We start from the raw sequence: 123,266 nt of genomic DNA, 5'->3' as shown, positions 1-123,266 counted from the left end.
GAAGGTCACAATGTAGGCAATTTACTCCTATGAGTGACTCTTACACGGGGGAGGGAAAGGGTATGAAAAAGAAAGTTGGAGGGGAGGGGATGGATAGAAATAGAGAAGTTCCAAAGGAGCGTGAATTTGCCTTAAAGGATAGCCTGGGACCGGGACTTGGTCAGTTTGCCACTTTTTAGAGAAGTGGGTGCAGGCTTGCCTCCGAAAATGGGTTTTCTAGTATAACTAATGTGTTCCCACCTCACCTCCCTTTATTCCACATATCCAGGGAAGTCCTTTGAGTATTACATTTATTCCAATGTGAAAATATACCAGGGAAAGGCAACAGGTCAGATTTATCATATATTTACACCTCAGCGTAAGTAAATTAGTTGTGTTGGGGGCCGGGGTAACATAATGTGAGGAGGCAGGCTTTGTCTTATGTCACTCTTTTTTTTTTTTTTTGGTGGGGCAATGACGGGTAAGTGACTTGCCCAATGTCACACAGCTAGTAAGCGTCAAGTGTCTGAGGTCGGATTTGAACTCAGGTCCTCTTGAATTCAGGGCTGGTGCTTTATCCACTGAGCCACCTAGCTGCCCCCGTTTTATGTCACTCTTGAAGGAATTCTGTAGTCCAGAAAGGACTTCCTCCCTGGTAGTCTAAAGTATCACAGCAACCTGGAATTCTTTAGAGGAAGGAAGAGGGGGTGTGTGTGAAGCCTTTCATTCTAATGATATTTGAAAACAATCCCTTGGGGACGTCAATTCACATTACCTTAGTTACAGACCTGAGATCCTTTCCCTGAAGTCAGTATTTGAAGGAGAAGTGGATGGAAGGATACTAGGGAGGGGGGAATTTGGAGGAGAAGAAAGGAGGGAGATTGGATTCCTTCAAAGCTTGAATTCACACTCACCAAACACCCTCTTTAGCTGAACTTTCTTTCCCTTTGCAGGATCGAGTAGCAGGAGTGGTGTCCAGGCCCTAACTCAAGCCTAGCCCTCACCTTCATCTAAACTTAGAAAGTCTTCCTCTGCTATTCCGGCCAGGCAGCAGACAGGGACAGGACACAGCAGAGGATCGGGAGACAACTTGGCCTTCAAGGTTTTATCTATCTATCTATCTATCTATCTATCTATCTATCTATCTATCTATCTATCTATCTATCTATCCATTTATTTACATTTTGGGGGGGTATTTGGGAACCTGGTAGGAGGTAAAAAGATAGGTAGGAATCCTGTCCATGGGGCCAGGTCTGGAAGGGTCTGCAAAAATAAAGCCACAGTGACTGTTTTGTATATTTGAGTGGAACAATGCCCAGGCTAAGGAGTTGCTAACCTGGTTGCTCGAATGGAATTAAATTAAATAGGTCCCTCAGACCCTGCCCACTGTGGAAGGATGCTTAGCCCCGGCCTCCGCTCCAGAGCTGGGCGGGGAAAGGCAGGTCTCACCTAAATTATAGTAATGAGCTGGGCTGTCCTAGCACGCCCTCCCAGGCTCCTTGTTGAAGTGAGGCACTGGGACTGAGGTTAACACAGAGCGGGACTCTCCTGGACGGGACAGACGAAGGCCAAAGGTAGAGGCGCTGCGCTTCCCAAAGGCCTCTCCTGAGGTGCGCCGGAGATGAACCTTCGCCTAGTCCAGGACATCCCGCACCCAGTGGTCAACTAGGACCTGGTTACTGGACACTTTCCTCAATGGAGGTCCTGGTCTCGCAACCCCCAGCGTCTGGGATCTGGCTGCTGTTTTTTTGTCTTTGGGTCCCTGGAGGTGAGCAGGGAGTTAAGATTGAAAGCCAAGGCTAGGGCCGGGGGAAGAGGGGGCGAGACCCTGAGCTAGAGGCTTTTAAATGTGCTACCCTCCCTTTATTTTCAGCCACCACGTCGACTGCCTCTAGCAGTCGCGCGGAGCCGCCGCCGGCTGGGACTACAGAGCGCAGGTGAGTGGGGTAGGAGGTTGGGACCCATATCCGCCACTCTTCTGGGAACGGCGAGGGTCCCTCCCGCGAGGGATTTTTGGACGTTTATCTGGCCATGGGCACCTTTTTAGCACGGCTGGGTAAGAAAGAAGAGCAGGGCCAGGTGAGGAGGGAAGGACTGGTTTAGTGGTGGTGGTGGTGGGGTGGGTAGAGGGGTGGGAATAGCTGCTTAAACTTAGCAAAGCTTCCCTTAGCCCAGAGTCTGTTCCCTCCCCAGCCTTGAAGAGGCCAAGCTTCGTTTGGGAGACGCCAGTGCCGGCCAGGAAGACCAGGTAAGGGGACAGCAAGGACATCGGTGTGGGGCTTCTGGATGGGGGTGAGAGAAATCCCCTGCAGGAGCCTCTGTCTCTCCACTTGTCTGTCCTGGCTGGGAAAGAGACTTGGTTGGTGGCGTCTCTTCTACATACATTGGACCAAGCAGTACACTTAAAAAGAAGTTAGGGCATGTGGGTGATCTGGGCCAAAGAAAATCTTAACACTGTTGTGATGTGGACTGTGCTCCAGCTGAGGCCGGCAGTCTGGGGAGGCTGTACGTCTCCTGAACTGGGAAGGAGCTGAATTAGATGAAGCTCTAAGGTCCTTTTCAGCTCCAAGATTTTGTACATCAGGTCAATGGGACGGCAGGTCTACTTGGGTAGTGTCATCTTAGGCCAAATAGATGGGACCTTTCTGCCAAATGGCATTCAGTCTGGCTCATGAGCCAGACAATCAGAACCAGTTTCCCTAAACCTAGAAGTAGGTATGTGTGAATGCCTGTGTGTATGTATGTATGTGTGTGTGGTGGTGGTGGTGGTGGTGGGGAGTGGGTGAGACCTACCTGACTGGTGACAGACAATGACTTTGGGATATTGTCTAAAGAAGAGCTAGTGGGGGAGGGGAGGGTTGAGAACTCTCCCTTCATCCATTTTTCTTCCTTCCTTCCTTCCTTCCTTCCTTCTGCCTGGCAGGAGCACTACCCTGAATCCCAGGCTGGGCCTCTCTGTCCCACACTAAACTTCCCAGGCTGCCTGGGATCATTGCCCGAGATGCATGATAGAAAACTAGGGCAATGTGGGGTGGGGGGCAACAGTTGGCAGTAGGTGCTGGTAGATTATGTGTGTCTACATGGGTGAAAAAGACAGTGGGGTGATTATCTGAGTGATGCAGCCCCTCCCATCCTCTGAATTTCAATTATAGCCTGCTGAGTTTGGGGTGTGAATTTCTTTTTCTTTCTTTTTAAAAGTTTTGGTTGGGGGAGGGTGGTGGTCAGACAGCTGGATGGCAAACTTGTTTCCACCACTGCCTTCCTTTGCCCATTGCCTCTTCAAATTGTTGTCTGTCTCTGCTCCTGACTGATACTTCTCTCCCAATCACAAAGTGGGTAACTAACTAAATTGGCTCTATAACTAGCCAGAAGATTGATTTTTGTTGTCAAACAGGAGTGAGACAGCAGAACAGAAGCTTCCATTCTCCAACTGTGTAGACAGACTCAGTCTGCAAAAAACCCTCCAGTGTTCTGGGCTTGTCTTTACTTGACTTTATGATGTTGAGAATGGGGAAACCACTATATCTATAACTCACTATTTAAAAAAAATATATAACAGTCCACAAGAGAAGAAGGACTTTTAGAATATGAATCTTTGGGCCAAAAGTTAGTAGAACTAAGTGTTGATTTTCCAACTGGTACCTAGCAGGTTTTTTCCCCTCTAATCTAACCACTTAGTCTGTATCTCCTCACCACCCTCTGCTTCTGACAAAAGGAGAGAAATCTATACCCAGCAGCCATTTTTGATACTGCAGACAGGTTGGGGGGTGGGGAAGTGTATGAGGGAAGGAGGAGGACAAAATTTTGGACTCACATCAGAACATCTTAGATCTAAAGACTAGTTATCTAGTCTAAGCTGCTTACTTTTCAGCTGATGAAAGCACCAACATTAGGTTCTGGATTTGAATTTAGGACTTCCCAACTTCAAAGCAAGCTCTCTATCCTGGGCTATGAAGCCTCTCAATAATCTCCCCAAATCCCCTTTTCATTAACTCATTGGCTCACTCCACACACTCATCTTGTAGTAATCTTTAAATATTCCTGTTTACACAGCATTCCCTTTCTTTCCCCCTAGGAGGATTATTGGGCATGTTTCCCTCCCACCTCTCTCCTTTGGGAGGTGTCTATGGACCTGTAATGACTGGCCACCGGTCCCTTAAGAATGTGGCCCCTGACAGATTTCTCAGGTTACTTGTTTTGGAGCAGGGGAATGTCATTATTGTTAGGGCTGTTCTCCCGGGGAGCACAGCTGAGACCAGAGGGAAGGCACTTACCCGTGCTGAGCCTCATCCCAGGAAGGTTCTGTTTGAAAACAGGGGCAGTGATGCTTGACTTTAGTTCTCAAGACTTTTTTTTTTTTAAAGAATGCCCATCCATTGTTTTTTAGAATGCAGAATCATAGATTTAGAGCCAGAAAAAGCCTCTGAGCTCATTTAGGCAACCCCTCCATTTTAAAGATGAAGAAACTGAGCTCCAAGATCAGTTGTTGTTGTTGTGTTTTTCTTACTCCAAACCCAGGCTCAAAATATTATGATACCCCCAAAGGTGGAAATAAACCTCTCTTCCTATAAAACTATGAGTTTGAAGCCTTAAACCCAAACAACTGCATGTCAATTCAGAGATTGTTGGTCATTCCAAGGAAGTTCCTACTTGAAGGATGAGTCCTTTGCTCAGAATTTGGTGTGTGTGTGGGGGAGGTAGTGGAGGGGACCAATGATGTCAGTGTATAAGGAAACTCTCACTGAGGAAACTTCTTTACCAAAATAGCAACTGTTCTGAAATTTATAGCCATTGAGAATTGCCTAGGGACACTGAGGGATTAAATCATCTGCCCAGGGTCACACAGCCAGTATTTATATAAGGAGGGATTTCAACTTGGGTCTTTCTGATTCAAGACTGGCTCTTTATTTACTATGCTTGATTATCTCCATTGCTGGGACTTAAAGGATCTTCCTGGAAAAGTCAGATGAAATCAGACAATGTTGAGGCAATTGGTCTTTTAATTTAGTGTATTTAAAGGCTTACTTGGAACCACCCCCAAAGAAGATTGGAGAGTACGGTGGGATCAATGAGGAAGGGGTGCCATGGTAGCAGCTACTATCTTCAGCCCCTACCCCAAAATCATGTACACTGGAGTAGCAGCTGACATCTCCCAAACTAGGGAAGTCTGCTTATCCTTCACACTGTGGCTACGATTGACAGTTCCAAAAGAGAATGATAAAAGGCAGGGAGGGGCTACAGCCAGGGGAGCCTCAGGGAACTCTTAGGCATGATGGTCCTCAGGCTAGAACAGGAGAGAACAAGGTGGATGGTCTTGAAAGAGGCTCTTCCCAGGCCTTGCTGCATTTGGTCATACCAAGTCCTGTCTAGTGATTTCTGGGTTCATCATCATTTCATGCTTCAGGGCACTCAGATCTTATTGGTTTCCCAACCCTGAGGTACCAGATCAGGGACCAGATGTCAGTCACCTAAGCAGCTGGAAGTTTGGGGTCATAGAAGATTCCAGAAATGGGAGATTCCAAAGAAGGAGCAATGTAGACAAGTACAGTAGGTATCTTAGAGGCATGTTGGTTTTATATATATATAGGCTTGTTAAGTTGAAGACACTGAGGTTCAGAGAAATTAAATGCCCATAATGACACAACTAGTGAGTTTCTGAGGCCACCCAGATTCGAAGAGCAGGATTCTACCCACTTAGCCATGCTGCTTCTGTTGCCATTTTTTGGGGGGGGGGGCAGGCAATGGGATTAAGTGACTTGCCCAGGGTCACACAGCTAGTGTTAAGTGTCTGAGGTTGGATTTGAACTCAGGTCCTCCTGACTCCAGGGCCCGTGCTCTATGCACTGTGCCACCTAGCTGCCCCCCTCCATTTAGTCTTGCATATAACTAGCCCACTTCCTTTTTTGGTCATCGATGTCCTCAGTCATGTCCTTTGTACTTTCTGTTCATGCCTCTTGGGTAGCCTACTGCAGCGTATCCATCCTTTAGCTTTCCATCCTCCTTTGGATTCTTTATAAACTTCTTGAGGACTTTGAAGAGAATATTGGTGCAAAAGAATCAGACTCATGTGACCCAACAGCTTGGGATCTAATTTGCATCTTTGTGTGTGTGTGTGTGTGTGTGTGTGTGTGTGTGTGTGTGTGTGTGTGTGAAGACAATGAGGGTTAAGTGACTTGCCCAGGGTCACACAACTAGTAAGTGTCAGGTGTCTGAGACAGGATTTAAACTCAGGTCCTCCTGAATCCAGGGTTGGTGCTTTATCCACTGTGCCCCCTCTAATTTGCATATTCTCCTAGGATTGAGCACAGAGCTTTGCATGGAACAAGAGTGAAATAAATAGGTGCTGAATTAGAAAGTTGTTGAATGGGTTATTGGGTTGGTGAAGACTGAATCATCCAGTTGAGGTAGATAGGGTTAGGGTTTTGCTTGTAAGTGTTTAACAACTGGTTCTCTGGAAATGGAATGGACCCATGACCAACTTTAGGGTTAATCTCCATAAAACAGTTTCTAAATTCTAGACAATCAATAAAACAATAAATCAAGCCCCAATTTGCAACATTTACAAATTCACAAGGTGCAAATGCTTACATGGAGCAAACCAAGAGGGTTTGGATATAAAGTGTTTCAAAATTGCTATGACTAAATGAAAGAAATGTGTGTGTGTGGGGGGAGAATGGGCAAAGATGGGTTTTAGTTCACTATTCACCAATACATGGTCTTTGGCCAGACTTTCCAGAAGAGCCATAGTCTTTGTTGGAGTCTTCTTATCCACCCCCCTCCCAGCCCCAGTCTTATTCTCTCCCAAAAATGTATATAGCCCCTTGGAATGTATTATTTGGAGTAGGAAACTATTGTTCAGTGACTGGGCATGGGTTGTGTATGTGTGTGTGTGTTTGTGTGTGTACCCATCTGTTGTTTAGTGGTTGGGCTTGGATCCCATGTGTATGTGTGTACATGCACACTCATGCCAAAAGGCAGGTGAATGTAATAAAAAACAGATTCCTCCAGAGCCCGTAGGAAGAGACTTTAGGTCTTCTGTATGAATAGTAGCTAAGAGCATGGGGAGATCCCAATAGTTGTAATGGAGTTAGGAAATTCCATAATTCCATGATTCCTTACCTAACTTTTCTTCCTCTACCTATCTGCGGCATGGGTACGTGAGCACATAAGGAACAGTAGAAAATGTAGTTGGTCCTTGAATCTCTGCTTCAAACAACTCTCTTTTATCTCTTGTCATTTTGAAGGATTCTGAACCCTTGGGGTCTTCAGCCATGTTTTCTCTCTGGGAAAGACGACTCCATCGTACCAAGTGTGCAACTCCCTGTAAGTTGTCTTAAGCATAGGAAAGGAACTGACCCATGAAATTGTAAAGTCCCATTGTCTTCCTTGCTACCTTCATGTTCTTCCTAGTCTTGGAAAACTGTTCACAGCCTTCCCTTCTCCCAAATGTCTCCTACATATATATTGGATATACCTGGACAGGAAATTGATGTGACAGGGTATGTCTATGAGAACTCTTCCATCTATTGTACTATCTTCCTATTTTTCTATGTACTCCACAGGCTGGCATGGTGCTTGGCACATAACAGATGTTTAATAAATACTTGTTGATTGATTCATTCTATTCTCCCTCCTGTTTTTCCCTCTGTCTCTTATGGTTTCTTCCCCCTTACACTCTAATGATCTCTTCTTGCTCACAACCTCCCCTTCTTACCACAATTTGTTCCTCACTCAGGGTATGTTTGGAACTGCTCTTTGAGAGTTATTGAGAAGAGGGGTATAGAATGAAATCTCTCATACACCCATAACCACCAACTAATTGGTAAACATGGAATTAGAGTCAGAGTTTTTCAACCACTGGGTTTCAATGATGTTGGTGTGACTGGCTTTCTCTATGCTCTAATCCAGTGGTTTCCAGAGTGAGGGTCATGGCACAAACCCAAGGTCTGATGGGTTAACCAGTGGGGCATAGGGTAGGAAGACTGGTCACACAGCACTCTCCCTTCATTAGCCAATAATTGGCTTGTTCCCCAAAGAACCCCACAGTTCTCACCCTCTATAGCCTAATACTTTCCCACTCTCCCCCTACATGGCATTTGGCAAGTGCCCAGCAACTTTCCCTTTCTGAGCTGAAAATCAGTTTCTCAAGGTAGTTACAATCTAATTCCAACTACAGCAGCTGCACAGGAATTTTACTGCCCCATCCTCTTCCACAAACCCAGCTAGGGAAAAAATATTGACAGGGTGGGTGATCAAAAAGTATGGACACTATTGCTTTCTTCTAGAGTCTAGAACCCCAAATCTAGAACCTCAGAGAGTAAATTGCTTTTACCTTGCAGACTTATTCTCCTGCTTTAATGGTGGGGAATGTATACACCAGACATTCTGTGACTGCAGGCGTTTTAATGCGACAGGTCCTCGATGCCAGACAGGTATGACTGGACTCAGAAAAATATGTCCTTGAGGATAGTGGGGGCAACTTTGGTAGGAAAAATGGGGCCTGGAGAACCTTCCCAGTTTCCTGGTGTTTTTTTCGAGGGGGAAGGGAGGGAACAACAGTGGCCCAAACCCCTGGACAGGTGGTTGGTGGATGGGAGGGACTTTGATCATTCATCTCTGGACAACTGAATGCACTCATCCTCTGGACTCAGCCTCTGACTCCCTCACTGGAAGTGTGCCCAAACTTCCTGTGGAAAGCTTTCTCTTTGCTTGTGCTCAGTGTATAACACAGGCCCAGAGAGAGATAACATTTGCCGCACGTGGGGACAGCACCATGTGGAGACGTTTGATGGCCTCTATTACTATTTCTCTGGGAGAGCCAGCTATACCCTGGTGGGTCAGTATGAGCCTGGTGAGCAGAGCTTCTCCATCCAGGTGAGGAAGGGGCATAGCTTCAGTTCTGGGGCCACTCACTGTCACAGATGTGTGTGTTCTGGGGAGGAGGTTGGGGGTGCTTGGTATATGCATGTGTGTAGGATGTACTATTATAGATTATTGTTGAGATGAGTTGTAAAGAGACTGGATTGTTAACTTAGGTTGGACCAAAGGGATTCTGGGTCTTGGTAAGGTCTGGGACATGGTCTTTCACCTTGTTCTTCAGTTCAGGAACCTGAATGGATCAGCTTACTCTTGGGCTTCAGTGACTGATTCATACTAATGAACCTCCTATAGCACTGATAGGGCCTTTCCAACTGAGATTTCATGATCAAGTTGGTCAGCTAGCTCAATCCACACCTGAGCTGGAAGAATCCCAGCATCTCAGAGGTGGAAAGAACTTTGCCAGTCATAACATCATAGATAGATCTACATGTGGAAGGGAACTCAGATGCCATCCAGATCAACCTCTTCATTTTACACACAAGGAAACAGGCCAACAGAGGTAAAGGGACTTTCCCAAACTCATACAGGTACTCAGTGTCAGATATCATAATACACTCAACAGTGAGAGGGAGCCCACTGTCTCCCAAGAAAGGCCATTCAACTTTTCTTCAGCTCTAATTGTAGGAAGGTATTCCTGGCATCAAGCCTGAATTTTCTTCCATGTTACTTTCACCCATTGCTCCTGGTTCAGCTTTCTGGGATCAAGTAGAACCAGTCTAATCCCTTCCTTAACATCACCAATAAGAAGACATTCAAATTTTCTTTAAAAACATCCAGTGTGGGCAGCTCAGTGAGGTTTCCCATTCCATTTTTAAACAGCTTGTAGTCATTAGGAATTTGTTCCTTAACATGCCAAAATCTGTCTCTTGGCATCTTCCCTATGTCATTCCTAGTTATTCCCTCTGGGGCCAAGAACAACATATCTGTCTAATCTCTCTTCCACATGACATTCTTTCAAGTTCTTAAACCCAAGTACGATGTATGTGTCCCTAAGTCTTCTTTTCTCCAAGGTAAACCATCTCCAGTCCCATCCTGGACAACATGATATCTAGTCCCCTCAAGACCTTGATTGCTGTGTCTGGTTGTTCTCCATTTTCTTCTGAAGGCATCCAATGCAAAACACAGTATTCTTTATGCAGTCTGGTGGTAGCTGAGGAAAGTGAAATTCATGTCCTCTAAATTCTGGATACTCTATCACTAATCTAGGATGGCATAGCTTTTGGGGTATTTTATCGTGCCGTTATTGCTTCATAATGAGTTTTCAGTCCACAAAACCCCCAGATCTTCTTCACTTGAACTGTTTTCCAAGCATTCTTCCTCCCCCTATTCTGTACTTGTAAAGTTGATTTTTTGAACACAAGCTAGAACTTTGCATTTATCTCTATTAAATTTAATTAATTCTGTCCATTGTTATAACCCAGCAGCTCTCAATGCTTTTTGGTTTTGTGACCCTTTTATAATCTTAAAAATTATTGAGAAGTCATCTCTTTTAAGAGTTTTTGTTTATGTGGATTACATCTATTGATATTTACCATATTAAAAATTAAAATGTCAGTATTAGATGGAAATAGTTTTGACCTTAAGTTTAGTTGCTTCAGTCATGTCCAGACTCTTTGTGACCTTATTTAGGGTTTTCTTGGCAAAGATACTGTACTGGTTTGCCATTTCTTTCTTCAGCTCATTTTATACATGAGGAAACTGAGACAAACTGGGTTAAGTGACTTGCCCAGGGTCACACATTAAGTATCTGAGACCAGATTTGAACTCAGGAAAATGAGTTTTCCCAATTTTAGGCCTGGAACTCTGTCCACTGTACCACCTACCTGTCCATTTTGACCTTAAAGACCTCCAGAAAGACCTCCAGGGACCCCAGTATTCCCTGGACCACATGTTGAGAAGTGCTGTTAGTCATTTAAAATGTTATCTTCCCCTCCCCATTTTATGTTTTTTTTTCCTTTCAAATCTGACAAGTGTGCCTTCAATGTCTTCATCCAAGGACTTTATAAAAAGATTGAATAGCATGAGACCAACTCAGGACAGATCCCTTGAGGCTTCTACTGAGAACCCTTAATGACTGTTTTGTTTTAGCTTCATTCATTCAACCAGGTTCTGAATACATCTGACTTGATTAACCTCTGGTCCACATGTATTCTTCTTGTCTACAAGAAGCATGAAAGACTTTATCAAATGCTTAACCCAGATGCCAGCATATTCAATTACACTAAGAAATGTTACTGCAGAGTGGACTGGATTCTCATATTGGTAGGTCAGCTTATTATACCTCAGAAATGTCATTAGGTCAAATAAGATAACATCTGGGAAGCACTTTGCAAACCTTCCAGCACTAGTTGAGAGGCAATGTGGCTTAGTGGTTAGAGTGCTGGGTCTGGAAAACCCAAGTTCAAATCTAACCTGGGATGGGGCAGCTAGGTGGCACAGTGGATGGAGCACTGGCCCTGGAGTCAGGAGGACCAGACTTCAAATCCAGTCTCAGATACTTAACACTTAGTAGTGTGTGACCCTGGGAAAGTCACTTAACCCCAATTGCCTCACCAAAAAATAAAATAAAATAAAATAAAATAAAATAAAATAAAATAAAATAAAATAAAATAAAATAAAATAAAATGACAAATCTAACCCCTGGGACACTGGGCTTTCATCTTATTGTTGAGCTTTCACCTTGTGGTTAAAAAAATTAATTTTATTTTTGGCAATTGACAAAAATCCATTTTTTTCCACCCGCTCACCTCCCCTCTAGTCCCTACTGGAGGAAAAAAACAAACCCTTGTAACAAATAAGTGTAGTCAAGAAAAACAAAGTCTCGTATTTGTTGTACCCAAAAGATACGTGTCTCAGCCTGCAGTCCTTGAGAGGGGAGTCTGTGCCTTTCTCCATCAGTAGGTTTCAACTTTCCTTGTCCAATCAATCGTCACTCCTCCCTGACCACCATTCCCTTATATGTGTTCTCTTCCCCTCTAGGAATGTAAGCTCCTTTTATTTTTATCTTCTGTACTTAGGATAGGGCCTTTATAAATAAAGACCTAATAAATGCTCTCTCTCTCTCTCTCTCTCTCTCTCTCTCTCTCTCTCTCTCTCTCTCTCTCTCTCTCTCTTTCTCTCTCTCTCTCTCATTCATATCCTGCTTCCTCTACACTTAACTAGCTGTGGTCCTGTGTGAGAATTAAATGCTGTTTCAAATCTTCCTTTCTTCCTTCCTTCTCTATAACCTATCTGTACATTCATAGAGATATCTATATATAAAATGAGATTTTATATATGTGTATATAGATATAAATATATATAAATACACACATGTATGCATAAAATATATATATATACATGCATGTATATGTATATTCTTATATATACCACACACAGATATAGTGCTTTGCAAGCCTTATTAGAGGCATTATAAAAATATTGGCTGTTATTACTTAATCTCATTTATTCTCAGGTAACTCCCTAGTATTATTCTACTAAGTTAAGTGAGACATGTATTGGTGGGAGGAGTTTCTACACCAGAAGTTCCCTAGCCTGATGAAATCAAAGACTGCTTTGGGTAGTTTCATTTAAATATATGTAGTTGTTATTATTGATTATTGTTGTTGTTATTTTAAAGCCATAGAAAGACAGGGTCTCTATTCCTATTACACAGAGAGAGATCTGCCAGGCTGTGTACTTATAGATCAGTCAGAACACATTTTGTCTTGGACAGTACTTAGGACACACTTGATAAATTCTTATTCTTCAACTCTTTTTTCCCCTTTTGTTGGGGGGGGGGGCAGGGCAATGAGGGTTAAGTGACTTGCCCAGGGTCACACAGCTAGTAAGTGTTGAGCGTCTGAGGCTGGATTTGAACTCAGGTCCTCCTGAGTCCAGACCTGGTGCTTTATCCACTGCACCACCTAGCTGCCCTTCTCTATGGTTTCTTATTATTCACCCCAAACTTTTGCCATTATCATACTTCCTCTTGCCAGATATTAGAGGCAGCTAGGTGACATAATGGATAGAGTGCTGAACTTTGAGTCAGAAAGACCTTAGTTAAAATCCTGATTCTGACACTCACTTGCTATGTGATCCAGGGCAAGTCACTTCACCTCTTTGTGTCTCAGTTTCCTTATCTGTGAAATGGGGATAACAATAATACCCATCTCACAGAGCTGTTATGAGGATTAAATGAAATAAAATGGAAAGTGTTTCACAAACCTTAAAGTGTTATACAAATGCTAGTTGCTATTATTATTTTAGTTGATCAGATTAAAGTTTATCTGACATTAGTTATATTTCTAGATGAAGTTTGGTTTATAACTCTCATGGTCCCAATAAACCTAAGAAGAGTTGAAGATGAGAGAACCAAGTTTTACCTTCACTCTCGGTCTCAGACTTCCCCATTGTAGTAGGATTTACAATGGGGTAATGACAGAGAGTTTGTACCTGGCTCAGGTGTCTGGACCCTCTCATTTCAGGTTCACAACTACCCAGAATGCAGCTCCTTCCCCTACAGTTGCCCACGATCTGTCAGCCTCTTCTTTGCTGGGGAAGATGAGATCCGTCTGAGCAGGAATGTCACCCATGGGAGTTTCGGGTAATGAAATAACTTCCTTGCACCTTGTCTTACCATCCATGGCAAACAACACCCCCTTTTTCTAAGAGGAAAGTACAGTAGAAAGGAAATTTTTCTGCTTCTTCCTTTTAAGTTTTCTGGTGCTGGGTGACCTTATGTTAAGTGATCTTTGGGTTGTCTAGGGGGAACAAGTAGGAGGGCTGTATACACAATATGTGTAGAGAATATGTATGGCTCAGGTCTAGGCAAGGATGCCCCCTCACCAAAGCTTATTTTTGGCCTCACTTCCCCTTCACTTCTCTTCTCCTTTTCTCCCTTCCCTCTCACTCTCTTGGTATCCAGGTTTCTCCTTTATTGGAGAAACACATTTGATAAACACACTTGCCCTGAGGTTTTAGGGACTTCACTTGCTGTCACCCCCAGAGACAGCTGAATTTTAAAAGAGGAACTTGGATTCACCCAAAGAAATAGATTATTAATGATGGAGTTTGGTGGTGTGGTAGGCCAAAAGGGGAGATAATAATAATTCATTTATGTTTTTTTAGATTACAATAATATTTGATATAGAATAACAATTTCTGTATCTTAATCATTCCTATAATGTTTTGCACTTTTCAAAATGTTTTCCTCATAACAACAATATTATAAGTATTATTACCCTTACTTTAGAGAGGCAGAAACAGTGACTTAGAGAGATAAAATGATTTGCTCACAATATCAGAGCTAATAGGTGTTGACTAGGCACAAACTGGGGTCTCCTTATTCTATACTCAGTAGTCTTTCTCCTTCTCTGATCTCTTATAGTTTGGGGATAGAGAAGTACCCTACCCCCCCCCCCCAATCCCTCCAATGCCCCTGAGGATGTTTGTGATCCTCATCACTTGTTCAGTGCCTTTGTGCCTCATGTATCATCAACAGACTCAGGTTCATGGCTTGGCTCTGAGGCTTGCTAGCTGCGTGACCTTCGGCAAGCTTTCTTCCCTCTGACTGTTAGTATCCTCATCTTCTCATCTGTAAAATGGAGTTATACACTTATTGCATCTATTAAATGAGATCTGCATTGTGTACTTCAGGGCTGTAAGAAAAGGCTATAAAACCATAAAATATTATGCAAATATAAATTTCTATTATTACTATTGTAATGAATAGTCTGTAAACTATAATTATAATTACTGACACAATACTTTAATTTGTAAATTATAGTTTACAAAGAAAAGTCTTTGTAAACTGTTATGTATTATATAAATGATTGTAATAGCTTGCTGGATAAACTTCCATTTATAAAGAAAAGACTTTGCAAACTGTGAGCTACTGTAATCGTTCTAATTGTCTGTGGTATGTTCCAGTGGGCTTGTGGCTCATGGTGGGTCAGATGTTCTAGGGTGGCATGCTTTTTAATAAACACCCTTCTTGGAGCATCTCAGTGAGCAGGAGGTTTGGGAGCTCTGAGTACCCTGTGTTGTCTCCCCTTATGCCATGGCAGGGTTCAGCTGCCTCACATTACAGGAAACTTGCGACTCCATCAGATGGCTGGCTATGTCATTGTGCGGCACCAGTCTGCTTTCACGCTGGCTTGGGATGGCGAGTCAGCTGTCTACATCAAGATGAGTCCCGAATACTTAGGCAAGACTCATGGGTTGTGTGGGAACAACAATGCTGACCCCCAGGATGACCTGAAGACCAGCTTTGGTGAGTCTTGAGGACCAATGGCTCCAGTTCTTCACAGAGTTAGTGGCAGAGATAGGACTAGGACCCAGGTGTCCTGATTCTCGATCCAGAGCCCTTTCCACTGAGCTTTGATCTTGGAATTTATGTCTGGCAGGTAGTTCTCTCGGTCAAAGGGTAGGTGCCTTCTTAGCGTAATTCCTAATTGGGAAGCTGCATTTTAAATTGATCTGGCAGTCTATGAAGGATGGATTCAAGGAGGGAGTGGATAAAAATACCAATCACTAGCATTTCTATAGACTTTAAGGTTTGGAAAACACTTTCCATGTTTTCACATTTAGTTCTCACAACAAGCCTGAGAGGTAGGTACTATCCTTACCTGAATTTTACAAACTAAATTTAGGCTGCACTAGATTAAATGACTTAGCAAGATCACACAGCTCCTTAAGTATCTCAAGCAGGATTTGAATTCATGTCTTCCTGGTTCTAAGTCCAGCTCTTTATCCACCATATCATTCAGGGCAGACTTGGTAGCAAAGAGACTACCCAACTAAAAGACCATTGCAATAAACCATTTGCTCTGAACCTCCTACCTGCTTACTTCCTTTTTCAAAAAATGTCTTTTAGTGTTACCTGTTTTCTTTGCTATCTTACTGTCTTTTGTTGTGATTCCTTCCTTCACCTTGGTGGTCATCCCTGGGGTGACCTTTTCCCCAACAGGAAAACTGACAGAGGATGTGGCTGAGTTTGTGAACAGCTGGCAGGAGGATCCCCCGGATGAGACTCCTGGACCGAATGTCTCATTTCCATCACGCCCTCCCTGTTTTCATCAGAGTCCCACTGCCATGCAGGTCTGGGTCCCCCACGAGTCTGTGCTTCTCTATTCTTATCCCTCAAGGTCCAGTCCTGGTTTCCCCCACTAAAAGAAAAGAAAATGAAGATGTCTTAGCTGGGTTGCTAGCCCCATTGGTGAAGTCCCATTTTGGGAGGAGAAACATATGGTGGGCACTTTGTGTGGAAGACAGCCATTCTTAGACCGTTAGTAACTTCAAGATGCTGGAGGGGAGGGGTGTAGGAGGAATGTGCCTTCCTCCTTCCTTCCTCCTCCTTCCTCCTCCTTCCTCCTCCTTCCTACCTCCTTCCCCTCTTTTCTGTCCTCCTTCTTCCTATTCCCCTCCTTTTCTTCTCTCTTTCTCTTTCCTTCCTATTATTCTTCCTCCTTTCTTCACTCTGCAGGCTATTCTCTCTGTCTCCCTCCTTCTTATTTCTCCTTTCTGTTCATCTGTGAATGATTGTACCGATCCTACTCTGGCCTAGTTAAAGAACAGACCTACACAGAGACAGGCAGTGGGATAAGATGCCCCCTCTAAGGCCTCTGTGGTCTCCCATCCGCTCTGTTTCTAGGGGGTGTATGAGTTGTGTGAGGTGTTGCTGAAGCCCCCGTTTGACACCTGCCATGACTATGTCAGTCCCTTGCCCTTCATGGCCAGCTGCACTAGCGACCTCTGCCTGTGAGTGAGTGGTGGTGCTCTAAGGGTAGGAATCCTGTTGGATGGGGGCGGGGAGGTGGAGTTCCTGCTTTGTGTCCCACTCACAGGATTTGGTCAAAGTCTTAAACATGAATCATCCTGGATCTTTGAGCCTTATGCCTTTCTTATTTTCAAATTACTCTTTTGTCTTTTATTTTCACTTCTTGGGGTTAGAGTCGGGCTAGAAGGGAAACAGTTTAATCTCCCCTTTTTTTAGATTGGGAAACAGGACTAGGGGAAGGAGGGGGAGGAGGGGTGTGTGTGTTACACTGAGTTAGTGGCAAAGTCAGGCTGGGACCCAGGTGTCCTGATTCTCAATCCAGAGCCCCTTCCACTAAGCTTGGCTTTGTTCCCAACTTCTTTTCATCCTTGGATGTAAATAAACAAGTCAGAAAGTCAGCCAGGTAACTGCTCTGGTAGTTCTGTGTCTGTGACGGTCTGAGGTGTAGAGGTCAGGGTGGAGGGAGGGGCCCTGTTGATCCTGACCGTGACCTTTGGTTTCTTTGCTGCAGGTCAGCATCTGAGGATGCCACATGGTGCCGGGCACTGACAGAATATGCTCGGGCGTGTGCCCATGCTGGGCACGCCTTGCAAGGCTGGAGAGACAAGTTCCCCCTGTGCGGTAGGCTGAATGAGTTAGTGAAGCCTGCACAAACTCATACTGGGAGGGGGAGGGGAGGGCAAGGGTATCTGTAAGGTACAAACCCTAAAAGTCTAAGGGCACAGCCTTGATCCATGGTCTGAAGTTGGGAGCCTTAGCTCAGAGAAACCGGGCTTTATTGATGGCTCATTTGCCCAGACTGGTGCTATCATGGCACAGTGGAAAGAATACCAGTTCTGGATCCAAAGGAGTTGGGTTCAAATCCTGCTTCTGACATTACTTCTATGACCTTGGACAATCCCTGGACTCTGGTTTCCTAATCTGTAAGATGAAGTGGTTTGTTGAGATGACCTCTGAGATCCTGTCTAGTTCTGGACCTATAACAATAAGCTTGTGTTTAGATAGAACTTTACAAATATTCTCATTTTATCCTCACAGAAATGGGAGATAAGTGCTATCATTATCCCCATTTTATAGATAAGAAAACTGAGGCAGTCAGAAGTTAAATGACTTGCCCAGGATCACATAGCTAATAAATGTCTGAGGTCAGATTTGAACTCAAGTCTTCCTGACTCCAGGTCCTATCCCAGTACTCTATGAGCTGTGACTCCCAGATGCCTAATGATCTCTGATCCATATCCCTGTACCTGTAGTTGGGGGAGACCGGGGGTACTCTGGCCATTGTTTAAGGGAGCTCTGGAGGTAGACTTTACATCACAGAATCAGAGCCCATAGAATATCATCACTGGAAGAGAACCTTGGAACTCATATAGTTTAACTCCCTCATGCTGTATTTAAGGAAACAATCTCAGAGATGTGAAGGGTTTCCCAAAGTTCATCACCACTTGGTGGTAGCACCTCATTTGGAGAGCCAGCAGAAATACATATTTATTAAACATACTTTGGTTTTAAACAAAATTCTTAGTTTCCTCACTTGTAGAATGGGGAAGACAAGACTTCCATCTCTACTGACCATTGGGGTCACTATAAAACTTCAGTAACATAATGGATAAGAAAGGTCTGTAAAATGATTAAGAATAATCTTGGGAGCAGCTAGGTGGTGCAGTGGATAAAGCACTAGCCCTGGATTCAGAAGGGTCTTAGTTCAAATCCAGCCTCAGACACTTGACACTTACTAGCTGTGTGACCCTGGGTAAGTCACTTAACCCCCATTTTCCCCCAGAAAAGAATAATCTGGGGGGGGGGAAGGAAAAAAATATCAAATGCCTACAGTGTCAGGTGCTGGGCCAAACACATTACAAATATCTAATTTGCAACTCACAATAACCCTAACAACACAGGTGCTATCATTATTCCCATTTTACAGAGAAGGAAATTGAGGTCAAGTGACTTGCCCAGGATTACACAAACTAGTAAGTGTCTGAGGCTGGATTTGAACTCAGATTGTCCAGACTCCAGGTCCAGCACTCTATCAAACTGTGCAACCTAGATGTTTGTAGTGATTGGTATTTATTTCTTCAGGTGTCATATTTGAAAGGTATTGGCAAACTAGTATGTATCAAGAAATGGCCCATTAGGATAGTGAGAGGATTAGAGACCTGACATATAAGGAGAGGAGGAGCTGACTGGGGACCTTTGGGGACAGCGATTGGTGTCTTCAAGTATCCAAAGGGTTCTCATATGGAAGAGGGCTTCAACCTATTCTCCTTGGTGGTAAAGGATAGAATGAGGAACACAGTCTGTAAATTATAGAGGCAGATTTCAGCTCAGTATAAAGGAAACTTTCCCAACAACGAGGGCTTTCACATAATGGAATGGGTTGCCTTTGAAGGGAGTGGGATCTCTATTCCTCGAGACTCTTTAAGCAGAGGCAGGATAAAGATATGTCAGAGGTGGTATGGAGGAGATTCCTGTATTGTGCACCATGAGATGGTACTAGTCATGCCCCTAAGACCTCTTCCATCTCTGAGATTCTAAAATTCTAATTTATCCTTTTAGACTTTTCTTGTCCTCCCCTGTGTCCAGCTCAGAGATGCAAGGGGTCTGATCCTATCTGGGGACTTCCCTCTGCTGGCTCTGGGAGGCTGGTGGCTGGTACCTGGATCCTCAGACAGATGCTAGATGCTGTTTCCACAGTGATGCTTAGGAACTCAACTCCAACTGCTAGCTGGGGGCCCTGAGACCAAAGTCTCCTCCCCTGAGGAAAGAAGTTGGGGGTAGGATTTGGGGCTTTGGCATGAGAAGCCCAAGAGTTAGTATGGGGATAGGCCAGATGGGCAGTAAAGAAAGAGCTGACATTGCCTCATGGTTTGTCTTCCTGTCCTTTATCTTTCCAGCTGTGACCTGCAAGGAGGAGGCCTTCACCTACAATGAATGTATTAACTGCTGTCCTGTATCTTGCCAGCCCAGGACCCCTTGCATTGACAGTGAGATTGCCTGTGTGGATGGCTGCTACTGCCCTGAGGGTAATGTTGGGGGGGGGGTGGAGGAAGTAGTTACCCTGGAAAAGCTAATGATGGAGATAATGAACTGTAGGTGGCTGGTCCTGAGGCCATGCTGTGAGACTCACTAAGATTTATGGTTTGATTAAGGTTGGAATTCTGGTGTGGGAAAGAGAGGGACTAAATATTTACTCACTTATTCACACAGTCACTCATTCAACTTCATTCACTTACTCATCCACTCACGAATTCATAAATTTACTCCCTTATTCATAATACATTAATTCACTCACTAAATAATTTAACCACTTACTCATTAATTTGTGTATTCACTCACTCACTCAATAAATCACTTCTTTCATGCCCTACACTGAAAGAGATGGGGGAGGAAGGAGGGAGGGAAGGAAAGAGAGAGAGGGGAGAGGGGAGAGGGGAGAGAGGAGAGAGGAGAGAGAAGAGAGGAGAGAGAGGAAGAGAAGGAGAGGGAGAGGAGAGAGAGAGAGAGAGAGAGAGAGAGAGAGAGAGAGAGAGAGAGAGAGAGAGAGAGAGAGAGGGAGAGGGAGAGAAAGAGATGCAATTTAATACAGCAAGGTCACTGCCTTCTTGGAGCCTCCATTTTGGTTAGGGAATAAGATATAGCCACATGAAGAGAAAATTAACAGCACAAGGCCATGTATGCTAAGTATCAAATGAGAGGTATAGACTATTGTACACATTTTGATTTCAAAGGAAGGAGAGATCATTGTGTAGCCCGTAGTAAGGCAGAGCTTCCTAAAGAAGCAGTTTAAGGCTCTAAGAAGTAGGAGGCAATCATATTGTGAAGGGTGTAAAATGCCAGACCTGAAGAGTTCTATTCCCCATGTAAACACTGGGGAACTGATAAAGGTTTTGGAGCAAGGCAGTGTTGTGATCAGAGCTGGATTTTACTTGCATTCTCAGGTCTAATCTTTGAAGATGGAGGCTGCATGGCACCTGCTGAGTGTCCCTGTGAATTCCATGGGAGTCTGTATCCAACAGGCTCTGTGGTGAATGATGATTGCAACACATGGTTGGTGCCCATTGTGGGAAAGGCTTAGGAGGAGCTGGGCAGCCCTATATACCCAGACCTGGTCTGGCCATTCAGGAGAGAACTACAGAAGCTGGTGGTGGCTTGATCCTGATTAGATGTGGCCATAGAAAAGATGGAGTGCAGTTTGTGGGGAGATAGTACACGGAGGGGATCCCTATGCCCTGCTAGGCTGATGGGGGGTGCCTAGTACCCTTTCACCCTGATAGCTTAGAACCATAGAAAATCGGAGCTTCAAGGGCCCCTAGAGGTCATATAGTCTAACTCTCATTTTACAGATGGGGAAACTGAGGACCAGGGAAGGAAAGTGACTTGCCCATGGTCACACATTGAGTTAGTTCTTCTGCTGAAGTCAGAACTCAGGTCTTCCAACCCTTTAGTGCAGTGTTTTTCCTACTGTACCTAACCGAAGAAAGACTTCTCCCTTTCTTCATAAGTATCAACTCTCTTCTGAACTTCTTCCTTTCTGGCCCTAGGGCTCTTCCAAAAGTTTCTTCCAGCCCCATTTCTGGAACATTTGAGCCCAGTGCAGACTTGGTCCAGGCTTCTCTTGCTCCCCTACTTGGGCTGTGCTCTGAGCTGCTTGAGACAAACTCTTTCCTCAGGCCTTCCTCTTCCTCCTCCTCTCCCTAAGTCTTGAAAATGCCCTGCTTGGAGGCACTGGGCAAATCGCCACTTAGTGAAGCCAGAGAGTTCACCAAAGAGGAAAACACACACACAAAAGAAAACCATAAAAAGATACTAAAGAGAAAAAGGTTTAAAGAGACCAGAGGGTATTTTGACCTCCTCCCAATCCCAGGTCTCCATAATGGGAAGGAGAAGACATGGGAAGGGAGAGGATGATGTCGGAGAAGGGCATTGTGCTTATAGGATCATTCCTAGTCCTTTATACAGATATTCTTTGCTTAGCTGGTAGGCAGTGGGGTGGGATGGGAAGGATGTTTCTGCTCTGGTTACAGAAGAAAGATAACTGGCTGTGGAGTTAGAGGCTCTAGATTCAAATCCTACCTCTGACCTTTATTATTGTTGGCCCTTGGGTGGCTAGATAATCTTTATGAGCCTCCCTTTCTTCATTTCTTTTTGTTTTGTTTTGTTTTGTTTTGTGGGGCAATGAGGGTTAAGTGATTTGCCCAGGGTCACACAGCTAGTAAGTGGCAAGTGTCTGAGGTCAGATTTGAACTCAGGCCCTCCTGAATCCAGGGCTGATACTTTATCCACGGTGCCACCTAGCTGCCCCACTTTTTTCATTTCTAAAGGAATCCCTAGGTCTCTGGTCCCAGGATCTATCAGAGGTAGATATAGATAAAGGTGCTGGTTAGTCTAAGTTTGGGAATAGACAGCAGATAGAGTGTAACCATCTCCTCCATGATAATTGGAAGCTTGATCTGGGCATGGGATTGTCCTTGGGCCTGGTATAACATGACCTCTCAAATGTCATTTTTCTCTTTGATAGTACATGCAGAGGGGGCAAATGGATGTGCAGTGCATCAGCCTGTCCAGGTATCTTGTGGCTCCCAGATTTGGGAGGGGGTCCTCAGGGATAGTTCTCTAGGGCCATATTAGCAGAAGGGTTGAGTAAATGATCCAGATACTTCAGACAAAGAACTCTTCTTTCTGATGTGAGTGTTCTCGTCTGAATGATACTGAGAAATACTTTAGCCCTGTAGAAGAGAGCCTCAGATTGAACTGTTTCATTTTGGAGTTTTCTAAGCTTTAAGAGCATGCTGGGATTCTACCATCAGAGCCAGGGGCTTGCTGAAGTCAGGATGATGTCCCCCTGGCCCTCAGAATTAGGGCTTCCTGAACTTAGGCCTGTGTCTCTTGGGTCTGATTAAGGATCTGTGATGTTTAAAATCTAAATGTGTTGTCTAAAAAATCTAACGTGTGTTTGCCTTAAATTAAAAAGCTTCAGCACCAGTCTTTGGGCATTAAACATTTATTAAAGCATACAGGTATTCACATGGAGTTCAGAAAGTTAAGAAAAGGCCTATCTAGCCTAGAGTTCCAGCCTGGTTGGATTCTTCCTCAAGTCCTCCTCCACGAGCCTGCTTTAATCAGGAACTCTCTAGCAAGCTGATTGTGGAAGCTTTTTATAGGTCTGGAACACAGGCAGTCCTTACACACTGCTTCAAGCTGATTGGTTGGTGTCATCCAAATCCATTGGTTTTCAAGGTGTTCTCAAGTTGAGTTCACAGTCTAGCTTCTGAGAACAATACCTTCTTAAGGGTAGCCAGGTGTGATTACAATCCAGTTAACTTGAAGTAGGCTAATCAGCAGTCAATCACTCTCACTTGATTCAATAAGTCTAGATTAATCTCCAGGTGGGTCTTTGAGTATCTGCTAAATCCCATTATTTCATCATAGATCCAAGGGCAGGATCTAGGTCTCCCCATCAGATGTTCATCCTCTGAGGTAGAGGGCTGGCTCTCCTCCCTCCCATCTTGGCTCCTGGAAGACCAGGAGCCCTGGACTGGGGAGTGGTCCTTAACTTGGGTGTGACAGGTTCCCTGCTCTTTCAGCGGAGTGCTCTGTGACTGGAGACATCCATTTCACAACTTTTGATGGCCGCCGGTACACGTTTCCCGCCACATGCCAGTACATCCTAGCAAAGAGCCGCTCTTCAGGTGCCTTTACAGTGACAATACAGAATGCTCCATGTGGCCTGGTAAGATTTCTGCTACAGTCATCCGTGCTAGTCCATGGGGTTGGCAAATAGGAGGAGGAGATTGCATTCGAGAGAGCCACAGGCCAATTAATGGAAAAGATCCTTAGGGTGAAAATAAGTGTCCTCCCAATTGCTCCCCTCCTGGGCTTAGAGGGGAGACAAACAAACTTGAAACAATAAGAGAAGCACCCAGTGTAAGATCATATGCCTCTAGGGGTAGCTAGGTGGCACAGTGGATAGAGCACCAGCCCTGGAGTCAGGAGGACCTGAGTTCAAATCTGGTCTCAGACACTTGAAACATACTAGCTGTGTGACCCTGGGCAAGTCACTTAACTCCAATTGCCTCACCAAAGACAAACAAAAAACAAGAAAATTATATGCCTCTAACTATAGGTATTCAGAAAAGGGTGAAATGGGGTGTACCTTTGAGTAGTCATGGAAGGCTTTATGGAGGAGGTGAGACTTAAGCTGTGCTTTGGATAAGTAGGTAAAGTTTAGATGGATGGAGAAGAGGATAACCAGGTGTGGTCATCAGAATGACCAAAGGCCCAGCCAGAGATAGGAATAAACAAGGTGTGTGAAGGGAACACTCAGAAGACCCTGCTGGCTAGAGCAGAGAGTGGCAATGAGAGCTGTATCTGTTCAGGAACCCTTCTACCCCATCCCCAACAACTAATCACCAAGTCTTCATTGGAAGACCTACCTTTATTGATGGGGACCTCACTACCTCTCAAGGCAGTTCATTTTACTTTTGGATACTTCTCAACATTAGAAAAGACCTGGAGTCAGCACCTAAATTCAGTTCCAAACTGATGCTTACTAGGTGTGTGACCCTGGGTAAAGCATATAATCTCTATCTGCCTTAAAATGGGGATAATAACAGAGCCCACCCCTCAGCATTGTCATGAGGATAAAATGAGATAGTGTTTGTAAAGCCCTTCACAAACCTTTATCGTAGCATCATATAAACGCTTGCTATTTTTTTTGGAGGGGGGTGAGGCAATTGGAGTTAAGTGACTTAACCAGGGTTACACAGCTAGTAAGTGTCACGTGTCTGAGTCTGGATTTGAACTCAGGTCCTCCTGACTCCAGGGCTGGTGCTCTATCCACTGTGCCACCTAGCTGCCCACTTGCTATTATTTTTATTGGTATCAAACTGAAATCTATCTTTCTGTAGCTTTTAACCAGTGCTCCTAATTCTTCCCTCTGGGGCCAACATTTCTAATCCCTCTTCCTTTATTTCCTTGAAGGCATCAATCAATCAATCCCCCTGCCTATATTTCCTGTTCTTTGGGTTAAACATTCTCTTCAATGAATGCACCAGAGGGATAATTTCAAGTCCCCTATTTATCTTCGTCTCCCTGTTCTGGACATGCTATAGATTCTAAATGTCTTTCCCCAAATGTGGTGCCCAGGATTGAACTCCAGATACAGTCTGGGGGCAGGGTGAAGAAAAGAGTCCTTCCCTCAGGACACTAAAGTCTTAATTCCTGAAGTTTAAGATGGGGAGTCGCGCCATTGTGTGTCACTTATTAGCACATAAGTCCCTAGACAATTCCTGGGCACAGAAATGATAGAATAGAACTGTCAACTCTTCACTGGAGAAGGGATCTGCCCACGTGCTAGGCTACTAGGCAGGCTTAGATTAATTGGAGTGTCAGCCGTCTGACCTCAAGCTGTCAGAATGAGTGGAGGACTGAGTTCTGAGGCATTTTAATTGCGTGCTAAGGGAGCTGGGTGCTTGGGTCCTGTCAGAAGGGGACGACTGGCTATTATGAGCTTGGGGACCGTGTTTTAAGACCTTTCATGCAGGGTGATTTGCAGGATGTTTTTTTTTTTTGCTTGATTATGCATATTTGTTGCAAGGCTTTTTCTTTTTTAATTCAGGAAGATATGGGAGAGGGAGAGAAAATAAATTTTTAATTCATTGAAAAAATGAAATTAAGATTTAAAGCACGGCGTCAATGGTGATGGTGTGGTTGGCAGGGATGGGGAGGATGATTGCTTTGGAAGCAGCTCGGCAGGGTAGAGGGGAGCTGATGACTTTTCCAAGAGCTTGCTTTCAGGTTTTGTTCGAAGGATTTACCTGTGCGTCCTCTGGGCACTGTTTAGCTCTTGGTGGGTCCCATGGTTATGTGTTCCTGTCTGCTCTAAGGATTTGGTTAGAAAGTAGTCCCTTAAACATTACCTTGCCGTCACTTCCCCAAACCTTTCAGCAGAAACAAGGATATCTCCTTTCCTGGAAATATTCTTGGAGTCTGCCCTCCAATTGGGAAATAATATTAGTGTACATGCAAGTAATATGGAAGCCAATCAGATGAATGCCCTGGAGAGTGATGGTGGTGTTTGGACATGGCTTAGCAATGTAAAACAATACTCTGGGATTGGTAATTACTCCCTTGGGCTTTATAGGCAGCAAGACCCATTGAGCGAGGTCTAGAATGAGTCAGTGTTGTATAGTGCAGAGAGTAGTAACTCTAGTTAGAGGACCAAGGTTCAAATCCCACCTTTGATACTTACTCCCTAAGTGACTATGGGAAAGTAACTCGATCTCTCTGATCCTTGGTGTCTTCATCTGTGAAATAAGGGGGTAGATTAGATGGCTTCTAAGCCCCCCCCCCCATATCTCTATAGCAATGATCCTTTGAGTTTGATATTGGTTCTCTGTCTAAGAGATATTTGATCTCATCATTTCTGGTCACTAGGGCCCTAAGCAAAGATCTTCCTCCTTCCCCCAGATGAAGGACCCCTTCTTCTGTTCTCATACTTCCCTCCCCTTCCTTGGGAAGGGGACAGGAAGGATGGATATCCAACAGGTGTGAGAACTCAGACTGATCCTATCACTGACCTTCTCAGTGGGGAGGAACCTGGAAGGGTTAAGCAGCTTAAGGGCCTTATTTCAGGGGCTTCTCCCCCAAACTGTTCCAAAGAATCAAAGAGATGTTTTCTCTTCTGGAGATGCAGCTTCACCTGGAAAAATACTCTTCCCTTGGAAAAGGTGGGAGTGGGCCATGGTCAACCATGGTATGATGAATTGGTAGATCTATGGACTTGGAATCAAGAAGATCTGGTTCTGACACATATTAACTGTGTGACCCTGGCCAAGTCACTTTACCTCTCTGGGCCTCAGTTTCTCCATCCATAAAAGAGGCAGTTGGACTCAGTGACCTCTAATATCTCTTTCATCTTTAAAGCTATGATTCTGATTTCCATAGGAAATGAGCCTGTGATTTCCACTTGACCATTTTCCTCCTCCCTACCATAGCTGAGCAGAGAAATGGGGAAGAGGAACCAGAAAGGCTGTGGTCTAGATAAAGTCTTAGATTGCACTCATTAAGTGCACTCAATAAGCACTCATTAAGTGCCAGTCAGTGCCAGGCTGTGCTAAGTGCTGGGGATACAAAGAATGGCAAAAGACAGTACCTGCCCTCAAGGAGCTCACAGTCTAGGATCTCTTAAAAAGTGTAAAGTACTTTCACTTGTGAACATGCTGCTCTTCCTGGCATCTCAGTGCAAGGGAGAGGGGAGGGGGAGGGTCTGCTTAGCCTACCCAGTTGGTAAATGGCAATACTGAGTTCTAGAGTCTACTCTGCTCCTAGTCCCACAGTGAGTGGGCAGCTCAAGTGGAATGGGAGACCAGGCATCTTGTCTCTTGGTCTGGTGCTCTGTTTACTGGGATATTCCACCTCCCTGGAGGATTTGTCATTCTATATCCTTCCAGTGACTCCAATTGAGCCCCTTGAGAGGCAGTGTAGGGTAATGCGTAGAGCACTGGGCTTGGAGTCAGGAGATCTCAGTGTGAACCCTGCCTTAGACACCTGTTAGCTGTTGAATCATAGGCAAGTCACTCTCTGAGCTTCAGTTTTTCCAATGGAAATAATAAGACTGGCTTTAGCTTCTTCCCTGAGTTACTGTGGTGAAAGACACTTTGTAAACCTCAAAGCAAAACATGAGAAATGTGAGCTAGTAATAGACATTCATAAGACTACTATCATATGCATGGTACCGTGCCAGATGGGGCTACAGATGAAAGAGCTATTTTTCAGGGGAGATGCTTTGATTTAATAAAAGGGATCTCAGGCAGCAAGGGTGGTGAAATGTCACTGTGACCTTTCAGCAAGATATTTTGTAAATGACTCCAAATGTAATAGGCAATTTCAGGCCCAGGCTTTAGAGTAAAGGAGAGGATTCCTTCATCGATAATTTATAATACTCTCCCTCTTGCCTTTACTCCAGGCTGTAGGGGTTGGACCCTGTACATCTGAAGGTGCTCTTGAAGCATCTGGTTCCAAAGTGTACCTGAAGAAATCACTGTGCTAGCCCTTGAGGATAAAGATGACAGAGCTGAGCTGTTTGTTGGTAGTGATGTGGGTCTCCAGCACTCTGTCAATAAGAATTCCTTAATTACTCACCATGGGGTCAGACACTGTGCTAAGCATGGGGGATACAAAGAAAAGTTAAAAACAGAACCTACCCTCAAGGAACTTGCATTCTAATAGGAGAGATGACATAAATAAATAGGTACATACAAGATATGTACAGAGTAGATACAAGATAACTTTAAATGGGGAGGCCTCTTGCTGAGGGTGGCACAAGGTATTTTGAAGGAAGATGGGGATTCTAAGAGTTACAAATGAGGAGAGAGCATTCCAGGCATGGGGAAGAGCCATGGCAAAGGCTTGAAGGCTGGAGATGGAGTGTCCTGTTTGAGATGTGGTGTGGATGCATTGGAGAGTATGTGGACTATATGATGACTGGAAAGTTAGGAAGGGACATAGGGTTAAAGAGCTTTAAATACCAAAAAAAGGATGTTGTTAAATTTGATCCTGGAGGTAATAGGGGTTATTGGAGTTTATTTAGTAGGAGGAATTTATTGAGTACAGTAAGACCTATGCTTGAGGAAAATTAATTTGTTAGCAGAGTAAAAGATGGACTGTAGTGGGGAGACACTCAAGGAGGGAGACTAATTAGAAGACTGTGGCAGAAGTCCAGGTGAGAAATGATGAACAGTGGGCTTGGGCTGCATAGAACCATCCATATCCCTTCACCTGGTCTCCTTTGTAATCAAAGACATGAGTTTATAGGAGAGTCAGCTGGAGTTGGGGCTGTGATGTGGCTGGGCCACCAGACATGTAATTAGTTTGCTCTGACCTTGGCCTCCATACCTAGGAGTTTAATTTGAATTAAATTAGGCCAGGTGCATCCACATTTTTCAGTAGGAGACTATGGAATAATAGATCAATCAACCAATATTTTTTTTTAATTTAAAATGTTTAGATAAAAAAAAATGCTTAGGACTTACCAGGAAGTATGCTATTGGATACAAAGATAAAAAGGACCCCTCCCCTTGAGCTTTCCATGAATTTAATAGCTTATATTGAGTCATAATTAGGATTACTAGTTGAATCAAGTGTGTTAGCATGACATAAGTCAGCAGTATCTTTTACAGTGATGGTGGCAGGCAAATAGTTAAACTCTACTTTCCTAGTATGTGTGAATTAGATGATTAAGCAGAGATAGAGACTTGACCTATGATTTCACAGTGTTGGAAACTCCCTGGTGAAGACACCTCCTCTATCAATGCAGGTTGGCATCTTCTCTGTAATTTATCATCCTAGAGAGGTATTCAGGGCAAAGGTGTCAAACACAAGGCCCATAACATAGTGGATGCATGTGGGCAGCCCAGACTAGATTAAAATGTAGTTCCTATCTGATTGCAATGTATCTATATGTGTACATGTGGAATGTGTATATATACACATACTCAAGTATATATACACATGTGTGTTTACACACATACACACACACATGTGTGTAACATGTGGGTTTTGAACCTGCAGGAATCCTTATATACATTGTGGTACCCTCCATTTCCATTTGAGTTTGATATCAGTGAGCACTGAGTTAGAACACTGAGAGTCTGAACAATTTGCCAGGGTGGGTGGGACTTGAACCCAGTTCACCCTGTTTCCAAGGCTGGTTCTCTTTCTAGTATGCTACATTGCCTCTCTCAGCTGACTATTGGATCCATGATGCTTAGTTCTTGCTCTCTGTGTCTGAAGACACACACACACATGCTAGAAAAGGTTCTCCTGGAGGCTTTGAGATTTATCCTAAAATGATTCAGAAAGGACATTCCACCCCTGGGTTGTTGCCAGGCCCAGGCTACAAGTTACCTTTAAGGAAGAGGCTGGGAGAAATAGCTCATTTAAAAGTTGGACTGGGAATCAGGAGATCTGGGGTTTGATCCCAGCTGAACTTTTTGTAGTCGTGTGATGTTGCCAAGTTTTTCTTCTCTCTTTGGGCCTCAGTTTCCTTATGTATTTAAATTATGGGGCTGGATTAGATGGTTTCGAAAGTCCTTTCTTAGTACTGATCTACCATCTGTCTATGCAGTTTTTAAGGGGACTAATCTTCTCCTATCTTATACATCATACATGTGTGGAGATATGAGCTAGAAGGTGCATTAAGGTCATACCCAACCTCAGTCCTGTGTGAACTAAAGGGGTGTGCATGCTGAGGCTAGATATGAACCCATAGCAGCTAGAGGGACATAACACCACCGGCAACAACTTGAGGTGGGATGGGAAGAAGGAGAAAACCTTGCGGGGCTGAGATCCATTGCATGAGCTGATCCCCTTTCTGTGTGACTGCCCATCTGACCCTCCTTGCCTTTGTTTCCAGAACCAGGATGGGGCCTGTATCCAATCAGTGACCGTGATTCTGAACCAGACCCCTCGAAGACAGATGACCCTGACTCAGGCAGGAGATGTCCTCATGTCTGGTCAGTACAAGGTCACCCTGCCTTACACGGATGGTAAGATGGGGAAGGGCAGGTGGAAAGTGCTAGGTTATCTAGATTTCTGGGCTCTGCTAGTACATTGTCACACCCTTCAGACATAGGAGTCAGTGCCCATGCCAATGAGAACAGAGGATGTTCCAGGATGTGATGCAGATGTTAGCTCTGTCGATGGAATCACAGATTTGGAAGGGACCTCAGAGGTTGTCTAGTTCAATTTAACTATGACCAAAAATATCCTCTATTATGCCCCAGGCAATCCGTGGTCCCTTAACTTCTGCCTGAAGACCTCCAAGGGGATAGGGACTTCCTGGATACCAATTCTGTTACTGGGTTATTCTTCCTCCTTCCTTCCTTCCTTCCTTCCTTCCTTCCTTCCTTCCTTCCTTCCTTTCGTGGGGCAATGAGGGTTAAGTGACTTGCCCAGGGTCACACAGCTAGTAAATATCAAGTGTCTGAGGCTGGATTTGAACTCAAGTCCTCTTGAATCCAGGGCTGGTGCTTTATCCACTGTGCCACCTAGCTGCCCCCTATCGGGTTATTGTTGATTCTCAAAACAGTGTTATTAGAGTATAGTGAGCACTCAATTTGGAATAGAAGGGTCTGGATTCCAATCTTAGCTGTGTGATTGTGGAAAAGTCATCTTGCGCCTCTGAACCTCCATTTACTCCTTTATAAAATAGAAATAATAATATTTGTACTGGGCTTTGGGGAGAATAAAATGATGCATTTAAAGTAATTTGCAACTGTAGGGGCAGCTAGATGGTGCAGTGAATAGAGTGCTGACCTTGGAGTCAGGAGGACCTGAGTTCAAATCTGTCCTCAGACACTTGATACATACTAGCTGTGTGACCCTGGGAAAGTCACTTAACTCCAATTGCCTCCCTCAAAATAAACAAAAAATAAAAAGAATAATTTGCAACTGTATAATGTAATATGTATGTGCTGATCATGTCAACAGAAGTGTTATAGAGGGGTTATTTCTGACACTGTTATAAGATTAAATAATCCCCTAATAATGCTGCAATGCTTACATTTCCTTTGCATGAGGAAACTGAGGCACAGAACAATTCTAATAGCAGGTGCTTCAGTAAGATGTTCCCCATGATCAATGTAAAAGTGGGGTTATGCCTAATACCTTTGTAATGGAGTTGTTGCCATACCCTAGCATTGGTACTGGAATGGGTTTAACTCTGTGCTCTACCAAACCAGCCAAGGGCTTAGCATTTGGAGTGAGCCTTGTAGATGGGGGAGGGTGCTGGTCATGCTCCCTGAAGCCCCCTTTCCACCCCTGATCACCATTGCTTCTCCCAGATGCCTTTGAGATCCGGAAGCTGTCATCCGTGTTTCTGCGTGTGAGGACCTCTGTTGGGGTGCAGGTGCTTTATGACCGGGAGGGACTTCGCCTTTATCTCCAGGTGGACCAGCGATGGAAAGATGACACCGTGGGGCTCTGTGGAACCTTCAATGGGAACATGCAGGATGACTTTTTGTAGGCAGTGATCCCACAGGGTTAGGGAAGGGAGTGGGGGGAGAAAGTGGGTACAATTTGTGGGGAGGAGATTGGGCAATTAGGGCTGCCCAGAGCTTGCCAAGGTGGTGTGATTTGAGGGGTAATAGGAGGCTTTCCCTGCCCTCAAAATGTTTCCCCACAGCCCATTATGATGTCTGAAATGCCACCATTAGAGCTTCATCCTTTTGCAATCACACAGGCAGAAATTTTTCAATCCCTGAATATTCCCTAGTACTATCTTTAAATATCTAAATATTCCCAAGTATTAGGGTTGATAGTTTAATAAAATTAGTGATCACTGTCTCCTCAGTGGGACTTGTCAACAGGCAACTGGGATTCATGTGCCTGGAATAGATCTAAGGTGGGGAGTGCCTTAGGCATGATACAGGATCTGTAGCGGTAAATGATGCCCAGAAGCTAAGAGGATTTAGTTGCAAATGTACCTTGCTACCCTGCTCTTGGCAATATGGGGGCTCAAGATCCAGGTCTTCTCCTTTGCTTTCTCCCCCTCACTCCTCACCTCCTCCTCTCCAGTGCTCTCCTCTCTGCAAAGGAAAGGGTTTTTTTGTTTTGTTTTGTTTAGTTTTTTATAGTGATTTTACTCCATCTAGAAAGTCACAGCCTATTATGTTCTGGTTCAAACGTGGTGACTCAGAGAAGAGAGTTTATTATAAAATCATTATAGCTACTTTCTGTTCAGAAAAGGAAATGAAAGTCAAAGGGTTTCCTGAAGCTGTCTATTAGACCAAGAGGAATAGCTCTGATGAAATGTGGGGCTGGCCACAGAATTTCAGTCAGAGGGGTTCTCACATATACATAATGATCTCCTGGTCCTGCCTTCCTCATTCTTCATCTATCCATTTAACCCTACATGAATAAGAGAACCCTTCTATAGCACCCCCAAGGGGACACTCACCCAGCCTTTGCTTGAAGGGAGGAAGCACAGAGTAGGGGACAGAGCACTGGACCTTAGAGTCAAGATGAGTTGAGTTCAATTTTCCACATCAGACCCTTGCTAGCTGTGTTACCCTGACAGAGTCTCTGTGCCTCAGTTTCCTCCTCTGTTAAATGAAGGGTTTGGATTTAATGACCCCTAAGGTCCCTCCCTACCAGTTCTAAATGGATGCTCCTGTGTTGTATGTCCACTGCTGAAGGCAAACCTAATAACTCTTGAGGCAATTGCTTCTATTTTTTGGCCAACTCTGATTGTAAGGGAGGTTTTCCTAATGTTAAGTCTAAAGGTGCCTCTCAATGTCTGTTCATTTGTGCCCTCTGCCATCTGGAGCCAAGTAGAGTGATTCTAAACCCCTTTACAGGTGAAAGCCCTTCAAACATTTAAAAGACTGATTGTCTTGTCCAATTCCACCAAGTGTTTACTGGTCTAAATATCTCCAGTTCCTTTAGTCAGTTTTTGTAGGGCACAATCCCTAGTGCCTTCATCATTCTACCCTACCTTTTCTAAATGTTTTTCATATTGTCAGTGCTCTCTCTAAAATATGGTGCCCAAAGCTGATCACAGTACTATAGATGGGGTCTGGACAGGGCAGAGGACAGTGGAACAAATGCCCTTCTCTTCTGAACACTTTGATTTGTGATCACATTGGTCTAAGACCAAAGTCTACTGGTCTTTTCTCCCTAGGTGAAGAATCAAGAGAATTCTGAGTAGGGAGAGTCTGGAACCCAGGCTTTGTATCATGGTGTGCCTGTGTGTGACTATGCATATGCAAAACCTGTTCTTTGCCTCTCCTCAGGTCCCCTGTGGGTGTTCCAGAGAGCACCCCACAGCTCTTTGGCAATTCCTGGAAAACACTATCAACTTGCTCCCCAGGCATCTCCAGTGCCCCTCTAGACCCCTGCGATGTACATCTGCAGGCTGGTGAGATTTGGGATTCAGCAGCGTTTGGGGACTGGGCTGAGGTTCAGTGAGAGGCAGCTGGAGTGGGAGGTTTGGGATTGGGACAAGGGGGTAGAGATCAGATGAGGGAAATTGTGGCTTGTAGGAGGTAGGGGAAGAAAATGTCCTGGCAAGATGAAGGTGAGAAGAAGTAGAAGGAAAGAGAGGGGAGACCAAAGATGGAGGGCAGAAGATAAAGATAAAGGCTGGGAAGGGGGACCAGACACAGGCATCCCATTAACAGTGAGGGACAACCTAGGGATTAGGGATGCAAAATGACTTGTCTTATGCTCAGGAGGGGGGAGTGGGGTGGGGATAGACCATAGATTATGGGGGGGTCACTGGTAGCTTAGGAATGGAGTTCAATAGATGTGGGCAGGTGCTAGAAATAGTTCTGTGGCTAATATCAAGGTAATCAAGGTAATGTGGTTTGCTGGACTGGAAGCCAGGAGGCCTGGGTTCTGGTCTTGCTCCTCTTTCTGCACCTGGGCCAGCCCCTACCCTCTGTGATCCACTACTTAGTCAGGGTGGTAAGAGACAGGAGTAGCATGGTCTCTGCAGTTCCCCCAAGCTCTAATGGTCTTTGGTGAGGCCAGAGACGACAGAATCTCTCCCTGTTGTGTCCCCCTAGCATCCTATGCTGCCGAGGCATGCAGCGTGCTCACCAAGGATCTGTTTGCACCTTGCACCCCTCATCTGAGCCCCATCCCCTACTATGAGCAGTGCCGCAGGGACGCCTGCAGGTGTGGACACTTGTGCATGTGCTCCACTCTGGCTCACTACACTCATCTGTGTCACCGCCATGGAATCACCATTGACTTTCGTACCCAGCTCCCAGAGTGTGGTGAGTAAAGCCTGCGTGTGACCCAGCTTTGTGCTATGTGAAGTGGGTCTGTGAGTGTACTTGTGTATTGTGTGTGTGCATGACCAGTCATCCCAGGGGGCTGGGGTCACCCAAGGGGTCATCATGATAGGATATTCCTCCCTTGGCCCCCCTCCTCATCCTAGCAAACACATTTATCTCGATGAAATCACTTTAAAGTGACTATTGAAGGTAACCTTGAAGGGGAAAGGCTGTTCTACACAGGTAGCCTGAGAAGAAGATGAGGAATAGAGCCTGTCAAGTGACCCACACTCAAATGATAGATGTTCTTTCTATCCCGGACCCCACAGCTCCTCTTTCTTGCTCTGACCTTAATGTCAATATCTAAGAAAGGGGGGGAAAATGTGTCTGTTTCACTGCCCCTGCCCCCTTCGCATTATCCCTGTGTGTCCCTGGGCTGGTTGCTTAACCTTTGTCTGCCTCGGTTTCCTCATTTGTAAAAGGGGATGATAATAGCACCCACCTCATAGAGTTGTGAGGATCAAGTGAGATGCTATATGTTAATTACTTTCTCACCTTAAAGCACTATATAAATGTTTATCATAACAACAGCAGCAGGAGCAGCAGCAGCAGCAATGACAACCACGACTGCTATTATTGCTACTACATGAGGTGGTTGTTTGTATTTCAATTTTGAAGAGGTGATGACATGTGGGTGAATTGGATTTAAGGGAGGCAGAGTTTCTCAGAGTTGTCAGCCTCATTCTCTCTTCCTGAGTTTTCAAAGTGCAGTGGCAGGACAAAAGCCTGTTGCTGGCCTGGGATGACCATGGATGACCATGGCATCTTTGATGCCTGACCAAACTCTAAGTGCTTCACAGAGCCTGTTTTGGCAGCCTTCGTGGCTATTGGAACCAATTGTTTTCATCCACCCATTTTACCAGGGAAAGTCTCCACATCCTTGGGGTAGATATCCCCCTAACTCACTGTTGTTATTTTCCATGGGGTTGGCCCAACTATTTTCACCTGTTCAGTGCCTCACCCATTGCCTCAGCTCAAAGGGGGCACATTGGAACTACTTTTCCTGATCTGTGACCTGCATGCCTTTCTTCCCTATAGCACTGTCCTGTGAGGCCACTAAGGAATACAGCCCTTGTGTGGCAACTTGTGGGCAGACCTGCCAGGCCTTGGCAATGCCAGAAAGCTGTAGCGATGAAGAGGACCACTGTGTAGAGGGCTGTGCTTGCCCTCCTGACACCTACCTGGACATCAAGGCAGAGAAATGTGTCCCCAGGTAGGAAGACCCTGATACTCCAGCACAGCCTCTTATCCCTGCCTCCCAACAAACCTGACATCTATTTGATCTCAGGTTTCTTGTTTCTTAGAAGTAAGTTTTGTATGGATAATTTCCTTTCCATTTTCATATTATGAATAAAGACACTTATCACTGAAGGAAAAGGGGAAGGAGTTAGGTCAGCTTCCTCACTGGAACCCTTCCCATGATAATACTAATAAGAATTCCTAGCATATATATTGCTTTAAGGTCTGCAAAGCAATTTACCTTCATTGTCTCTTTTGATCCTCACAATCTTGTGAAGTAGGTGCTATTATTATCCTCATTTTATAAATGAGGAAACTGAGGTTGAGAGAGATTAAGTGACTTGCTAAGGATCACACATTTAGTAAATAAGGTAGGTCTTGACTCTAGGTCCTGACACTCTATGGACTAGATGTATGTATGCCTTCATCAGATATCTGCTATCACCACTGTCTCTATTATTTTCACACTATATAGGGTCTTAAACTCCTATTATATAGGGTCTTTCTCTAGCACTCAACTGAAAGTGCTTCTTCTAAGGTCACCATTGACCTATTATTAGCCAAATCCAATGATCCATTCTTAGCTATCATCTTCTTTGACCTATTGGCCTTCTTTGGCATAATTGATCACCCCATTTGGATTCAATAGAATAGATATTTAATAAATACAAACATGAAATCAATTGATGGTCAATCAATGTGTTTATTAAACATATTCCAGACACTGTGGGAGGATACAAAGAATGAAACAATCTCTACTCTCAAGGAGGTACTGTTCTGTCTCCCTCTTATCCTAGCATTCAGGGAACTCCACAATTTATGCTTTTCTTATTTCTAAACCTCTACCTTCCTGAAACTTACACACTAGCCAACTTGGCCTGCTTTACTGTCTCTTGAACATATCTAACGTTTTCCTACCTCCACACTTTTGCTTCTATTGGTTCTCCTCCCTGGGGTAGCTTCTATTTCTCCTCTACATGGCCAAATCCTGCCCATATGTTAAAACTAAAATTTCTTTCTCTTTATGAAATCATCCCAAGCTACTTTGGCTCACAGAATCATAGAATCTAAGAAGAGAGCTGGAAGGGATCTCAGAGATTGTCTAGTACAAACCACATCTCCATAATATATGCAATAAGTGGTTATCCAGCCTCCTCATGAAGGATCCCAATGAGAGGCCCTCTTTGCTTTCCCAATATAGCCCATTCTACTAGGAGGCAGCTAGGTGGCACAGTGGAGAGAGCACTGGCCCTGAAGTCAGGAGGACCTGAGTTCAAATTTCACCTCAGATACTTACTAGCTGTGTGATCCTGGGAAAATCACTTAACCCCAACTGCCTTAAACATCCAGGGCCATCTCCAGTCATCCTGATGTATATCTTGCCACTGGACACATGTGGCTCTGGAGGAGAGAGTGAGGTTGGTGATCTTGCATAGCCCTTCCTCAGTTAAGTCCAATTCAGTGCAAGTCATGACATCACCTGGATGTCATGGTCCTCTTTGAGAATGAAGGACAAACAACAACAACAGCCCATTCCACTAACACATGAGCCTCCTTGTAGTTTTTACCTGTTGGTTCTAGTTCTAATCTCTGGAGATGAACTGAATAGCTACAATTCTTCCAAATGACAGTCCTAAAAATAGCCAAGATCAATACCATATTCCCTCTGCTAAGTCTTCTCCAGGTTAAACATACCCACTTCTACCAACTAATTCTCAACAGGGTATGCTATACTAGTTTCAGATCCCATAATGCTATTCTCTCCTGGACAATGTGCTTCGTACAATGTAATCTCCAGAGCTGGATTCAGTATTCCACATGTAACCTGAAGAGGACAGAGCATAGCTTGGACATTTATTTGCCTTTGTCCTTCTAGGTAGGCTTTTGCTGATGTAGACTAAGATCAGGTTATATTAAAAAAATTAGCTACCTTGCCATTTTGTTGGGTGATAGCTTATAGTATATGGTATGCTGGTAAAGGTTTAACAAATAGCTCTCTGAAAATGTGTGACCATGTTTAATATGATTGTACATTTTTACCTATATCATATTGCTTTCTGTCTTGGGAAGCGGGGAGGGAAAGGAGGGAAAGAGAAAAATTTGGAACTAAAACATTTTATGAAAATGCATGTCATACCTTTAAGTTTAATCTGCATTATTAAAATTTTCTCTATCACTTTTTTTTTGTTTTCCTTCTGTTCGAAGAGGAGATTGTTCCTTCTTTCCTTCCTTCCTTCCTTCCTTCCTTCCTTCCTTCCTTCCTTCCTTCCTTCCTTCCTTCCTTCCTTCCTTCCTTCCTTCCTTCTTTCTTTCTTTCTTTCTTTCTTTCTTTTTTTGCAGGGCAATGGGGGTTAAGTGACTTTCCCAGGGTCACACAGCTAGTGTCAAGTATCTGAGGCCAGATTTGAATTCAGGTCCTCCTGAATCCAGGGCCAGTACTTTATCCACTGTGCCACCTAGCTGCCCTTTATTATTTTCTTAAGTCCAAATCAAGCCCTGATTTGTAGCATTTGCCAATTTCTTTGGTGTAAATGCTTACTTTAACAATAGGCTCTTGTGAGTCAGTATGAGCTGGCTTCAGCACATATGCTTGTGGTCCACTAAAACCTTCAGATCTTTCTCTCATGGACTATTGTTTTTCCATGTTTCCCCATCCCCTAACTTTTACAGTTGTATTTTTTAAAAAAATGAAACCACCCTTGTCTTTAAGTAGCAAATATTTTACTCCATGGATACAACATAATCAAAGATAAGTAAGTACAAGGTGACTTGTGGAGAGAGAAAACAGCAACAACTGGATTGGAAAAACTTCACAGAGAAGGTGACCCCTGAGGGAATGCATTTCAGGGATAGGAGACAGCTTGTGCTGTCCCTATCCCTGAAATGCATCCCTTGGAGATGGGAGATTGAATGCTAAGTTTGGGGAATAGCTGGTAGCACAGTTTGGCTGACACGCAACATGTGTGGAGGTTAAGAGTAGTGATATGAAATAAAATTGGAAAGAAAAGTTGGAGAACAATTGCCGAAGGCCTTCTCCAGCCAGCTGAAGAGTCTGTATTATATATTGGAGGCAATAGGAAGCCTTTGTGAAGACTCTTTAGCAGAGGGTTACATGGTCAGAACTTTGCTTTAGCAAGATTATTTCAAGTTGCAGGATAAGAGGGGGCCCCAAAACACTCAAAAATAGGGTATGGAAGATGGTCAATGAATCATCAAAGGAGTCTGAGAAGGACTTCTCTTCTAGGTACTAGAATCAAAAGAGAGCAGAATTACAAGAGCCAAGGAAGGAGGTTTATTCCCATTAAACTTAATCTTTCATGAATGTTTGACAGACTGGAATTTTGCATTGTCCCTACCTGTCAAGATCTTTGGGCATTGGGGCAGCTAAGTGGTACAGTGGATAAAGCATTGGCTTTGGATTCAGGAAGACCTGAGTTCAAATCCGGACTCAGACACTTGACACTAATTAGCTGTATGACCCTGGGCAAGTCACTTAACCCTTATTGCCCTGCCCAAAAAAACCCCCAAAACTTTGGGGATCCTGATTTCTCTCATCAGTACTCATTTTTCTGTTCTTCATTACCACAGGAGCCAGTGTCCTTGCTATTTCCAAGGAGTTGATTATCCCCCTGGAGAAAACAACATTCTATCACTGGGCCATTGGTAAGCTTGCCCAGGTGCTATGTCAGCAAAAATGAGCGTGTGTCTGTCCCTCGCTGTCATCATACTGACCAGTGGGACTATTCCCACACTGGCCATTTGGGGCCACCTGGGCCCAGCTGTGATCACCAGTTCTTTTAGGGTGTTTACAGGGACCCTCAGAAGCTGTAAGGAAACTGAAATACCTGGTATTTCCAGAGCTGAAGCCATGCTATGTATTTTTTGAACCACTCTATTTTTATTAAGTAGGTGTGTTGGCTAGCTTTCCTGTGTGCCTTGTCACTGGCTGGCTGGATTGTCAATCAGAATCTTGCCAGCCAGTCATGGGCTAATAACTTATTAAAACTGTCACTGACTACCCAGATGATAACTGGGATCTTGATCAACCATTGGGTGGAAAGAAGGAATAAACTCTTCCTCCTACCCTTTTGTCTGCCCCACAACAATTTCTAGGGATCCATTAGAACAGAATTTCTATTCCAAACTTCTTTGAACAGGGCTATTTTCCTTGCCATAACAATTTGACTGAGAGACAATGTTATGTAATGGCTAGAAGGCTGAGCTCAAAGTTCAAAAGACCTGGGTTCAAGTCTCACTTCTAACATGTACTGGCTTGGTGACCCTGTGAATCTTTTAACTTCTCACTGCTTCAAGCTACACTCTAAGACTACACGTGACTGATGGGAATTGGGAGGGAGAGAGTTGCCTCATAAAAAAATTCCTCTGAGAACAGAATCAAAGGTCCAGCTTCCACTACCCTCCACCCCAGCAAAAGACAAACTAACAAAACACCTACAGCATCTTGATTAACAAGAATTCTGTTAACCAGAACCTTCTCACTCTGGGGCTCATACTATCCTAAGCCCAAGGTCTCATTCTCTCATTCTTCTTTACACTCTTACATGTTATTCACACACTCTCCCATTCCAATGGAAGATAAGTACAAAGACAATAAGACAAAGTCAAAGTCACACCTGCAGAATCTACAGCCCCTTCCTCTACTGCTGTCCATGGTCCTGGAGGAAGAGAATGGAGGTGCGGGATGGCTGCTCCCAAGGCTCTATGGGACTTTCAAGGACTAAACAGTCATGAAACTCAAAGGCAGGAAGGTGGACTCAGACATTTTAGGAAGACTTTCAGCCATGAGCACCTGGAGCTGGAAGGATTTCCTTTGCAATTTCTAATAATAATAACAAAAAATCCTCCGAATTACCCCCACCCCTTCTTGCTTCCACAGCTGTGCTGGTTAAGATTTGACAGTATATCCCAGCATTCAGTTTGGGGACAGTATATACTCTGTGTGGCCTATAGGAAACCTGTTCTGATCTCTGGAAGGGCCAGCTATACTGATGTGTGCGTGTGTGTGTGTAGGGGGGGGGAGCAGAAAGGAGGGTCTCTCCCATTGCCTGACTCATACATGGAATCTCTTTCTTTCAAGTCACTGCATAGATGGAGTCATGAGTTGTGACAGCAGAGCACCAGGTAAAGGTGGGAGGACATGGGAGGAGGGGGGCAATCTGGGTTGTACTAGAGACAGAAGGGACTTCGGAGATCACCTGGTCCACTGGACTCTTCAGTTTTAGAGTCCAGATGACTCATTTTTCAGGTAAAGTGTTTGATGCCTGGAAAGTTGAAAGGACTTGCTTAAGTCAGACATATAGTTAGGGACATAATTTAGGTCCTGTGACTCCAAAGCCAGCCATGGAGGGGGACCTTGATGAAATCTTTGTCCTGGGAGAGCCATCTGCATTGTCCAAAGGCAGTAGAATGAGATTCTATCCATATACAATACAGCAAACATTTATTAAGCACCCACTATGTGCCAGGCACTATGCTAAGCATTGAGAAAACAAATAAGATCCCACCCCGAGGCAAAGCAGATAGTTGAGGAGAAAGTACAGGTATAAGGAGGCAGAGCAGGAACACATCTGTCAAGTGACTTCATAGGCCTTGTCTAGCCATAGTGACATAGATTTGGGTTCCTAGGGTTTAGAAAACATCAAATAAACTTTCTCATTTTACAGATAAGGAAACTGAGGCACAGAGGGGGAAGTGACTTAGGTATTAAATGTGGAACTTAACTACATTCTGTTAAAGAATGCTTGTTGGTGAGCTTATGAGTATGTATATGTATATATAGTTCATTGAAAGCTTATTCCAGGTACTTACTACCTGTGTGGCCTTGAGCAAATCACTTAATCTCTCTGGGTCTCAGTTTTCTCATCTGTAAAATGAAGAGGTGAGACTCAATAATCTCTAAGGTCCCTCCCAGCTCTAAATTGAAGATGATTTAAAAAAAATCATCATATTCTCCTATTCTACCCAATCCCAGGACACACACACACACACACACACACACACACACACACACACACAAACACATAGAGCTGCTGTTTTTTCCTTTTATCTCTGAGGAATCTTTCACCTGAAAAGGAAGAATTATGATTTTGCTGCTTAGTAACTTGGAGGTAAATCTAGATATCTCTTCCTGTAGGTCTTGGTTCCTTAAATTCTCTTATCTCATCCTTATGGGTTTGTCATTTAGTCAGTTGATCACCTTGATTGTCTAGTTGGAACTTTGGTCAGAGGTTACAAAAGAACTCTCATGGAACCCCCAGTCTAATAGGGGTGACAAAAAGAAAAACAATAAAAGAACAATTAATTGCCAAATGGTGGAGTGGAGACCATATGTGGGCTGATGAGAAAGTCAAAGATGAGGGTGCGAGATGAAATAGTCAAGGAGGGCTTTTTGGAGGTAGTGTGACTTGATTTGGGCTTTGATGGATGAAGAGGATTTGAAAAGGCAGAGGAGAGGAGGGAATCATTAAGATATCTTAAGTTCTCTTACTGGGGATCACAGGACATTCTTTCCTCCTTTGGGATTTTAGCTTGCCCAAAGTGTTGCCTTACACATATTTTACAAGTGGTCAGGTGATTTAAAGTCTTATGTAAATTTATTTTTCTATTCGATGGTTGTTCCTTAAGGAAGATAGCCACAAATCCTTCTGGGTCTAGGAGAGAGGAAGTTTGAATTGGGAGTAGAATGGTGATACACAAATCTGGACTGCATTTTGTCAAGTACTGGATACTAGGGGGACTCTAGAATTGTGCTAGTAATTGATTGCTTCCCCACCCTATGAACCAAGTTTAAGGTATGCTTCCCGTTACCTCCTATTGTCTAGAATGCCCTGTCAGCTATTGTCCACCATTGTCTTTCAGTCTCTGCCTGCCCTCTGGGCCAGGTCTTTGTGAACTGTACTGATCCCCATACTGACCTAGCCCTGAGCAGGGAGAGGACCTGTGAGCACCAGCTGCTGAACCTGACTGTGCCTTCCCATGGACCCTGCGTCTCAGGCTGTAGTTGTCCCCAAGGGTATGTATTCAGCTCTTCTGTCTCTATTATACTTGGGCTAAGGAGGAAAGGCCTCATATAGGAAATCATATTTGAACTGAGCCTTGCAGGAAATAAGGGAAAAGTCAAGTCAGTCACTCAGCCAGTCAGCTACCATTTATTAAATGCCCACTTTCTGCTGAATGCTTTGCTGGGCAAAGGGGATACAAAGACAAAAGTGAAAACTGTCCTTTTCCCCAAGGAGCTTTACAGTCTAACCAGGGAATATTACACTCTCATCTCCATGCAGATAAAAATATATGGCATGAAAAAGGAATGCATTTCAGGCCTAGGGTAAGCCATCTATGCATGGTGGGGAGGCAGGAGGCTGAATATTGTGTAAAGGAAATGCATAGTTTAAATTAAATAAGGAATGCTTGAAGGGAAGTCATATGAAGCAAGATTTGTGGAGGACTTTGAATGCCAGGTGAAGGATTTTGTCATCTATCTTAGAGGCTATAGGGAACAATGAAAGGTTATTGAGCAGAAGAATGACACAGTTGGATCTAAATTTTAGGAAGGCAGATTTGTCAGGAAGGAGAGTGATTCAAATGCCTCCAGTGACAATTCACATGAAGATATTTCTGACTGATATTCAGATTTGATTTTCTCCCTCTTGGGTGCATTTGTATCTTTAATTGGGCTCTGGACTTGGGATTAGGAAAACCTGGGTTCTTTACTTAGTACCTATGGGATCCTGGGCAAGTCTCTTAAGCATGACTCCTCTGTTTCTTCATCTGTAAAATGAGGGGGTTGGACTCCATGCCCTCTAAGGTCCCTTCTATTTCTAAATATGTGTTCCTATGACAAGACCATCTCTTGGGATCCCACCAGCTCAAATGTTCTATGGTTCTAGACTCCTTTCTCTGACCCTGCTCTGTGATTTCCATTTTGTCTCATCTAGTCCCAGTTGCTTGACTCTGGGGACATGAGGATACCCAATAGTTGCTGCTGACAGGGTGAGTCTAGGTTTTGGTCCGGATGTAGAAGGGAAATTACTTCAATAGGAACATGACTAAAGAGTTCCTCTGTCCCATGACCCTTGATGAAGAATATTGTTTTCAGGAACATCTTTTCCTTTATAGGAGGGGTTCTTATCCAGGGTCAGTGAATTAAAAAAAAACTTTCTTAGATAACTATAATTCAGTGTTTGGGGTTCCTATTAATCCTTTAAAAATTATTCATTTAATAATATTATTGTGAGGGGCAGCTAAATGGTACAGAGATAAAGCACCAGCCCTGGATTCAGGAGGACCCGAGTTCAAATCCAGTCTCAGACATTTGACACTTACTAGCTGTGTGACCCTGGGCAAGTCACTTAACCCTCATTGTCCCTGCAAACACACACACACACACACACACACACACACACACACATAATTGTGAAAAGCCATTCCTAGGCTTCACTGGATTGCCAAAGGGGTCCAGAACCACAGAAAAGATTAAGAACCCCTACCTTAGAGCAAAGCTTCTTAAACTGTGGGTCACAACCCCATATGGGATTGTGTAACTGGATATGGGGGTCACACAAATTTGGCAACAGTAAAAGGTTATGGATACTGATTTTATATTCACATATATCTGTGGTCACATAAAAATTTCCCAGGCAAAAAGGGGTCTCAAGGACAAAATGTTGAAGAAGCCCCACCTTAGAGGATGCCCAGGGTGGGTCTGTAGGTAGTTGACTCAGAGTCCTGGGACATGCCTCTTGGCATCTCTGCTTTCTTTTCCCTGGACTTCTTATTGGTTAAGTTTGGGGCACTCAGTCCTAGGAAGTTGTGGAAATGTTCCAGCCAGCCCTCTGGGTTGGGTGATTTGAGGGTACTATTGGATCATTGTTCCTGGGTCATCTCTATTACATGTCCTGGCCACATCTGTGAGTCCTGGGACGAGAGCATAGAATCATGGGTTCTGAGAACCTTAGGGCTGGAAGAGATCTCGGAGGGCATGGAATCTCACCTTACCCGAGCATGACTCTCATCCCTGATCAAGAGAGCATTCAACCTTGACTTCAATACCTCCATAAATGGAGAACTCATCACCTCCCAAAGCAGCCTGTTCTAGTTTGGGGCAGCTCTGGTTATTAGGGAGTTTTTCCTTTTATCAAGCAAACTGAAAACTGACTTCCTATATCTCCATCTCCCTGTTTTCCTTTGAGCCCAAGCAGAGCAAATTTATTCCTCATATAGAGAGAGGAGGGGCCAGACCTTCCTTCTGCTTGCCCCTTTGATTGTTCCCCTTCTCTCCCCATACCACACTCTTCTGTTTTGGCTGGAATTCCAGGTAACTTCTTGGCTTCACCTTTTCTGGATTCAGGGCTATGGAGCCAGCTGCCCTGTGTGCATACACAAGGGTGTGTATCATATGGGATGATAATAATCACCATCATAATAGACAGAATTTATATAGAACTTCAAGATTTATGAAGCATTTAACATATAGAATCTCATTGGGTACTCACAATGATCCTATAAAGTGGGTGCTCTTCTTATACCCATTTTACAGATAAGGAAATTAAGCCTGAGCGAGGTGCAGAATCACATGGCTAGTAAGTGCCTGAAGCAGGATTTAAATTTAGGTCTGCCTGACTCCAAGTTTAATTCTCTAGCCACTGAACCACCCAGCTACCTAGTGTTTTCCAGGTCATGCTCTGTGTATGCAAATAGAATATATATGCTGGATGTCATGTGTCTTACATACTGTGCTGGTTGCCATGTGTCCTACGTAGGCACATGCTGCTCTCTGAACTTGCAAGAGGTCCTTGGATTGTTCTTCATGTATTCTCATAAAGAAGACATTTTTAGGACCTGTCCCTGGAATGAGCTGTCTGATGAGAGATTTTATTATTTACTAAAGTTCAGCCTGTCTAACTTGTCAGGTCTAAGACCTGATCTATAGTCTTTAAACTGTGTCCTTTGGCCTGTGCTAATGTCATCTGTCACCTTGATGAGTGTTAGGGCCTGACTCAGACTGTGAAACAGAAATGAAAGAAGAAATTCCTTAGGTGTGGGACCAAAAGCCTGGGCAGTTGCTTCTTAGAATTCTGTTAATATGGATGGAGGGATGAATGAATGAATGAGTAAAAAAGCATCTATTGATCCCTTACCATGTGCCAAGCGCTGTGTGAAGCCATGGGGATACAAATTTAAAAGCACAGACAGGCCCTGCCTTCAAGAAGGTTACAATCTAATAGTGAGAGAAAATACACATAGGGAAGAGGTAGCCAGAGATGGGGCATTTTGGTTCTGAAAGTTACAGGGATGGGGAGCAGGCCAAGGTAGAGTAGCAGTAGCATTGTGCATAAACTTTGTCATGGCACAGCTTACTACACATCCTTCACATTCTTCAGCTTCTGGCATTCCCCATACTGCCTAGAAGTAGGTACTTATTAAGTTTGAAGATAATCACACTGCTGGGCAGAGAGGATGATGTATGTTGGGGGAGACCATTGTCATAGCAAAGCAATGATACCATGGGTGTGTCAGGGCCAGGAGCACACCTTGGGTGGCAGCTAGAAACTGGACTTGGGACTGGGTTGGGGCCAGGGATACAGTCTATTCAGTCAGGTCGTCACATGGGAATTGAGAAGTCTGGATTCTGGAGATGCTAGGGGCCTGGCTAGGGCTGTGGTCAGAAACCTACAGTAAACACATCAAGGGGCAGTTAGGTGGCACAGTACATAGAACACTGTCCCTGAAGTTGGGAGGACCTGACTTCAAATATCACCTCAGACATTTACTAGCTGTGTGACCCTGGGCGAATCACTTAACCCCAATTGCCTTAAACATCTGGGGCCATCTCCCGTCATCCTGATGTATATCTTGTTACTGGACCCAGATGGCTCTGGAGGAGAGAGTGAGGTTGGTGACCTTGCACAACCCTCCCTCACTTAAATCCAATTCAGTGCAAGTCATGACATCACCCCGATGTAATCACGGTCCTCTTTGAGAAGGAAGGACCACCACCACCAACTAACACAGCAAGAATCACCTGAGGTATGGGCTCAGATTTTATAAGGACCTTTAGGGTGGGAGCAGGGTGGTCCTGTTCCACCTCTTAGGAGATGTGGACATCTAATGTATAAGCCTGTGTCTGCGTCTGTGTCCACAGGTTGGTGAAACATGGGAATGAGTGTTTTGTGCCCGATGAGTGCCCATGTTCCTGGAAGGGGAAGGAATACTACCCTGGAGATATGGTCAATTCTTCCTGCCACACCTGGTAAGCTACAGCAGTCACTCTTCTGATTCCTCCTCGCTCAGAGTGTGTGCACTTTGCAGGGGGCAGCTGGGGCTCTCTGGGCTGCTTGGCAGATCTTCCTTTGCCTCCCATTTTCCTTCCATGCGTATATGTGTATGTCTGCACATCTGCACTTGTGTGTGTGTGTGTGTGTGTGTGTGTGTGTGTGTGTGAGAGAGAGAGAGAGAGACAGAGAGAGAGAGACAGAGAGAGAGTCTCTGACTGAGATAGACTGAGACAGACTGGGACTGAGACTGAAACTGACTGTGTGTGTGCAATTCCATTCCCATAACATGAGACCTGAGGTGCCTGATTTTAGTGGTTCTGCTTTGGGACCAAAGCTGGGGGCCTCTAGGTAAATGAGAAACCTTGAAGGCAAGCAATTGGTTGATTAGCCCCTTGGGCTCATTAGTTGGCATTCTTCACCATTCACTACTAGGATTTTTAAAAGATACTTGAGAATTGCCTAGCTCATAACTTTGGTATCCTTGAGAAACCTGTGAAGTCCTTCTGTGAAAGGTCAAATCTCCCCCAACCCCCATCCCGTGTGTCTCTCCCTCCCTCCCTTTCTCTCTCTCCCTCTCCCCTTCTCTCCTTCTCTGTCTCTCCCTCCTTCCCTCTCTTTCTGCCCCCGCCCCCCCCCCGCCCCGTCACTGTCTTTCTCTTGGCCTTAGTTTCATCATCTGTAAAGTGAGAAGGTTGTATTATTTGAACTTTGAGGTCACTTTTAGCTTGAAATCTATGAGTGAAACCCATGAATGCCCATGGAGATGCCTATAGTACCCCTTCCCTATTTCTGGTCTGGAGCCAGCTCTGCCTGGACTGTGTCCTACACTTGTCATCAGCCCCCTTGTCTCAAGGGGCAGAAAGTGACCTCCCCTTTTCCTCTGCAATTTCACTGGACCCAAAGATTGGGGACTTCTGCAATTGCTTTCCTCAGGTCTCTTTTGGAAGGGATTCCCCCAAACTTTAGGGGTTGCTAGATTACTCACCCCACTGTTCAATCTCAGCCATGCCCACTCCCAATACCTCCCTGCCCCAGTGCTGACCGCCTCCCTCTGCCTCTTGTCAGGTCCTCAGTTTCCACCTTCTCCATCCATCCTGACCCTGGCGGATGCTCTGACCAACTGCTCAGCCGCCCCCACTACATCTCTACTTGGTGGGCAGGTAAAACAAACTTATGTTCTTTAGCTGCCTTCAGCAGTCCTGCCCCCCCGCCCCTTTTGAATCATACCCCACCTTGGGGCTCTGGAGAGAGGTGTGGCTCTCTCTCAGCCACTGGTAGCAGCAGCATCAGCATCAGGAGACCTGGTGTTCTCAGGCTGCCTCCCTTCCCCTGCACACTTTCCCTCCCCCCTCCCACCTCCCACCAGACCCGTGGGATGAAATCCATTTCTTTTTTTTCTTGTTCTGGGAGGTCAGATCAAAGGTACAGAAAGTTGGGAGAGACTGTCACCTTTAGAAAGAGTCTGGGCTTGGCTGGTCCAGGCTGGCAGAACTTCAACCTGCCTGAGATTCAATTCATTTATTAAATATTTTCTATGTACAGTGAATGCCTGGTGGTTGTGGCAGGGGAGATGAAAAGAGAAGCAAGGCAGTGACAATAAGCATTAATAATGCAATTTATATTGGATGCTTCCCACCTTGCCTCCCCTCCTTTCTCCACAGAAGACCCCTCCCCATGTGACGGGGTTTTAGAGCAAAGAGTGATATGTATGCTTGGTGTGTCTGTGACCCGTAGAACGGCCCCTTCTCCTTCCACTAACCAGCCTGCTTTGCATAATTAATCCACTTCTATTGAACTAAGGTATTTCTTTTTCAAGTGGCCAATTTTTGTCATCCTTATGGTGTGTGTGGGGGAGAGACAGAGACAGAGGGAAAGACATACACAGAGGTGTGTGTGTGTGTGTGTGTGTGTGTGTGTGTGTGTGTGTATGATGGGGCCATATATGTAAGAGGGGAAGAAAATGAGTGGCAAAGATGGCATGACAAGTAGTCAACCAGAAGGATAGGCAAGGAGTAAATAGAGCTGAACTGTTTCCAGTAAGCCCACTCTCCCTTCCAGTCTGTGCCAGCATGGCTCCTTTCATTGTACTTTCCACCCCTGCCCTGCCACCTGTACCGCTTATGGTGACCGGCACTATCGGACATTTGATGGACTCTCATTTGACTTTGTGGGCACCTGTAAAGTGCACCTGGTGAAGGTGAGCACATCTGTCCTGCAGTGGTTTTCTGTGACTCTCTGTGGGGGTGGGGTGGCGTCTAAGGGCAAAGTGGAGCATTCTAGTATTGCCCAGCTCTGGGCATGGGACATAGCACCCAAAAGAGTGAGAATGAATCTCAAGGGCCTGGGGTCAGGGACAGCTTTATGTGTAATCAGAATGGATGGCTACCTGTGGGATAATTTAAGGTAGACTTTCTCTCCCAAAGTATCAGCAACACTGCTTGTTCTTTTTCCATTATAGCCTAATTCCTTTTGTGTCTTCAGGTGTTCCCTATCATAACATGGGTGTACTTAGGAGGGGTCACACAGGACTTGGGGGTGAGATAAGACCTTAATTCAGGGGTTCCCTGATAACTTTATCATCTGGCATCTTAGCAGGGGTGGATAGACCTGGAAAACTCTGTGTCAATATGATAGTGGGAGGATGGAAGGGGTCTTTCCGGGAGGGAGGAAAGGAAGTATAGCTTGGTTAGGTAGAATAAAAACACTGGGTGAGCTGAGGGCTAACCTGGATTATCAGTGTCCCCTCTGTGTTTCTGCTGGAATTGTGATTTTTCCCTCATTTCTCTCTTAGAGTACATCAAATTTCAGCTTCTCTGTCATTATGGAAAATGTAAACTGCTACAACACAGGAATTATCTGCAGGAAATTGATTTCCATCAACGTTGGCAGCTCTCTACTCGTGTTTGATGATGACACAGGCACTCCTGTAAGTTAAACCTTAGCGATGCTATGGTGGAGGGACAGGGAAACACACAGACAAAGTGTCATCTGGGGAGAGCTTGAGCCTGCCCCTCCTGCAGTGAATTGAAGTTAATAAGAGGCTGGTCAAACTGAGGTCAGGAGCATAGAAGTTAAAGTCAAAATGGTGGCTCAGCTCAGCAGCACAGGAGTCAGCAGACCCTGTGCATTAGGATTGTGGTGTGGACCAGTGGATTCTGGTCTTAGGCTATTTTCATTGAGTCACTTCCTTTCTCTAGTTCCTTTTGACCTCTTTTAAAAAAGAAGATTGAGCTAGGTAAGGATTTTTCCATAAACGGTTGGAAAAACGGTATGGTGTAGTGAATAAGGTCCTGGGTTTAGAGTCAGGAATACTTGGGTTCAAAACCTTCCTCAGATGTTTATTAGCTGTGTGACCTTGAACAAGTTAATTAACTTCAGTTTCCTAATCTATGAAATGAGGAAGTCAGAAATGGTGGTCCATAAAATCCCTTTCTTCTCCAAATCTATGCTCCCATGATCTCTGACCTTCTGCCAGTCAAAGTCAGGTTACAAAATGGAGGTCAGAACCACAGAAGTGAAGGAGTGAGAGGAGGAGGGTAAACAGAAAGGCAGGCCAGATGATAACAAGTACAAGGACCTGTGCTTGCCACGGACCTCTTTATCCAGACAACTAAGTGAGCCCTGGTTCCAAACCTCCAAGAGATGTAGTCCTTTAATGGAGATGCAACTGTGCTTACCATTACCTGTCTGGTCCTTTGATCATATCTGCTTTGTGGCTTGGGGAAAGGAATCCCCCTGGATGATATGAGACCTCAGTGGTTTTATGGTTGCCCGCAGCATGGTGGAAGATTTTGCCAATAGGTAGTGGAACCTACCAGCAACTTGTTAAAGGCCTGTAGCCCTGCTTGATTTTGGCTGTGGTCAGACTTGGGGTAATGGTGGGAGGGTAGAGAAAGCTAGGTCTGAGTCCTCAGCTCTACCTGACCCCCACTGGATTTCCTCACTTCTTATCTTATTGGTCTTGTCTAGTGCTGGTTGCAGAGGCAGGCACTGAAAGCTAGGCTAAGGACCAGGGAGAGGGCTGACTGGAAGCCTGACTAAGACATTCAAACCATAGGCCAGGGTCCTGACTAGGGTCAAGGGCTGACAGATGGAGGTGAGTGCTGTGTAACTGACCAGAGGACCAAGGTCCTGACAGAAGAGGGAAGGTTGTGGTAAGAAGGCAAAAGTATAGCTAGAATAGCCGCCAGAAGCCTGAAAAGCTAAGAAACAGTTCATAGTCTTAGTTACTAGCAGTTGAGAACAAACCCAGAACTGAAAAAAAGCTTTAGAATGAAGTTTATTGAGTTGTCTAGAAGAGGGGAGAGTCAACAAAGAGATAGTCAGCTCCCCTTGATCCTGAAATTATGGAGATGAACTCAGTGTCCATGGCCCAGGTGAGACTTTGGGCTCCTTTGGTCCCCCAGGGATCCCACTTCTGATACCAAATTATTCGTTGATAAATCCAGGAGTGAAAAAAGTTTTAGGAAGTAGTTTAAGTCATCCAGCAGAAGTTTGCCAGAAAAAGGGATGAGCCCAAACCTCTATGAAATACACAGTATATAGGGTTCAAACAAAGGAACAAGGAAACAACATTTGGTCAGCACAGATTGCTTGAAATATAATGGGAGGAAGCTCCTTACATTCCTTGCAGTAATCTCTAGACCCCTCCCCCACCCCCCACCCCCAAAGGATTCTGGGATCAACATAACCTGAACATCGTGAATTCAGCATTAAATATATCTTGTCTCTAAGCAACAAATCTTGTCTCTCAGTCACACGGGGTAGGTTAAAACAGTGCAATACATTTTACCCATAGTATTGATTGACTATTCTGAACAGAGCCCTGTGAGCTTCCTGGATGAAAATCAGGAGATACACATGTGGAGAGTGGGATTTTTCATACTAGTGCATTTTCCTCATGAGCACATCACTCTCCTCTGGGACCAACGGACCACAGTGCATGTGCAGATGGGGCCTCAGTGGCAGGTAGGTGAAACCATGGAGCTGGTGACCTATGACCTTGGATTTCCAGTCCCCCAGCAGAGTAATAGAAATCAATTAAATTAAATTCAACAAACAAGGCAATTAATTGCAAGGCAATTAATTGCAAGGCACTGGAGATATAGAGACAGAAATGAAAACATCTCTGCTCTCGATTCTCTAACTCACTCAGGAGTCACACTCCCCTTCTTTAGCTTATCATCTGGGCCTGGTAACTTGATGAAAGTGGTATGTCCCTCTTCCCTTTTCCCTTTCCTTATCTACTTCCATTCCCCCCATCCTCATTCCAAATCTTTGAATTTATTTCATATCTCCTCCTTAGGTTCAACCCCTTCTTCACTCCCCCTCCATATAGAATATTAGACCTAGAAGGGACCTTATGTTGTGATAAAAATCTTTGATAAAGAGAAACTGAGGCACAAAGTTCTAAGCATGGTAAATATATTAGCAAGGTCAACAATTTTGAATTAAAGGGATCTAAGTCTCCTTAGTAGCCAAGGTTGCATTGGACAGAGAAGCTCTTTTATACAGTTAAGAGGGTAGCAGTATAAAATAGTGCAATGATGCAAAGCTAAGCTAAGACTGTGATTGATCTGAAACAGAGATGATGGATGGGTTTACATTTGGCTTGAATCAGAGAGGGGATTTCCATAGCCCATGAAAATGGGAAAGACACAGAGTTGGCTAACATCCTCTGAAAAGTCTCATGGTGGGCAAATATCCTATGACCAGATTGACTCATTTCCCCCCATGGTCAGAAAATTCACAGATTTGAATTACAGGCTTGAGGGAGCTCAAGTTCACATAATAAGGGGGGCAGCCAATACATAGTAGATTGATTATTAATGCATAATAAATTGACTAAGCCTCATTAAAATAATACAAGATAAAGTGGGGTATCAATTTTCAATTTCACACTTAGAAATCATTTTGACTCTTAACTGAGAGTCAAGAAACTTGGTTTCCGATCTTAGTCCTGCCACTGACTCATTAAGACTTGAATAAGTAATTTCCTTTCTTGAAACCTCAGTTTCTTCATCTATAAAATGGAATTGAATTAGATAATCTCTAAAGTCCTTTCTAGTTCTAACATTTTAGAAGTGTAGATTCTCTGTACCTTTTTATCTTCCCTATAACCTCCTTCTCCTCCTTCTACAATCTCTACCACCCATTTTTCACTCTTCTCAACCTGTCCTTGCCCCAGATTGCTGGTGGATTTTGGGATTATTGCATGATCATACAGGCCTAATTTCTTTTATTCTGAGTTGCCAAATATTTGAAGATATATCAGAGCTCACAAGGATGGAGGGACAGATTTATCATTGACCTTTGTGTCTATAAAGGATTCCTGGATTAGTTAGTGGTGTCATGATCTCTGCTTTTTCTTCAGGGTTTGCTGACTGGACTCTGTGGGAACTTTGATTTGAAAACAGTCAATGAAATGAAGACTCCAGAGAACCTGGAGCTAACAAATCCTCAGGAGTTTGGCAGCAGCTGGGCTGCGGTGGAGGTAAATACCCTCTGAGCTTGTTCTTTCTCTAGACAGAACCTGTGACACTTCTCAGTCCTCCACAACCTTTCACCCTAGGACCACATTCAGGTGCCTAAAACCAGTTCAAGGTCACTATCATTCAAACCACTGCTCATGAGCCCAAGAGAGTTAGTTAGTGACTACATGAGAGAGCTATGAGCCATAATAGTGAGAATTCCAAAGGACTTTTACTTATATTAGAATGCAAGGTTCATAACAAGAAATTTGGATCAGTCAGCCAATACTCTTACCACCAGTTTCCCAAACCAAGAATTCTCAACCAAACTTCTCTCTCAGATTTCACAAACCACTTCATTTTATTAGGCAGCTAGATGGAGAAGTGGATAGAATGAAGGTTTTGGAGTCAGGAAGACCTGAGTTCAAATTCTACCTCAGGTACTTACTAGCTGCATGACTCAGGCTAGCCCATTTCATCTCTCTGTCTCAATTTCCTCTTTTGTAAAATGAGAATAATACTAACACCTACCTTACTGTTAGTGAGGATTGTTGTGAGGATAAAATAGCATATAAAGCACTTTGCAAATGAGATAATATATGTAAAACACTATATACATGCTAGCTATTATTATTTTAAATTTTTTATCATAAAAATATTTTATTATTTTCTAGTTACATGTAGAGATAGTTCTCAACATTTGTTTTTATAAGATTTCTAGTTTCAAATTTTTCTCCCCCCTTTCCCCCCTCTCCAAGACAGAAAGCAATCTGATATAGGTTATATATGTACAATCACATTAAACATATTTCTGCATTAGTCATGCTGTGAAAGAAGAATCAGATTAGCTATTATTATTAATGTGCCTTTCTAATGCACTTATTATATAGGATGTCCTAAAAAGTCTTAGCTTTTAACCTTAAAAATTTTTAGTTTAGAATCTGCACTAAGACTTTTAGGAGACCCTGTATAATGACGTCTTATTGTTCTCCTAGACTGCAAACTCCAGCAGAGGAAGGTTCTGTGACTTATTTAGACTTTATGTCTTTTCCATTGCTCTGTACACAATTGATGCTTAAAAATGTCTGTTGGGGGCAGCTAGGTGGTGCAGTGGATAAAGCACCAGCCCTGGATTCAGGAGGACCTGAGTTCAAATGTGGCCTCAGACACTTGACATTTACTAGCTGTGTGACCCTGGGCAAGTCACTTAACCCCAATTGCCTCACCAAAAAAAATGCCTGTTGAAGATGAAGATCCCTACTCCAGGGAACCAGGAGATCAGGTTTTAGTTACAGCTTTTCCACAAGTTGGACTACTGTGATTATGGTCAAGTCAGTTCTTGGTGGACCTCATTTTCCTGGTATTGGACTAGATAGTTTCCAAGATCTCCTTTAGAACTAACATTCTGTGTCATAAAATTGTCATAGTTAACCAGCATTTGGTTTGAAAGCTAGCAAGAGACAGCGTGGCACAGTGGATAGAGCACTATCCTCAGTTAGGAATACCTGAGTCTGACTCATACCAGCAGGATGACCCTAGGCAAGTTATTCAATCTCTCAAAACCCCAGGCAGCCCTAAGACAAAATTACAGAGAATTTTTTCATTCTACTTGTATTAGGAGAAGGAATTTTCTCATTAGAGATTTCTCTCTGGGTGACATCATAGGTCCAATCCACAAACCTATATTTGAAAGTCAGCTAAGAACTCTCTCCTGGAAATGCTCCCTCCTTGGCCATTCAAGGCAGTGAGCTGAGTGCTCAGCCAGTGCTGCTCTTTCAAAATATGTACATCCCATGTCTCCCTCATCCACTAGTTTGGTAAAATAGTAATGAGGGACTAACCCATTGTTCAGACTGATCTTTGAGACTCTCCATTTGGCCTCTTCTTTGGAACCAATTACATGAAGTGGGAGACATTGGCAAAGAACCATCCAGCATAGTGTGCCCACATTAAAGAAGGTGCTGTGGCCTTTGAGCAAAGAAGAATTGCAGTAGCTCAAAAGAAACACGAGATGTTCAAATTCAGAGACATCTCTGCTTCAAATGTTTATGTGGACTATTTGTGCCCAAACTTGTGGAAGAGCATGCTCAGCTAGTATTGGTCTGATCAGCCATAGTGAGACATTCAGTACTTTGACTCCAACATAGTGATGTCATTTTAGTCCTCTTTGAGAATGAAGGACAACAACCAACCAATCATACCAATGGAACTTCTTTATCAAATCTATGGGTATAACCCATGCCATTAGCAGTTTGTTAGTAGTTTAGAGTATTTCAGCAGAAAGAGGCATGTTTAATCTAGAGACTGGTGATTTGTGCTAAGAGCATTGGTTTCTGTCATCCTGTCCCCTGAAGCCTCCAACTGTTTGGAGCTGGGGGTCACTGATCCTATCCTTGTTCCTAGTGCCCAGACAGCTCTGATCCTCGAGATCCCTGTAGCTTAAACCCACTGCGGGAGCCATTTGCTAAGAAGGAATGCAGCATTCTGCTGAGTGAAGTGTTTGAAACCTGCCACCCAGTGGTGAGTAAGGCTGGAGGTCTAAGGTACTGGCCTCAGGCACTTCTTGGGGGAGGGGTACATTTAACCCACTCCAGACTCTTGGAATCTGTGTCTCTAGACTTCAAGGATACTCATTCCATACCATTTTTTTGTTTCCTTTCTCTATTAGGAGACTCTAATAGCTACTCAATATTCTACATGCTATGGCATAACCTAATAATAATAGGGTCTTTTAACCCTATTTTAAAAGATTGGTTACCCTGTGCAGTGATAGTTCTTCATAGCCTTGTGGGTCAATATTAGACCATTCCTTAGCCTTCTGCGAGCAGCCTGTCATACTCCCCTATCTCCTAGTGTCAGTTTCTGACCATTGGAATCAATAGAACATTGATCAGGGAAGAGGGCTGGATTTTCTGGATTAATTTTCTCTGAGTACCAGGCTCTTGACTGCCAAGTCCTGGACAGCTCCTTTTTGGGAATCTGAGGAGTTGTGGTCCTGAGCCTGACCCCTTATGGTCAACTTGCCTCAAACCAGTAGCAGGACTTTCCCACTCATCCACCCCCTCCTTGCTGCGGTTTTTGGGTGCTGTCCCACAGAATCCAGCTTAATGGTTTTTACTTTGGTCCTTTTTGTATTCCTCAGGTGGACGTGACCTGGTTTTATTCCAATTGCTTAACAGACACATGTGGCTGTACCCGAGGGGGAGACTGTGAATGCCTGTGTACAAGCCTATCTGCCTATGCCCACCAGTGCTGCCAGCATGGGATTGCCATTGACTGGCGCTCTCCCCGCCTCTGCCGTGAGTGTCTGCACTGGGCAAGCCCTTTCCTTTCTGGGTTTTTGACCCATCTGTGTAGGGTGGCCCCAAGGACAACAAGAATCATGAATCCCATTGCTACCTGAAACTCACGTAGGCTAAGGGTTTTTTTGGGGGGTGGGGGGGTCAGGTGGCAATAGAAACTATAAAATGAGCTGAGAAGATTCATGGAGATTAGTGTCCCTGACATGATATAGATGGGGAAACTGAGGCCTGTAGAAATTGTAACATACCCAAGCTCATACAGCCATGCTCATACAGGTAGATGCAGCCTAGGGCTTTGGGAATGACGATAAAAGGCATTGACTCACTTTCATAAATTCATCGATAGTAGTTGACTTTTAGGTATATCTGGGGAGGTATTGAAGGTCAGGGAGGGCCCTTCAAGCTTCTCCTCTTTTCACACTCATTGCTTAGGATTGTATTGCCACCAGTGACTCCATTCTGTGCTCCACCTTTCTAAAGCCAGTGCCCAATTCTCTCTTCAGAATGGGTCCTGAGCTATGCACTGCTAATCTGGAATTCCCCCATATCCCACGTGGGCTCTATTATAATAGATGCTTGTTGAGTGTGCCCTTGAAAGGCTGTGGTGCCCTATTATGGCCACTAGAGGGTACCCAGAGCTCAGTTATTCTCTTCTAGACTCAAATTCCAATGGGCTACTCGTGCTGGAATGAGCCTTGAGAATCCTAGACTCCCAGACTTTCCTACTTCAGGCAAAACCCCCTTCTTTCTACAGCTTTCCTGACAGTCTCTTGAGTCTGTCAAAAGCAGCCATTTCATTTTTCCATACCTCTAATAGATTGTAAGTTTCCATCTTACAATGAACGAAAATCATTCATATTGAGCCAAATTCTGCCCACTCTCTAACTCCACTGGTAAATCAATCAAAAAGTATTTATTAAATGCTAACTATGTGCCAAGTACTGTGCTAAGGGATGGAGTCACAATGAAAAAGAGAAAACATTGCCTGTCCTCAAGGAACTTCCATTCTAACAAGGGAGACAACATGGACATAAGTAGGTCCTTCCCTATTTAGAGAACTGGTAAAACAAGTCTACTCCCTCTTCCACATGACAACCTGTTCATCATTTGAATGGCAGTTATTACCCTCTTCCTCCAACCTTCTTTTCTCTTTGTTAAACATCCCCATTTTCTTGATGATATAATTTGCATAGTTAAGAGAGGTAGACTGGTCAGGTTCTATGTCTTGAGACCTGGGGCACAGACAGAAGGGGAAGCCAGAGTTTGGGGGAGTACTCACTTTGCTCACCCTGAGTCCCCTTCCTGGAAACCGTCCCCTTGGAAGGGTCTCTGGAGACATCTTTCTCTCTCTTTCTCTTTTTCAGCTTATGACTGTGACTATTTTAACAAAGGTAAGACTGGTGGAGTATAAAGAACAGAGGAAAAACTGGGAGATGGGCTGGTGACTGAGTGGACAGCTCTCCCAGGCTGTGCTCCTAAAATGGAGTTGTGTTACCCAGGGCTGGCAGCAGCACCTCTGAGGGCTGGGCAGCTCCAGCTCTGTTTCGTACCCATATCAGTCTCCTGGTCCAGGTAGGAGTTATTGGGGGTGGGAGGTGACTGAGACTTTCATCCTAAAAGGACATCTGCTCATACTGAATGTCTAAGGTGCCCCCGGACTACTGCCAGCACCTCTGGATACATACTGGTGTTATATCCTACTCCATCCTGGTCTGGTTCTGGGCTGATGAGTCCCTCCAGTTTCTTTCTAGTGTTGGGGATCAGGGAGAGCAGGTCAGGCATATCCAGGCCAGTGATCCAAGCATTGCTTCCCATCACCATCCCTTGTCTCCCCCCCTCCACCCAACCCCTGATGAAGGAAGCTCACCCAGTCAAAAATAATAACAAAATTAGATTTGTGAAAAACAGCATCCAGCATGTGGCTTTATGTCGTGAGCATTCCTTGGGGACAATCATTTATGAATGGAAATCTATACTTCTGGGACTGAAGGAAACCTGAACCATGACTTATACAGATTGCTACTTTTTGATATTAAATGTAATCAAATCAAAATAAAATGTGTATGGGTATGTCCAATGCAGGTGTTTGAATGGGTATGTACACATGAATGTCTGTAGATATTTGTTTTTCTATGATCATGTGTCTATAAATAGTCATATATGTGCTGATATGATCACATACATATGTGTGTGAGTGAGAAAATACCATCCATGGCTAAAGACCCAACATAAGTTAATGCCCAACAAGATGACTAGTAAATTCATTAATCATGGTCTTATGTGTCTGTCAGCTCTGATCATTTGCTTGTTTGAGCCAGGACCAAACCCGCAGTAAACTGATGAACCAGCCACAGTGGTGTTTGGAACCTTCCATTCATTTTCTGTACTCCTTTTTTATTTAATCTTAAGTCAACCTTCCCAGCATTTTTGTTGTTATGTCTAAAAGTATTTCATTAACCTGATAGGAGGTGAGTGTGGAGAGATAATTTAATTACTCCAGGGTTAACTTAGGGTTCATTCATTTTTCTAAAAATGTATTTTGATAACTTCATTTCATTATAATTAGTTTCCTTGGTACTACTATGTATTTTATTTTATCCACTTTGAAATATTATTCTGAGAAGGGGACTAAGGGTTCACCAAATTGCCAAAGGGGTTCCTGACACAAAGGAAGTTGATCCCCTGCTTTAAAACTTGATAGCTAACAGGAGGCTTTTGGAGATTGCATAGCCTTAAAACCCAAAGGAAAGGATCATTAATGGTGGAATTTCAGGCACCATTGGGGTGGGGGAGGCTCCTTGGTCATTAGTTTAGTCTTTTGATCAAGGTTCTCTTCATGTGGGGAGAATTCAGATGTGTGCTGGTAAATATTTAACAATCACCTCTCTGAAAATGTTTCATGTGATCATTAACATTTTTTTATCACTTTCTTAAGTCTAGATCAATTATCAAAAACAATAAATCAAACACTTATTTGTAGCATGTGCTGATTTCTGAGCTGTAAATGGTCCTACTGAGAATTTAACAATCAGCTCTCTTGGGTTAGTATGAGCAGGCTCCAGCACACCCATGGGAAAAATGTACAAGAAGCAAGTGCCTTTCCTGATGTGTCGCTTGCTGGCTCTGTCTAAAAGCAGGAAGGACAAAAATCCCCAAGGGAACTAATCCTTGCTGTCCTTTCCTATTTTATCAGTTCACACTGATGGTAAATTCTCAAAGCCACATTGAACTTTGGGATTTGGCCCATAGCTGGAGGTAGGTGCATTTATGTGTGGAGGGGCTGGTCTCGGCTTAGAGGCTGAAGCATAGGGGATCTTTTCCGAGGATGTCCTAGGGCAAGGAGCCATGTTTTAGGAAGCAGGACTGGGGCCAGGTTACCCCTGGAACATTGGCATGTGCTAGATCCTGCCAGTGAGCAAGGTGGAGTTAGTGCTTCTGAGTGGCTCCCTGTTAGATCCTAACATCTCCATGGGGCTCTGCTGCTCAGATGACTTGGCATCAGCAGGAAGGTAGGCTCTAGGGGGCTATTTCCCTCTATTTCCTAAGGAGTAAGTGTGGAGGCATGTGCAGGTAACAGACTAGAATGTCTGATACCCTCTGAACCCTTTCCCCATGTAGTATAGTTGAGTCTTGTGTCAGTAGGGAGCTGAAAAGTATGACCAAGCCTGGTATCTGAAGAGAGGAAGATTACATGGTACAGTGGGTAGGTGACAAAGCAGTCTCTCTCCAGCTTTAGGCAAGGGACCTTATCAACTGGTCAGCTACGTGGCTGGTGGCACCCGGGTGACTGTGAGGCGGGCGAGTGGTGCTGTTGTCTTGGCTCTTCATGAGAATGTGGGTCCTCAAGACACCATTAACTTCTTGCTGACATCTTCGGTATACAAGCCCAAGGCCCATGGTAAGATTCCCCTCTCCTGTAGTGTTGGAGGGATGGAGAAAAGGATGATCTCCCCCCCAAAAAAGTTGTATTAATGTTTTGTGCTTTTGCATCACAATCATTTCTGGGTAGGGAAACTTTCCAGCTTCCTGTGGATTAAACTCTTTCTCATGACTAAGGAAAAACAATTAAACACCAGAACCTAAAATGGTGACCCCCACCTGAAGGGAGGACTGATTTTAAAGGTTCAAACATGAAGCAATTAATGGGGACATGGCTAAAAATTTAGAGTTGCCAGGAAGTTTCATAATTGGGTAATGACATGATGCTCCTAGTCCATTTTACAGAAGAGGAGATGAGACCCCAAATTACCTACGAAGTTAGTGGCAAAGCCAGGACTATAATCCAGAGCTCTGAACTCATGGTCCAGAACATTAAAAGTAAGTCCAAGGGGCAGCTAGATGGCGCAGTGGTTAAAGCACCGGCCCTGGATTCAGGAGTACCTGAGTTCAAATCCGGCCTCAGACACTTGACACTTACTAGCTGTGTGACCCTGGGCAAGTCACTTAACCCCAATTGCCTCACTAAAAAAAAAAAAAAAAAAAAAAAAGTAAGTCCAAGAACTTGACAGGTCTGTTTACTAGCTATGATCCTCTCACCTCACCAAGCTGGGCTTCCTCTTGTTTTCTACATTCAGGAGAGATGCCAGCAGAGAAGCCTTCCTCTGTTCCTAGCTAGAAGGGGATATAGACTGACCTGGCTGAGTGACTATGACTTTTTCTCAATTCACCAATTCAATAAGCACCTACTAAATGCAAGTCCATGTGTTAGGTGTCAAACCTTCAGAGACAAACAACAAACCAATCCTAGCCTTCAAGCAGTGTTGGTTGCACATAGCCCTGATCCACCATATTATGTCCCTGGTGACCCATCAGAGACAGAATCCTGGGCTAGAGAAACTATGGAGTTAACCTAGAATCCTTTCTCATGTGCTTAGGGACTTCAGAGTTATGGTAGGGTCAGTGAAGCATTTTCATTTAACTGCCCTTTACCTCAATTCTTGGAAAAGTTGCTTTAACTTCCTTGGGTCTCAGTTTCCTCATCAGTAAAATGGTGTGTTTGGTCTAGCTGACCCTAAAGTTTTTTCCAACTCTAAGTATATGCTCCCTATGAGACAGCTAGGTGGCACAGTGTATAAAGCACCAGCCCTGGATTCAGGAGGACTTGAGTTCAAATCCAGCCCTCAGACACTTGACACTTACTAGCTGTGTGACCCTGGGCAAGTCACTTAAACCCCATTGCCCCACCAAAAAATAAACAAATAAACAAATGAACAAACAAACAAATAAATAATCCCAAATCCACATAATAATTCTCTGAGAGATATTGGATATGATGAAGAGAGCTCTGGACTAGTCCTGGCCCTAGTGCCAATGTATCATGTGATCTAGGTAATAATGATGATTACTAGCATTCACATTGCATAAATTCTAAGATTTGCAAAGTGCTTTACAAACATTATCTCATTAAAACCTCACAGCAACCCTGGTGTCTTCTTGTTATTCATTTATTCAGTTGTATCTGACTCTTTGTGACTCCATGGACCATAGCACACCAGGCTCTTCTCTCCTCCACTATCTTCCAACAACCTTGAGTAGTAGATACTATTATACCCCCATTTTATAGACGAAAAAGCTGTGACAGACGGCGGTTAAGATCACACAGCTAGTAAGTGTCTATGGCTGGATTTGAATTCAGATCTTCATGACTTCAGGTCCAAGGCACCATCATTTTAATATCTTCATGCCTTAGTTTTCTCTGTAAAGTGAGATTGTTGAACTAAATGTTCTTTTAAGGGTCTCTTCCAAGCCTAAGATTCTATAATTTTGAAGGAAGTATGCTAAGGGAAATTTTAGAATTTAGAAGTCACAGGAAGGCAGGTTTTGGCTCAACATAAGGACAAGCTTTCTTATCATAAGCATTATCCCAAAAGTGGAATGGGAGGTAACGAATTCTCTGCCACTGGAAGTTTTTGAGTGAAGACTAGATGACAATTTGGCAGGGATTGCTGTTGATGTGTGGCTTAGACAAGCCGTCTTCTGAACTTTCTTCCCATTCTGAGACTGTATGATCTCAATATTGTAGGATTGTAGATCATCTGGAGTCATGGAAGATAGAGAAAGCAGAGAAGCTGAAATCCAATGAATCCTCAAGCTTTGATTTATCCATTAATTTCTATGTCCTCCCCATAGTTCTATCTGTTGTATGTTCCTTTTTCCTTTCTCCTTACCCTTGGATGGATGGAGGTGCCACTGAGCAAATGGAAAGTGAACATAAGGTTAGGGGCAAGAAGAAGCAGAAGACTGATTAATGCAAAAGTCAAGTGATTGATTCTTAGGTAATAGAGTTAGTTGGTTGCCCATGCTTGCATGGCTAAGGCTTTTCCTTGGCATTGTGGTCAAGCTCCTATTACCCCTTGCCTAGGCAGGGCCTAACTGCTTCAGTACCCTCCTCCTTACCTGTTCTGAAGCCCTAAGGAGTACGGTTCTTTGTAGACTCCGACTTGGTGTCCTTCGAGTCTGCCGACAGACCCAATTACTTCCTTCACGTGACCACCAATGGGTCTCTGTCCCTGGCCAAGTGGGAGCGGAGTGAAGGGTTCCAGAACCGAGCCACATTCATCATCCACCGCAGCACATGGCTCCCTGGATATGATGCTCTGGAGTCCTTTAATGAGCCTGGCTCCTTCATCAGCCTCTCAGGTCCAGTGCCCATCCTGCAGAGGTACCAGCACAGAGAGGAGTTCCGGCTTGCCACTCTGCTGAAGCTCATAGGTAAGAGTCATTCCACTGAATCCAGCAGATATCAATGAAGCCTCTTGGTAAGGGCCTGTTCTTAGTGTTGGGGATATGCAGGGAGATGGAACATGGCCCTGGATCTTGAGTAGTTTACAGTCCAATGAGGGAAAAGGCAAGTATACAAAATAATTATGATATGAGGAGAAGTGTGATAAGTGTGAAGGAGATATTTAGAGAAAAGGCTCTAAGATATTGAGAGAGACAGGGAAACAGACAGAGACAGACAGAGAAACAGAGACAGAGACAGAGAGACACACACAGAGACACAGAAACAGAAAGACAGAGATACAGAGATATATACAGACAAATGGAGACACATAAATAGATACATAAATGGATTGCTGGATGCATGGAGTAATTATAAAATGCACACTATGTGTCAGGCACTGTGACAAGTGCTGGAGGTACAAATACAGACAAACAAGATAGTTGCTGTGCTCAAAGAACATACATTCTCATAGGGGAAGACAACACATAGAAGGGTCCTGGAAAGTGGGGGTAGGGATGACCCCCAGTACATGATGAAGAGACAGTGGGGAAATAGCCTGGAGGCTTGGACACCAGCAAGATAGGGGAAAAGCTCATCCATCAGGGCTGGGAGACTCAGGGATAAAGTTCCAGGTTCTGATGGGAGGAATGAGGGTAAGGGAAAGAGAGCAGATGAAGAAAGAGCTGGTGGCATGGGCCCTAGAAAGATGAGGCAGAAGTTCATCTTTCATCAAGAGGAAGGGAAGGGTCATAGGAGATTTTAGGAGGAATTAGCATCTGGGTTAGGTTATTAAAAAAGGGAGAGAGATATTAGCAGCTGGAGGTGAGGAAAGTCTTTTAAGTGTGGAAGACTGTGTAAGCAAAGGGAAGGAGGTGGGAGAAGGCAGGACAAGAATGAAGAAAAATAGTCTGTTTTGATTGAAGGGAAGGACTGTGAAGGGAGGTTCTATGAAATAAGTCGTAACCATAGAATGGTTGGCCTTAAATGCCAGAGTTTGGAGATTATTGTTTGGGAAATAGGGGGCCACTGAAGGCTTTGGAGGCTAGGAGTGACTTGATAATAACTATGCTTTAAGAAGATCACTTGGGTAGGAATATGGAGGACTGATTGGAGAAAGGAAGAGATTGGAGGTAGGCAGTATGCTTAGGACTGCAGTAGTGCAGACAAGAAGGAGTGAGAAGAGAACCTGAGGTGTGATAGAGTCTGTCTATGTCAGCAGAAACCTCCCAACCCTTCACCTGGGTGAGTTGGGGCAGGTGAGGTGATCATTGGCCTTAGTGTTTGCTGGGTTGGATCTCATTCCTGATTAAGCAGGAGATAGAGGGGCTCGGCTTGATCTTGGGGGTGCCTTTGCACAGAAAGGCATGGCCTATGGATACAATGACAATATCTAAAAATAAAACATCAGCCTCTGGGGGAGGTGATGGAAAAGAGACATGAGAACATGCCAGGTTGGATGTCTTGCTGACGGTTGCACATGCCAGACCTATTAGTTCAGAAGGTTCCACTTAGGAACTATGTCCCTGAGGAGCCAAGGCAAAACAAGGACTGGGATAATAGGGCCTCACAGCCTCTCCCCACTCTTGAGGTATCTCTAAGCTGTTCCCTTTCTTTCTCTCTTTCCCATGGTCTCCTAGCTCCCCAACCATTGCCACCCAGAAGGAAGGTTTACTGATCAGTCCTTTTGTCCATACCCCTACTTACTGCTGCCTGACGTGCTCTCATCTGCTTAAAGACCTTTAGCAAAAGAAATGTAGCTGGGGCAGCTAGGTGGTGCAGTGGATAAAGCACCGGTCCTGGATTCGGGAGGACCTGATCTGAGTTCAAATCCAGCTCCAGACACTTAACACTTACTAGCTGTGTGACCCTGGGCAAGTCACTTAACCCCAATTGTCTCATCAAACAAAACAAAACAAAAAACCAAAAGAAACGTAGTTGCATTCATTAGCCATTCATTATTTATCATGAACAAAGTACTATGCAAGGCACTGATGGAAATAAAAAGGTTAGATAAGTCTCTACCCTTAGGGAGTTTACAGTCTGCCAATATTCACATGTTAACTAATATATGACCTTACAAGGTAAGTGCTTTGCTTTTGTTGTTGTTGAGTTGTTTCATTTGTGTCCGATTCTCCATGACCCCATTTGGGTCTTGGCAGAGATTCTGAAGTGGTTTGCCATTTCCTTCTCCAGCTCATTTTGCAGATGAGGAAACTGAGGCAAAGAGGGTTAAGTGACTTGCCCAGGGTCACACAGGAAGTGTCTGAGGCACTCTGGTCTTTCTGACTTGAGGGCCTATGTTCTATCCACTGCTCCAATTAGCTTCCCTGATAAGCACTTAAGGAAGTTACAAAACAAAGTACTAATGAGGTCTTGGTCAGTCCAGATCCGGAGCATTGGGTTCATGAGAGCATCCAAGGAGGGCATCCAGGATGGAGGAAGTCTATGAGGTCATGGCATGAAGTCAGTTAAAGATTTGGGGCCAATCCCTTGCAGGAGCTGAGTCAAGCACTGGTAAGTTGAAGGCACTAGAAGGGTTTGGACTGAAGAAGAGAAGAATTAGTGGAAGGTGTGAAACTGTCTTAATTTATTTGAAGTTTTGTCCCATCGAAGTGCTCATCTTCCTAAGGATTGGCCATGTCTGATTTACTATGTGTAGTGATTAGGCTCTAGCAGTGTTCTATGTCCTTAGTATACAAAAAAGAGCCCCCAAGGAGCCTATATTACTTCTAGATTTTGGAATCTTTCGTGTATTTGGATCTGGGCTACCTAGTCAACCTGGGCCCTAGAAGACAGGATTTGAGTCTCTGTCTCCCCAGTGGTGTCTTGCCTTGTATGTAATGGGCATGTAATATGTTTGTGAGCATGGTTTGTTTTCTTTATTGTATTTTATTTCTTTCCAATTAAATGTAAAGATGGTTTTTAACATTCATTTTTGTAAGATTTTGAGTTCCAAAATTTTCTCCCTCCCTTCCTTCTCTTCCTCTTCCCAAAGCCAACAAGCAATCTGATATAGGTTATACATTACAATCATGTTAAACATATTTCCACATTAGTCATGTTGTGAGAGAAGAATCAGAACAAAAGGAAAAAAGAACACAAGAAAGAAGAAACAAAAAACCCCAACTTTAACAAAAGCGAACATAGCATGCTTCAATCTGCATTCAGATTCCATAGTTCTTTTTCTGGATGTGGAGAGAACATTTTCTATCATGAGTCTTTTGCCATTGTCTTGGATCATTGTGTTGCTGAGAAGAGCTAAGTCTATCACAGTTGATCACACAATGCTGTTGTTACTGTGTACAATGTTGTCTTGGTTCTGCTCACTTCACTTAGTATCAGTTCATGTAAGTCTTCCCAGGTTTTTCTGAAATCTGCCCGCACATCATTTCTTACAGTGCAATAGTATTCCATTACATTCATATGCCACAACTTGTTCAGCCATTCCCTAATTGATGGGCATTCCCTCGATTTCCAGTTCTTTGCCAGCATGATTTGTTTTCCCAGATACCCGGTCACCAGGCACTTCCTACCCTGCCTGTGAGTGGCATTATGATGCCTGTACCAGCCCTTGCTTCCAAACCTGCCGGGATCCTCAGGGAACCAGCTGCTGGGAGGTCCCCAGGTGAGAATCTTCCACCAGGTCACAGGAATGAGCCATGTTGAGGAAGGGAGCATAGGTATCTCTGTGTGCCCACATGCGTCTGAATGTACACACGTGTGTGCCCATTTAGAGATGAGTGTTGTACATAAAAGTCTGCATATGGGGTTGGGTTATGAAGAAAATTGAGTTGGGGAATTAGCCTGCATAGAATGCAGTGTCTCCGTTGTTTCTGCAGGGTTGAAGGCTGTGTCCCTGTTTGTCCCATCCCCATGGTCCTGGATGAAGTCACCCAGAAATGTGTCTACTTGGAAGACTGTAGGTGGCCAGGTTTTTTATACTCTCACGTGTGCTATAGACTTCTCTGTGCCCTGTTTGATGAGTGATGGGCACGGGTTCCTAGGATCTCACAGGGCCTGAGCTTAATCCCCTAGGAGTGGACTTGGAGAATTTGGGATCTTCCCCTACCTCCTCAGAAAGGTATGAAAAGTCCTCAGGAAAAGTAAAAAAGGCCAGGAGAATGGGCCACATTGTCTCAGGCAGGCCCATGGGCAGGAAGCCAGGGTCAAATAACATGTTGAAAGCATCAAAATCAACCTGGGGAGAAGATGATACTCCTGGGGTGGTGAGGTCATCACTCAGTCACCAGGAGCCTGAGCCTGTGCCTGACCATGCCCCAGGACTACAGAGGGAAGAATAGCACTGCCCCTACCCTTGGGAAAGTGCTGGTCTGAAGAGGCAACATTGACCACGTCTTGTGAGAGCTTCCAGTCCTAGGGAAGAAAGACCTCATTGACCAGTCATAGAAACACAGCCAACCAGACATCAATTCTGGAGGGAATGATGGCCCCCAGGTTGTGCTGACCAGATAATGGACCCATGGGTCCTCACCTGAGCCTCTCCCCTCATTTGTGTTTTAGGCATTGAGTCTGCAGTCGTTATTCCCAGTGTGAAGACCCAGGCTCCTGACCGAGATCTGATCTCCCCAGAGGAATCTCGAACCCCTGGGATGTTCCCAGCCACGACTGGGCCTAGAGTACATACCAGCCCACCAGCCCTCACCATGGCTACTTTCTCCCGGGCCCACCCATCACCCAGGGACTTAGAAGTTGCCCTCAGTACAACCTCGAGCTTGCAGATACCCACAAAGGAAGGAGCAGAACCAAGACTTGGGTCTACATTGGGAGGTACCATCCAGCCTCCCTCAAGGTGGCCCACAATTGCAGACCTAGCTACAGTGGTCCCAGCTGATGTGCAGCTGCCCCCTGGCTTTACTGCCACCCCCCCAGCTCCAGTAGCCACTTCCTCCTCCCCACCCAGGATGCCAGTACCCAGTGTGGGCACAGCCACCATAAAAACAGCTCAAGCAAAAGTGACCTTCACAGGAAGCCCAAATACTACAATGTTCCTGATGCCCCCCACAGCACCCAGTTTCCATCTAATGTCCAAAGCTGTGACGGTTCCTACGCCACACCCCTCGCCAGTAAGGACGACGCTGCTGCAAGCAGGGCTGAGGCCCTCCCCAAGTATGGCACTCTCCGAGAGACCCCCTTCCACAACTGTAACCACTGAGATATCACCGGTGGGGCTTCCCCCCTCTGCAGGGCTCCAGGATCCATTGTTGATGACCTTGATGACAGGGGAAGGGAATAGGACAGAACCCCCTAGAATCCCCTTGGCTGAGGGTGTGACAACTTCTGGTACCTCTCCTCCCTCTAGAGGCAAGACCTCTGTGGGGCAGATCCATGTCAGAACCTCTGTGAGCACAAGGACAGAAGTGGCACGAGCCACAGGGCAGGCTGAGGCAAGCCATACCACAGCTACAACCCTTTCAACTTTCCCGGTCAGGAGCCGGTTTTCCACCACCCTCATCATCCATCCACCTTTGGGTGCAGTTCTCTCAGTGACTGAAGCCACTAGTCCCATGACCCTGACCTCTGTGACTCTGGTCACCTCTGCTCTGTCTGCAGCAAGGTCACCTGTTACACACACACCAGCACCTGTGCCCTCTCTGGTGTCTGATTCAACTGTGCCATCCCTGCTGTCACTTACCAGCAAGTCTCTGGTCAAGGCAGGGACGCCATCAGGCACCCAGGAGATCAGTCACCTATTATCGACTTCATCCCGCCCTCTTCCATGGACCCTTGTCTCCAGTCGCCCTGGCCCCAAAGGATCCGGGGTTTCTACTTTGTCCCCAGGGAAGGGCACACAGTTGTCTGTAGCCACCTCCCTGTCCCCTGTGACCTTCCACCCTACTCTTCACCCGACCTCAGTGGGCTTGACTCAAGTTCACACAACTGGGCAAGATGTACCCCTTACCATGGTCACAGCACCATCTTTACTAGGGCTGACTACCCCTCTCCTGCAATCAGAAGCTGCACCCTTGGCCTCAACCCGTGAGACGTTTGTGCAAAGGGTGTCAGGGGCACCGGGCAAGAGCACCACTGAAAAGGGGGCTGTCCTATCCAAGCAAGTGCCCCTCCCTACCACAGCATATAGCACATCCTCCCGGGGTGGCACAGAGCTGCCTGCTATACCTCACTCTCCAGTGACTCCAAGGACTAAGGCCAAGGGTGCAGGTGCCACATATATGCCGCGTTTGTCCACATCCTTCCCCCTTGGCCCCATAGCTACCAATGGGACAGGAACATCTTCATTGCCACAAACCACTGTGACCTCATACTTCCCAGTTTCTGTGGCCCAGACTAGAGCCTCTGGGGTGACCCGAGGGCTCCGACCTCCAGAAGAATCTGCTGATGAAGACACAACAGGACAGCCTGGGCGGTCAGCCCCTGTTGAGGACGTCTCCGTGTTACCTACCTCAGTCTTGATGTCAATGAGGGAGTCTTCTACATTTCCAACATGTGTTGTGAGTAATTCATCAGCGTTTTCTGGCTGCCTGTATAGTGACCCATCCCTTTAATCCCTCCCACATCTACAAAGCCTCCCTCCCCCACCCCTCATCACTGGACCCTACCTTTAGGGTATACTGATAGCTGGTGACCAGCTCCCCCCAGACACTGGTTCTTAGCCAGAGGAGAACTTGGGTTGATTGGCTTTCTTTCTTTTGGGGTCACTGCCCAAATCTTTCAGGCTGACTGGCATGATTGTGTTAAAACTGACACTCCTTATTTCTGCACAGGCTCTGTGGCCTGGGCTTTCACCATCATGTTTGGCACGCAGGGCATTTTCCTGGGCACAGTGCCACTCAGACATACAAACAGTTTGCCCCATTTAACCTTGTTCCATTCTGTCCTGAGCTCCTTAGGTCAGGGTATTTTGTGTGAAACCACATGAGTGCATCTGTGTGCCCACTGGGGTGTATCTTCTCCATGACCCCCCAAGAGCCTGTTCCTCCTGGCACATGCCCACACACTACATCTCCCTTATACTATCTGACCCTAGTGCAGCACCCAACTCCCCCTCTTTTTTCTTTGCTTTTGCATTTATATACTCAACATTTAAACACAGTGTTTGGCATATAAAAACACAATAAATGCTTTTTTCACCCATCCTTTCATTTTTGATTCTTACAGAGTGTGAATGAAACACAATTCACCTGGTGATAAATTACGTGTGCCTGCGCCTATCACCGCAGTCCTTAAGCAGATGGGGCTGGGGTAAAGTGGGAGCTGCTGGAAGGCTGAATCTCCTTTCATTTTCCCATGCCCCTACACAGCTTGGTAGGGATTCTTTATTCTGGCAAGAGAGTGACACCACCTATCTCTCTTCCTATCTATCCTAGCCCATCATAGAAAGCGAGTGTGTCAGACATATCTGTGTAGAGGGAGAATTGATCCGAGTTAACCAGACCCAGCAGTGCCCATACAGTGCCTCACCCCCTCCTTGTGGGGTTCTGGGCCTTGCTGTGCGTGCCAATGGAGACCGCTGCTGCTCCCGCTGGGAATGCGCCTGTAAGTAGCCACTGTAGCCTAATGCTAAGGTCATGCTCACTTGACTATGGGTAGGGAGTGAGGGGAGAAAGGGAACTTTTGTAGCAGAGACACTCCCTCATCTTGTGTGATCTCATGCCTATTGAGATCTCTGTCCAGAGTATGACAAACCTGACCTGTATGAACACAGTGAAGTAACCTGTGCCCCTTCAACTGACCCTCATGCCCTCTCTATTTTAGGACCACAAGATCATAGAATTAGAGCTGAAGGGACTTCAGGGGTCATCTAGTAAAATCTCTTCATTTTACAGAGGAGGAAACCGAGGCCCAGGGAAGCTAAATGGCTAGCCCCAAGGTCATACAGTCAGTAAGCATCAGAGGCAAGATTTAAGCCTACATTCTCTGAGCCAGAGTCAATGATTTTTCTACCCTATCTCCCTTAAAAAACAATTGGTATTTTGCTCCAGTTGTAACAGAAGGGAAAGGGAAGGAAAGGAGAGAAAAGGAGAGGAGAGGAAAGACCAATCAATGTTTTCAGTGTGGGACCTGGAGGGTGGGGAGCTGGTTCCATCACACATCACACAGATGTGAAGAAGCTAGGACCCAGGGAGATCCCCTTGCCCAGCAGTCAGCTGACCCTTTCTCTGAATAAAGCTGTGGCTGCAGGCTTTAAAGAAGCCAAGCCTTGGTTACGTGAGGATCTCCAGTAAAATGATTCGGCCCTTTTCTGGCCTCTTTAAGAAGGGGACACTTATTTCCTCTCCCTGGGCAGGCCAGTATTGTTTCTTTGAACAGTATCTCTCTTCTGTCTGCATGTAGGTAGATGTTCTATTTTTCCTGACTTGAGCTTGGTGACCTTTGATGGGAGCTACGTAGCCCTGTTTAAAGAGGCCTCCTACATTGTCAGCCAACGCCCAGAGGAAATGATCACTGTTCTCGTCCTCGACTGCAAAAGTGCAAACCTGGTAATTACTCCATGCCCCCTTACCATTAGGGGGCCCAGGAAACTTGGGCTGAATTTGGGAGGAAGAAAGGAAGTAGAGTGAGAGAGTAGGAAAAGCCCAAATGGTAAACCAAGTGATGTGCTCTCAGCTTAGCTCTCTAACCTTCCTTGTGACCCTTGGACAATCATTTCATTCTCCAAGCTTTATTTACAAAATGATCGTCATCTTTTCCCCTAAATCTGCCTTTCTTCCAAACTCCTCCATTTCTATTGGGAGCAGCATCACCCTTCCAATCACCCAGGCTTGAAACATTAGAGCTGCCTTCCATTCTTCCTTCTTACCTCCCTAATTCATATCCGATTAGTTTCCAAGTCTTGTCATTTCTACCATCACATGTCCCATGCCCATCCATCCACTTCTGAATACTCACATAGCTACCACCTGCAATCCAGGCCCTCATTGCCTCGGTCTCATTGCTAGTGGGTCTCGTTGTTTCTGTCTTCTCCCCTCTTCAATCTACATAGCTACCAATTAAAGCATGTCTGATCACACTACTAGCATACACGAGACACTTTAGGAGTTGCCTATTGCTTTTTTTTTTTGAGGGGAAATGAGGGTTAAGTGACTTGCCCAGGGCCACACAGCTAGTAAATGTCAAGTGTCTGAGGCCGGATTTGAACTCAGGTCCTCCTGAATCTAGGGCTGGTGCTTCATCCACTGTGCCACCTGGCTGCCCCCATCCTATTGTTTCTAAGATTAAAAACCAAACCAAACAAAAAACCCATACCAGAACCAACCCAACCAAAAAACCCCAGACAACTGCACCTGCTAGTTAAACCCACCTCCATCTACCTTTCCAGACTTATTTCACATTGCTTCCCTTCGCACATGCTATGTTCCAGCCCAATCTGTCTACTTGCTCTTCCTTGAACTTGACATTCTATTTACCACCTCTGTGACATCTTTGCACAAACTATCCTTTTCTTTTCTTTTTCTTTTTTTTTTTTTTGGCAGGGCAGTGAAGGTTAAATGACTTGCCAGGGTCACACAGCTAGCTAGTAAGTGACAAGTGTCTGAGGCCAGATTTGAACTCAGGTCCTCCTGAATCCAGGGCTGGTACTTTATCTACTGTACCACCTAGCTGCCCCCACAAACTATCCCTTCTTCCTCACCTCAGTTGCCTAGAATCTCTAGATTGCTTTATGGCTTAGCTCAGGAGTCACTGACTCCCCAAAGGCTTCTTCTCCTGGTTCTCTCTATCGTTAGGATTCTCCTCTGCCTCCAATTATTCTGCATTTCTTTCTCTGGGTGCATGCTGTTTCCACCCCTCCCTGTGGAATTCAAGTGCCTTAAAGGCTTAGACTGTGTCATTTTTGTTTTTATATCTCTGGGACTTTGAATGGTGCCTGTCCCTTAATAAAGAAATAAATTTGTGGAATTGAATTTCAGTAACAGTTGCACCACCTGTTTTCAAAGGGCTCTTATGAGTTTAGTAAAACTAAAAGTGCTGTGGACGCGGGAGTTGTTTTTGTTATTGCTGTGATTGTCATGGAGGAGAAGGAGAGCTGAATTCTGAGCCAGGAAAACCTCATTTTAGGTCTCACTTCTGACATGCAGTGTCTGTGTGACCTTGGGCAGATCACTTACCCTCACAGTGTTCCAGACAACTCTCTGAGATGATACAGGTTGAATAGTTGCTGGTTTGCATCAGTGAAGGGAGTTTCCTCACTGGGAGATCCCCGCAGTGAGATAATTGCATGTCTAGACCCCCTCCCAAAAAAATTCTAGAAGCACATTGGGCTGAAGGACTAGGCTTGGGAGGCAGGGGGACTGACACTGAACAACTCTGGGGGTAGAAGTTTGTGCTGTGGGTTGACCAGAGGTAGGTAGACTCTGAGTAGGAAGGCAGCAGAGCATGGTGGGAAAATGTTATCCTGGGATCCAGGAGATGTAGGTTCTGGGCTCAGCCTTTTCATTAAATGTGTGATCTTGGGACAGTCATTTCTCCTTTTGGGGTCACAGTTTCCTCAAGTGTGAAATGAGGGAATTTGACAGCTTGCAGCTCTGACAGACCTTCATTCTGTGAGAAATCTGTTAGAAAAATCAATGGATATTCAAATTTGACTTCCCCATTATTCTGAACAAGGTACTGAGAATATGCAAATTGAAAACAGTGCCTACCTTCAGGGAGCTTGACTTCTCTTGGTGGTGGAGAGAAATATGTAACATATATATGGGTAAATATAATGCATTGTGTTGAAGAAAGGATAGGGAAAATCCCAACAGGGTATTTTAGGAAATTTTGAGAACCCAGAGGACACTTTATTTTTCTGGGAGTATGAGGGAAGGCTTTGTAGAGGAGTGGAGCTGAGCTTTGAAGCAAGAGGATGATTCTAAAAGGTAGTAATGAAGACATAGTGCATTCCAGGCTCAGAAGACAGCTTCGGGACATTCATGGAGGTGGAAAATGGCATGTCAGATTCTCAGAATTTAGCCCATTTTGGCTGAAACAGAGTGTATGTAAGGGAGGAAGGCACAATCAGGCTGGACCAGGTAGGTGGGGCACTGATTATGGAGGACCTTGAATATCAGAGTAAGGAATATGTTTTATTCTAAAGGCAATTGGGAACCTCTGAAGGTTTTTAAGTAAGAGTGCCATGGTCAGGCTTCTGACATAAGGAGATTATTTTAGCAACAGTGTGGAGATTGAATCGAAAGTGGAAGAAACTGAATCACAGAGCATCAGAGTCAGAAGATTCCTTAAAGATTCTTTAATCAAACTGTCTTACTACATAGAGGAGGACCCTGGGGACTAGGAAAAAAACCTGTCCAAGACCACAGTTAGTTATTGGCAATACCAGGACAGAAACTCGGGTCACAGGATTCTAGCCCAAGGCATTTTCCTTTATGCCTCTTTGCATTATGACACACCAATCTCCACAGAAATGTTGTGGAGACAGCTCTCTAGTCTCTGCATGGAGATGATGCATATTTTGGATTGTCTGTGGCTACTTTTAACCTTAATGTGGCTGCCCTGTAATTATATTGGGCCTCATGTCTGGGGTATTCATGGGATGATAAACCTTTTCTCTACTGTCCAGGAGAGAGTGGATGGAACTTGGGAGAGAAATCTGGTATAGAAAGAAGAGAGAGAGAGAATTTAGAATTTTAGGGGCAGCTAGGTGGTGCAGTGGATAAAGCACTGGCCCGGGATTCAGGAAGACCTGAGTTCAAATCCGACCTCAGACACTTGACACTTACTAGCTGTGTGACCCTGGGCAAGTCACTTAACCCTCATTACCCCTCGGGGGGGAAAAAAGAAAAAACAGCACAAATGATTCTGTGGACAATAGAAACATCCTGGGGGCTTGACTGTATTGTAGATTATTGGTGCTTTGTAAAACTTGAAGCATCATATGGTTGTTAGCTATTATTGTTGTTTCTATCTTCACCTCACCTTTGTTAGTAACTAAGGAGTGGCTGGGTGAGTTCTTTTTATCCCCTTCTAGATTCATCCAAACCACTCTGCCACCAAATGATTTGGGAGAGTTTTCTGAGGGAGGACTGGGGCCAGGAAGAATTGCTTGAGTCCATGTAGGAAGGAAGGGCCTTATGGATGGCAAGGACTGGGAGTGAGACTTTGGTTCAAATCAATTATAATCTATGGTTCCATGGTCAGGTTACTTGACTTCTTTTTAAGCCTCAATTTCTTGATTTGTAAAAGAGGGATAACATACACTGCCTGGCATATCATAAGTGCTTAATCAGTGTTTATTGACTGGCTCTGACCTACTTCATAGGGTTATTGTGAGGATCAAATCAATGAATGTTTACAAAGTGTCGTATAACACATCATAATGAGGGCTTATTTATGTCACAGTTGCTAGTTTGCAAAGTGCTTTTTTCTTGCAACAACTTGGTAAGCATATAATATACTTATTTTAAATATGAGGAAATTGAGGTTAAGTGACTTATGCTACGCTCCAAGACATCTCCAAGTCAAATGCACTTTTGATTTACCATATGACTTTGTGTGTGTGTGTGTGTGTGTGTGTGTGTGTGTGTGTGTGTGTGTGTGAGAGAGAGAGTTATTAACAATGTTGTTTTTTCTGTAGGGTCACTTGAACTGGCCTCCTTTCTGCCCAGTGATGTTGAATGTGACCAACCTAAACCACCAAATGACCATTGATCGGCTCAACAGGACGGTATGAACTTTCAGAATATTTCTGTTCTGAGGGCAGCCCCATCCTAGAATTACTGTGACCGGCTCAGAGGGTAGCAGGTCCAATGTCAGGACCATCCCTGGCCCAGATCATCCTCATTACTAGCATTTCGCCCCTTGCTTTAATGAGGGTAAAATGTAGATGGATCATTTATAAATTTCATATTGGTCATGTGGCACGATTATAGAATGTGCTATTAAAGAGATGGTTTGTAAACATTTAGAAATGGCAGTGATGACCACTGAGAGCCACTATGGCCTCATCAAGGATAATTCAGACCAGATTGGCCTTATTTCCTTTGGTGACAGGACTATTAACAGACTACTAGATCAGAGGCATTTCATAAGCAACTCCATTTCTATGTTCGTGTCACCCACACATTCGACCCATGTCTTTACTCAAGTAACCGATTGAAGGACTCGTGCTGGAGGACTGCAATCAGGGTTAGCCCCCACATTTTAAGAAGAACACAGGGGCAGCTAGGTGGCGCAGTGGATAGAGCACTGGCCTTGGAGTCAGGAGTACCTGAGTTCAAATCCAGCCTCAGACACTTAACACTTACTAGCTGTGTGACCTTGAGCAAGTCTAATTGCCTCACTAAAAAAAAAGAAAAGAAAGAAAGAAGAACACAGACAAGTTGAAGGGTGTCCCACAGGGAGTTGGAGGGGTGACTGGAGATCATGCTCTATGAGAGACAGTTGAAGGAACAATTCGTGTAAAACATGATAGTCATTTTCAAGTATTTGAAGGGCTGTCGTATGGGAGAGGGATGAAGCTTGCTCTGTTCAGCCTCAGAGGGTCGAGTTGGGAGCGCTGCATGGAAAATAAAGAGATGGTTTTACATTCAGTTTAAGGAAAAGCAGCCCTCACTATCCAGGAGAGCTGTTGCCAGATGAAGAATACCGCCCCCTTCACTAGAGGAAAAAGTTGGATGGATGATCCCTTATTGGGGATATAGTCGGAAAGGACATTCAGGTGTAGGTTGGACCAGATTGTACCTGAGGGTTGTTCAAGCTCCTGGATTCTGTGACAGAGTCTTGTGATGCTCCACTGGAAATACCCTTCCAGGCTGAGGTTCATCTACTCTATGCATCTAGGTGCTCAGTTATTTCCAAGTCCACATATCCCTATGTTATTCGGTTAGAGTGAGGCAAGTAGGGCGTACAATGCTTGACCTGGAGTCCTGAAGACTCAAGTTCAAATCTGATCTCAGACACATCCTAGATGTATGGTCGTGGGCAAGTCATGTCACCTCTGTCTGCCTCAGTTTCCTCAATGGTAAAATGGGGGTCATAATAGTACCTTTCTCCTGGGGTGGTTATGAGGATCAAATAAGATAATATTCACAAAAGCCCAGTACCTGGTCCACAGTAGGGGTTTAATAAATGCCTGTTTCCTTCCCTCCTTCCATGAGAGACTTTATCAAATGTTTTCCAGAAATCCAGAGGACACAAGCTCATGTTGATTACTTGAAAGCTAATGTAGTCAAATATCTGCGGCACATGCTGCTGCAATTGTGAATAATAAAATTACTTATAAAAAGCAATTAGGATTATCCTTTCATCATTTTTTTTCTTTTGAAATTTAGTCTTTTGCCTTCACTTCGCCTTGTATATGGGGAATGAGAGAAACACCTCTGATGTTCAGGGGCTCAGTTTTCACTCTGGATTTCTCTAGATGAGATTCTGGTTTTAATGGTAGCTAATAATGATAACTAACATTTATATGATGTCTTAAGATTTGCAAATCACTTTCCGTGTTATTTCATTTGACCCTCACAATAACCCTGTGAAGCAGGTGCTTTTATTATGTCCTTTTACAGACGAAGAAACTGAGACTGAGAGAGGTTAAGTGATTTGTTCACAGTCACACAGGCAGTGAGTGTTGGAGGCAGGTTCTGAACTCAGATCTTCCTGACTCTAGAGCCAGGACTCTATAGATTGTTCCATAAGATGCCTCCCAAGTCAGGGAGGGTTCTTCCTATTACCTAAACCTAAATGGTCACTCAATCCTAAGAGGTTACTCAGTCCAGCGGCATGCTCTGTACTGTAGTCCCAGGAGTGACGTGGCTACTGAAGACCCTTCTCCCCTTCCCTCTGTCCCAACTTACCCACTATCCTTGGGAAACTTTCCCAGGAGGGAGCCATACTGGTGTAAATATACATGAATGTACCAGATGTCTGTTATTTCCTCACAATGGGGAGCTCTCAGTGTGGATATTCCCTCCATCGATGTGGATTGCTAGTTTTTAATTAGTAGATTAGTCCTATGGAGGTACCCTATATACTGATAAGTTGTATTCCCATTATGTCTCTATAATTCTGAATTTGATTACAAAATAACTCCATCCCCATGTTGACCTTAGGGCTATAAGTCTACTAGAATCATCTCGCCCATCCTCCTATCTTCCAACAGCCCAGAATCTATCTCCCTCCTATTCTTTCAGATCTATAAGGGTTTTCACCTAGCTGCTTCCTTTTTTTTTTTGTGGCAGGGTAATGAGGGTTAAGTGACTTGCCCAGGGTCACACAGCTAGTAAGTGTTAAGTGTCTGAGGCGGGATTTAAACTCAGGTCCTCCTGACTCCAGGGCCAGTGCTTTATCCACTTCACCACCTAGGTGCTCCTAGCTGCTTCTTTTTTTTTTTTTTTAATTTTTAATTTTTAGTGAGGCAATTGGGGTTAAGTGACTTGCCCAGGGTCACACAGCTAGTAAGTGTTAAGTGTCTGAGACTGGATTTGAACTCAGGTACTCCTGACTCCAGGGCCGGTGCTCTATCCACTGCGCCACCTAGCTGCCCCTAGCTGCTTCCTTTTTTTTTTTTTTAAATTAATTAATTAATTAATTTTTGCTGCTTCCTTTTTAAGCACAAACATTATAAAGTTCAAGTGTAGCCATCTTTGGAGATGAATTAATTTCTGTTTCGTTGCCTTTCTTCATTCTCCTCTAGGTAACTCTCAACTCGAGATCCATCTGGCCACCAGTGAGTCTGCACGGCTTTAAGATTGAGGACACAGGGAACATGTATGTGATTCGGACCCCTTCACAAATCCAACTCCAGTGGTTCCACAGCTCAGGGCTGATGATTGTGGAGTCCAGAAAAACTGATGAATCTGTTGGTGGGGGTCTATGTGGTAAGTTCCAGGCCTTTGCAAGAGGGTATGGGAACACAGCTGCTCTGGTACCCATCGATGATGGGAAAGAGATGTGCAAGGAGGGGTTCATGAAAGGAGAAAGGCAGTACATTCTCTCTGATCCTTAGGTTGTTATAGGGCAGACATGCCCGTGTGAGATAAAGCCCCAGAGTGCAGCCCATCAGGAGGGTCTCTGGTGGAGAGTGAGTCAAAGAAACCATCTGGGACTGAAAGGCAAAACCAAGAGGCAGAGAGAGGTCAGATAACCAGCAGGAAACAGAACTCCACATTATAGGTGAGGGAGTCCAAGCAAGTCCAAGATCAGGCACCCAAGGCAACACAGGCCCCAAATCCAATTTGCACCTTATTAATTTGAGAAGTTTTCTTCCCCTTTTCCTTTTGCTTTAGTATAGCCTCTGTTTTATTTCAAAGCTTTATCCTTGCTATTTCTTAATACCATAGGCACTTCTTAATACCCTCTACTCTCCTAGCACCATCCTTGTTCCAGAAGAAAGCACGGCAGCAAAATTAACCAACTCCGTGACCACATCTGACAAAGTATTCAACCTTCTCTGTGCCTGAAATCTGGCTTCTCTGGCTCTCTTCAGGTCACACCTAAAATCTCACCATCTGCAAGAAGCCTTTTCTGATCCCCCTTGTTGCTAGTGCCTGCCTTCAGAGACTCTTCATTTTAACCTGTCTCCATCTTGTTTGCCCATAGATGTTTGTGTATTGTTTCTACCATTACACTGAGTTCCTTGGGTGGGGTGGGGGGAGAAGGAACTGGCTTTCCTTGCCTTTTTTTTGTATCTCCAACACTTATTCTGGTGCCTACCACATAGAAGGCCCTTAATACATGCTTTTTCTTGCTAAGGCTATTTTTTTTTTGGCAGAGCAATGAGGGTTAAGTGACTTGCCCAGGGTCTCACAGCTAGTGTCAAGTGTCTGAGTCTGGATTTGAACTCAGGTCCTCCTGAATCCAAGGCCAGAGCTTTATCCCCTGCACCACCTAGCTGCCCCAATACATGCTTTTTGATGTGACATGACTTAACATTTGGTACCTGCAAACCCCTCTCCCTCCGTCCCCCCAAAAGGAGGAAGGTATATTTCATTATTTATTTTCTGGAAATAAGAATGATCATTGCCTTTAATCAGAGTTCAGCTGCCTTTTAACATTCTTTTCAGCCATGTTAATACAGTGGGGGACCAAAAGTCATGAATATTTAATAACTTTTATTTTTTGTTTTTAATTTACAATACCAAACAAAGCTTTTGGCAATTTCGGAGGATGGATGGATGGATGAATGGATGGGTGGATGGATAAATCCTATACAATACATATAGGAAATGAATTTACATTACATGTGAAAAACCAAATCTTGTTAATGGCAGAAAATAAAGAAAAAAAATTTCAAAAAGTTATTAAAAATCAGACCCCTTCATGACTTTTGGCCCACCCTGTATATATGTATACATGCACATGTGCATGCATGCATGTATGCATATACATACACATATACCATCCGTATATGTCTGTGTTTGTGTGGAAAGAGAAAGTATGTGTATATATACATGACCTATATACACACATGTATAAATATGTACTACATATATACACATGTGCTATAGTTATATACTTATACATATGTATGTATGTGTGTATATATTATATATATATATTTATTTTGGTTCTGTTCTCTTTGTTTTATATCAATTGGTACAAGTCTTCCTACTTTTCTCTGAATCTCTTCTATGCCTTGTTTTTCACGCAGCTTTAAAATGCTGTTGTACTCACTTACCAATTTGTTCAATCATTTCCCAGTGAATAGGTGCTTCTTTTGTTTCTTCTTCTTTTAATCACAAAAAGTTAAACACAATCACTGCCAATCCCTTTCATCAGAAACAGGGTACTCCAAGAAGTGGGGCTACTCTCAAGAAAGTTTAGAAATGAGTATATATGACAGAATATAAAAGCCATCTTCTTCAATCCTTTCTAAGATGTGGAAACCTCTTTAACCACAGTTGGAGTTGAGTCAGTAGGTCTGTTAGTGGACCTTGTCTGGCTTGTCAGTGGGACAGTCTCACCTCCAGCAGAAATGCCCTTTTCTCTCACCCTAGACTTTGGAATGTGGGCCCCTGAGGCTCCAGGGGCCATGAGTGTGGAGACCAGCCTAGCCAGAGAGGCCTGTGTTTTAGCCAGCCTCAGAGTTAGCACTTGAGGTGTCTGAGGTTGGTCTTTCCAGAAGTGACCAGAGTGCATTAGGCCTGAGGCCAATGGTCATGGAAAACCAGAGTCTAGGGATTGGAACAGGGGCTGGCTCAGGATATTGGACTTTAGAGTTGGGACACCCATATTCTCTGCTGTGATGCTCAACACCTGTACCTTGGCTGATACAGGCTCTCCAAGTAGTAGTTGTCACATCATTCCATTCTGCCTGTAGGTGTCTGTGATGGCAACGTGGCCAATGACCTCACCCTGCCTGATGGCACTGTGGTGGAGGAGACTGAAGACCCCACCCCCTTTCTGGACAGCTGGCAGCTGCCTAGCACCTTGACATCAGTGGGCCAGTTCCGCTACCGGGAGGACAGCTGTGCCACCGCAGACTGCTCACCTTGTATCCGCATGGTCTCCAACCGCACCTTTAGTAGCTGCCATCCTTTTGTATGCTTCTTCCTACCTGGGAAGCTAGCAATGGGAGGGTCAGAAGGGAAGGACCCACAAGAATGGGATGGGACAGGAGATGATTAGTGGGTCTAAGAGAGTTTTAACCTTGCTCCCTTAATCCAACCCCTGTGCCCAGGCGACCTGTGTCCCATTATGCCCCTCCCCCCACCCCGATCCCTTTTTGGTAGTCTATAGGGTACCCGTTGGGAGATACCACAGGACAGAGCAGGATTGGCAATCCAACCAAATCGGGAGCATAGACTTTCAAGGCCAGATTCCAGAATTAGGATGGGTTTGGGGCAGGAGCAAGATAGACTAATAATGGTCTCCCTGGTTCCCTGTCAAGTTCCATAGAGAATGATCCTGGTAAAGAGGTAGGGGGTAGTGGTGGTAGAGAAATGTCCAAATTACCCTCCATGATGCTCCTCTCACTCTCTAAATAAATAGGAGTCTTGTGTCGAAGAAACATCAAAGAGAATGAGGTTATTAATCACAGAATACGCGGAGGGAAGTAAGATAAGAGATGGCTGGAAATGCAGGAAGTGACTAGGCTATGAAAGGCTGTCAAAGGAAAATAGAGGATTTTATATTTGATCATAAAGGAAACAGGGAGCTACTGAAGTTTGTTACTTGGTGGTAGGGGGACTGTGAGGGAGAGCCTGGTCAGACTTCCCATTTAGGAAGATCACTTAGATAATTGAGTGGAGGTTGGACTAGAGCAGGGAGAGATTTGGGGAAAGAAGGCCAACTAGCAAGTTATTGCAATCCAGGCAGAAAGTGACGAGAGTCTGTACCAAGGTGGTGGCAGTGTCGGAGGTGAGATGCCATAAAGGTAGCATCGATGGGATTTGACAACAGATTGGATATAGGGTTGAGTGAGGAATTAAACATGATACCAGGTTGCGAGCCTGGGTGACTAAGAAAATGGTCATACCATTGATAATAAGAGAAGTAAGGAAGAAGGGCAAGTTTGGGGTGGGGGCAGAGGGGGAAGATAAGTTGAGTTTTGGACGTGCTGATGTCTATGGGATATCCCGTCTTAGATATGCAAGAGACATTTGGAGGTGCAAGACTGGAGAGCAGGAGAAAAGTTAGGATTCTGTTCTTCTGCCAGGGTCATGACCATGCCACACTATAGTTGGGGACAGCATACTCTGTATGGGAATTTTGCCAGTTATAGTTTGGCTGAGGTGTTTGGAGGAAGGAGGGGAAGGGGGATGGAAGAAAAGGGGAAGAAGCATTTATATAGTGCCTACTATGTGCCAGGCACTGTGCTAAGTGCTTTTTTTTTTTTTTGCGGGGCAATGGGGGTTAAGTGACTTGCCCAGGGTCACACAGCTAGTAAGTGTCAAGTATCTGAGGCTGGATTTGAACTCAGGTACTCCTGAATCCAAGGCCGATGCTTTATCCACTGCGCCACCTAGCTGCCCCTAGTGCTTTTTATATATATCTCGTTTGATCCTTACAACAACCCTGGGAGGTGGTACTATAAGTGTCCCTATTTTGCAGTTGAGGAAACTGAGGCAAATGGAAGTTAAGTGACTTGTCCAGGTAATACATCTATTAAATATCTGATGTGGTTTGAACTCAGGCTTTCCTGACTCCAGGTTGGATTTGAGAACTTTGTGGTTGTGTTGTTAGAGTGATGATTTCCACCAACAGTAAGGAAAAAATTATCTTTCAAGGTCACCCAGACCTAGGTCCAGGGTTTAGGGGCTGGTCAATAGAATGGAATGGAAACTCTTTTAGAACAGGGACTGCTTTTAGTTTTCACACAGTGACTTTTACGTGTTTACATACAGCAGGTGCTTACTAAAGTCTTGTTGAATTGAAATAGATTTGTCTGGGAAGGAGAGCAATGTGATTGAGGTAATAACTCTTAGCAGGTTCAGGGGCATAGTGTGGAGATCAGCATGGGGGACTGTGTCCTGTGTCTATGGTCCAGACCTTTCCACTTGAACAGGAATGTGGGCTATGACATCCAAGGCTTAGCTGCAGATTAGAGGGATACTCTAGGCAAGGGAAAATAAGTCAGGGAGGGCTTGTTGAAGAAGGTATGTAGTATTGTTTTGAAGAGGGGAGAGGTGGAAGGGAGACAGAGCTCTGGTACTTGACATGGGAGATGTTCTCCTGAGGACCCAGGGGGGAACAAGGCATAGTAAATGAGAAGAGCTATAAGGTTGCCCCATTGGGGATGGGCACTGATGCCCTGACTCAAACCTTTGGTGGAGTGGGCAGATGGCATTGACTGGTTGGTCTGCTCCAGGTAACCCCAGAGTCGTTCTGTGAACTGTGGATCAGAGACACCAAATACGTACAGCAGCCTTGCGTGGCATTAACTGTGTATGTGGCGATGTGTCACAAATTCAACGTGTGCATTGAGTGGCGGCGCTCTGATTACTGCCGTGAGTTGGGGAGGGAAGGAAGGGAGAGGCTCCTTGGTTACTACCCATCCACCAAATCTTCCTTCTTCTCTGTCTCCTCCCTCTTCCCCCCCGCCCAATCCACCCTTCTCTAATGGGATCTACTCCCATCAGCAAAAATTTACCGTGTGCCCACACTTCTTGTATATATCTTGTATGTACAATTTTGGAATGTCACCCTCTATTAGAATGTAAGATCCTTCAAGGGCAAAAATAATGCTTTTGCTTTTCTTTGCCTCCCTAGCACTTAGCATGGTGTCTAGTACATAGTAAGTGCATAATAAATGCTTGTTGACTGGCTGCCTGACTTCCCTCCAGCTTTTCTATGTCCTGGAGACTCTACCTATCAGGCGTGTGTGGCAGTCTGTGACACTCCCAGGACATGCCAGGATGGGGGGCGGGAACCCCCTGACCCAGAGCTCTGTTCAGTGCTTGGAGAAGGCTGTGTGTGCCCAGAGGGCACTGTCTTACACAGGCTCCATTCTTCACTTTGCATCCCTGAAGAGAAGTGCGGTAAGTGCCAACTACAGGGTCCCACATCCCAGCACCCAAGTTTGTGGGAGTCAAGGATCAGAGGCTGTTGAGATGGAGGGAGACACAAACATATTCCCTGACTCTTGAATGCAGGGAAAGAAACACATTGAGGACCCAAACCCAGTTGTCCTGTGCCAGCCTGCAGACGCTGGCCAGAGGGATATAAACTTGAGAGCAGGGACATCTGTGTATTTCCAGCACCTAATACAGTGTGCCTGGCACACAGTAGTCAATACATGCTTGCTGATTGATTGATTGGTTCTGGACTGAAGTCAGGGAGAGGGGCCTTGGTCAGGAGGAATAGGGGAAGGATGCAGGTGTGTGAGGGATTGGGGAGGATGTCCTGTGAGGTTTCATCCTTGGATTAGCACAGAGTTATGGGGGAAGAGTGGGTGTATTTCATGTCAAGGCTCTTGTTCTCTAGACTGTGGGGTTGTTCCAGCATCCTTGGGGACCATTCCCCTCCCAAACAGACCATCCTGACTCTTGAGTTAGAGGATTTGGTTTCAAATTTCACCTCTAATGATTACTACTTGTGTGAAATGTGGGCAATTAGTTTCTTCAATTCCTTGGATCTTAGAGGGCTGGACTAGACTGCCCCTTGAAATCCTTTTCATTTCTAGGATTCTATGAACTATGTAAGTATAGGCTGTGCTCTTCTCATGCTGAGTCTTGCTCTGTAGATGTGGAAGAATGAGTATCTAGGGAGATCCTACTGAGACTAGGTCAGAGTTATCCCAGCCTCCCTAACCTGCCTGCCTTCACAGCATGCACAGACAGCTTGGGTGTGCCCCGGGCTGTGGGTGAGATCTGGAACAGCTCATTCAGTGGCTGCTGCCAGGACCAGTGTGTGGCCCCCAACACCATCATCCCTGTGGATCTCGGCTGCCCTGAAACCCAGCCCAGTGGGTGCCGGCGCTTCGGTGAAGTGGCCCTGCAGCTCCCCACTGAAGACCCCTGCTGCCTGAGCACAGTCTGTGGTAAGTCTAGGGCAGGGCATTGTCTTACTGGTTCTGAGTTGCCCCTTGTACATAATGGAGAAAAATAATCCTTGCCCTGACATCTTTCAGGTTATTGTGTAGGCCACCAGTATTTCAGAGCTGGAAGGAAATTGAGAGATTATCATATAGCTATTAATAAATAAATAAATAAATAAATTAATGCCAACAATCATTAATACAATTATATTAATCATTATTTTAATATTAAACTATTAATACAATTATTAATATTAATATGTTATTATATAGTCCGAGCCACTTGCCCAAAGTCACCTAGCTTGTTAGTGATGGACCTGGGATAATATCCAAATCTCTTGGCCCATTTTAGTTTTCTCTCCAGTACATTAGATAGCACATTTAATTTCTTCTGAAGCATCCCCATGAAACAGTGTAGGACAATGAGAAGAATACTGGACTAAACCAGGAGAAGACAAGGCTTGATCCTTGCCTTTGAGTGTTTTAAAGTCTAGACCACTGGGCGTTCACCTTCTGCTTGTCCCCCAGGGCTAGAGCTGGGAATGATGACTGGGAGTGACCAAGAGGAAGATTTGGGCTGGAAGTGGGAAAAGACTGTCTAACAATCATAGTGTGCTCTCTCTCTCTCTCTCTCTCTGTATATATATATACTACTTCAGGGGTTCATGGTCTTCCCTTTCAAGTCAAGGCTGGATGACCCCCTCATTGGGTGTGATGTAGAGGGGATTCTTGTGCAAGTCTGGGTTAGACTAGATGGCTTCTGAAATAACTAGACTGTTCCTGAAAACTCTGGGATTCTGTTGGTCTAAATCAGGAGCTGGATTCTCACTTTCACTTTCTGTATGACTTTAGGCAATGTGTTAAAACAAAGGATTTAAATGCTTCCCTCCTCTTAGGTGAGAGGTTGCAGGTGCTGCCACTTTCATTAGTTGGTTCCGCTTAGCCTTTTCGCTTTGTTAGCTGGGAAGGTTCAAACAGGGATTGGGATATATATCGTGAAATGACTGTGATATGAAATACATCAATAAAACTTTAAAAATGAAGGCATTGGATTAGATCATCATCATGGACTCTTCCAGCTCTTAAAAATATATTGATCCTAATTATTAATTTAAGATTATGGGGGGCAGCTAGATGGTGCAGTGGATAAAGCACTGGCCCTGAATTCAGGAGGACCTGAGTTCAAATCCAGCCTCAGACACTTGACACTTACTGTGTGACCCTGGGCAAGTCACTTAATCCTCATTGCCCCGCCAAAAAAAAATTAAGATTATTCTGTTATAGAATAGATATCTGACAATTTTACATATGGAGAAGATGGTAGTATATTTCCAAGTAGAGGCTCCACACTCCTCAAACCTATATATATGTGTGTGTGTGTGTGTGTGTGTGTGTGTGTGTGTGTGTCCTTGAGGGCACAGATTATCATTCTTTTTTTTTTTTTTTTGGCGGGGCAATGGGGGTTAAGTGACTTGCCCAGGGTCACACAGCTAGTAAGTGTCAAGTGTCTGAGACCGGATTTGAACTCAGGTACTCCTGAATCCAGGGCCAATGCTTTTTATCCACTGCACCACCTAGCCACCCCCAGATTATTATTCTTTATAAATAACCGCATCACTGCATGCCCAGTACCCAGAATAGCATCTTGTTCACAGAAGGAGAGTAAATGATGGAACAGTTATACATGGAGAAGGGGAGGCAGGTAGAGGAGTTTGGGTTAAGGGCGGCAGTTGAGCCCTTAGTTCTTCTGGGACCCCCATGGCGATTGGGGTTCAGAGGGTATCCTGCTGACTCCAGCCTGGAGTGCTGGGTTTGAGGGTACAGTGCTGAGCCTAGTGTGTGGGGGGCCAAAAGGGGTGGGCTAGAAAAGAGATAAGGCTAGAGATCAGGAGCCTTCTCTGAACACCAAGCCAGAAGGGGCAGTTAGCTTTCTGAAGTCTTTCCCCAACCCTGCAGAGAGTTACTCAGACTGGGGCTGGGGCATCCTCAGGTCCCCTAAGTGACTCTGTGCTGTTTTCTTCCATTGTTAGTATGTAACCAGACACTGTGTGAGGGGATGACCCCCACCTGCCCCGCTGGGGATAGGCTCCTCATGCACTACCAGGAGGAATCCTGCTGTCCCAGCTACACTTGTGGTAAGTGGGCATCCGGACTGTGAGGTGGAGCTGCTTTCTTCCTTCTGGGAAGAGGGGCTCCTCAGGGGCCAGGCTCCGTTGAGCCGGCAGTCTCAGGGATGGAGGGTGGAGGGCTCCTGGTGGGTACAGTGGGGGAAAGGAGACCCTTAAGGGTCAAATTGCCTTTTGTCTTCTCTGGGGCTGGGTGTGGGCTTTGGCCAGAGGTTGGGATGGGGCTGAGGGCTGCTTAACGTTTCCCCAGAATGTGACCCAGAGCAGTGTGAGGCCCAGCCTGATCCTCAGTGTCGCCAGGACCAGATGGTGATTGCCGGCCGGCTCGGGGACACTTGCTGCATCTCCTCTTTCTGTGGTATGGCATCTCTGTTAATGAAGCAGGACTCCCTCTCTCCCACTCCTCACCCACAGAGAAAATCAAACCCCTTATGGTGACATCGTTGTCTGTAAGGATCAATGACCCCCTAACGAAGGCAGAAGGAGGCAGTGACTTATCTCAGCATCTCCAGTATCTGTGATGCCCAAGTTACCCATCACCAGGTCTCTTCCTCCCTATCTGGGCCCATGCTGGCCTGTTAAGAAAAGGATCAAGCAAAGATTTTCTCCAGATGCAGGGACTGGTGGAAGGGGGAGGAGGGCCCAGCTATATGCCCAACATCACAGACTGGTCTCAGTCCCTGTCACTGGGGCAGAATTGGGAGAGGCTGATGAGGACATCACAGATAAAAGGCACTGGCTTATATGCAGTAGAAAGAGCCCTGGTCTGGAAAACAGGAGACCTAAGTTTTAATTCTGAGACCCGAGATCAAATCTAGCCCCAGACACTTACTGGCTGTGTGACCCTGGGCAAGTCACTTAACATCCCTTTGCCTCAGTTTCCCCATATGCAAAATGGGGGATGATAATAGTACCTACCTCCTGAAGTTGTTGTGGGGATCAAAAGAAATAATATTTATCAAGAATTTAGGGGGCAGATAGGTAGCACAGTGGATAAAGCACTGGCCCTGGATTCAGGAGGACCTGAGTTAAAATCCGGCTTCAAACACTTGACAGTTACTAGCTCTGTGAGCCTGGACAAATCACTTAACCCTCATTGCCCCACCAAAAAAAAAAAAAAAAAAGAATTTAGCACAGTGTTTGGCACAGAGTAAGTGCTATGTAAATGTTAGCTATCCTTCCCCTCCTCCTCCTCCTCCAGTCCTGGTTCTGCCACCTGCTCACTGTGTGACCTTAGGCAAGGACACGCAGGAGAACTTTCTGATTAAGCCTTCCCTAGGAGAGGCCCACTATAAGGCCTTGAAAACCCCATCCCTGGTTTAGGTGCAGACCTCACTTTCCAGCTCCTGCTCTGGTCCAAGACTCTATACCTGGCCACACCGACTTCCAGATCCTCCCTGTTCCAATTGATATGGTCTTTTTTACTCTCTTCCTGCATAAACAGCTTGTGATGCTTGTCCGGACCCGATCCCCATGTGTCAGGAAGGGGAGGTGCTCACGGTGGACAGCGACACTGCAGAGCTTTGTTGCCCAGTCTATCGCTGTGGTGAGTCTGTTGTGGAGGGAACTGTCCACAGGTACAGGGCATGGGACCCTACAGTGACACTTCCTGCTGCTGGTGCCCTAGGTCCCTGCTAAAAGGCCCTGCCTTAGGACCAATTGGGAGAGTGCCTTTCTCTTAAGGAAACCCCAGAAAGGTCAGGTTTGGGCCTCATTAAGCCCCTAAAACAAATTATTCAGGCCCCAAACAAAGTATGGTGTTACCCTGCATAATCAGGGGGGAGATAGGTCACAACTGCTGCAAAGTCTAGAGTATTTTTTAAAGGGATCTAGGTTTAATATTTTCAAGATTCCACAGGTTCTTAAGGTACCTGTATACCCTCTCTTGGAGCATTATAGAGGCCTGACTGAAGAGGCTTGTTTCAAGACTTTCCAGGTGTATCCACTTCCCATTGAGAACTTGAGCTTCCCAACATGCTGATATATATCCCTCAAGTGCTTAGTACAGTGCCTGACACTTTTAGTAGGCATTTAATAAATAATAGAGTGACCTCATCTTAATGTGTGTGTTACTTTAAAAAATTCACAGAAATCTATTTTCTCTCCTTCCCCTCCTACCCCATTGGAAAAAAGGGGGAAAAGCAAATTGCTCATAATAAATATGTAGAGTTAAGCAAAACAAATCCCTTTATTGGGCATATACAAAAATCTCTGCTTTCATTCTGCACCCTGAATCCATCACCTCTGGCAGGAGGTAGTTAGCATGTGTCATCATCGGTCCCCTGGAATAATAGAGAGCACACTTAACACTTGCTAGCTGTGTGACCCTGGGCTGTTTCACACCCTCCTTTGTACAACATTTTGGTCACTTTTCTTGTGGGCAATGGGGGTTAAGTGACTTGCCCAGGGTCACGCAGTTAGTGTCAAGTGTCTGAGGCTGAATTTGAACTCAGGTCCTCCTGACTCCAGGGCTGGTGCTCTATCCACTGTGCCACTTAGCTGCCCCTCTTAGGGTAACTTTTGAACAAGGATCTGGTTCCTCAGAGGTTAAGCCATCAAATCCAGTTACCCAGCAGACAGGCTTAGCCAGTTCTACATAGAGTGAGGCACACCCAAGGCTAGACCATCTCTGCCCTCTTATTTACCTCTTGTACTCTTTCCCTTTCTCCTTCTCTCCCTCTTGTCATCTCTCAGGTCTTTCCAATTGATTTTAAAGCAAGTTTGTTCTTCTAGGAAAGTCACTGGTGCCACCCTCGATGCCTTCCTTTACACATTATGTTCACATCAATCAACCACCCCTATTGAGATGATCACGAAGTCCAAATCCCGGAAATTAAATTTAAGGAGCTTTTTATTGGAAAGTCTTACATTGTTAATATTAGCACGGCACAAGAGAAAACCCTGGGCTACCCAAAGACCCTTAGTGACAGGCTAGAGAGATGAGCTCAGCTCATCCTAGAGGTTTCAGGAATGTTGGATATGAAACTGTTTAGACACATAGTCCCATGTCAAGACATCCCCATAGTTTCATGCTCAGACAATGGGTGGTTACTTTCAGGATTCCTGGTCTAACCTGTTCTCTTTTCCTTCCAGAATGCCAGACCTTTCGCTGCCCCCAACTGCAGTGTGGCTTGGGCACGTCTCTGGTGGAGGTGTGGAGCCCTGAGAGATGTTGTCCTTATAAGTCATGTGGTAAGTGAACCCCTTGGCAACAATGCCTAGCCTGAGGGCATAGGTTGGCACCTGGACTCTTCTCCTGCTGGGCCCTCTCAGTCTCAAGGAGACTGTGAGCTTGGACCATGCCATGATGGTAGTAGTTTCTGAAATCTGACTACTTCCAAAGGGTTTCCCACGAGGGGGTGTGGCAAACCCCTTACCTCCCCATCATGCTGAGTGCTAAGAGTCCTTGGGTCTTTTCCCTCCCTGAGCAGAGGAGAGTGAGAAACACTCTACAATGCACCTGGACGTTTGCTAGTGTAAAACCTATTTTTTTCCCAACTTGAAGACAATCTCTTACTTTATAGGCTACCTTGATTAACCTTATCACTCTGTCCTTTGAAGCTAGAGCTTGTGTTTTTTCTAAGATGTATATGTGTGTGTATACATTATATATGTATAAATGTCCAATAAATGAGGATAAGATTCAAAATCCTTTTATTTGGTTAAAAAGCTTGGAGCCACAAAAATATAAACTTCATAGTGTCTAGTTTTTTTGTTTTTTGTTTTGTTTTTTAGTGAGGCAGTTGGGGTTAAGTGACTTGCCCAGGGTCACACAGCTAGTAAGTGTTAAGTGTCTGAGGCTGGATTTGAACTCAGGTACTCCTGACTCCAGAGCCAGTGCTCTATCCACTGTGCCACCTAGCTGCCCCTAGTGCCTAGTTTTTGTTTCTGTTTTGTTTTTTTGTGAGGCAATGGGGGTTAAGTGACTTGCCCAGGGTCACACAGCTAGTAAGTGTTAAGTGTCTGAGGCTGGCTTTGAACTCAGGTACTCCTGACTTCAGGGCCAGTGCTCTATCCACTGCACCACCTAGCTGCCCCTAGTGCCTAGTTTTTAAAGACACATTTTGGCAAAGCTTGAACAAAGTAGTTTTTATTTCTTTTTTTTTAAGTTTTATTAATAGCTTCAATTTTTACATCATGGTCATTTCTACTTTGGAGAGCCTTCCCTTCCAGCACACCGCCCCCAAACCCCAAAACAAAACAACTTCACCAGCAATCTCACCCACCAGGGTAGGTAACGCTCCACTCTACAACCATAGTCAGTGGATTAGACATTAGACTTGGGAGGGGCCTCAGTGCTGTCTTATAGATAAGGAAAGCAAGGCCCAGCGAGGTTGCTCCAGGTCACACGGGTCGTATACCACAGAGACAGGATTTGAACCCAAGTCCTCTGACTCCAAAGGCAGCATGCTTCCCACTGAGCCATGCTGTCCTCCACCTTTCTAATAAAAGGCGGGCACTACATTTCCTCATCTCTCCTCTGGGATCAAGCTTGGTCACTAGAGCCTGAAAAACAAGAGTTTTGAACAGAGAGGAGGATAGGAAGCAGGTTTTATCCCACTTACCTTTGAAGACTGGTTTCCAGAAGTGGAGGGTGGCTCTCATTGCTTCCTCCCCACCGTCCATCCCTTCCCTCTGCTTGAGAAAGCTTTGGTGTTCATTTTCTGGGTTCCAGAACACCACCTACTTCCCTACTCTTGGCTACAACTCACCTGGGGAAATAGAGAGCCTGAGGTCTTTTCTGGAGGGCTGTGTGTGTACCTGATGCCTGCACTTAGGAGTCCAGGTTCTGGGACTGCAGCCTTGGTACCAATGGGCCGTCCCAAAATAAGCCTGGTTCTGGTCTTTCCTATCTTTCAGAATGTGACTGTGACACGATCCCTGTACCCAAGTGCCACCTGGTAAGTATCCCGTGCCTCTCTTTCCTTTGCTTCATCTCTTGGATTCTCCTCCATCCTTTCCACTTTCTTACCCTCTGTTGACTCCTTCCTTTAATTGGGAGGAAAGAAATGGTGGGAGGAGGCTCTCTGGGGAGTTGGGAGCTAAGCTTTCTCACTGACTTATTCCGTTACTTTGAATGAGTCAGAAAAAAATCAGACGTTATTAAAACTAGAGATGCCCACCTGTTTTTACAAACGTGGAAACCGAGTTCCAAAGAATGGAGGAGGCTTTTTCAAGGTGACACAGCAAGTTAGTGGCAGAGTCAAGATAAAAACCAGGCCCTGTGACTCCTGTGCCCTTTCCCTTCACCCCCAAGCTGTCTGCATTAGTCTTTCTGGACTTCTGTTCCTACATCTTTAAAATGGGAATGATAAACTTTTACTTGTGACCCTCTCAGAGATAGACCCTTAGTTGTGCTTTGGGTGGACTTGCCTCTCTTCATTAACTGACTATGCTAAGAGTTTAGGAAGAAATACATTGAATATCCCAGATTTCCCCAGGGCTGCCAGGCCACCCTCCAGTGTGAGGAAACAGTAGCCAAGGCAGGGATGCCCAGGCTTTTTCCAGCTGCTACCCTGGGCAGAAAGACTGGGTAGCCATAGGAGAGTGACGCTGAGCTCTGTGTGCATACAGTGGGAGCTACAGCAGCTTGATACAGAGTTCACGCAGAGTGACAAGAATGTGTGCGATTGTGTCAAGTACAATTGTGGTGAGTATATAAGGGAAACAATAGGGTGTTGGCAAGGCCTATCCAGACCCAAGGGCTCCAGTCTCCCCCTGTACTTAAGTAACAAACTTGTGAGCACTAGGGATGGGGTGGATGGGTGGGAAGCTGGTATAGAGGACTTATCTTCCTCCCCCGGGATGATGGCAGTGATCAGTGTGTGTCCCCCATGACCAGTGAAGGCTCCAGTCTGCCTGAGCCAGGACCGTGGGGTCCTGCAGCCTGGTCAGAAGGTGGTGGAGCTCTCAGCTGATGGTGTCTGCAGTACTTCCCACTGTACTGATGTGCTTGACCCCCACACTAGCTTCTACCAGATCAACACTACATCTGTCATCTGTGATGTACAGTGTGAGGAGGTAAGACTCTACACAGTGCGTCTTGGGGGGCCTGGTGGAAACCTTTCCTTTTCTTCTGGGATGTTGACTGACTTCAGGGGTTCATAACCTTCCAGAAGCAAGAGACGAATGAATGAATGAATGAATGAATGAATGGGAAACTGTGTCCAATCAAGGATTCTAAGTAGGATATTCATCAAGTCCTTGGGAGTGGGTATGGGGGGTTTAATGTTTTAGAGGAATGGAGAGAAGGTGGCAAGTTGTTAAGAAAAGAAAGCAGGGTCATAGCAAACCATGACCCATGACTCAGAGGACTGTTCTAGAAGATATAAGCCTGAGGCAATACTTCTGAAGTATCTGGAGGATGGTGGCCAGTTGTTCCCTACCTCCATGGGTGTGTGGGAGGGGGTGGGGGAGGGAGAAGGGAAAGTGGGAGAGAGACAGAGAGAAAAGGAAGAAAGGAGGGCAGGAGAAAAGAAGGAAGAGAAAGAGAAAGAAAGGAAAGGAGGAAGGAAGGAAGGGAAAGAGAAAGGAAGGAAGGAGGGAAGAAAGGAAAGAGGGAAGGAAGGGAAAGAGAGTACACGAAGCAGAAATGCAGCAAGATTTCAAGTTGGATACCCAGAAGAGACAGATCTGGACCTTAGCTTTATTGGTGCCTGGAGTTGGATGTGTGGCCTTGCCTGGAGACTCGAAAAGGGATGGGCTGGGTGACTTCCTGAATTTCCCATATCTCAGCAAGTTTCTTGTTCTGTTTCTCCTGTATCCTTTCTGAGTCCTGTGGTGATTTGGAGGCTGTGTGAGATGCTTGGAAAGACATCCAGGATGAAGGGATAACTGGCAGGCATAGGGTTACGTGTCTCAGGGTTGGATTGACTTGGCTGAATTTACAGAACCAAGAGTACCAGCCTCCCCAGGACCTGGCCACTTGCTGTGGCTCCTGCAAGAATGTATCCTGCCTCTTCACATTTCCCAATGGCACTGAGGTCACATTTCTGGTGAGCCTTTCCTCTTCCCCCAGCCAGTGACTCCATGGAAGTAGTTTTGGTCTAAGCCTCTCTCCTCCTCCCCTCCCCTGGGCCAAAGCTTGATCCCAGAACTCTCTTCTAGAAAAGTGGGGTGGATGACCAGCAATGCCCAGAGGACTGGGCCTATTTGGGGCAGGGCTAGGTAGCAGCTGCGGTTTATTTTTTTATTCGGGAGTGCCCCCCCCCAAACCTGCTGGTCATTTGTTTGCACCATACATTCATTTAATGCTTTTACCTTCCCAAAATACTTTACATTGGTTGTACCATCTGAACATGAGCTCCTTGAGGGTAGGGAATATTTCAATTGTCTCTATATCCCCAGCATTAGTCGGACAGTCAGTCAAACATCATTTATTAAGTTCTTATGATATGCTGCCCACTGTGCTGAGTTCTGGGGATATGAAGACAGGTAAAAACAGAATCTCTGCTCTCAAGGAGCTCACACTTTAATGGAGATGGGAGCATACAAATCATCATGTACGTACAAGAGATATACAGTGTAAAAGGAAGTTAGGATCAGAGAAAAGGCATGGCCATGAGAAGGGAGACTGTGAAAGGCTTCCTGAAGAAGATGGGATTTGAGCTGAGTCTCCAAAGAAGCCAGGGGAGCCAGGAAGTGGAGGTGAGAAGGAGATCATTCCAGTCACAACCCTGTGCCTGGCATACAGTTGTCACTTAATAAACGCTTGTTGATTGAGTCTCATAGTGACCTTGTGAAAGAAGTTGGGCAGGGATTATTATATCTACTTTACAGAGGACACTGAGACTCAGAGATGGTGAGTGACTTTCCCAAGTTCACACAGTAAGTTCCACTCCCTGGGCATCAGTTTCCTTTTCTGTAAAATGATTGGTCAAATGAGATAACTTCTAAGGTCCTTTTCCAGCTCTCAGATTCTGTTTTTTTTTTTTTTTTTTTATAAAATTAGTGGCAAAATCTAGACCAGAACCCAGGTCATCTTCCTCTAAGTTCAATGCTCTTTTTTAAAACCACTAGCCATGGTATATAGACACAGACTTGTAACATAGAAGCCAGGAATCATCCCTCGTTTTGTCCTTATGGCAGAAACCAGTCTGGTCCCCAGTAATAGGGTGGGTACACCTCACATAAGGTCTCCTTCAGCCCTCAGGGAATGGTTTCTTTGCCCAGACCCTCTGGGCTAACTGTACTTTACACATCTCACTTCCAGCCTGGAGCATCTTGGATCTCAGACTGTGCTCGTCATGATTGTAGTAGCACAGCCCTGGGCGTGGTCCTGGTTGTGTCCCCCATCACCTGCCCACCCCTCAATGAGACTGAATGTGGGAAGGTAAGGGGCATGGGTATAGATTGTTCAGGTGGGCCACTGACCCAGGGCATTGTATAGGAGATCTCTCCAGCCCCTCAAGTTTCAGTTTCCTTTTAGGTCAGGGCATACCTTGGAGCATGAAAGGACAAAGGGAATATCTCCTTTTCCTTCTAATCCTGTCATATACCAACCTATCTATGCATCCAATGCATCCATCCATGCATTCATCCATCCATCCACCTGTCCATCCACCTATCTATCCATCCATCCATCCATCCATCCATCCATCCATCCATCCATCCATCCATCCATCCATCCATCCATCCATCCATCCATCTATCCATATCCCTCCCAAGTTGCTACACACACAAGTACATTCTACTATTGATGTTCAAAGATTGGCAGTTAATATCTAGAATTTAGCTTAGGCAATGGGACTGAGACATCATGGCTTTGAAAGCAGGACAATCTGAGTTCAAATCCCACTTCTAGTATATATGTGACCCTGGACATATCACTTCCAGGCAATTTTCAAAGACTATACATTGCAGAGAAGGTAAATAAAATTTCTTCACCAGGAACCTTCTTTGCCAATGAAATTACAGACTTAGTCCCTATCCCTTTCCATAGGAGTGAATGTATCATTCATGCCTCAAGGGAAGACTTTTGTCCCTTCTGGTGTTTGGACCTTAACTTTGACTAATGTTGAAAGAACTGTAGGTGTAGGCCCTCAGGAAAACTTAGGGAGGGACATTATAGCCATCTTCATATAAACAAAGGTTTGTCACTGGGAGGAAGGGTTAGACTTGTTCTGTTTTGGCCCCAAAGGGAAGAACTAGGAACACTGGGACAGACCTGCATGGTGGCAGATTTAGGCTCAACGTAAGGGACATGCTCCCAATAACTTTTTAATATCTGCCAGGGTAATGGGCTTCCTTGAAAGGTGGCGAGTTCCCTACCACGGGAGGCATTCAAACAGAGGCAAGATGTCAGGGTTACCAGGGAGGGAATTCTATTTCAGGTCTGGGTTGGATGTGATGCCTCAGATACCCCTTTCAAGTTCTGATGCTGTGTGCTATCAAGCAGTTTCTGAATATTACTTATGATTAATGGGTACATATATGCATGCATGATACATATGTACATTCACATACCTACATACACAAATACATTCATTCTCAGGGTAATATCATAGCAATAGGATGAGTTTTCATGCCTCAAAGACTGCCAGCCCCCAGGCATCACTTCACTCTTCTCCATCTCTACCTCTGTCATAGGAATCCACAGGGAGGAGAAGGAAATTCCATATGCAGAATTAGAACCCAGATCTCCTGACTCCCAGTCCAGGCCCCTTTTGAGCCACAAATACAGGGTTGTGGAGCCCTCCCTGAATCTAGGGGTCAACCACTAGTGTTGAAGAAGAGCAGGGGCCTTGGATGGCCAGAGAAGGCACCTGGGAGTGGGGAGGAAAGTGACACCTAGATAAGGGCAGGTATTCATCAGGGCAAAGCCATATCATCATCCCCAGGACCTAGGTCTTTCCCCATGCCCGCAATCATACCTAGTGGTCCCAAGCCCCATGTGGATTCATGCTGGGTAGGAAAACATCAGGACTTTCATGAGAGGACCCAGGACACCTCTTCTCTGGTCATCTCTGGCTGCAGAAGCCAGGAAGAAGAGCAGGACCTGACCCTAGGCTGGGCTCAGAGTGTCCAGTCGGGCCAGGAAGGGAAAGCAGATATTTGACCTGAATTGTCAGGATAACTCTCCACCCTTCCTCACTGTGCTGTGGCCTCAGACCCTGGGCATATAGATACTTTCCTGAAAAATGCCTTGTTGAGCTTTTGGGGGGCATACCTGTGGGTAGTATGAAGCAGGGGCATGAGATAATCCCAGAGCTGATCTCCTGCCTCTCTCTCCATCCTCCTCTGTGTGTAGGTGGGGGGCTCCGTGGTACCTTCTCTGGAGGGATGCTGCAAGACATGTGAGTACCCCAGCCCCTGCCGTGACTTCAGAGGGGCTCTGAGACTGGGTGGCACAGTGCTGGGGGCAGGGGGAGTTTCCTGCGTTCCTGGTGGATCCTACTGTTCCTGATGGCGGCGGGGCCTCGGGCGAGACCCTGGGTGAACAATGACTGCTTGGGTGTGACTGGGCACAGTTCTTCCATGTGCCACATGCCTGTCCTGGGGACTTGCTAGAGCTGGCCTTGTGCATCTGGTTAGACAAGTGAGCACCTATTCCAGGCCTCCTGTGGGCCAGGGACTGTTTTGGGCAAATCCAGATGCTTGAGGCCTTTACGTTCTACTAGAGGAGATGAGAGCACATGTAAGAACACAAGCTGAGCAGTTAAATCCAAGGCAGTTGGGGAGGGGGAGGGCATTAAGGGGGGAGGAGGGAGATCCGGAAAGACCTCATGCAGAAGATGGTGCTTGACCTGCGTCATAAGGGAAGAGAGTCATTCTATGAAGTGGCAGTAAGGAAGGCATGCCTGGGGGATGATCAGTGCAAGGGCCCAGAGGCCGGAGATGGAGTGTGAGTGTGACACAGAGAGGCCAGTTTGGCTGGATCACAGAGCATCGGGAGGGGAGCAATGTCCACTGAGGCTGATAAAGGAGAGCCTTTTCCCCAGGAGATCAGGCTCCTGGGTTGTCAGCTGCAGGAGTCTGTGTACTTCTTCCATGGCCGCATGATGCAGAGGAAGGGAAAGGATACCAGCTCTGGACCCTGAGGATGGGGGTTCAGATCCCGCCTCTGCTGCCTATTGCCTTGTGGTCTTGGGGAAATCTTTGAACCTCCCGGGCCACGGGGTTGGACTTGATGGCCTCTGGTCCCTTCTTGCTCCAGGTCTGTGATGCTCTGCGCAGCTTGCCCCTGGAGTGGCCCAGACTGCCCTGGGGCCATGCCCCAATCCTTACTTACCCAGGGGGAGGGATCAGGTGGATCTGCCCTGGGCTTCCTCCAGCCACACATTCTGGCCATGTGGGACATCCAGAAGCAGCTTTACCTTGGAGGCCAGGTGTTCTTAACCTGGGGTCCATGAACCCCCCAGGGGTCTGTGAGGACAGAGGGCCCATGAACTTGAAAGGGAAAAAAATCCATCTTTGTTTCAATCTAACTGTAATCCTCTGTATTGTTTTATGCATTTAAAAACACAGTTCCAAGTAGGGGTCTCTTGGCTTCAGCAGGCTGCCAGAGGGGTGTGTGACTCAGGAAAGGTTACTAAGCTTCTGCCCCAGACAGTCCCTGTGGGTGGGCCCCCAAATACCTTCATGCCCCAGATCCCCATAAGGGCAGCCTAAGTTGGGGGATGCAGGTGGCCTGGGTGTGTGATCTATTACTCCTGTGCCTGATCCCAAGGCTCCTCAGCCTCCTTCCCTCCTGGTACCTGCCCCCTCCCTGCACTCTCCCTCCTTGGACCCTCTCTCCAATCCCCTGTTGGATCACCCTCCTCTTCCCTCATGACCCACTTTTCTCACATCCTGAGTATGACCTGCGGCCTTGTCCGGCTCTTCCCAGGTTTCCCGGGAGCCCTGTTTCTGCTCCCAGTTAGCCCTGCCTCTTCTCCAAGGGTTAGTGCCCGCTGTCACCCAGGTCAGTGGGAGTGAAGGCAAATCGGCTTTCCATTAGTGATTCTGAAAATGGTCCCTCAGCTCCCTAGGGAAAGGGCAGGAGGGAGGGCTGGGGGAGGACAGGGGAGAGTTTGTGCCTCTGCCCCTGCCAGCAAGGCCTTCCCAGTCATCCCACTGGCCATCCTTGGTCTTCAGATGTGGGCAGTGAGCTGGCCCCCAAAGCATGCATGTGTGCACCCGTGTAGTGCTTGCTTCCTATTGTCCACCCAGAGACTAAAAGCTGCTTTGCTCCTGCTTCTTACTGAACACCCCAGGATGTGGCTGCATCCCCCAGGCCCAGGGCCACTCAAGTTACAGACTGTTAGGACACCCACCCACTTCCATCTGAACTGTCCTAGGATGATTAAGACAAAAGGGCTAATTGGATTTAATTCAATTCAACAAAACATAATTTTTTGAATTGAGGGAAACTGAAATAGAGGCTGAGTGGTTTGGCCAAGTCTCCTTTGGCCCTGATTCCTTGACTTCTCATCCAGTGTTCCATACCCCCAGCTCCATGTCCCATTGCTGCAGGATGTCCTGTTGCTGGACTGCCGCTCCCCCAGCGTGGCCTCCTCCACTGTCCCTGCTCCCATCTCTCATTCTCCCCTACAGACTGGTGCCCAGCGCTGAGGATTGCAGGACTTGGGCTCACTGGGCTGCTTTCTCACCACCAAACCCAGATATGCAGCCTGCTAGTTCTTTTCCCTCAGATGGGGATATTCTTCCTCCCACAGAGTCAGGCCCTGGGAGCTGTGAGGGCTAGGGCATAGTAGTGCATGAGTTGAGAGTAGCTCAGGGGTCTCAGTGCATGATAGCTGAGTGCCTGGGAAACCCCGCCTTTCCCTTCTTCACCCCTCTCCTGCCCCAGGGGGCAAGTAATCTGGGTGGTTGGGTCAACCTCAATCAGCTTCCCTTGTCTCTCCCTAGGTAAGGAGGATGGGCGGTCCTGTAAGAAGGTGACTGTCCGAATGACCATCCGGAAGGGTGACTGCCGAAGCAACACACCAGTGCGTTGTAGGCCCCTGGGGACAGGGGCCCTGTGGTCAGGACTGGGCTGGGCCGGAGCACCCCAGTTAGCTTGGTTGGGGATAGAGAGGCCAGGTTGGGAGGGGGAGGCTATGGGGCTGGGCTGGGTTGAATTGTTCCAGGGGGGAAAGGTGGCAGCTTCCCCAGGCCTCCCATCCCCACTGTCTGCCTCAGGTGAACATTGTGAGCTGTGATGGGAAGTGCCCCTCTGCAAGCATCTACAACTACAACATCAACACCTATGCTCGCTTCTGCAAGTGCTGCCGGGAGATGGGCCTACATCGCCGCTCGGTGCAGCTCTTTTGCACAGGAAACGCCTCATGGGTGCCTTACACCATCCAGGAGCCCACAGACTGTGCCTGCCAGTGGTTCTGACACCTTTATTTCAAGGAAGAGCTGGCTAGTGGCCCTCCTCCTCCTCCCTCCTTCAACTTCCCCAATCTTCCAGGGGGTCATAGGGCTATTTCCCTGGCTCCTGTCCCTTCCTTACACCTTTGCAGGGGGAGGGGCTGGGAGCAATTTCAACCCCATGACCTTCAGATTCACAAGGACCCCTGGCCATGGGCAGCTTGGCAGCAAATGTGCTGTAGGGGTCAAGAAGGCCAGTCCCAAACGCTGAGCAGAGCTCATCACAGAAAGCCCTTCCCTTCCCCTGCTTCCTGATGAGGATATTGTCTTGTACAGTTTGACTAGCGCTTAGCACAGAGGCAAGGGGATGCATTTCTACTTTAGGAGAAACAGGAGACCTGCTGAGTCCCTCAGCCCACTCTTTCTAGTGATGCATGGATGGATGGAGAGCATAATATGGAAGTTTGGAGACTGGCCACCTCTGGTCACTCTGCCTCTTTAGCCAAACAAAGAGGGACGTGGATGATAGGATCCCATTGGTGCATGAAGGCTTTGATTTAGCTGCTAACATCCTGGTTTTGAGAAAGCATAGATTAATTGCAACAGGGAGGTTGAAGGGGCTGGGGAGAGGGAGCTTCTGTCCTTAGAGGAATCCCATGAGGACAGGGTGCCTGCTGGCTGTCTCTGGTTCTTCTGAGGGGCAAGGAACTGACTAAATGGTCCAGAGAACACCTTTTATCTCAAGGAAATACTGCCTGATTCTCATTTATGGGTATGCATTTAAAGGTCTAGGCATGCATATAGTATTCTTCATTCCTGGTAGAAGCCTGTGGCCTCCTTCATGGCTTAATGGGGGTAGCTGAATGAGAGAAGGAATGATTCATTCGTTAGGGCGCTCCAGGCTAGACCAAAGTCCCTTAACTCCAAAGCAGCCTGTCTCCCTCTGAGGCAGTTTTTCTCCTTCGTGACGCCTCTGAATGCTCCCAGGAGTTCTGCTGACTGGCCACCTTTGATCTTGGCCTTCAAACAAACCTTCCAGTCTCTGTAACAGTTTCTGATGTGAGACTCCAGAAATGTTTTGAAGAGAAATCTGGCACAGAGGGAGACAGGGTTTCTAATCTCTTCCATTTGCAGAATCCCTAGCTCTGAAGACTTCAGGGCATATTTTCCCAGTGAAACAGCATTCAAGATGGAAGATGGCAATGCTTCCAACATTGTTGCATGAGCATTTGGCCCAGAGTCCACTGCTGAGCCTGGGGATGCCCTCCCTGGACTTGGTCTGGAAAACTTGGCACTAGGCTAGAAGAGCTCAGGCTTCTCTCCTCCTCCTGTGCTCACCCCCCCCCCCCATCTCTCTCCCTCTCATGCCCAGCCCCATGCCTCCAGCTCCTTGGTCAACCTGAGCAGCAAACCTACTGGCCAGTCATGAATGTTGAGACCTTGCCTCCCCTTTTCGAGTTTCCCTGGAGGTCCTTCCTAGAGCCCTGTTGATGTCTCCACTGAGGAAGGGGCTGCTTTGGGGTAAAAGGAACACAGGCATTTTTGCCACTTGCAAGTTTTTTACATCCATGTCATTCTTCTGTATCCAATAAACGCCAAGAAGAAAGCTGAGAAGCATATCAGGAGTGTCAAAGTCTCTTTGGTTTGACTTTGGGTTTGGAATGTGGCACCATGTTGGAGGTTGGGGCCAAGTTGGCTGTAACCATCTTGTACGGGGTTAGTATTGGGGGGAGAGTATACCCTCTGGTTGGGGAAAAAGGGGACCCTGCTCTGACCAGTTCAGTAAAAGGCACAGTGTGACATGGTGGGTGGGTCTTGTACTTAGAATTGGGAAAACCTGAAAGATTGAATCTCTTCTCAGGAAATTAGTAGCCATGTGACCTGGGCAAGTCAATCTCTCTGACTTAGTTTCCTTATTTGTAAAATGGGAATGATAATAGCATGTTTTTGTGAGCCTCAGATGAGATTTCTTGGTAAAGTGCTTGGCCGGCCTTAAAGCATTCTATAAATGAGAGCTCAGGATTTAGGGCATTCCACTTATGTGGAAGGGGTTTATCTATGGGTAGAGAACTGACCCCCCCCAATATCTAGCCAAGGGATGAAGAAAGAGAGGACCCTGTAGCCTGGCTTCTCATCAAAGGAGTGGAGGAGAAAGAAGAGCATCTCAGAACTAGAAAGGGATCCTTAGAAATGGCTAGGTAGCACAGTGGATCAAACACTGGGCAATCCCCTAATGGAACTTTATGGTCAAGTGTGTTGGCCCTGGAATCAGGAAGACCCGAGTTCAAATTTACTCCTACACTTACTAGTTACATGGCCCTGAGTAAACCATTTAACATCTATCTACCTTGGTTTCCTCAAGTATGAAAAGGGGATAATAATAGTGTCCAACTCCCAGGGATTGTTGTGAGGATCAAATGAGAGAATATTTGTAAAGTCCTTAGCATAGTGCTTGGTAAACAGTAGGTACTTAATAAATGCTTGTTTCTTTCCTTTCCTCTAACCTGACATACTCACTTTCTACATAAGGAATCAGGCCCAAAGAAGGTTAGGGATTTGCTCAAACACACACCCACCATAAGTGGCAGACTCAGGATTTGACTCTGACAGTGAGTGAGGGGCAGTGCCCAGGGCTGACAACTTCTGACAATGATATGTGAAGGTCCTGATGCCTTTCTGGAAGGTGGAGATAGGGGGTGGTGCTGGCCATTAATTCATGGTAGGCAACTTGGGGAAATTGAACAAGATACCCTCTGATGCCCCTTCCATCTCTAGCTCTATTATCCAGTGTCCCCACAAACTGGTTTGGGGTGAGGAGGAGTGGGGGGGGGGAAGGGTATACACCACAGTACACATGGGATGGGGATGTGTGACCCAGCCCCTGAATGTGTACCAGGAGCTTCTCATTTACATTCCATCCTGGGGACATATACTGTCCATGACTATTGTCTCTGAGGCTGAAGATGAGGGACAGGTTGGTTCGTGGGGAACTGTGCTTCTGTCCCTATAACACAACTCTAAAGAATTGGACTCTCTTGGAAAGAAAATGCTAAAAGCAGCAAACTTTCACATTCAGGTGGGGGCTACCTCCTCTCCAGGGACCTTTTGAAGCCTCCATCCTGACAGTCCTACCAATGAGGAACTTGGGGTTGCTAGAAAGGTCATCATTTCCAACCAGACCTGCATGGTCTTAATAACTCATGGGCAAAATCCAGATTTTTGCTTAGTTCTTGTTGCTTCTCTGGCTTGGGGGTCATGTACTCAATTTTCTGCTGGTACTCTTCAGGGACTTTCTGTCTTCCCTCAAGAAGAAGGGGTCCTTGGGGGCAGCTAGGTGGCACAGTGGATAGAGCACTGGCCCTGGATTCAGGAGAACCTGAGTTCAAATCCAGCCTCAGACACTTGACACTTACTAGCTGTGTGACCCTGGGGAAGTCACTTAACCCTCAATGACCCACAAAAAAAAGAAGAGGTCCTGAAACTCTCCAACAACTTGGCATTGTCTAGGAAATCTCTCTCTTTTGGGGGAGGCTGGGGCTTCTCTTCATCCATCATGGTCAGTTCTTCAACCAAATGGTGGATCATGATTCTTCCCTAGGCTCTGTCTCTAAGGTTGCCATTCCTTGATCCCAGGATGGGGAGGGACAAGTGGACCATCCAAGTTTTGATCCCTTTTATAAACCCAGTACAAATGTGTGGCTTCAATCCATCATGGTCTGAACCAATCAAATTATTCCCAAATACAGAGACTGAATCATTACTCATTCTTAGTGAGGTATGAATGGGTGGACAAATACCTAAATCCAGTAGATAACTGCAGTAATAAAAATAGCTGGCATTTATATGGCACTTTGAGGTTTGTGAAACACTTTACAAATATTGTCTCGTTTTATATTATTATCTTCATTTTACAGTTAAGGAAACAAAAGAAGATAGAAATAAAGTATTCAATTGTTCTCTACTCTTCCTGACTTCATTTGGAGTTTTCTTAGCAAAGATACTGGAGTGATTTGCCATTTCCTTCTCCAGCTCATTTTACAGATGAGAAAACTGAGTCAAAGAGGGTTAAGTGATTTGGGCAGAATCACACAGCTAGTAAGTAAGTGTCTGGAGCCAGGTTTGAACTCATGAAGATGAGGCTTCTTGATTCCAAGCCCAGTGTTCTATCTACTTTGCCACCTACTTGCCCTTGATCACCTAGCTAGTAAATATCAGTCCTAATTTGAACTCAGAATGAACTACTTACCAAAGGCCTTTTCCACTCCTTCCCCTTCCTTTCTCTTCCATTACATCTCATGACTCAACTGGTGCTTCCTGTCCCTCGTCTGTTGACAGAAAGGCGATCAATTGTAATTAAATTCTCTCCTCTGCTCTGAGACATGCTGATATATAAATCCAATAGTTTGGGGACCTTGCTAAGGGTAGAATATGTCCTTAATGTGTTATATATACATATACTTTTTCCCATAGCAATCAAAAGCATCATAGATTTAAAGTCTTGTTTCTATGCATAGATGGGAACCATGCAGCAAAACACAATATAGTTAGGATGAAAAGTGTGGAGAATTGTTGCTAGCATGGTGTAGCATCCACTGTTAAGTGGATGATAAATTATTAAAGAATAAAGGGATCCCTTGGGATCCCAGGCATCTGTTTGTTCATTTGCCCTCCAATTTATTTGCTTAATGAATGTTGATGTATTGCTATCACAGGTTGTTCCAAGCTTCTGAAAAGCTTACTTGCCATTGACCAGGACCTGGAAATTGAATTCCATTCATGGGAATGGAAGGGTATCCTTTGGGATTTTGATACTCCTCAGCCCTGAAGCTACATGGTTTCTTCTGACTGTGATGATCCAATCAAGGGCCAACTCTTAGGAACCAGTACTAGGAGAGTTAATCAATGGTAACAGACTGAGAGATTCTGTAAGTTGATGAATCAGAACCAGGCAGTAGGGAATTAATTATATGTGAAAGTGACAACCTATAGAAAATGACAATACTTTCTGACCTCTGCTCCCACAGAGCATCAATTTTCAATAGCCTTTTGACCATTTTGACTCTGTTTGGTTGTCTTTTGGAGTGCACTGTTGTTGTTGGCAGTTAGGTGGTGCTGTGGGTAGAGCACCAGGCCTGGAGTCGGGAAGGCCTGAGTTCAAATGTGACCTCAGGGGGCAGCTAGGTAGCGCAGTGGATAGAGCACCAGCCCTGTATTCAGGAGGACCTGAGTTCAAATCCAGGCTCAGACACTTAACCCTTACTAGCTGTGTGACCCTGGGCAAGTCACTTAACCCCAATTGCCCCACCAAAAAAATAAAATAAAATGAAATAAATCAACAAATACTTGGGGCAGCTAGGTGGTGCAGTGGATAGAGCACCAGCCCTGGAGTCAGGAGGACCTGAGTTCAAATCCGGCCTCAGACACTTAACACTTACTAGCTGTGTGACCCTGGGCAAGTCACTTAACCCCAATTGCCTCACTAAAAAAAAAAATGTGACCTCAGACACTTACTAGTTGTGTGACCCTGGGCATGTCACTTAGCCGTTTGTCTCAGTTCCTCATCTGTAAAATGAGCTGGAGAAAGAAATTGCAGATCACTCTAGTATCTTTGCCAAGAATACCCCAAATGGATCATGAAGAGTCAGACATGACTGAGCTACTGGGCAACAACAAAAAATTTGAACTCAAGTCTTCCTGATTCCAGGTGTACTGCTACGATGATCATGATGATGGTGGTGGTGGTGATGATGACCACAAATGACATTTATATGCCACTTACTATGTTCTGAGCACTTTGTTAAGTGCTTTACAATTATTAGCTCATTTTATATGCACAACAAACCTGAGAGGTAGTTGCTATTATTATCCCCATTTTACAGATAAGGAAACTGAGGCAAACAGGACAACAGGACAAGGTCACACAGCCAGTAAATATCTGAGGCTGGATTTGAACTCAGGTCTTCCTGACTCTAGGTCCTAACATTGTTGACCATAAAATTTTTTTAGTGGACTGGTCTATATCAGTAGCGTCCTTTTACCTAGAAGGTAGCATGGTAGTGGTAGAAGGTAACAGATTAGAAGAGAAAGGGCCTGGGACCAAATCCCAAACACCTGTGTGACCTTAACAAGCTGCTTCTCTCTGAGCCTCAGTTTCCTTATCTGCAAAACAGGGGTTGGATTAAATGTTCTATAAATTCTCTTCCAAATGCTAAAGCTAAGGTCCTTTCAATGTCTGTTGAATGAATGATTAGGTGGGAACCTCTTAGGAGTGTGTTAAGGGGCTTAAAGGACTGTGGTTGAGTAAAAGAGGTCACAGCAGACAGACTGATTGATGGCCCCTTCCCTCAGGCACAATGCTCTTCCATTGCTACGCTCAGCCCCCTACCCTATTTTCTAATCTGACTGCTTTCTTAATACCTAGTGTCCAAACTGGAAGGGACCCCAGAGGTCATTTGGCTCAACCTTCTTAAATTGGAGAAAATCTGAGGTCATCAGGTTGGAGAAAACCTGATAGTCTAAACAAGATTAACTTGTTTAAAATGGATGTTCATGGTCTGATTTTACCAATAATTTCCTGAGTAATTTCTCAACATGCTACATTCCATATCTCATCCTCAGTTTCCCTATCTGTAGAATTGCGGGGGGGTGGTGGTGGTGGTGGATGGTCAGTCTCTAAGGGCCCTCTGAGCCCCGAGATGCTGAGATTCTGTGACTGGTCAGGGGACATGTTTCTCCAAGGCAACCACAAACGATAAGCCGAGCTAGGTTGAGGACCCTGGTTTTCCCTTTCCAGGCACTGAAATTCCCTTCTGGAAAAGGGTGAAACCTCCCGTGACATGTTTTACAAACACGAGGGACCTTTAGCTTGCAGAACAATCCCATTCTCCTCAGTCCCGTTTCAGGTTCCCACCCTGATTTTCTGGGCTTAATCCTCTTCCTGTGGAAATCAGTAACGACATTGTGATAGAATGATTCACGTTCAAGGTCAAACCAGAGCAAATTGGAGGCGACATGCTGACTTTCCTTCCCCCAACCCACTGCCTCCCCCTTGAAAGAGGATCCCCTGAAGAATGTGTAAAAGCCAAGGAAGGGGGTTAACTCTTGCCTTCCTTCAGACTTGTTCTACCAGCCTCGGCGAAAGGGAATTCTATCTAACCTTTGTAGAGAGAGTCATGATTATAATAGGCAGCATTTACATAGCACCTTTTTAAGATTGGCAAAATCTTTATATACTATCAATGTGTACACACAACAATTCTAGCTCCCATTTCACTGAGGAAAGTGAGGCTGAGAAAGGGTTAAATGACTTGCTCATCATCACAGTTAAAGTGTCTGAGGTGAGATTATAAACTCAGGTTGTATTCATTCCAGGTACAGCCCCGTACCACCCAGGTGGCATGCATTATTTGGGGTCATGAAGGCTTTAGTGCACATGCACCTAGCAGGGGGACACCTGCAGCTTACCCATTAATGGGCTTGTTTGATAGCCAGCCTCCATAGATGGGAAACAGAACACAGACCTGGAAAGGGGGAGGGGAATGGGCCAGGAGTGATGAGCTGGGACACTGCTCTTTGGCAGGGGTGAGGGTGGGGTGGAACATCCTTCAATGTCACCATTTTTCTGCCCCGAATGAAGGTGGGTGATTGATCTGGCACAGGATCTGAGCCTCCGAGGGGTAATATCACTTTAGGGCACATCTCCTCTCCTGACCACCTCTCACCAACCTAGCCTGCCGAGTACTGCCTTCCCAGGCTCTGGACAGGGAGGGGTTACTGGCTGGTGATAGGGCAGGCGGTCTTCCCCAACCCCCAGCCACACTAGCTTGTGGTAGTTAATCCCTTTTGAGGGGAGAGCCCGCCTGCCACTACACAGCTGTCTCAAGAACCCTATGGGGATCTGGGAAGAATGGGGCCCATAGGGCCAGGATTCTCCAGACCTGACCCCCCCCCCCCCGCCAAGATCACAGATCCCATAGAGATCGTCTGGGGTTATGGGGAGGGAGTTGGTCAGGGACCTCAAGCCTGCCCAAATTCACATCTCTGAAGTGCGAGAGGTACCTGGAAGGAAGCATCAGCAGGCTTTGGTTCTGAGTCTATAACTCAATAACTATCAACTGGGGCAAGTCACTTTCCTTCCCTGGGTCTCAGTTTCTTTCCCTGTAAAATGAGAGAGTTGGACTAGATGGGTTTCTGAGGTCTGTTCCAGCTCCAACAGTTTAGGTGACTGCCCCGCCCCACCCCCAGCTTTGAAATGATAGCTGCTCCCTACGCCACCTCTGCTACTCAATCTCTCCCTATCCCAGGTCTGGGTCTCTCTTCCAACCAGACCTCCCTTTCCCCCATCCTTCTTGCATGGAACACTCATCCCTGGCTTGGCTGATGCATACACTCACCTTGACACTCCTTTCCTCTACTCCTACATATCTAGCTTGCTCCTAAAAGTCCAGTTCAATGTCACCTCCTCCACGAAGCCTTCCCTGCTCATCCCTGCCCTCACAGCTCTCCCCTGCTCTTGAATCCCAGTAGTCAACAGAACCTCACCCCTGCCTAACTCAGCCTGCATTTCCTGTCAGCTCTAGTTGTCATTTTGCACGTGCGTCTTGTCACTCCAGTCAGAATTGCAGGGATGACATCGAAGTTCTAAAGCTGGAAATTATCTCAGAAACCTATTAGTCCAACCTTCTAAATTTACAGATGAGGAAGTTTAGGTCCGGTGGGGTTTAGTGACTTACCCAAGGTCACACAGAAAGGTATGGGGAGGCAGAATTTGAACTCAGGTCCTCTGATTCCTGTTATTTCCCACCTACTGAATAGACCTAAGCACACAGAGTAGGGGCTCAGGAAATTCATACTGGCCTGTTCTCCAATCCTTGGAGGAGAAATTAAGTGGATCAGTGAGGAGCCCTAAAAAGTATTCCTCCTTTGTGCAACATTTTTATCCTTAAAACTCAATGAAGCCTGAAAAGGGTTAACAATAAAACAGCTGAAGGGAGAAGGCAGGCTAGCGGGTGGGCCCTCTCCTCCCCTCTTCCCCCTGCAGCCCCCCTTAGCTGATGTGTATCAGTTACAGCCAGCTGTCCCTCCCCACAGCATCCAGCACCCATCCTGCCAGGCTGATCAGGCGGGAAAGGCTACCTGGCCCTCTGCCCGCCTGCCTGGCACTGAGGTATCCAGGCCTTTAGCCCATCATCCTGGGGCAGCTGTCCAAAGGTGACCAGGGGAAATGGTGTCGACAGTTAGTGGAAGCCGCCACCCTGCCACCTGAGAGGGTCCAGGAAGGGCCATCAGATCTTTTTCTGACCCACATCACATGGTACATTTATTTCCTCTACCACTATCCATCCCAACTAGACTAAGAGCTTCTAAAGGACAGGGACCGTGCTATTCAGACCTGTCTTCTGTGCTCCCAACACGGGCTGGGTGCCCCCCAGGGATTCATTCAACTTGGTGTGAAGGAAAGAATGCTGGACCTTTAGTCAGGAGAGACCCTTGGTTAGAACCTTGCCTCTGGGACCTCAAGTTCCTTATCCGTAAAAAGGGCATAATAATCCTATAATACTGGTAAGTTGTGACTTGCAGAGGGGTTTTGGGGAAAGTGCTTTGCAAACTCAAAAGAGCAGCAGAAATGGGAGCTTTTGTGGTAGCCAACAGTAATGTTTCTGTGGTATTTAGGATATACAAAGCATATAATTAATAACAACCCTCTGAAAGATTACCATCCCCATTTTACATAGGAGGAAACTGAGGCTAAGAAGTCACATTGACTGCCTTGAGTCACACAGCTGGATGTGACAAGAGACAAAGCTAATCAATGATAGGTATTCTAACTCCGAAGCCAGTGTAAATATTTGATGAATGAATGAATGAATGAATGAATGACATTATTTTCAAGCACAATGAAGATTTGGTATGAATGGGAGAGATGAGTTGTTCTCCACATCCATGGAGGAGCAGAGGAAACTGTCTTAAATGAAAGCAGAATGGATTGTGGTCAGATCCAAGGAAAAATTTTGTTGGCAACTCTCATGGCTGGCCGTGAGAGCCTCAAACACTGGACGATTGACCAAGGGAAGCTCTTGCAGAAATGTCAAAGAAGAAAATAGAGCTAATTTGCCCTTGATGCTATAGATCAGGGACCACAAACCCAGGCCCTGGAGGTTGTGTTGAGCTGCTTAAGGAAGGGAAACACAGATTTAAGTAGTAGTGCTATGTTGCTGTCAAATCATTTCAGTTGTTCCTGACTCGTCATCACCCCATTTGGAGTTTTCTTGGTAAAGAAAAGATACTGGAGTGATTTGCCATTTCCTGCTCTGGATCATTTTTACAGATAAGGAAGTGGGGTGGTTTTGTTCATCACCCTAGCCTTAGAATGGTCCCTACTCAGCCTTCTCAAGGCAGACCCTGTAAAATCCATCATGTGGATCTTACTCATTGTTGGTTATGGGTTCCGTGTCTGTGGCTACCTTAGCTCATGATAGTTACCCTGTACCAGTATCAATTCAGGACTGAGATGGCAGTGTAATTAGCTAAATCCTGAGGCCCCACATGCCATTTATATTGGAGACCGATGCTTGGAGAGCAGGGACTGGCAATCTTTCAAAAAATCTGTGGCAAATTGGGGACTAGTCTCGAATGGGAGACAACAGAGCACTGAACCTGGATCCTTTCCAATTTATTTCTGAGCATCCATGGGGTCCAGACTCCAGGCTGCCACCTCTTCATGGCCTCCATCCAGAGAAAGGACCAGCTCTTTTGAAGACCTATCTCAGGATTCCAGCCTTTGTAATTTATCCTCTCTTTAACTCACACCATTCCTGACAGCCCAACCCTTCATCCCATCCTTGAGCTACATATACACACAAACTAGGTTCAGATTTCAATCATTTTGACCAGAGGGTAAGGAGAATCTAATGTTGTTTCTAATAAGGATGCACACCAGGGGAATCCTGGAGCCAGCTCAAACCAACTTCTGAGAATCAATTGTTAAATTTTCAGAGTAAGCATTTACACCTTGGAAATCAGAAAAGTACAAATCAGGGCTTGTTTTATTGTTTTATTCCTTGTCTAGATTTAAGAAAGTGATAGAGAAAATGCTAATAAAGCAAATTAAACTTAAAGGTGTATACATTCCTCCCTTCCCCTGGAAAGCTGGTTGTTAAACATTTACCAGTACACCACTATATCAGCTCATGTCTCTCAGCAGTCTCAGGCATTCAGGACAGACAGCCTCTGTTTTTCCCTAGGCTTTCCATTTTACTACCTGCTCACTTGCCATAAAAACAAACAAACAAACAAGCAGATTATTCTGCCTTTCCCCTTAGCCCATTCATTCATATATCCTTTTCAGGATGTCCCTGAAAACAGTCTAGTACAAACTTAATTCTACCCCCTCCCCCATACTTTACTAACACATCACCTCTCTCTCATGGTAGGCTTTGGTACTTCAGGCTTCATAGATCACCATTTCTAAAAATAACTAGTGAGCAAGCCACACTACCACCTCCTTCTTCCCCAGGCTTTCAAGAAGGTGCTGGAGTAAAAAATGGGATGGTTTGTACTGATTGGTTAAAACCAGGAGCAATCCATTGTTGGTGGAGCTGTGAGCTGATCCAACCATTCTGGAGAGCAATTTGGAATTATGCCCAAAGAACGATAAAGCTGTGCATACCCTTTGACCCAGCAATTCCACTTTTAGGTCTTTTGCCCAAAGAAATCATGGAAGGGGGAAAAGGACCCACATGTACAAAAATATTTATAGCTGCTCTTTATGTGGTAGCAAGGAATTGGAAGTTGAGGGGGTGCCCATCAATTGGGGAATGGCTGGACAAGTTGTGGTATATGAATACAATGGAATACTATTGTGCTGTAAGAAATGATGAGCAGGAAGAGTTCAGAGAAACCTGGAGGGTCTTACGTGAGCTGATGATGAGTGAGATGAGCAGAACCAGAAGAACATTGTACACAGTATCATCAACATTGAGTGTTGACCTACTGTGATGGACTATATTCTTCTCACCAATGCAATGGTACAGAAGAGTTCCAGGGAACTCATGATAGAAGAGGATCTCCAAATCCAAGAAAAAAAAAAGAAAGAAAGAACTGTGGAGTATAGATGCTGATTGAACCATATTATTTCTTTTGTTTTGGGTGCTGTTGTTTTTTTTTTTTTCTATTTTGAGGTTTTGCATCACTGCTCTGATTTTTTCTCTTGTAACAGGATTAATGCAGAAATAGGATTAATGTTATTATGTGTATATATGTGTGTGTATATATCTATATGTATATGTATAGAGATATATAGATATAACCTATATCAGATTACCTGCTGTCTAGGGGAGGGGGGAGGGAGGGGAGGGAGGGAGAAAAATCTGAAATTGTAAAGCTTGTATAAACAAAAGTTGAGAACTATCTTTACATGTAACGGAAAAAATAAAGTACCTTATACATAAAAAACAAACAAACCAGGAGCAATCACACCCCCATCTCCCTCCCAATAAGTGGGCCTCTGGGAAACTTGTAAGATGGCACCTAGAGACCTTCTCAGAGTCTCTGTTGGTCACTGCTTCTGTTCCTCATTCCTTCTTTTGTTTTTCCTGACCCCAAGTCTTTTGAATAGAGCTAAAACTACCATTTCATTATTTGTGTTGCTGTTCAGTCATTTTCAGTCACGACTCTTTGTGACCCCATTTGGTGTTTTCTTGGCAGAGATAGCTAGAGTGGTTTGCTATTTCCCTCTCCAGCTCATTTTACCAATGAGGAAACTGAGGTTTGCTGAGGGTCAAACAGCTAATAAGTGTCTGAGGCCAGATTTGAACACAGAAAGATGAGTCTTCAGGCACATAATAAATACTTGAGTTAATGTGAACTTGGCCATCATGGGACCATGAAGAGAGCAGTGAATTTGGAACCCAAGACTCTGGGTTAAAATCTCACACCTGCCATTTACCAGCTTTGTGACCTTCAACAATTGCTTAGTCTCTTGAGGGGGGGGGTCTTAGTAAAATGAGCAAAATCTATTAAATGAAGGGGTTGGATGAGATGGCCATTGAGCTCCCTTCCAGTTGAGTATCTACTGTGTGCTAAGCTCTGTAGGGTTTCCAGGGTGTATAAACCAGTTGTTTCCCTCAAGGAGCTCATGAAATGTAGGCACCTTGAAGGCAAAGACTCTTCATTTTGCCTTTAGACCCCCCATACCAAATACTTAAAAAACCCAGACCTCCTCTTGGCAAGGAAAACCCTGTACAAAAGCATATCGATATCTTCTCTGCTATTTAATAGGTTTAGAAATAATCACCTGAGACACAATGGTTAAGTGACTAACCTAGGGTCACATAGCTGGTCTGTGTCAGAGAAAGGTCTTGAACCCAGGTCTTTTTAGCTTGTAGGACAGCTCTCAACCACAAGGTCTTCCAGTTGGTACCTCATAAATGCTTAATAAATGATTGTTGGATTTAATGAAGTTTAATTGAATTTTAACCCATTATAATTTCACCTTCTTCATTTGTCAATTCAATGCCTATTAAGGACTTAATGTGTTCAGGATCCTCTTCTGGAGACAATATGTTAATTCCTTGCATTTGTAGGTGCCTGATAGTCTAGTCAATGTCATTGACACTAAAGCACATTTATATAGTGCTTTATAGTTTATAAAGTGCTTTCATATTCATTATCCCATTGGAATCTCACAACAACCCTTAAGGGAGCCAAGGCAAGACTGGATTATTTGGCAGATGCAGAAACTGAGTCCCTGGGGAAAGGGCATGAGTTGCTCAATATCACCCAGCTAGAAATTGATGGTGCTAAGATCCAAACCTTAGACCCTTTGAGTCCTTGGTATGGTGCTTTTGCCGCTCTGCAAAGCTGCCTCTCAAACAAGGAATAGATCAGAATGTGCTAACCTTAACTATACTGTGTAAGGTAAAACATCTAACTTCTTTCTGCAGCTACTCTACTGAGGGGATGCCAAAGTGGAAATAGCAGAATTTGGGGAGGAGAAAGGGTTTTCATGTTTACATTTATGCATTTTTTCAGAAGAATCTTTGGTAGTGAAAGTTTTATGAATATTTGAAATTTTTAAAAGCAAGCAAACTTTCCAAGGCCGCAATGGGAAACACTGGACTAAAAACACTGAACTAGATTATTAAGATACCAGCTCAATACAATGGATAGAGATCTGAAATCAGAAAATCTGGCTTCAAATCTCACCTCTGACATTTGCCCATGTGCCTTTGGCCAAGTCACTTGACTTTTCTGAAAAAATGATAGGTTTGGACTCATTGGTTCCTTCCAACTCTAAATCTGTGATTCTCTGAACCTAAGTAGTTTAATTTTTCTGTGCCTCATTTTTATCATCTGTTGTGGTTGATGACCTCGGGGATATCTTCCATTTCTCCATGTATGATCCTCTGACTGGCCTCTATGTCACCTTTAGCATGGGGATGTGGTCATTTATTCAGCCACACATGGAGAGAAGGGCAACTAGATGATCTCCTGAGGGCCTTCACACCTATGGGATTCCTAGGTGCTGGGATTCTATAATCAAGACTATCTCTTCACTTTCTTGTGAGAAGGAGAGGGATGTTGTGGAAATAAAAGCTAGAGGATTTTACAACTGATTAAATATGGATAATGAGGAAGAGGGAGAATCAAGGATGATGATATTGTTGTGAAGTCTGTTGATTTGGAAGGAAAAGGAAAAGCCCTCACAGAAGCAGAAGAGTCCAGAAGAGGGATAGGTTGGAAATATTGACTTTGAGATGCCTCTGGAACATAGAGTTTGAAAGGTCCAATAGGCAATTGGTGATGTGGGAATGGAGCTATCAAGAGACTAGGGCTGGATACATAGATCCAGGAGAAACCTTCATAGAAATAACAATTGAATCCATTGATGCTGATGAGATCACCAAGAAAGAAGACAGCCCATGATAGATCCTAGGAGTACATCCCAGGACATGTATGGTGATCATTATCATTTCAATGCCTATTAAGGCCTTAATGTGTGCAGGATCCTCTTTTGGAGACTAAGAAGGTGCAACTAGACGGCTAGAAGAACCAAGAGATTACGACTGTCATAAGACCCATAGGAGAGAGTATCCAAGAGGAGAGGGTGGTCAACCAAATCCAATATGGCAGATAGGTCAAGGGGGCTAGGGAGCAGGAATTGGATTTAGATTTGGCAGTTAAGCAAAGGGCAACAGGACTATCATTTCAATTTTTCTGGATGTTATCTCTCTCTCAATGAAGCCAAAGATTATATAAGCTTTTTAGTCAACTCTCCCATCCTTTTGACATTGATTGAATTGGCCATCCACTAAAACTCATGATGAACTGTTGTCTAGCCCTGCCTCTCTCATACTGTACTTGTGTCATTTTTGGGGGGTGAGGCAATTGGGGTTAAGTGACTTTCCCAGGGTCACACAGCTAGTTGTGTCATTTTTTTAAATCCATAGATGATTTTATATTTATCCCTATTGGATTATATCTCATTAGAATCATCCCAACATTCTCACCTGTCAAGGTCCTTTCCTATCCTAATTTCATCATCTAAAGCATTTGCTCTACTTCCCAGTTTAGTGTCATATGCAAATTTTATAAATGTTCATTCATCTAATTCATTGACAAAAGAGACTGAACAACTCAGGACCAAAGAAGGACAGATATCCAGGGCATTCTACGAGGGTCACCCTCCTGATTGGAATACTTATATTAAAGACTATTCTTTGGGTCTGATCATTCAACCAGTTCTGAATCTGCTTAATTATATTATTACTCAGTCCATCTTTCCCTCTTTTCCTCTAGGACAGCATGAGAGAATCTGTTAAGCATTTTGCAGAAATCTAGACACACTAAACATGTTTTTAGCATTACCCTTAATTGATCTAATCAGAGTAAAAACTAGGATGGGGTAATCAGAACATTGATCCAAAATTTTGAGGGATCTGTCTTGAATTCTTTGAGCAAGTAGAAACAATTGGTCAAGGGATTGCTGACACTTGGAATATGTGTGTAATGGGGGAAGATGTACTTAATTTACCCAACAATCTTGACTTATCCTCCTTCTACCTTGTGGTTTTTACTTTTTAAGATGTTCACTAATTATACCCTTTAATAATACATGTTTAGAATTTTGCCAGTACTCCAAGTCAATCTCGTGGGTCTACAATTTGAACATTCCACTCTCTCCCCTTTAAAAAAGTAGGGAAATTGTTCTTTTGTGGTTCTGTAGCATGTCTCCCTTTCTCTTTGATTTTTCCAAGATCACTGACAGTAGTTTGGCCATCATATCGGTCAATAGATGACCAGTAGTCAGGAGATCCTAGACAGTCAGTGAGGGTCAGTAAATTTATATCACAAGATGGTCCACTGATGGCCAGTGATGAAACTTCAGGATTGTATGTGACCGAAAGTTAGAGGAGCCAGCATGGTCAGTGATTGCCAGTGAGTGGATCCCAGAAGATCCCACTGATTCCAGAATGATCAGAGAAGCTCAATTGATCACTGATGGTCTAGAAGCATGTCCTGGGAAAAGCTGTAATTGTCAGTAAAACTTCTCCTTCTGATCTGATGCCTGCCAGCTTAGTCAGAAATGGTGAGTTAAGGAGACACTAGTAGCTGATGGTTAGTGAAGGGGCCTCAAAGCAGCCAGTGATGATCAGCAAGGAAAGGAACCCAGAAGTGCTGGTGATGGTGAGTGTTGAGAAGACCCCTGTCCCTATGGAATCCCTGAAGGGGAGGAAGAAGAGCTTTACCATTCCTCACCCATCCCATCACCTCAGAAACCAAACCATTAATTAGCGTTGCCCCCTCACTGCCAGCTACCCCCAGCAAGCATGTCAGCGTCTGGGGGCATGCTCTAATTTCAAAGCTACCTCCATCACCAGCTGCAGCTTTGGGACTGAGCCCTGGAGGAAAGGAGCAATACTTATCCTTTTTCTTTTAGGAGGGGGTTCTGGTGGGATTGGGGCACTGGAGAGATGGATAAAATGCGGGGCCTTTTGAAATGAAAGCTGGACTCGACCAGCGGAGATTAATGCAGGAAAAAATGTTGTTTGTTTGATAAGGCCCAGATGGTGGGGGAGATTTGTAGAGCCTGCTGACAGCTCCTGATGGCCAGCAGCTTGCTCTGCTAGCTCCTCCTCATTCTGCCCCTGCTTGGGATCTCCAAACATAGAGGGGCAGGAAGCTCAGAGGTGCTGCCCACAGAGCCCCCAACTGCTGGGTTGGGAACAAGCATCCTATCCTCAGAGATGATACTGCCAGTATCCTTAGTGCAGAAACAGGGACCTTTGTGGTCTCTTGGAGGTGTTTGTGGCACTTTGAACAATGGCCTCCTAGTCAGAGCCATAACTAGTATGGAGTGAATGAGATTTTGCTCCAAGGTACAACATCCTGGGGGCAGTCTCTCTTTCTACAGCAAGGTAGCTATATTTCCTCCCTGAAGCAACTGTTGATCAATGCCTCACCTTGATGACTTGAGCCATTGCCAGGAACAACCACCCAGGTCTCCTGTCCCTGTGTTGGGAGAGGGTGGAAGAAGATTTTGCCTCCTCTGCTGGTTTATCAGCACCCATGTCCTTCAAGCCTCCCCCCCCCCAACTGCTTTTGCCTCAGGAGGAAAAATTTCTTTTTATGGCATTCTTCCTGGTGGATGTGATACCTTTCCCTGGGGGATGGACAAAGTGTAAGAAGGGGGAAGTAGATTGATTCATTCCAGGGGTTTGGAAGATCTCGAAGGCATCTTTTGAATCCCACTAAAGTAAAGGAAAATTGACTGTGAGAAGGGCAGGAGAAAAGCACTGTGGTTATTTCCTTGAGCAGAAGGAAGGGGGATTTACCTGCCTGATGAGTTTTTAATGTATAATGATAATAACTAATGTTTATAGTCACTTTAGGGTTGCAAATCATTTCCCAAATTATCTCATTTGACCTTCACAATAATCCTGGGAGGTAAGTACTATTATTATCTCCATTTGACAGAAGAGGAAACTGAAGTAGATAAAACTAGTAAATGTTTGAGGGTGATTTTGAACCCAGTCTCCATCCATTATACTTTCTAGCTTCATAGTCGACTTTTAGACAGGCCATTCTTAGTTGGGAAAGAAGCAGAATTCCTAAGATTGGGACTCTGGGGCCTGGCAGAGGCCTTTAACTAGATGGAACAGATCATGAAGCTGAGGGCCACCTTGCCAGGGTTGGAAAGTTTTCTTCTGATCACTCATATCCTTTTTTCTTGATATTTTTGTCTGTTCTCTTTTTCCCTCTGACAAAGATTCACAAAACCTCAAGGGTATGCTGATAGAGGGAGAGAAGAGAGGGTTTAGGTCTTGGAACCAAGGATGATGCCAGGGGCAGGGAGGAAGGAAAGAAGGAAGGCACAAAGGATGATAGGACAGGAAGGAGGGCAGGAAGGATGGAGGGATGGAAGAAGTCAGGAAGGAAGGAGAGGAAGGGAGGGAGGAAGGAAGGAAAGAGATCAAGAATTAATTAATCAATCAAGAATTTCTGAGCCCAAGGACCAAATTGCTAGGCAGTTTAGACTATAAGCCAAGAAACAGAGAGTAGTTATTATGTCTTATCATCATAGATTTAGAAGGGATCTCAGAGGCTATCTAGGCCAAGACTCTCATTTACATGTCAGGAAACTGAGGTTCAGTAAGGTTAAGTGACTTGCCCTAGGTCATACAGGTAGTATATGTCAGGGGTGCTACAATATAATTTAAGTTCACTGAGGTCAGGGAGCTTATTTTAAAACCCTTGTTGTTGTTGTCATGTTTGTATCTCCACTCTCATCACTCTCCTCCATCTTTTAAACCTCGTTCTCTTCCATCTCTCTTCTCCACCCTCTTTCTCCATGTGTCCAATCATCTTAAATCTCCATCTCCTCTTTCCCTATATCTTTTGCATCATTTCTCCATATCCTTTCCTCACATTACCTCCTCCACTCCCTTCTTTCCCTTCTCCATATTTCTCTGGGCATGGAGTCAGGAAGACCTGAGTTCAAATCTATCCTTAGACACTTGCATCAGCTTAGTCAAGTCACTGTCTGCTTCAGCTGCCTCAACTGCAAAATGGAGATAATAATAGCAACTACCTCCCAGAGTGGTTGTGAAGATCACATGAGATACTTGGAATGTTCTTAGCATGGTGCCTAGCACATAGTAAACACTTTATTTCCTTTCTCTGACTCTGAATTCAGTACTCTTTCCATTGTACCATTCTACCTCCTTCCCTCATTCATTCATTCATTCATCAAACACTTATCAAGCTCCTCTTGTGTTCAGGGTTCTGTTCAAGGTGATAGGGTTATGAAGAGAGCTATGACACAGGCCATAATTTCAAAGACCTTACAATCTAATAAACAGGAAGGAATAAGGTCTGGACCTGTAGTTTCACAGATATAAGGAAATCCTAGAAGAGAACATTTCGTCTCTCAATATAGGTTGGCATCTTCTCTGCACCTTGTAGTCTTACAGAGTTGCATGGGAACACTGAATGAGCATCCCAAAGTCACATAGCCAGTATGTGTCAGAGACAGGACAAGAATCTAGTTCTCTGTGGATCTGAGGTTACCTCTCTAGCCACTACCTAAAATTGCCTCAATAAGGGAGAAACATTCCCAAATAAATGAAACCCCATGGAATGTGATAAGCAAAAAGGAAAGGTGAGACCAGAAGCTATGAGACATTTGACAAATAGATCACTTTCACCAAAGATGAGAGGGTGGGGAGAAGTGAATAAGAAGGATTTGGAGAAGAGAGGGCATGTAAATAGGGCATCATCAAGGAAGGACATCAACCAATGGAGGGAGGAGAGTTTGGAGTTCATTCTAGGCAGAAAGACATAAACTGAAGTAGGAAATGGAGAGAGAGAATTTGGAATGGAAAATAAAAAATTATTTTTAAAAGGTGGTTGCTTTTGTGTGTGTGTGTGTGTGTGTGTGTGTGTGTGTTTTGGTGAGGCAATTGGGGTTAAGTGACTTGCCCAGGGTCACACAGCTAGTAAGTGTTAAGTGTCTGAGACTGGATTTGAACTCAGGACCTCCTGAATCCAGGGCCAGTGCTCTATCCACTGCACCACCTAGCTGCCCCAAGGTGGTTGCTTTTAAAAAAATACATTGGAAAGAGGGAGAGACTGGATATATGGAAAAGTATTTTGGAGGCTATTACAGTCATGTAGGTGAGAGAGATGAGAGTCTGCACTTGGATGGTGGCTGAGTATAGGACAGATGCTAGATACAGTGTGGAAGAAGGGACTCAAGGATTTGAAGATTGGTTAGATGGACAGGGTGAGCTAGAGGAAAGAGCTGAAAATCCCAAAGAAGTTATAAACCTGAATAACTAGGGGGATATTGGTGCCATACCAAAGTCAAGGGGAGGACGGGTTTTTTTGTTTGTTTTGGGGGGCAATTAGTGACTTGTCCAGAGTCACACAGCTGGTAAGTATCAAGTGTCTGGGGCCAAATTTGAACTCAAGTCCTCCTGAATCCAGGGCCAGTGCTTTATCTACTGTGCCACCTGGCTGCCACAGGGAGGGCAGGTTTTTAATGGAGGAGGAATTTCTAATTCTAGGGGAAAGTCCCTTGAAAAGTTTTTAAAACACAGAATCTTTGGGTAAAAAAAATGTCAGAGGTGGTGGCCTCACTGAGGCACACTTCCACTGGGGAATAACTGATAACTTCTCCTGCTTCCCCTATTCCCACATATTTGTATTTTAACTGGGGCCTCTAGGAGAGTTCATTCACAGGACTCAGATGGATGGGATTTCAAGCTAGGTTGGGGAGCTGTTTGGGGGCAGATAGGATTCTTGGTTCCAGACGTTCGGCATAGGCAACCTCCCACTCCACCTTTGGCTAGGGCCACCTCTGCTACAGAGGTCCAGAGGCCATGGTGACAGAAACAACTTTAACTGGTAGCTTTTCCTGAAGCAATCAGTTTTGTGGGTGTTGGGGTAGGATGGGAGGAGGGATGCTCCACATCTCCCATTCAGAGAGGATAAAGATATACACCTACCTCTGGTCCAGTGTCTATTGTCTTCTCTGCATTTGCCATATTCAGACTGAATTGGAAGCTTTTTTGGGATTGAGGATGGAGTTTCTGTAAGAAGTTCTGTAGGGTGGACTTCAGTTTCCTCGACTGCAAATGAAGGGGTTGTGCCAGAAGATGCTATAAGCCCTTTGAGGGCAGGCACTGTTTTTGCTTCTCTTTGTATCTCAAGTTTTTAGTGCTGTATGCAATAGAGCTTAATAAAAGCTTGTTGATGGATTAATGGTTGGATGAATCACAGGAAAGTTGGCCTTTGGGGATGTAGGAGCTCTGATTTCTGATGTCTCGCTAGTCCTCTGAGGGCATGGTTCCACCTTGGTCCACCAGGGGCCGCAGCAGCTCAGGTCTTCAAGGGCCATTGCTGGTCCTGAATAATAACTGGGAGCCCTTCCTCTCATGGATTAGCCATGAGGTCAGTTGTTTCCATGACTCACCTCAGGAAAATTAGGAGGCGCATCACCCAGGCTACTCCACATAAAGCATTTAAATCAATTTTTCCAGAGGGTTAGCTCACCCTACTCATCTTCCTGCTCCCCCTCCTTTTATTCCTATAGGGATATGGCCAAAGTCAGATACTAGAGAGATTGCCCAGGTAAAAACCATCTCCATGTCAGAGGTTGTGGCAGCCTTATAAGATCATTGGACTGGGGGTTAGAAGAACTGAGTTCATGTCCTGGATCTGACACGAATTTGCTGTGTTACCTAGACAAGCACCTGCCCTTCTGAACTTCAGTTTCCTTCCCTCTAAGTTAAGGTGTTTGGGAGATTAGTCTCACTATCTTACCTGGATCAGACCATCTCTGGAATACAGAATTTAGTTTTAGGCATCACAGTTGATCACAGTTGGAGATGAGATAGAATTCTCTATCAGGTTTGGGGATGGCCTCTGAAGTCTGAAATTCTATGATGGTTCAGTCAAA

General features: G+C 45.1%; 1 protein-coding gene across 1 annotated transcript; it reads left to right on the top strand.

The window, feature by feature from the left end:
* Positions 1 to 1,674: 1,674 nt before the first annotated feature.
* OTOG (otogelin) lies at positions 1,675 to 102,884 on the top strand. The gene is made up of 56 exons (XM_043972247.1): positions 1,675 to 1,747; positions 1,853 to 1,916; positions 2,173 to 2,227; positions 7,224 to 7,302; positions 8,319 to 8,411; positions 8,699 to 8,853; positions 13,326 to 13,444; positions 14,907 to 15,112; positions 15,809 to 15,939; positions 16,493 to 16,599; positions 17,130 to 17,239; positions 19,516 to 19,644; positions 20,560 to 20,668; positions 22,140 to 22,186; positions 23,206 to 23,351; positions 30,036 to 30,168; positions 31,465 to 31,642; positions 33,415 to 33,539; positions 34,189 to 34,401; positions 35,500 to 35,674; positions 39,289 to 39,363; positions 40,799 to 40,842; positions 42,580 to 42,733; positions 46,862 to 46,969; positions 49,053 to 49,191; positions 49,786 to 49,920; positions 51,816 to 51,962; positions 53,368 to 53,487; positions 55,868 to 55,984; positions 56,607 to 56,763; positions 58,131 to 58,157; positions 60,497 to 60,664; positions 63,199 to 63,477; positions 66,998 to 67,115; positions 67,330 to 67,409; positions 68,012 to 69,960; positions 70,837 to 71,005; positions 71,804 to 71,949; positions 76,044 to 76,133; positions 79,101 to 79,284; positions 81,726 to 81,946; positions 84,216 to 84,354; positions 84,691 to 84,885; positions 85,674 to 85,886; positions 87,914 to 88,018; positions 88,260 to 88,367; positions 89,454 to 89,555; positions 91,103 to 91,201; positions 92,870 to 92,910; positions 93,584 to 93,659; positions 93,852 to 94,030; positions 94,900 to 95,004; positions 96,222 to 96,341; positions 98,259 to 98,304; positions 100,859 to 100,938; positions 101,132 to 102,884. The coding sequence occupies exons 1-56, from the start codon at positions 1,675 to 1,677 to the stop codon at positions 101,330 to 101,332; spliced, it is 8,883 nt and encodes a 2,960-aa protein (XP_043828182.1). The 3' UTR covers positions 101,333 to 102,884.
* The last annotated feature ends 20,382 nt before the right edge of the window (positions 102,885 to 123,266 follow it).

Source organism: Dromiciops gliroides, chromosome 6, assembly GCF_019393635.1.
Source record: "Dromiciops gliroides isolate mDroGli1 chromosome 6, mDroGli1.pri, whole genome shotgun sequence".
Classification (NCBI taxonomy): domain Eukaryota; kingdom Metazoa; phylum Chordata; class Mammalia; order Microbiotheria; family Microbiotheriidae; genus Dromiciops; species Dromiciops gliroides.
This window is presented reverse-complemented; position numbering and strand designations above follow the sequence as displayed.

Coding starts and splice junctions, on each gene's coding strand:
- OTOG (XM_043972247.1), top strand. CDS start 1,675: ATGGAGGTCCTGGTCTCGCAACCCCCAGCGTCTGGGATCTGGCTGCTG. Junction 49,192..49,785: donor GTAAAGTGCACCTGGTGAAG/GTGAGCACATCT, acceptor TTTCTCTCTTAG/AGTACATCAAATTTCAGCTT. Junction 100,939..101,131: donor ACTGCCGAAGCAACACACCA/GTGCGTTGTAGG, acceptor TGTCTGCCTCAG/GTGAACATTGTGAGCTGTGA.